The sequence below is a fragment of the Python bivittatus genome, unplaced genomic scaffold, assembly GCF_059951505.1.
Source record: "Python bivittatus isolate LINGU-HERP-01145 unplaced genomic scaffold, Pbiv_v1 ctg000080_np1212, whole genome shotgun sequence".
Taxonomy (NCBI): Eukaryota; Metazoa; Chordata; class Lepidosauria; order Squamata; family Pythonidae; genus Python; species Python bivittatus.
Genome location: NW_028277035.1, coordinates 28,666,090 through 28,779,052, shown reverse-complemented (window position 1 = coordinate 28,779,052; position 112,963 = coordinate 28,666,090). Strand labels below are relative to the sequence as shown.

Genomic DNA, 112,963 nt, shown 5'->3' with positions numbered 1-112,963 from the left:
AGATCTTTTAAAATGGCTTTATAGGAATGCAGGTATGGAAACATGGCTTGAAGGTGGCTTGATTTTTCTTTTAATATTTGCCTGTTTGAGTAAAAAGTACACTATAATTTCTGAATTGTCAGTGCCCTTTGTTGAAAGTGACTACTGAAACGGATAATATGTATGTTCATGCAGTGAATTTCTATATAGGTTAGTACCTATAGTGATGCCATTGACAGGGTTTCAGTGATAGAATCAGCAGAGAATCAAAATAGTAAAATTGAGTTAAAATTAATAGCTTTGTTCCACCAAGAATTACTTCTGTAAATACAGATTTTTTTATGGACCTCAACTGTGAACTTAATATTATGATAAAATAATAAAAGCATACACACTTTTAGTTTCCTCAAACATTCTGTCCTACCTCTCTGTGAACACCCTGTTTTCTTTCTCTCCTTCTGAACTAGGACACAAAACAGTGCAAAAATAAAAGTGAAAGCAATAGTAATCTTGTTTTGATTAGGAATTAGAGGCTTGCAGTCGACTGCACTGAACGTGGAAGAAGAAAGACAAATTGAAAACGGGCTGCTTTAAACATTTAGAAATAGCCAAACAGGCCAGATCCACCTGGATCAGGGTTGCTAGCTGTTCCTTTTCCTTCTGTATGACCCTCCAACGGATGTTTGAAGATGACTGAAGAAAAGAAGCAATGCATTGGATGTAACTGGATTTCATGAGGCATCAAGTTGGAAACCATCTTTAAAAGCATATGAACCGAAGAAACTCGGAAAAGATAAGTTGCTTAGACTCAGAAATACTGAAAAGAAGAAAGGGGAGGAGAAGCCAGAGGGTTGGGTCCTCTTCATTATAGTTAGAGAGCTTTTATTTCCTTCCTGTTTTCCCCCACCCTGAATTTGTTTGAGCCCAACCAACCGTTCTGTGAAACTGAGGAGTTGGCTCATTGCTTTCTATAACTGGCCCTAATCACAATAACAATCTTTTTCTTCTGCATTTTTCATCTTGTAAGTCAAAAATTAATTGTAAAGGAAGATTTTATGGGTATATGTTTTGGGATACTAGTCCTCAGTTCTTTAGTCTGCTTTTTATTATCTGTAGTGTTTTTCTTGATCATAGGGTTTGTGGACTGACAAAAATGATACAAATAGTTTGATAAAGCACCATTAGATGCTTTTAACTAGTACAAATTATACAGTCATGATTAATGCTTCTTTAATTATGTGGCTTACAATTGGAATGAAGCACTTCTCTGAGTTCTGAGTGATCTTAGGAGCAGTGTCATGTTCCAGAAAAAATTTCACTGCACATGTTTGAAAGGGCTAAGTTTTCTCTTAGAACAAAGGATGCAGGGGAGGGAGAAGCTTGTAAGAGGAAAACGTTGAACAGATCCCAGAATAGATGTGAAGAAGGATAACCAGCCATTCTCCCCACCACCACCACCGCCCCCCTGCCTTTATTTTGTCTTTCAAATATACACATAACCTTCTGGAGATTACTTTTGCTTAGTAAAAGGACAAGGCAGTTTGTTCCTTAATGCAGCCTGTGTCACTAACATATTTTACATTGTCTGTTAACCTTTCTGCTACATTTTGATCAAAAATATTTCTCTGAGGCATGTGAGCGTGCTGGGGTCTGATTTTTATTTTCAAAGATGTCTGTAGCAGCCTATTTATCAGTAAATAGAAGCAAATGAGAGCAAAGTTCTGAGCAGTTAGGTTAAAGTTCTCTTTAACAAATGTCAAATAATTCCTTCAGACATTTTAAAATGATTTTGGGGGAGTGTCCTATAACACTGCAATATGCCTTGAAATGTTATACCTGGGACCCTCTTTATGATTTTTTTCTTTAGAAAAAAGACATTGCATTTTTATTATTAATCAGCACACTTCTTCAAGCTCTAGAGAACATTGGGAATATAAGTGGGTAGTTATGGTAAAACACATTGATTGGATTGAAACATCACACAAAACCATGATTTGCGTTAGAAATGCACAAGTTGTGGCTCTAGGGCCAGATGCCATTATTGAATTCTTGTGAGTGGCTCCAATCCCATCCCCCATCCCCAGAAATCAATACCAATGCAATTTGTTAGAGTATCAGAAGGGGAAAACTATTATATAGTATACATGGGGAACAATTGTATTAAGTCTTATCTATTTAAATAATTTAGCTTTCATGAAATGAATCAAGCAAAATTGTTCTCCCCTGCTTTTTGGAGTGTGGCTCCCAGTGCACTATAGCCCAAAGAGACCCTCAACCTGAAATAGTTTTGTCCTGCTAGTTTACCCTTACCTTTTTAAAAACCCAGTTGAGTGTACAGTGGCAGGAGCTGGCATAACACGGACCTGTTTGTGTACTGATCCTACTCAAGGAAACCCCATACAAAGGGCAAGAACCAGTACAAGCTACTGCCATAAATATGTGAACTATTATTTCTGAGTGTAGCTCTCCACTGATTAGAAGATTATTATTCACTACTGAGACATCATTACCAAATCCAGTAATTGCATTTTCTTAAGCGTAACTTGTGATATTTGAATTTAGCCACTCTTGTGATATGCTTAGAGGAGATCTTGGATAATTGTTCTCCCTTTATTACATTCTTTAAATGACCCACCAAGGTTGTCAACAATTGATGACAGTATTGTAGCTGGGCTTTCAAAAGAGCTGTTATTGCTAATGATATCCTTGTGCATGTCTTGGAAGTTGGGTTTCTACTTTCCAGTCACCATCCTGTTGCCAACTTTTTGTCCTAGGCAAGCAGCCAGGACAAGGTTGAGAGTTGCATTTTCTACTTCCCACTTTACATACAGGGAATACTGTGTACTACACATTAACAAGCAGAGAGCCAGCCCCACAGTTCTGTAAAATGAAGAGGAATTTAAGTGTCACAAAAGAGTACTGTTAATACTTTATTAATATTGCAATTTACCGGGAAAAGGGAACAGGGATTTTCCCTTTTTTCCTTGTCTCAGATGTAAATTTGTTTAGAATCCAAATCTGTTTTAACTCATTAGGATTCCAAACACTTCAACTTGGGAAGCAACAAATGCCATTTATTACTTCACTTCAGACATAATTCATTCAGAAAATATGGGTTGCTTGCTGCAGGGACAGGCAGAAGGCAGACTGAGATCTTTTGACAGATTTGCAAAAGCTTTATCATAGGTTGATGAAGATGTCTGATTCCCAGTTGGTTAATAACAGTAGTATGTAAGATACTCTTTCCATGTAAAACTAATAGCTGAAAAGGAACATTTGAGTGAAAACAGAGCGGTGGATGTATGAATGATTTGGCCAGTGGATTTCTAAGTTTGACTCTGGTCCAATCACAAATGCCTGTGCTCAGCAAAAACTGAGCAAAAGAAGGATTATATTCAGCAGAGTTCTAGAAATGTTTCTATGGGGGGACACGGTGAATTTCAGGATGGGCAAGCACTCAACCCAAACCTATCTTTTCTGAAATAAATCCCAGTGACTGAAATTGAGTTAGGTGGCATACAGTCCTAAAATCAAATTCCAAAGTGCAGCAAGGGAAACAGCTGCCAAACAAGTTTCTTTCTAAACAAAAATGTTACGTAAAACAATCAGGCAGAACAAAACATACTGGTAATGCATTTCTTTAAAAAATGCAGTTGCTTTCTTCAAGGCTAGTACTAGTACAGACACATCCAGGAATATTTTAGGTGTCAGTAAGAGGAAGGAGGGAAAACAGAGACAACACAATCTCTGGCTGAGTAAGAAAGCCAATATAAGCTGTGGTTTATCCAAGTTCTGGTTGATCAGTTTGATTGAGCGGGACGTCCATGAGAAGAAAGGGGGCAAAATATGTATATAAGTATCTACAGGAATTTAATTCCCTCTCTTCATATGCCTTTTGCAAAATGGTTTCCTCTGTTTCAAGGTCAGGTGCTTTGGAGAGTTTTTGTTGAATTGCCAGTATGGCAAAGTTACTTATAGTGATGCTTATAAGTCTTAGTTTTAGGACTTGTGTAGAGAACATATCACATTTTGGGTCATATTTATGCAGAAATATTGAAAATGCCAGTGTTCACAAACTTTTAAGCACCACTGTAGCTGTTTATCACCCATACTGTTCCTTAAGTGGGTCTTAATTTGATGCAGACATGAAAATGTCTGTTTGCAGCCTGATGTTGATGGAAGTATAGCAGTGGCAATAGCAAACAATTAGGCATTTTCAGTTCTTCCAATAAAATTAAGCATTTTATTATTTCTTGCAGCAATTTTTTACTTCTCTTTCAAGTTCATAGTTCTCTAGAACTTTTGGAAATATTCATTTAATTGCAAGCATAACCAGCTTCAACAACATTGCCACTTAGTAAACCTCATGACTTACTTTTTAAAAATATTTGCCTGTCCCTGCTCTATTGTAAAGAGATGTTTAGCATATCCTTAGCATATGTCACATGGATTGAAAGAAAATTCCCATGTATTCGGTCAGCACTAGAAATATGCAGGAATACATTTTTTGCCCCACCTAAAAACATAGTTTTGATTGAGCAAAAATGACAAGGACTTCAGTGACATCATAAATATGGCTAACTTAGATGAATCCCTTTGTTGCTTCAGCTGGAGCAAGCTGGCTGTCCAGAATCTTAAATATAGTCCTTGTTTCATGCAGCTGTCTAAAGTAGAAGAAACATGAAACATGAAATCATAACACTGATACTGTAAAAGGGGAAGCTCTCATCTGTTGAGTATAAAAGTTGCTGCAATAAATTCAGCCATTTTCTGAACAGCTATTGTCTCTACTTCATCGCAAATAAAACATGCATTACAATCCCAGATATATAACAGATTTGTTTCAGTATATACTGGAGCACATAAAGCTATTGTGTTAGTCCTGGAGAATGCAATATGGTGTAAGAAGTAAACTGACATCAAAACTACAGGAGGAGCAGAAAGGAATTGTATGACTTTCAGCACTTAAAAAAAAGATGAACTTGGCCCTTGAGTGGCATGTTACACTCCCCAAAAGTGGGTGGGGCAGGACAAAAGACAATTCTTGAGATAAATTACTTAAATGCTATTAAGATGTTGACTGTCCCATGCATTCACTAATTTCTTCTTGTCCTAGTCAAAATAAAGCTGGGTGCTGCAGATGTGCATCACCTAATGAATGAGTTAAAGGGGGAACTCTTTCAAAGGCACCAATCCAAGGGGCCAGGACTTGAAAAAATAAGCACAGGGGCTAGAAAATGTCCTGAGAAATGGGCAGCTGAGCTCATGAAGTACTGGAGTCATTTATTTCCAAAGAATGGTTCCAGCGAGCTATCTGACAGCTTACACTCCAAAGAATGTTTTTTTTTAAATGCTAACTTGAAGCTACAATGCTAAAAACATGTTGTGGGGGAATCAATGCTTAGAATTTAACAGCCATCCATGTGGATGGATGCTATACCTCTGGTGTCAGAACATCAGAGAGAAGGGAGGGATTTTCTCAAAAAATGCATGAAGCCTAACATTCCCTAAAACAGGAATCCTCTGACATTCTGGGCCACAGAAACGCCTGGGGTTGAGAACATGTGATGAGCGCTCTTCCAAAATGACTGCTACAGTAGATGTGGTCATTCATAAAAAGAGTCTATTTACCAGAAGAAAAACCAGTGAGATTGCTCTCCTCCTAACATCCCTAGGATACATCTCTTTGCCCTTTCTCCTTCAAACAAGGACACTTCCACCCAGAGTCCTGGTCTGGAGCCCTCTGCCATTTTATTTTCTAAGAATGCTTTGTGGCCCATATGGAATCCAGCCATAGGATTTAATGTAATGCTGGATATTAGCACTTTATTTTAGCCCTGCTGACTTCCATTTTTAAAAATGAAAATAAACATTTTAATTTTGAAAAAAATAAAAATGGGATAGAGAGACCAAAGGGCACCCAGGAAAGTGTCTGCAAGCACACTGGTAGACTTGAGCATTGAAGCATTACTTAAAATCAGGATGCCTGCTTTTCATGTAATACATCTGCTCGAAATGAAGAGACATGGAGCTACTTGATCGTTATTTTATTCCTTTAGTAGGAAAATTCCATGCAGTGACTCTCCTAGCTCTGACAATAACATGTATTGCAATTTATCCTGTGTATCCTTTAGCTGACTTGGGGAGTTTTGATTAATTGCTGGAGACTTCCAGAGCAATGCAGTCTTTAAAGCAGTGTTCTCAAACCTGTTCCATCCGGAGATTCCCAGCCAGCATGCCATTCCCTACCAATGGTGCTGCTGGCTGGGAACTCTGAGAATTGAAGTCCACCCCATCTGGAAGCAATCAGGTTAATGCTCTTTACTGAACAGGAGGAATCATGAGGTATAGAGTGTCTCAACAGGAAAGAAACTGGGAATCTTGCTTTAACAAATGTGCAAAGGCAACATTTGGGCAAGGGTTTGGTTATTATGCTAACATATGAAAAGCATGAGATGGATAGAAGAGAAAGAGGTTGGGGGACAGATAAACTCTCTGTGAAATATACACAGCTATTTAAAGTCACCTCTCTTCCACAAGCATTAAGCTGAGGAATTAACATAAGCTAACTGTACAATTTGGCTGCATTGTAAAGTGGAATAAGTTACAAAGAGAATTAGTTGTACCATGCAACTTGGAGCAGTTTGCTTCCTTTAAAAAAAGTTTCTTGAATATCCAATCTTCTCTAAAATTCAGAAATCCCAGTTACTACAGCACACTGTTCATGGCTTTGCCTGAAGTATGTTCTATATCTGACAGTTAACTTTGGTCTATGCATTTTCTGAACCAATAGATGGCAGCCTTCCTCCAGAGGAACAAGTGTCTGTGTCTGTGTATTAGACATACATCTTAAACATGGAAATATACCAGAAAAAAAAAAAAACCCTATGTGCTTAAACTCAGCCACCAGAATTTATGCCATTATAGATCTGTTAGTTTTTAAGATGTTCTTTTTTCTCTAGAATAATAGATTATTGGATAATAAAATTAAGAAAAAATAATGGGCAAAGTTCTAGAATTAGGTGTAAATTCCACAGCTTTTTAAAAACAGATAATATAAGAAGTGTGAAAAATGGCAGCAAGTGGAGCAAATTCTATATGATTCATTTTCTGGTCTCTTTCTGAGGTTGATATAAGACTTACTTTAAATGAGAAAGGAGATTTGAATCCATGTCTAAGTCCATTTTCCCGTCCCAGGCTTCCCCAGTGTAGTATCTCACAGCTGTATTGAGATTACAACATGTATATGTGTGTGTATATAGATACATAGATGCCAATAGAGATACACACAAACACATGCATACAGCTTCTGGCTATATTTCTTTAGGTCAAAAACTGCTTGGTTTCTTTATTTTCTGGGATGGTGGGCCATGGAGAAGCAGAAGCAGCTTTAAGTTGCTACAGGTGCATATATTGCAGACTCTCTATAAGGATGTTTGCTATCTGAGTTGCTAGTTTGTGAAGACCATTTAATGGCCATGTGATCTTCAGCAATGAACAAGTTGCTTGTGCTGGAAAACGTTTTACTTTTTTAAAAGGCATAAAAATCAAACTGCTGTTAATGGCAGAAAAATATGCCAAATCGTTTTGCATCTAACCTTGACTCCTATAGTCTGGCAAGACAAGTGTGCACAGATTTCAAGCTTGCAGGACTTACTATCTTTACTAGATCCCCAAGACCCATCACCAGTAACTTAGTACCACATATAACATAACCATAACCATAACCATAACCATAACATACACACAGAATTAAATCCTTATGTGTGCAGGGACTTATTCTGTGCTAGCTAGGTTTCTTTATTCTACAGCAGTGTTTCTCAACCTTGGCAACTGCAACTCCACGCTGGCTGGGGAATTCTGAGAGTTGAAGTCCAGACCTCTTAAAGTTGCTAAGGTTGAGAAACACTGTTCTACAGTATAATTTAAAGCACAAGAGTGTTACTTTGTTACTGCTTTATTTCAGGAGTATAAGACTTTTCCTGGGCCAAGGACTGCTGGAAGTAGCCATGAAAAAGATGGGGGTGGTGCCAAGAGAAGGACTAATGAATGAAAAATTGTTTTCAATTAATTAGGTATAATTTAATACAATTACTCCCATGTGCTTAACTCTGCTGTTTGTCATTAAATATTACAGACTTAGTGAAGAAGTCTGGAGGGACCAATAAGGGTCATGTCCAAGATCTTTGAAGCTACAGGGCCTTGGACTATGTATTTCTCCTTTGGAACAATTGGAACACAGAAATATTTATAGAAATGTACAAATGGATCTCAATATTTCTCTTGCCCCACCTACCCCCAGCAACTGAAATATGAAAAATAGGACACAGTGTAAATGGCTTAAGCTTTTTGCTAGTTTGATCCCAAGTATATTTCTGTGGCTTGAGCTGGTGAGGCATCACGTACCTGCAACAAGGGAATTCCTTACACTTCCCAACACTCCAATTTTCTCACTGTTCTCCCTCTTGAAATCAGATTTACCAAATAGAGTATTGCCATTTTCTGGTTGCAAAATATGCTTGGATCTGACCTTGGAAAGTTTGAAGTGGACTATTCTTTCTGGCTATTTCTAACACAAGAATTGGTTTTCAGTGTTGCTTTTTTCTACTGAACAGAAAAGTGTATGATCTGAATGAATTGTTTTCTGCTGGATCGTGTATATAATGGTATGGTGTTTCTCCCAAGGGGGGGAAATTAGCACAAGAAGGATGTAAATTTAATGAATACCTTATAGCATTGCTACTTGGGGGAATTATATCCTTATTTAAATATGGAGTTGTATTCTGAATCCCAGCCTTTCTTCCAACCCAAAATTCAAGTAACCCCTTTAACTGAAATTTCGGGGATAGGACATGGTTTAGGTAAGATTGTTATCCCTAAAACTGCACCCACATTTGCACAGTGGAGTAAGGCTTTTCATCAACCTTGGTATGGACAGTGTGATTTATTTTTCTTATGCTTCCTACTTAACTGATCTTCAGAAGCAGGAAGTTCTGCAGGAAGAAAGAAGTAACAAATAATTGAAGAATTCAGGCATCTCATTATTTTGAGCAAATAACTGAGGGGAGGAAAGTACAAATTGTTCATAATGTAACCAAGATGTTTGTACACTAAAATAAGCAGATGATAAAGAAGAAAGAGACTTTTTAAAAATATACCCGTTTTACAGGATGTATTTAAACAGGGATGAAGCTTGTGGTATTTATTATATTTATTCCCCATCTTCCTGTGTCTTCCAAGGTTCAAGGGAGCTTACAACAACAAAAAATAATATATATAGAACATAATGAATTAATGCAGTTAAAGTCAAAATTAAAATAAATAGTTAAAATAATTAAAAGCTTGAAGAAAGCTTTTTAGGAATTTTACCATCTTCCTAAATATTAGGAAGATGGGAGCTAAACACCATTCTTTAGGACACACATTCCAAAGCCTGGAGCCACAGAGAAGCCCTTTTCCTATATACCCAATAGTCAATCATCTAACCATGTGGGGGCATGTTCAGAAGAGCTTTTCTTGCTGATTTAAGGACCCAGGCAGGTTTACAATGGGAGAGGCAGTCCCTAAGGCCAGTCCCTAAACCATTTAAGGCTTTAAAGATCAACATCAGGATCTTAAATTGTACATTTAAGACAATTGTTAGCCAGAGCAGATATTCCAGTACAGGCACCATATGATCTTCATACCTTGCACTGTTCAGCAGTTTGGCCACTGCATTCTGCACCAGTTGCAATTTCCAGATGCTTTTCAAGGGTAGCCCCATGTATCATGCTGCAGTAGTTGAGATGGACTAACCAAAGCATGGATAATTGTAGCTAAGTCTGACCAGCTCAAGAAAAGTTGAAGTTAGTGCACTAGCTATAATTGTGTGAATGCACGCCTCGCAACAGCTGCTACCTAGAAATCCAGTGATAGCACTCCCAAAGGGCAAACCTGCAGTCCCCTCTAAAACTGACTTCACTTTTATCTCTAAGTCAAGCTTTCTCCTTACCAATAACAACTCCATCCCGTCTGACTTTAATTTCATCTTATTCTCCCTCATCTAGCCCATTATTGAGTTTAGGCAACATTCAAGGGGAATTGATTGCTTCCTTTGAGATAGGAAACAGAGATGGTTGTCATCAGCATACTCTCAGCATCCCACTCCAAAGCTGCACATGAACTTGTTGAAGGGGCTTGTGTTAATGTTATGCAGCCTAGAGGGCAAGACAGAACTCCGTAGGACACCATAAATCAATAGCCTCAGTGTCAAACAGTAGCACCTGACACTCCCACCTGGTCTGTCCAATTCTAGAGACTACAACCATTGCAGGTCAGTGGTTCCAAGGCCCATCCCTGCCAGACAGACCAGAAGGATACTACAATAGATGGACTTGAAAGCTGTTGTTTAGATCCAAGAGAATTAGCAAGGTTACTGTCCCATCTTGTTTCTGATGTAGGTTATCCATATTTGACCTAAGCAGTCACAAAATTCAATCACTTTTATGAAGATATGAGTCAATTGTATCCACAGTCAAAATTTTCTTCAATTTTTTTTCTGTATAATTATTAACCTTTTGCAATCCTTTTCTCCAAACTCCAAAACTTTTGAAACTAATCTTCCTCCCCCACCATCATTCTATTTGAAGCTTGAAGCTCTCCTGTATTAGCTGAAGCTTGCATGTTGAAACTTGTCCCACCCTTTCCTGTATCAGGAGGTTATCCTTCATAGGGGAAGCAAAGCCTAATGTTTGGCGGTATTATCGCTTCATTGCAGCTGGGTGAACTTCATCTAATGTTTCTAGCCATAGCTTGTTGGAGATATATTTCTTTCATCCAAGCAATGATATAACAATCTTCCTTAGTGTGCACATGTTGCTGCAGGAGCTCCATCTAGCTGTAAAAGGCTCGGATCACAGATCTCAACCTTGATAAATTGAGGAAGAGATGACAGCCTTTGTCCCCTCAGTGCTTCTAGTCATTTTATTGTAGGCTTAGTTGCTTATTACTATTATGTTTTCTTTTTATCCAACTGATAAAGTTGGTATATATTGTCTCTCCTGTTTTGTCCTTATCACAACCCTAAGAGTTAGGCAGACACAGTCTTTGTCTTAAGGGCATTCAGTTAATTAAGACAGACTGTCATTGTCCCCACCAAAAACTCTCTCTATTATCCCACTTCCACAGACGCTCTAAGTGGGGGCAGTTTTGAGCTATAAAAGAAATTAACTATTAATCATGCATATTCATTAACATATGAAGATTTTATGCAAATCCTTCTTTGTCCTATTTTTTGACTCTGCATAAATGATCACCTCTTAGGAACTGTGTGACATTAACAAGCTGATTAGGGGCCTGGAAGGAAAAATTAATGAGAAATGGTTGGAAGCACTGGGCATAAATAAGCCGGAAGAACAGAAGATTGCAGAGATACATGATAGCTGCTTTTAAGTATCTGAAGCGCTGTCAGGAACAGAGTGGGCAGAATTGTTTCAGAAGACAGGGAAAGACACCATGGCTTTAAATGACAAGGAAGTAGATTTTGGAGGACATGAGGAAAAATTTCCTAAATCCTAAGAGCTGTTCAACAATGGAACAGATTGCCTTGGGGAGCAGTGGACTCTCCATTGGAGAAGTTTAAACAAAGGTGCATGGTTAACTGTTGGGGATGCTGTAGCAATGGATTTCTGCACTGCACATCAAGCTGGACTAGATCATCTCTAAGATCTATTCCAGCCCTTACATTCCGTTGTTCTATTATTCCTGCAAGATTCATCTGGTAACCCGAATATCAAATAGTAGTTACAGCAGTAGCATGGCAGAATTGAGGAAACAAAGATATAACTGCTCTTGAGCAACTGTTGATCGGACACTTTCAAACTATATAGAATGCTGAAAGATGGATGTGGGCTAAAGCGTTTCATTTTTTGGCACATAAGCAGTTGCATCTAAACATTGATGTCTCAGAAGTGCTGCAAGAAACAGCTGCACTGCATCTGTTACAATTCCTACACACCACTTCTTCCTTTCTTAAATAAAAAAGAACCTTTTAGTTTTATAAAATCCTCAAGCTTGAGTTCCTCAGAATGGTTAATATAGCTACCAAGTAAATGTAAATTAAACTTCCTGGATAAAGACTTTATGCGCAAACGTATTGTGTGCATTCATATTTCTGTTCACTACAAGATCTAATATAAATTAGGTTGGTGGAGTTTTGTTTTGTTTTTGCTTTCTTATTGCTGAATATTCCTTAGAAACATTTTACTTTATTTACTCACAGTAAGGTTTTCCAGTTGTTGGATGATGAAAGCACCAATCTTATATTGCTATGTAAAATTGCCCTAAGTTTATGCATGTACATCAAAATAATATACACAGTTGCATGAGAAATTGTTTTAGCTAGATTGTCCAGATGATTCTTGCAGAGTACCAAAGAAATATTAAAATATTTCAGCTCTTGTATACATTTACCAGAATATACAGCCAACCCTTGGCTTTTTGTCTTTTTAGACAGGCATATCTCATTTCATCTCTCCCTTAATCAACATTCGATCACAGGGTCTTGTAGATGTGGAGGAATGCCTTTATTGACATGTCTTAGTTTGCCAGCACTTAGAACAAAGTCTTCTCAATCCTGGCCATAATGTTTCACTACGCTTCCAATATATGTTAATTTTTCTTAATATAGAAGGAAGACAATGCAAATGATGGCAAGTTAGCTTGAATGACCCCACAAATAGCTATCCTACTGAACTGTTGCATTCCTTTATTTGTTTTGTGAAGATAAGGACCAATAGATTCTTTGAGGTTATGAATGTCAATGTCAACAAAGGATTTGGGAAATCAAAACTTTGTCTGTATCTGTATATGTGTAAGTATATGCTCCACAACAGAGTGGGTTCCATTCTGATCTTCTACAGTGTGTGTGTGTAGAATGAAATCCAATTTGATGTGGAGTACATTCTGACCAATAGGTGGTCCTCACTGCCTAAAAAAAAAAAAACAGAAACAAAACCCAAATACTTTTACTTTATTCGGTACCATGTCATTAATATTTAAATAGGGGAGAAGAGAAAGTCAGTAGAAAAAGCAGGGCCAATCACGAAGTATCCCTTTCCTCCTTTCAGGGATAACTTCTCCTTATCATATATGGAGTCATATATTTTCCTTTATTTGTCCCCAAAAGAAAATTGTTCTAATATTCCAGCATTGCCCTCCTTAGCAGATTTTCCATACAAAGAAAAGAATGGTAAAGCATGTGGATTAAAAGGCAATGTCTCCATCAGGTTAAGTTTGAATCCTAGCGGCTACATGGACATTTCCCTACTACTTTATTGGCACACTTTTGGAAGTGACTTCCCAGTGCCAACCCTGCTTAGGTTTTTCAAGATCCCCAAGGTTGGTTGAGAGGATTACAAATGATAGCTAATGTAACCTGGACCCACACAAAACCAAGCCACATTTGAAAACATCTGTTATCCTACAGTTACTATTTCAGGGTTATTCTGGATAAAGCTGCCCATATTTATTTTCTTCCTGTTCCTCAGTCACTGACCTCTTATCATCCAATCTTATGCACTCTGTAACTGTGAAAGCATCTGGCTGATGCCAGCTCTATCTAGGGCAGCTGTCGCTCTCTGCAAAAACAACAATTGTGCTGGACTGTGGCTTTGATGTGTGTGGAGTTCAATTGTCTCTGAGGATTTGTAATCTGGCCCCAGTTGGTGGGAGCGAATTTGCTTAGCCTTGACCCAGACCCCCAAACTGGCATATGGGAAAGAGCTCTGAGAATGCCAGACTTGCCTTGCCACTTTGTTACATTATATGTGCTGGCATTATCAGAACAGCCATCGTTCTCACCTGCTTGAAAACCTTCCTTCTGCTGCTGATGGGGTGCGGAGTCCACGAATCTCCTGAGTGTTTATTATCTGCCTGACTGAGAATGGGCAAACTTGTTTCTGTTTGCATAAGAGGTTGAAACAGTGGGCCATCTTTTTTTCCTCCTTTTTAAAATTTTATATTGTATCATTAGTAGTGCCTGGATTTTGAAGAGTAAAACAGCATAACCATTTTTTATTACTACATGTATAAGTTAGCCCACATCTGCTTAACTCTATATTCTGATAAGGCTGTCTTAGCTTCAGGAATTCACTCGGTCTTTTAGATGTATATAAAAGAAATATTACAGGTGCATGACTTTTGCACAGAAGCCTCTTGGAACAGGGATCCTTGTGTCCTGGGGTGGCAGAAAACACAAATCAACCATGTTGCATGTAAAAGACCAGCCATCATGTCTTAGCACCAGCACTTTCTTGCATTTGTTGCCCTGGGTGGTGATGGTAGTTGTTACCAAACTCCCATGATATCATAGAATGGACTTTTGTTAGTAGGTTAATGATTGCCTTTGGGCAATAAAGATAAAACAGAAGACGGAAAGGTGTATATTCAAAGGCGTACATTACTTCACCCATTTCTGGAGAATGACTAAAATAACCTCACCAGATTCAGAAGGAAGCTATAAGTCTGGAATGGAATCCTTCAATGCTTTCCCTCTGAGGTGTGCAGAGACACAATGAACATGGTTTCTTACGTTTCCATACACTCAGCCTTCTCCAGATTGTTGCGCTTCATATGCCTTTGATATGCTGACCGGGACTAGGGACAGCATGACTTTGGAGGGTAGCAAATTTGGGAAAGTTGTTACAATATTGTTACACTGGATGTGATTTGCTCTTAGGAGTGCCCATATCATTTAAAAGTAGCAATAAAAATTATTGCAAGTGAACAGAATGAGTTTCCATCTTAGCTGATACACATCTTAGGGCATCTTCTTTTATTCCTTTGTTTATGATGATTTCTGCATCTTTGGGGACAACATAAAGTGTAGAGTAGTACATCTTGAAAGAGTTGTGGTTAACTTGTGAGATACTGTATACTGCTAGTTGGGATTGCGCACAGGCAAAGTTAAGAGCCACATAGCAGACAGGCAGCAATAGCTATGCTAGAACTGTGGAAAGAAAATCCAGATGTTTGAGGCAAATTGTCCAAAGCGATTGCCCTATACTACAGAAACACTGGGTATGTTTTAATTAATGCTATGGTGGAATCCTTTCTTTCTGCTAAAATTGTCCATTTCACATTCTAGCATTTGAACCGTAGCCACACTGGGGATTTCAGTTAGATGGTTTCAAAACAACTCCCTGCTCTGCAGATGGGGAAGATGAAGTTGCCCTAACTTCTTCAGTTGTTTTTTTCCCTTGCTTTGTTTGAATATTATTTAAACAAACCTCCCTGAAACATTGGTACAAAAAGCTCTTCGGTTAAAAAAAAAAAGGAGGCTGGAGGCATATACATGGCCTTTGAATCCTAAGATTTACATCCCCCCCACCCCCCAGAAAATAAACACCAACTATGGATAACAGTTCACATCTTTGAAAGAAAATGTGCTCTAGTCCATGAAAATTTCTACTGCAATCAGGAGTGCTGTAAGGCTCTGGTATCAACTAAAGAAACGTGTTATTTCAACTTAGAACAACTGCCTCTGTCAAATTTCTCACTCCAAAATTAACAGTCAACTTGAGGCTAATAGAGGAGGTCATCTGTTTGCCTTTTCAAAATGCAGAGTAAGGATTTGTAAAATTATTTAGTAAAAATAATTTTTATTAAAAGAAGATTTTGCAAAGATTCATAAAACTACAGAAACATAGAAGAAGAAATAGAAAAAGAAAGATACTATAAAAGGGGAAAAGAAAAAGCAAAGAATAACAAAAAAGAAAGAAAAAGAAAGGTATCTAAAGAAGGGATTCTGATCTTCTTTGCAGCACTAACAAACATAGCAATTACCATCTCTACCCTCCCCTATTGCATATCATAATTCCATTCTTCCCACAAACAAACCTTTTTAATCAGTAAATCCAAAATCAGCAGATCATTTTTAAGGATTTGTTGTTGTTCAAATTGTTTTAAAAAGTGCAGTTGTATTTTTTTAAAAACAGGGAAAAAATAATATGAATAATCCATATTACCTAGACTAGTGTTTCTCAACCTTGGCAGACTGAAAATGCTGGCTGAGGAATTCTGGGAGTTGGAGTCCGCACATCTTCAAGCTGCCAAGGCTGAGAAACACTGGTCTAGACTATCTCTACCTCCACTTTCCACTGGGTGGAAGAAAAGCAGAGAGAGAAGAAGGTGATAGAGGTTCTAGGAGAAACTGCTGAATGTATAACAGGGGCCAAATGCAAAGAAAGAAATGGATGACAGTAGGACTCCCAACAGATTCTGAAATATTTTAAGTCTGGGCTGCTTGCTACATATTGCGGCCACAAGGAGTGATATCAGCTCGTCCGACTAAGATTTGACTTGGCAGCATGCTTCTCTGAGGGCAAGTCATGTGATTTGAGGGAATAGCTGAGCAGCGGCCACAGCAGCATTGCTGGGCGCGATTGGTTTCCCTTGAGAGAAAGGAAGAAGAAATTCAAACACAGAAAAACAACATTCAACTGTTTTCAGATAAATGTGCGATGTGTTCTTGTCTTTATTCAAAGCACCTGCGATTGGCTAACCCATTCCTTGGGTTTCCAGGGCAAAAAAGTAACTGGGTGGGGTAAAAAAGATCATAAACCACAAAGAGGTGATGGTTTTGACTTCGAGTGAGTGTGGAAGGCTAGAGCTGAAAGCATGCAGGGCAGAGGAATAAGAGCTGCAGCGAGATCAAATGTTCACTCGTGCACAAAGGCATTGCCCAGACCTGGAACGATTACAGATTCAGTGCAAAACAGGGAACAACAGAGGCCTGCAGAAAAAGGCCTGTTTCCCATGCGACCCGACAAGAATTAAAATGCTGCTTCTGGACAGTAGATAGAAAGTAAGTGGGTGTTTCCCTGACATTTTGGGAACCCATTTCATTTCAGTCCTGCTTGTTGTTCAGATGTTTCCAGGCAGAAGGCTCCTAGCTTTATCAGGCAAAAGGATCTGGGCAGCTTTTCCTACTGAATGGACATTTTCTTGGGGGGGAGGGAGGGAGATGGGTTCCCACTGGAAGAAAGCAAAACCCGGATTCCTCATAATGTTCTCCACGTGAGTGAAGATCCTCACATGATCTACTCTTCTGCAAGTTCCCTTAGCTTGCATTAATGTAACTGAAGCGGCCAATGTGCCCATTTGTGGTTTTTATCTGTTGTCACACAATATTAATTTAAAAAAATATGTGAAGTTTACACAATTTTGTTTGCTGAAGATTCTCCAATTACGAAAGATCCAGATTTAAATGTAAAATCTACACTAGGCAGAGCTGTATGCTTTCATTTTTTCCTTTCAAATTCAAGCCTACATTAACAGCTTTTAACCATGATAAAAAAGAAGCACAGAGTTGAAAGAAGCTTCCCACAGAGAAAAAAGACCTACCAGTCATGACTCTGAGCAATCTCTCTTTCTCTTTTAATAAAAGAAATAAAACATAGGACAGGAATTAAAAATATAGTGTTGAAAGGTAAACAAAATACTGAAAAAGAAATGAAAACAGGAAAGACATTTGGGAGTATTTTAAACCATTTTAAACAGCCATATCCAATATTTCTATCAAGAATGACATTTGTACAGATGAGGGGAAATTATGTTAATATAGTTAAGAAATGGTGATTTAATGTGAGAAAATCCCTCCTAAATGGTAGGATTCTTTAAAACTGTTCACATGTATTTATTTATTTAGGCCAAAGTACTCTGAGCCAATCTTAGGTGATCTCAAAAACTTAAAAACAAAACAAAACCTAAGTAGGGTTGGGTCTAGTTAGTAGTTGGAGAGGGGAATACTTGGAAATCCCCAGGTTGTAGGAAGTTGAAACACCCTCTGGCAGGCGATAATGGCAATCTGCTTCTTTGTGGTTGTCAAGAAGACAACATGGATTTGTCCCTATTGTGACTAGAAGTCAAGGGAGTCTGTACAAAGTCCTGTGTACTCTTGCTAGTATCAAGGCAACGGTAACTGTGGCAGTTGGGATGGTGGGCTTTTGCACTACAGGATGTGGCCACAGTCAGTGCACAGGAAAGTATTGTGTTTCATGCTCTTTTTGGTGTAGAAGGAAAAATGATAATTACAGCAGAACTGTATCCTTTCATATCATTCACTTGGCCACAGCATCCCTGGAATGTGATCACCTTGGAAATTAGCCAGCTTAATTTTCAACCTGGGAACAACATCTGACAAAGCTGTTTTGTGGGCTTTATCCTACTAAGGTTTGAATAAACAACTGTAGCCGTGTCATTTGGTTTATTTATTTATTTTATTTATTATCAAACTTGTATGCCGCCCATCTCCCCCAACGGGGGACTCTGGGCGGCTCACAATAATGGTTCACCCCATTCTATTATTTAGTGGCCATTGCATTCGATTTAGAAGGCTGCTAGTAATGACTGAGGGTACTTCCCCACTACTGAATTATAGTGCTATCCACCCATTCTTGAATCAGCAGAAATACGGAGTTGGCTGTCCCCATTGCTGATCACTAACCTGTTCTGTTGCCTCTCTTCCCACTCACAGTGGTCACCTGACTTTCCTCCAAGGCTAAGGGTGACAAGGCCTAAGTGATTTTATGTACCCCATGGCTTCCCTGAGGCAGTTTTGGAGAAAGGGAGAAAATACTATTTTAGTACTAGCGCAGCTTACAAGGAGTTAAGATTGTCTCTTTCATGGGCTGGCCATGAGGGGGATCAACAGAGAAAATTGCAACTGACCTGAAGACAGGAACCTAAGGTGAGGCAAATCCAGATTCAGATCAGATGACAGAAGATGAAGCATAGAGACAGGGCCTCATTTAAGGGGAAGGGAGCGCAAGGGCAGAAGCTTCAAATCAAGAAGCTTCAAATCAAATCATACATACATACACACACAGTAAATACAAAAATAAATAAATAAAGGTAATAAAGATAAAGAATACAATAACAGTGAAGTGGAGTAACATGAGTAAAGCAGACAGTGTGACTTCGGTTTGTTGTTCCTCCTGTTTGATAAGAACTCAGGTATTTCCTTCCAGGTTTGCCTCAGTTTGTTTTATTTGCCTTACCTGGAGCTGAAGGTTTTGATTTTTATCTATTTACTGGCATTGTATGTTGCTCTATTTTACCATTATTGTACTCTTTATCTTGTATTTTTATATTTTTATTCTTTGTTATATGTCTTATATTTATTTAATACACACACACACATACATATACAGTTGTGTGAAAAAGAAAGTACACCTTCTTTGAGTTCTGTGGTTTTATATATCAGGACGTAATAAAAATAATCTGATCCTTAGCAGTTCTCAAAAGTAGGTAAATACAACCTCAGATGAACAACAACACATGACATATACCACGTCATCATTTATTTTACAAAAAGAAAGCCAAAATGGACAAGCCATGTGTGAAAAACTAAATACACCCTCACTGGTTCCAGGTGGTGACAATCAAATGCCCTTGATCAATTGATCATCAGCAAATGTGACTATCTCTATAAGAACCGAAGTTTTAGGAGTTTACTGGTCCTGAGCATTGAGGCTTGTGTTAACATAATGCCAAAGAGTAAAGATATCAGCAATGATCTTAGAGAAGCAATTGTTGCTGCCCATCAGTCTGGGAAGGGTTATAAAGCCATTTCCAAACAATTTAAAGTCCATCATTCTACAGTGAGGAAGATTATTCACAAGTGGAAAACATTCAAGACAGTTGCCAATCTTCCCAGGAGTGACGTCCCAGCAAATTCACCCCAAGGTCAGACCGTGCAATGCTCAGAGAAATTGCAAAAAATCCAAGAGTTACATCTCAGATTCTATAGGCCTCAATTAGCATGTGAAATGTTTAAAGTTCATGACAGTACAATTAGAAAAAGACTGAACAAGTATGGTTTGTTTGGAAGGGTTGCCAGGAGAAAGCCTCTTCACTCTAAAAAGAACATGGCAGCATGGCTTAGGTTTGCAAAGTTGCATCTGAACAAATCACAAGGCTTCTGGAACACTGTCCTTTGGACAGACGAGACCAAAGTGGAGATGTTTGGCCATAATGCACAGCGCCACGTTTGGTGAAAACCAAACACAGCATATCAGCACAAACATCTCATACCAACCATCAAGCACGGTGGTGGAGGGGTGATGATTTGGGCTTGTTTTGCAGCCACAGGACTTGGGCACCTTGCAGTCATTGAGTCAACTATGAACTCCTCTGTATACCAAAGTATTCTAGAGTCAAATGTGAGGCCATCTGTCTGACAGCTAAAGCTTGGTCGACTTTGGGTCATGCAACAGGACAATGATCCCAAGCACACCAGCAAATCTACAACAGAATGGCTGAAAAAGAAAAGAAGGTGTTGCAGTCAAAGTCCAGACCTCAACCCTATTGAAATGCTGTGACAGGACCTCAAGAGAGCTATGCATAAACAAATGCCCGCAAACCTCAATGAACTGAAGCAATGTTGTAAAGAAGAGTGGGCCAAAATTCCTCCACAATGATGTGAGAGACAGATAAAGTCATACAGAAAACGATTGCTTCAAGTTATTGCTGCTAAAGGTGGCTCTACAAGCTACTGAATCATAAGGTATACTTAGTTTTTCACACATGGCTTGTCTATTTTGGCTTTCTTTTTGTAAAATAAATGATGACATGGTATATGTCATGTGTTGTTGTTCATCTGAGGTTGTATTTACCTACTTTTGAGAACTGCTAAGGACCAGATAATTTTTATTATGTCCTAATGCGTAAAACCATAGAACTCAAAGAGGGTGTCCTTTCTTTTTCACACAACTGTACATAACCTACAAAGTTACATCACTATCTCTATATTCACTTTGTAGCTTTTATCTTGCTGTCTTCTGGCCTTATGGATGTAATGCATGATTTGAGATTTGATTTGATTTGATTTGATTAAAGGTTAAAAAAAGAACCATGGAAGAAAGCTCATCTGTAGTAATTAGTAGTAACTGGGAAAAGGAAAAGAATACTGAAATGTTTGTAGGAGTAACTTTTCATTGAACGTATTAGTTCTAATGCTGTTCTTATACAAACCAAACAAAGAAGGTAACATTAAAAAAAGTGGCACCATTAACTGGATATAGTTAAAGGAGGTGGAAAGAGATTTAGGTGTCTACAAAGGGGGGTGGGGGGGAAGAAACATTTGAATGCTTTTTATTGTCCTAACTGTCTCTCAGTCCTTGAAGTCACTGGATAATATCATGTGTACATTAATTTGCAAACACTTCTTATATTGCAAAGTAGCATTTTTAGGCCTGCCAACTTTTCCACAGATCACTAACTGGTGTTCAGATTCCATTCTCCTATGACTTCGAAACCTGACTAAACTTTGCTTCCATTTCAGTTCACTTTTACTTAAAGAGCTACAGGATATACTGTAAATTGCTCCAAGTAATTCAACCTTTGCTCAAAGGAAGCTTGTGAAAATCCAAACTGTGCCTTGATACTCAAATGAGAACGATGAATTCCATTTGGTTTATTAAATTAAAAAGAAAAGGAATATGCCCCCTGCATTATTAGCTGGCAAGCTGCTACATGTTAAACATGCAGCAAAGATGAAAAAATGGTCCCCAGATTGGTACAGAGTTTTAAATTTCTTGAGAAACATTGGCCTTGAAGAAGACTATATCTGAGCTCCTAAATTCCCTTCCTGCATATATGGTCTGGGTGAGCCAGCATATTTTCTACTCAACATCCCTTTTGTCAAGTCAGTATCTGAAACAGGTTTGGTTGCTAGCAATGTAGCAAAGTAGCTACTGCTGTTCTGTTGAAGAAACTAGTCTTTAGTTTGGTTCCCACCCTTCAAAGTCATGCTTTTAAATCCAAGAGTTTCAGAATTAAGTAATCTGCTAATTCATGCTGTCTTCTCTTGGGTAGCTATGTGGCTTCCTGTGCAAAAATTAAGTATTTGTTTTACAAGGTTATGAAGCCTAATGTATGTAACCATAATAAAACTGTTCAGGCAGGCATTGATGCATGGTTAGGTTATATTTCAAGGAAATTGAAGCCAACTGTGGAGAAAGGAGAGGTTAGAGATTATACTATACAACATTTAAATGAGGGTGAATTTTGGAGGCTTTCCCTCCCAAAAAACTAATTTTTTTTTCTTCAAAAGAGGCTTTCATGACTCAGTAGATTATGTCCAAAAGGTTTTCCATGTCAAACAAAAACCAGCTCGCTCAGATAGGCTTCCGTCAAATAAATCATTTCATTAATTCATTACATGTCTGTGCTGCCTTCCACCCATCATGGAATTCAGTTGGGAATTCATAACATTTCTAGTTGGTATCCTATCCAGGTATTGATTAGACCCAGATATACTAAATTTCAACATTTAGAAAGGTCCATCCCCTTATCAAGAGGCCATCCTTGGACCCGACCATCTTGGATAACTTTTGTCCAGTCTCCAACCTTCCCTTTCTGGGAAGGATTGTTGAGAAGGTGGCTGGCTTTCAGCTGGAGAGGGCCCTGGGTGAAGTGGATTATGTGGCCTTTTTCAGTTTGGGTTTGGCCAGGGTATGGTACGGAGACAGCATTGGTCGTGCTTGTGGATGGCCTGTGAAGGGTTCGGAATGGAGGTGGTGCGACTGTTCTGGCCCTTCTGGATGTTGTTCTGGACCAGCTGTGGGGATTGAGAGCAGGTGGCACTGTCTTGCAGTGGTTCTTCTCCTTCTTTTGTTGCTGGTACCAGTTGGTATTGTGGGGGGGGGGGAGTCCAGACCTAGGCTCCTTCAATGTGGGGTGCCTCAGGGTTTCTCAGCACTCCCTTTTAATTTCTACATGAAACTGACAGTATGGGGTGAGGTATCATCAGTGTGCTGATGATATCCAGTTATATATCTCCACCCCTGGCCAGGCAGGTGACGCCATTTCAGTGCTGACCCTGGAGTGCCTGGAGGCTGTGAAAGTCTAGATGGAGAGGAACCAGCTCTAGCTCAAGCCTAGCAAGAGAAAGTGGTTCCAATAGAAGAGAATACATGTAGCTCAGGGTTGAACTATGGAGTCCTTCGTGCTCTCTGAGCTTTATTGTTTGCTTGCAGATGCTTCATTACCTGACTAGGTAATATCATCAGTGTGAGTAAGTGTGGGGTTTGGTCTCTGTTTATATACAGTAGCTTGCCCTGCCAGTGTTGGTGGGGTTGTAGTTTTCTCCTTGGTAGTTCCTTGATTAGGGTATTGTTTTCTGCTTGATTGTTTGTCTGGTGTTAATCCCTGCTTATCTGGGCCTAGGCTGCCGGAAAGGATGTGTTTTGGTCTTTTTGTTTGCTTCTTAGCTTTTTAATTGTCTTTTTTGAATGGTGTGAAAACGTGATTTATCTCTATGTGTTTAGAGATAAAGAGAAAGTAGCTTTGGATTTTTGGCCCTCCTGGGTCTGATGATGTGTTATCTTTGACTCTCAGTGGGGTAGCTTTTCCCCAGACAGAGCTGGTGTGCAATTTGGAGGTCTTCCTGGACATGTGACTCCTGCTCAAGGAGCAGGTAGCAGCTGTTGCCGGGGGGGGGGTTGCACAGATGTGTGCCAATTGCACTCATTCCTGGACCAGGAGGCTTGCTCACAGTCACTCACGCCTTGGTCACTTCCCAGTTGGACAATTGCAACATGCTGTACATGAGGCTGCCCTTGAAGGCCATCTGGAAGTTACATTTGGTCCAGAATGCTGCAGGTCACACAGTATTGGGCACTCGACAGTTTATCCATGTTACACCATTGGCTCCCAGCATTTTTTCAGGTGCAATTCAAGGTGCTGATTATCATCTTTAAAGCCCTACATGGGACCAGGTTATTTGTGGGGCTGCCTTTCCCTGAGGATGTCTTCCTATTCCATTAAATTGAGTGGGCATGTTCCAGGTTACTTCTCTATTGCCATCCAGTGGGATCTAGGAATATGCCTTTTCTGTAACAGCCCCTGCCCTGTGGAACACCCTTCCCCTTGAGATCTGGCAGGCCCCTACCCTCTTAACCTTCAGAAAAGCAGTGAAGAGCTGGGTTTTCCCCCTGGCACTGGAACAGTGAGGTTGGAGCCTGGGGATGATGAATGGGTATAGTGATGGATTGGGCATCTGGTTGTTCTTGATTTTTTTTTCCTTTTTGTATTGTTTTTATTGCTTGTGTTTTTATTATTGTTGTTAGCTGCCCAGAATTGTAAGCCACAAGATGGGCAGATATATAAATCTTATGAATGAATGAATGAATGAATGAATGAATGAATGAATGAATGAATGAATGAATATGCATTATGCACAGTGTAATAGCAAGGGGTCAGAACTCACTTCAAACTAACATTTCAGCATTGGGCAACATGTCATGGACATCAGGGACCAACGTACATGTGGCACTATCATCCACATAGCAATAGCCCAATTTCTATCTGACTTTGGCAGATTTTGAAAAAGCTTAGCAGGATTGGACCTGGTTAGTATTTGGATGGGAGACATGAGGAAATCCCAGGGCTGTACACTAGACTGGGAGACTGAAAAAAACATCCTGGAAGAAGGTAATGGCCAACCACTTCCATTTTGTTGCCAAGAAGACTACAGAGATGCGTTGATGAAGTCTGAGGGAGACTTTATTTACTCCAAAAGACTAGGGGAACTTATTTTTTTGCTGGACACAGTGTCTAACTTGTTGACTTATTAAACAGGAAGAAGGTTCCCACTGGAGCCAGTAATCATCTCTTGCGTGCTTCCAGATTCCTGTAGATCTTTATAACATGTTAGGGAGAGTAGGCGTTGGATGATGCTGAGAAGAGCAGCAAGTTGTTGGAGAACAGAGCCATGTGAACCCCTTCTTGATGGCAGATGCTTTATGCTGGGGCTTGAAATGGGAGGAAGGCACCAAGGGGAGGCACAGCCTCTTTGTCTGCTAAAAAAAAAGGGACTCTTAGCCTATATACACTTTGCTCTGGATTCATTGAGCATGGGAGGTCACCCCTACTGATTTCAAAGCCATGAAAAACTTGCTGGAAAGAAAACGATTCAAAAGAAAAATAATGCATTGTCAGGATTCCAACTATGGTTTTGATTGCTGCCCAAGATTGTAAAAGATGTTTAGCCCCTTGGGGAAGAGATGACGCAAGTCAGCATTTGCTGGTCTGTCATTGCAAAAAAAAAAAAAAGAAGACGAAGAAGAAGAAGAAGAAGAAGCTGCCCTAATTTTTAAAAAAGTATTTATCTGGAGAACCTATTTTTAAAAATCTTTCCTCATTGCTAGCATATCCATCAGTATTTCAGTCTTCGGCCTTTGTTTTATCTGTTTGGTATTTCCTTCTACTTAATACTCACATCTTGAAAACAGATACACAACTCCACCCAAGGAAGAAAACAAGGTTAGAACTTGTTGGGCTTGATGCATGCGGAATATTTTTCTCCAGGTGATAAAAAGGGTAGGATGTCTTTTGGTACAATACTCATTTTAGCCTGTCGATTTAATAATAAATGATTAAACATACCAAACAAGAATCATATATTGTTAAATAGATTGACAAAAACCCCCTCAAATATAACTGCATTTGCCCGGGAGTAACTCTATCTGATTTCAGTAGAAGATTCATGAAGTCATATTAAGATCTTATTTATTTTAATTTAGTTGAATTACTACATTTCTATTTGTCCCAAAACTACAGTATTTTGGGTTCATTGATTGATTGATTGATTGATTGATTGATTGATTATATGCAATCAACTCAGTATCAATTCTTGGAGATAGATTTTTCTCTAGAACAATTTGTCTCCAGACTTCAGGTCTTCCAGTGGTGCACCCATCACCACTGTGATTGAGTTCATCCATCTTGCTGCTGCTCATCCTTTTCTCCTCTTTCTTTGACTTTTCTCAGGATCATAAACTTTTCAGAGAACTGGATAGTTTATAATAAAAGTTAAACTCAAAGAACAGGGGGGGAAAAAGACACTGTCTAAAATAAAGAAAACCATCCAGTAAAAAAGCCATTGCACTCAGACCAATAATAACACCAAAGCCTTTCTAAAATGCAATCAGATGAAAAAGATTACTACGCATCATATAGGTCTCACTGGAATAGCTTTAGCATAACTTGAGTGCCACCTCTGTAAAAATTTTCTTTCTTGAAGTTACAATCCCTGATTCACTGGGCAAGATTGGGGTACCCTACATGAGCCCATTTGGGGTAGTGATTAAAGGCCCTGGACTACCAATAGGGCGACCTGAGTTCTGATTGCCCCTTGGGCATAAAAGCCAGCAAGGTGACTTTGGGCCAGTCCCCTCCTCTCATCCTGGAGAAGGTGCTGGCAAGCCACTTCCTAAATGTTGCCAATAAGACTGTGTGGACCTGTCCATTTAGTTACCGGGCGTTAAGACTGACTTGAAGGGCCATAACAACAAGGAGGCCCTACAGGACAATCTCACAGGCACATAACTCTTCCTTTGCTTGCCCAGGTTTTGACAGATTACTCAGAATATATTACAAGAACCAATATTATAATCTAAGGAGAGCAAAAGACAGAAAGTTATCAGTCTAGTAGCAGAATCTGAAACAAATACAAGGAAGCTGAGGATCCACATGGGAAATGAAATAATTTTATGTTCATCCTTGAATGAATATAAATGAACTACATGAATTAATATGGAAAAACAATGGCACTAGTATAGGACAACACGTTATTCAAAGTGACAGCATTGCTTTTTTAATAATAATAGTAATAGTAGACAAATATGCAGTATAATGAAGCCCATATACCAGTATTTTCAACTAAGATTTGGGCTTTGTCAGCCCTTTGAGCTAGTCCAGACAAGAAACCAAAACCATGGGTATTAACATTAACTTTATTGAAGATTACAGTAACGGAATCTTGCAAGTCTGAAAGCACTTCTCCCCTCCCTTGCCTTTACTTTTCAGAGAATGAGGGGTGTTGGGTGATGCTTCTGAGACACTTTCTCTGTCTCCATTCCTTCTTGGGCTGAGATATCTCTTGTCTGACCATAGTCTAGGCTGCAGTTCCTCCTCCTGTCTCCCAAAGTTATTCTCACGGCCCATTATGGGTTTAAGGTGAATCAAATAATGGTATATAGTCATAGGACACTAGGAGGACTCCACAGGCACTGCTGGGTAGATCTTATTTCCAACTCTGAAGGCAGAGGTAGGTGCAGAAGTGTGTGAGGTTGGGGCCAAAAAAATCAAGATGGTGGCTTCAGTCATACGGTCATAGCTGCTATCTTGACTTTTTTGACTCCTACCCCCCAGACACTCCTGGGTATTCGACAGATCGCATAGTTCATCTGTCAATGGAATTCCTTATTGAATTAGTTGGAACTTTAAACACTATTTAAAAAGACAATACAGAAATACAGTATTTTGAATTCAGACATAGATCTATCGAAATCATGAAACTATGTAATTTTTTTCTTCTTCTATTCCTTCCTTTGTTTGGAGCTACTTCCAGCTGATGATAACCATGGAGAAGTAGATTAAATACAACAGCTTGCAGGGCAGAAATTCACAGACACACTCCTTGCCCGGGAAAAGTTTTGCATCTTATGGATACCAAGCATTGCTTAATCTGCCAGCAACATCCCTTTTTCTTCTTTATGGGTATTAGATTTTTCATGTCATTGAGGCAAAGGCCTCTGAGAGCTCCACAAGGCTGGGAGGCGTGCACAGATCCCCTCCTCCCTGCATTCAAACTCCATCTCTCTACTGGAGATTAGATTTGAACTTTATGTTGAATCCTGAGACACCTTCATAGAATCATAAGGTTGGAAGAGACCATTTAGGACATGGAGTCCAAGTCCCTGTTATATATAGGAATCCATCCTGAAAGAATGCCAGAGAGATAGCTCCCTAACTTCCACTTGAAGGGCAGCCTGCCACCTCTCTGAAAAATTAGGTGTATGGTGCTGTTGAATTGCTCTTACTGTTCCGCAGTTTTTCTAACATTTAACTGGAAACTGTAACTCATATCCATTATCCTCTGTCCGCCGCTCTGGAATGAGAGAATACAGATCTGGATCTTTTTCTGTGTGACAGCTTTTCATGTATTCAAAGAGTCCTATTGATAACAAACACCTACTCTAATAACTGAAATCAAGCAGCCCTTCATGCTGCAAAGCTAGGTGTGAAACTCTATGGATAGTCTTAATACAACCCAAGAAATTGGGTTGGAGAGGATTTATGACTTCTTATTCAAGCCCCAACTTACTTGGTTTACATCCATTTACTGGGGTTACAGAGTTTAGCTTTTAACACATATTTTAGCCCTAACTTTTGAACATGGGCAGATCTTCAATCAAGTGAGATTCCAGCTAAATATTAAATTCAGTAATCTGTGAGTAAACAGAGTTGGATGCAACTGAGCTAACACTATAGGTATTACAGTGTAATCATAGACTCACTTCCATGGACTTAATGCTGAATAGTTATCAATAGAATTGCCCTTCTACTTAACATCCTGGGTCTGGCTATATTTCTCCAGTGAGATCAAAAGGAAAGGGAAAGAGATTATCAGACATACAGTTTTGAGAAAAAGACTTTGACTGAATTAAAAATAGCTCACATTTTGCTTTTGGCTCTGACTTACATACAATAAAAGAAGAAAGACTTCAAATTTACAGCGAGTCTTTGCACTTCAGTACCAACTTATCTCTTGCATACTCTGACTAACTTAGATTCATTGGCTGTTCCTTGATAAACCTTTTCACCTGGGAGCTCTCCTCTCCAACTCAAAGTTCACTGGACCCAGGTCCTTTGAAGAGTATCAGGTTGGAAAACTCCCCCACTTTGATTCTAAGTGCAGCAACTGGGAGAAGCGTTTCAGGCAGACATTGAGGCTACAAGTCTGCCTAATTAAATGGTGAAAAAAAAATCAAGGCTATTCTAAATGTAGTAACAGTTTTATGTGCAACAGGAAGAGCTGCCAGGTTTCCTTTTTTATAATTTTATTAAATACTACAATTAAAAAGAAAAATACTAATACAAAAGAAAAAGAAAAGAAGAAAAAGAAAAAGACAAATAGAAAGTGCAGAAAAGAAAAAAATAGAAAGAAAAATAGAAAAGAAAGAAAAAATAAGAATATAGTAAAGAAAAGGAAAAGAAATATATAAAGAAATAACTTCCCCCTTCATCACAACAAGTATAAACAGTTTTAGTAACTTATCACCTTCTCTTAAAATACAACAAATGATCTCTTCTTCCCATATCCCATCTCAAATCTATAAACAAATCCTTAAAACCTCATCATTTCAGTCCTGATCAGCAAAAGTCCATTAAGGGTTACCAGAGATAACAATATATCTATTTTAACCTTGATCAAATAAACAAACTTTATATTCCTTCCTTAAACTTTTAACAATCTTGATCTTTAGTCTCTTCAAATTATGTCCTAGAACTTGATTTCTTTTCATTTTTACTTTGTACCTTCTCGCAAAATTCTTCAAAGTTTTACCAAATCTCTTTTGTAAATCCAAAATAGGAAAGGTATCCAGGTCACTTTTTAGTTTGTTATTTGTATATCCCTTTTAATTATTAAGACATCAGCTGGTTTCATTTGTATGTCAAGTGCAGTATCTTTTTCCATATCATTCTTGTAGTCTGTCATTTTTAAATCCACTTTCAGATCAGCCTCAATCTTGTCAGGTAAAAATTGTTCCTCTTCCATAACATCTTTTAAACACAGTCTATCTGTAGAGGCAAACATTCTTAAAATTAACTTTATTATTTTTATTTATTTATTATTAAATTTATATGTTGCCCATCTCCCCCTTTTGGGTCCATTGTTCAAAAATATCCTTCAATATGTCCAATGTTAAGATATTGTGGTCTATTCTGCATTAGTAAGTCAAATGTAAGTGTTCTTCTCCTTTAATTGTAATCTTTAGTTCCTTCTAGTTCCTTCTAGTGTCCAATCTTCAAAGTCTCATCCTATCATGTTTTTTTTAGAGAACTGAAAACAAAAGCATTTTCCCATGGGAAGGATTGGGAATCATACAAGGATTCTTATAATTAATTCCAAAATCTTATTTCAAATCTATCTGGACTCTTCATCCATTTGTAACTTTCCAAAATCAAAGTTCTAATCACCCTTTTGCTGTTTATCCGAATATATATATATATATTAAAGTCCTTAAATTTGTATTTAAAACTTCTTTCGCTAAGGATTGAAGGAAACTCACCTGGTGCTGTAAAACCTGTAGATCCAAAATTCCTAATAGCTGAAAAGCAGTTAACAAGCAATATCCAAAAGTGATTAGAAAAGGAAGTATGCAAACCCAGTGTCCTTTTTGAAGGTGCCAACCACAGTTTGAGCAAGATGGCTATTCCCTTGTCTCCCAGAGTTCTAAACCCACTGAAGACCACTGTCTTGCAGTCTCCTCATGAGGAGCAACTGTCTGGAGCACTTGTGGGCAATCTCAAGTCCTCTCCTTGTCTGGAGAAGAATTATGAAGAGCTGGTTTGCTTGCCAGCTCTTCATTCCGCCATGGTCGTCAGCTCTAGTTTTAGGGGAGCTGTCTTCAGTTCACCATTTCTGCCCTGGAAGTGAAGAGCTGCCAATTTCCTTATCCCCAAAAGAACAAAGAATATTTTATTATACTCCCAATAATACAGCACAGGAAAGAATCAGAATGGAGATACCACACATTATGAATTTACATTGTTTCAGAGAGAAATGGGAAAAGCCAGAAATCAGGGCAAAATGTTCAAACAAACTTAAAACCCAATAATAAGTGTCAGAGTATTGCTTTGCTCAGTCCACATTCTGCACAGCTACAAGTGTGCAAAAGGATAAGAGGTGTGTTTCATTTTTAACAACAAACTTCTGTTACCCTCTTGTGTTTTTTTAACACTACGTGCAGGTTAGCAGGCAAAGCAAAGTCCTTCATTGGTGAAGACTCATCTTTTCTGTCATAAGTGTGGCATTTATTATTTTTTTTAGCTGCATGCTATATTATTCATTTTTACATGAGCAGGTTGTAGAAAGGAAATTGCTAATCTGCTTGTGTGATTTGCATCCTGTTCAGCCACCAAGCGCAAATATGGGACTTGATTATTTTATTCTTCAAACAATCTTGCAAGCTCAGTGATTTTGAGGGCCAGTCTGGACCTTTCACAGTAGTCAATAGGATACCATCCCATTAGACCTCTTTCTCCATCTCTTTGCCTCCTCATAGCTATTTCCTCCAGAAATCTCGCACATAAACCTGGAGTAGGAGAAATTTCAGGAGATTTGGAGTGTAAGTATTGGAGTGAGTTATAGTGACCTTGCATTCCATTCTCATGTTCAAAATTTCCCAAATCTTTCAGAAACAAGTAAAAATCCCACCACCTAAAAGTTCAGTGGCCATTTTGGCAACATGATTCTGGATGCTTTCCAATTAGTGCAGGAAAAAAAAGAGAGAGTAATCCTTCTATAGTAGCCATTTCTCATTCATCCCAGAATGCTTTGCACCAAATTTACATATGCATCCACCCACATTTCATTTATGATTATGCTTTTTCTTCACCTGCATCTAATTGTGGTGCCGATATGCCTCAGCAATGTCTTTTTTCTGCCATGTCCTCATGACATAACCATCATCTAATCCACAACCCATAAAGCAGCCTAGATCATCCCTAGGTGTGCCAGCATCACAGGTTTATCAACCTAAATCAGCCTGAATAACTGCTGACCAGTGGTGGCCATGGGAGCTGCACAGTGCTGTTGCAGAAAAGTGCTGAACTCAATTATCAGCCGCGATCATGGCTCTCTTTGAATGCGTTCATCCAGGACACTCATCTTCCAAAAGGGCTGAAATCCCAGAGCTGTCCAGATTGTGATACAGTATCTGATTAAAAGAAAGGAACCACAGAAAATTCAGTGCTCCAGGCAGATCACAAAACGGTGATGGTCTGCTACAAACAGGGCAATTTTAGCTCGTATTTTGGAAGAGATGTTGTGAAAAGGTTTCCAAATTATATTACAAATTACAAGAGTAGTTAAAAAACAATATTATTTCTTTAAGCACAGCCTGAGATCTGAATAGAAAGCGGGAGATTACATACAGTTCCTGAACTTGTACAGACAAATAAAAAAGAATTAGATTTGACTGACCACCAAACAGGAAAAGAAAAAAAAAACTAACACGATTTCTTGGTTACACTGCTTACCTACTTCTACCAAAGCAGCTATTTCCTGAAGCAAAAATTCTGCTGCTTTCTTCAGTTGGGTGTGTGTGCGAGAAAGTTTAAATCAGAGGCCACTGTGACAGTGGTAAACCTACTCTTCTCCAGATTCAATCTACACTTTTCTGCTTGAGTTGTATCCTTGATTACTGCCTCTTGATTTTAAAATAACTCCAAAATCTCTTATCTCCAGCAGAAGATGGGACTGGGGTAATGCCTCTGTATGTGGCTAAGAGCCCTGCCTCTTCATGGATGTGGATTCTGTCTGAGCCTGTCTGGCACAGAGGCTAGTTGGCTGTGAATGTCAGAATTTGCAGCCTTCAGACTATCTGGCTGTCTACCAAAGCTTTCCTACTCCTTCAGCCCCTGCCCATGTTAAGGACACTGACCGGTGGATGTTTTCCAGCCAGCAGGTGATGCCTGGTGGGAGAGGAGGGGAGGAAAGCAAAGCGGTGCTCTGTACACTATAGATAAGGACACCGTTTGCTGGGCCCTTAGTGTGAAAAAGAGCCGTGGGATAAAATGCAAACAGAGCCTCTTCATCAGCCCCAACAGCACCTGATTTGTGTGCAGATGTTTAACACACAGGCTGTAAAAGAGTCATGGTACATATGAAAGATTCCACATTACTTGATGACTGTTTTGCTTAACCTTCCTGATCTGATTCTCTCCAGATGTATTGATCTCCAATCTGTCCTCTGGAGTAGCAGCTGTAATAAATTTAATTCATCATCATCATCATCATCCCTCCACTCAACATGGCTAATGCTCAAACTTCCTCAGTCTGCTGCCTTTTAGACGTCTTGGACTATGTTTTCATCACCTTAACGCTGTAAGGTGCTGTGGGAACTGTACTCCAGGATGTGAAAGACAGTCTTAGCCCTAATAAAAGTGTCGGGTTGAACTGATTAAAAACAAATGGAGCTTTTGACTGCACGTTTACTTCCTGAGGAAGTGTCAGAAGAATAAACATATATTTTGAAAAGCAGAAGTTGAACTCTGCATAAACCTTTGAGAAGCTGTGCAGGAGAAAGGTAGTTAACTATGGTGACTATATGAAGTAAAAAAAAAAAAAAACCAGCATAGGGTTTTCTACCTCCCCAAAAGCCACTGCAGTGTCACCTCTTCCTTCGACAAGAAAAATGAAAGTCTTGTGATGTTTGAAAGGCTCTGAACTTCATTAAATTATCTAGAAGAGAATTCCATGTTTAGGATACATGTTTTTAGTACATGGTCACAATCCATCCCTGGCTTCTAAGCTTTCTTTTTGTCCTAATGTCCTTGGCTCATTAAAAAGGACATTGGTGCAACTACTGGATTTATAAATAGAAATCTTGGGGTGCACTGAAAATGTTGAAGTTTTACTGCTCAAGCATATCACCTTGTTTTATTTAGAAACTACTGATGTGGTTACCCTGAGATAAGAATCATTGAAAGCTTCTCCACCACCAAAAGATGTAGCCCCACATTCTATTTTAAGGCAGTAAGTGGCTAATGTGGTCAGACACGGCTAGACCTTCTGGTGGCCTCTAAATGCTTTGGACTTCAATTCCCATATCCCAGGCCATGCTGGAAAGGACTTCTGGAAATAATCACCCCAAAGAACCAGAGGGTGTTGCCTACCTTTACTATAGATTGCATATCCAAAAATGGAGGGCATCAGGTCAAAAACCTGGAGAGCATCAAGTTAGACACTAGTCATTTGTCTGATAGCTTGCAGAAGGCCGGTCTTTTGTCTACTTCCTTTCTATCTTCCATCCTTTCTATCTGTGTGATTTAATACACATGCACAAACATGCCACACAAAACGGTCCCTAAAGTCAAGGTTGCTCTGTGTATATTTTTTAGTGAAGGGGTGGGGCAAAACCTGCATTACAGCAGCTGTTGCTCTGGCAAATAGTGAGTTCTCAGGAATAACCTCTGTTATGTCTGGGCTGTCTTGGATTAAAATCTGTAGGTGGCTACTATAAATTACAACCCTGCTCTGTCCTGCCTGCATTCCAACCTGCTATGTCATTGGCTCGCTCTTTATCATGTCAAGCTGTTAAATAATACTAGTTAAGAGGAAAAAAGGCCAGGCAGAAAAGAAAGGCAATGGGCATCAACCTCCCTCTGACTTAGTTGCACAGATTTTCTTTATAAACTGGATAAAAGGAAAAAACATATTACTGCTTTTTATCATTATCCTTAATCTCACCCTTCTCTACAGAAGATGGGAAGGGATGGTTGAACAGAAATCTGCACATCTTAAAGTGGCTGAGATTGAGAAATGCTGAATTACAGCATTAAACAACTCAGCACCTTGGTCTATCCAGAGTTCAAGGTTCAAATTAAAGTAAGCACTAGAAAGGGTCAAACTGTATTTTCAGTCTTGATCACTAATCCCTAATGTTCTCTGGAACTAATACATCAGTTCTGATACTGAAGTTATTGTCAGTGATATAACACAATATTCTATCCAAAAAAAACTGTTGACTGCTAAACAATGAAAAAACTGCTGAAAAATTAGTATTGCTCATCTTTTAGGTTAAAATGAGGTAAATCTAGTCCTTGTAATTAATTCATGGCCCAGAGTGTGATGCAGACTGAAACAATTGGGTTAATTTTGAAAACCACAGCTCAGTTAACCATGGCTACACAGCCATCAGGGCCTGGACATGAACGGTCTTATAGATGCTTCTAATGTCACTTGTTTCTATTCTTGGATGAGAAACTCATTCCTGGATAGAGGTTCCAGAACTGTTAGATTTAAGGAATAAAAAAAGGTAATGTTCTGTATTAAGTGGAAAGTTCTTATTTGTTACCTTATTTGAACTTTCAGTAACACCAAAGATAGCATGAACGCTTCCTTCCTAAAGCAATGAGAAAGAGGTACTGAAGAGCTAAGTTGCATACGGACAAAACATTTTTCATTTGGAAATTTTATATATTTTGTGTCAAGATATCTGAATTCTTCCATGAATATTGTAATAGATGTATTTATGTCTCTTTAAGACAAACCTATCTTTACAGTTCAGTAGTACTTACACTTATATAATTGTACATCACATACAAATAGTTTATTTAGTCATAAGGTGGTAGCCTTTTTTACATTATTCAATAATGATGTATTTATTATTTATTACTAGATTTGTATGCTGCCCAATTCCTAAACCCTCTGGGTGCTTGGCAAGTAAAAAAAAAAAAATTTGTTTTTAAATACAACCAAAACCAAAAATAGGAAATAAAAAATAGCAAGGATAGAATTGGACTGGAATGGAAAAAAGAATCCAAGGGGGCTCCACTCACCCTTGCTAAAGGCCTGGGAGAAGAGCCAGGTCTTCAAGCCCCTTCAAAACACCAGTAGGGTGGGGACCATTTGGATCTCAAAGGGAACCTCATTCCAGAGGCAGGCTACAGAGAAGGTTCAGTTCCAGAGTACCAATAGGTAGCAAAGTGTAATCGAAGGAACCTGGAGCGTGCCAACCCTGCCAGATCAAACCGGTTGGGCAGATACTATGGGAGACAGGCAGTTCCTCAAGTAACCAGGCTCTATGCCATATGGTAGTGACCAACACCTTAAATCATACCCAGAAGCAAACTGGCAACCAGTGCAGCTCACAAAGCAGAGTTGCTACATGGGCATACTAAGGCATGTCCGTCACAGCCTACACTGCTGCATTCTGGACCATTTAAAGACGCTTCTGGCTGGTCTTCAAGGGCAGCTCCACGTAGAGCATCTTGCAGTAGTTAAGCTATGAGATGACCTGGATGTGAGTGACTGCCTCAAGGAAGGGGCAATACCCAGGCCCTAGACAGGTCTGTTCTAATTCAGATTTTAAAAAATCCTAAAGATGTACACAAAAACTGGGTTCCCATGTTGGACTAAGTTATGATTTTTTAAGTCATGATTTGCTAATTCAGAAGTATGATGGCTGGTTTTATACTTCATACTAAGGCATTAACTCCTGCTACAAATCACAATGGCTGGATTCCTCTTTGCATTAAGCCACAAACAAGATGGTGGATTGAAGGAAAACTGTCTTATATGTTTGAATGAATACAAGTACAGCTACCTATACAGCTTGCAACCTTAATGCAATGTGTGAACCCAGCTGCCCTCAAATGTTAGAATAAGCCAGTTTTTATCTTGATAGGAGTGAAGAACAATGAGCTTCTGTCTTGCATACCTGTATTCTTTCCTCTTCTTGCACAGGCTCAGTGGTTTTTAAAAATTGACTCCAGCTTGCTGTTTCAGTCAAGTCAAACAAGCTGTAGTTCAATTTAATTTAAACAAAGTTACTTCAGACTGTGGCTGGCTTGTTTCAAGTTCTCAAAATGAGAATCTTCCACAGATTATGGTTCAGGCATAATATTAAAATCCAGTTAATAAAAGTCAGAAACAAAACTAACCTTCCTGGGAGAAAGGTCCTGGTTGGCCAAAGCTAGCCAGAGCCTATGTTGGCCAGTACTTCTGCTGGAATACCAGCAAGCACCAGGCTCCAGTCTGCATAAATTCTCTTTTTCTGGTTGCAGAAGGAGACAGAGACACGTGATATACCTTGCACAGAAAAGACCACTGATATTGGGGATATTTCTATCCAGAAGCAGGACTTCTCTTCCCCAAATGTCCACCTTTTCTATGATCCTGTTCTCTTTCCCAACTTATTGCTGTAAAACATCAGGTCTTAATTAGCAATCATTCCATCCATTGTAATGCCTCAAAAAAGAAGGACAGTTTAATATATTATTCTTGCACATTACTAGATGACTCCTAGCTGAATGCATCAGGCTCCGCTGAAAGCCCTTACAATTGAAATGATCTGAAAGTTCACATGAAGTTTCTGATAACTTAGTCACGAGATATGTTGTATTGTAAATGAGCCAACAATACAGTCTTTAGCCTGTACCCAACCCTATCCTTGTAGTTGATGATTCAGCATGACATGTAAACTAGAAAATTTGGAGACTTGAGTAAAGCCTTGTTAAGTTAATGGCGGGTAAACACGTTGTGTAATCTTAGTGTACTCACAGAATCACTTTATCCTGCAAAGTCATCAAACGTTAGATACAACTGTGTGAAAAGGCCAGAATAAAGCTGGTCAACAAGTTCTATTCTTTTCATAAAGCATTCTTATTTTGTTGATTTTTTTTACCAACCCCTGGAACTAGCCAGTAATAGTAGTAGCCCAAAATTCTTGAGTCCTAAAATACAGTTTGAAAAACATGAGAGAAAGCAGGAACGGATATGTATCTGGTCAATATTAAAATCCCCACATCCATTCTTTTCAACATACTGACCAAATTGGCGTTTACTATGCATATAGCAGAGAGATAGGGGAAGAAGGCCTATTTGTTACAAAACAAAGTTTAATAAATGTTAACTTCTAAGTCTTAATAGAATTGCTATTACATTCACTGGCTTTTATTAACTGAATAACCACAGGAATTCCAGTAAAGAACTGATGACACTGCTTTGTGATATCATAATATCCACTAAAGCATATTATGCAACCTGGAAACGTTGTAGACTGGTGTTATATTAAGTCTGGATAAAGCCTGTGTTCTCTTTTGAAAGGGATCCAGCATTTGAGCTGAAGTGAGCCATGTGGCTCATCTAGAAAGCCTGCAGCTGCAGAGGCATTATGTGTCAGAACCACATGGCAGCAATTAAAAAGCAAGAAGAGACCCTTACTCATCGCGGACAGCACAAAGCAGAACCCAAACAGGAAGAATATTTGCCATGGCAGTAAAAACATATTTGTTATAATTTGAGGACGTAATGGTTAGTTCGTGGGGATAGAGGGGGGAAGTATAACTGTAATTGGCAACAATTCCTCCATCCTACTATATTAAGTAGCGGTTGCATTAGTCCTGCTTTTGGCCATAGTCTTTCTTGAGTTTAGTTTTTTCAGTGCCAGAAAAGGCTTCACTTGGATTGTTCTCACTGATGCATGTATATCCACATTTTAGAAAGCTTCTGTTCAACATTCATTCAATGCTGCATATATATTCTGCCATTTTTTTCTGAAAGCTCGAAGGAACGGATTATCATCATCATCATCATCATCACCACCATCATCATCATCATCATCTATTTATCATCTATCTTCCATGAGGCTTTTCTGTGATCATGTGGGGACACAATCCTGGATCTTCTCAATCCATGTATGTTACTTAACACTAAGAATCATCTTAAGACCGAAATTGTTATTGTACAACAAACACTTTGATGCAACTTGCACCAGTTTTTAAAAGTTATATTCAATACTGGATGAAAAAGCAAAGTAATCTTACACTCACTAACATTGGCATTTTAAAGCATAATTAAGACTGATATAATATTTCTTTCTTTTTTTGTACCCTCAATGGTCTAAGTTATTTAAACATTAGTGTTAATAAATTTTAATCAACACTGTCTAAATACCACTGTACCAAAATAACATATGATGTAAATTTTACAATATAATTTTAAAAATTGCACTTGAAAAAAAGATCCATGTACATCAGTATAAATATTATACCATATTGACATGGTAATTGATTTCTGATGTATTCTCAGCAGTTCTCTTGAGGTATAGCTCAATGCAGGAATGGTGAATTGGTTTAACTCTGGAAGAGGAGCACAGTTCAGGTGTTGATAGTCTACTCTCTAGTGCTTCTCTCTTATGTTTGAAGAGAAATGGGCAGTGATAGTCTAGAGGTTAATTAATACGAGTAAATTGAGAAGAATGGAGCTAGAGCTGCTGCCTGTCCCTGGAAGGTCAATCTTGGAGTTGTAGAATGATCAGCTGCAGTGGTGTATACAGTATAGCTAGCCACAAGGAGAGAAAAATGATGTGGTGGCATCACAAAGTAAACCCTGCCCTCATGTACCTATGACCTAACATTGGACACATGTATGTAAGTTATGGCTTAATTACTCCAAAAAAGACTAAGCTAGAACAAAAAGGTGGCCCGCAGGACCACCTACTCCAGCCAAAACTGGCCCAGTTGAGTAGATTGATCAGGGAGAAACTGCTACAAACTTCCCACTTTCAGGAGGTTTGGGGAGCTGAAAGGAGGGATGCTACTTCTCTGTGGCATGCCCATGTGGTCACCCTTACCAGGTAGACCAGACAGGAAACTCAACCAGATGAGCTAATTCTACTTTAGTGTAAAGCTACATTAACAGAATCTTGCAAGTCTGAAAGTACAATTCTCCGGCTGTCCACCTTTACAGCTCAAAAACTTAGGGAGGGTACCTCTTGAGCCTCTTGCTCCACCCACTATGCAGCTGTGGGCTATGCTGTCTCTTATCTGACCATTCCCTAGGCAGCATCTCTTCACCCCACTCCAAAGATCTTTCCCACATACTATTACACATGCTGTGGAACAGCCTCCCTATGGCAATCAGCCCAACCTTCTCTTTGCTGATTTTTCAAAAAGTTTTGAAAACTGGGTTGATTCAGATAGCCTTCTCCTGATTTGCTTTTTCCATCTCTATTTTTATCTTTTTATGGTTATTATTGTTTTTGTTGTGTGGTTTTATGAATGTTATAGGATGTTTGAATTTTAAGATTGTAGTGTGGGTATTTTAACTTGTATTTTTTGTTCTGTATAGGGTGCCGAGAGCCTTTCGTTTACAGTGGCATAGATATGTGTTTAATAAATCAGTAAATGGATGGGAAATAGATTTCAGCCAAACACTAGAAGAAAATTGTTAGTAACAGGAGCTTTTGCTGGAGATCTTTAAGCACTTTTTAATGGATATAAGCTAGGGGTGCAAGTTTTACAGTTGAATTAGGTTATGAGGTGACCACCAAGATCTCTTTGAACGCCAACATTTTATGAAAGTAAAAGGAAACGTAAAACTACCACACCACATAGACTTGCCTGAAAGGAACCCTAATGTGCAAATGTAAAAGAGTCGTGGTCTTCTGCATGTTTAATAGTTGGGTACCCCAGGCGAGAAAGGCCACTACTCTTACACATGCTGTCATTTGCTACTGTTTACTATTTTATTGTTTTTTTAATATATTGTGTTTTCATTCTGAACATCACCTAGAGCCTCTGGAGTGAGGTGGTTTGTAAATTAAATAAAAGTTGGCATGTAACTGTTAAAACTACAGAAGCCCTGTCCTTTCATGCATTTAGCTGTTCTAAATCGGCCACAGACAGGGACTTACTTTTGTGTAAAACTGTGTGAAGACTAAAAAAAAAAACAGGCAGGTATATTTTGGGGAGAAAAAATGGACATAGAAGAAAAGGCAAAAAGTGAAAGAAACTAGAGTGAAGGTACCATGATTACAGAAAGAGAAAGTATAAGTCCTGTATGAAACAATATTAGAAGACAGATTAATCACCAAACAGAATGAATGGACAGTGGATGTGAGAAAAGAGGATGCGGAAGCTGCTTGTAACAGACTGAAAAGAAAAATGATACAAAGTGCCACAGAAGTGTGTGGAGTTGTGCTAAGAGGTTGTAGATGAGGGGGAAAAAAACACATAGAAGAGAATGATCACTGCAAAAATGGTAAGAGGAAGGTATGGTATAATGTGTACATAGAGAAAGGAGAATTGCAAAGAATGACGTTAAGGAGACCAAGGAACAACTAACATTAGAAAACTCAGAGAAATAGCAGAGAGATTTTGAAGGCAATAAAACTTTTTAAGGGGGTGAAAACAAATAAATAAGCCTCCAGAAGAGTGAATTGAATTAAAAAGAAAAATGATGAAATAATTTGGATGAAGCTGACATGAAGCAATGCTGGAAAATATATATATATTTTAAAAAGGAATAATAGTGATATGTCAAAGAGCAGAGCTGAAATAAATATAAATGTTAAGTCCTCCAAAAATTATGAAAAAAGTCAGCATGTTGGTGGTATTGTAGGAGTAGACACTGTAATTGGAGAAATTTTGAGGTCTAGTTTACTTATGGAATAGCTGTGTAACTTGCTTAACATATGTATGAAGACTTCACTCATGCCTGACTACTGGAATGATGTTATTGTTCCCCTATATAAAGGGAAAGGTACCGACATTGAATGCAACAAGTACTGTAGACTTTGTTTGTTCTGTGTGCCTGGGAAGGTATCTGGCAGAATTCTGATCAAAATGAGTGGAAGAGACCATAATGAGCAAAATTTGGGAAATGCAGTATTGTATGACTGGGCAGGTAGCATGAAGACCAGATATTTGCTCTTCACCAGATTGTTGAGAAATGTGTGAACATGAGGAAGTTTATGCCAGTTGATTTAGAGAAAGCATATGATAAAAGAATAATTCTGAATCTGGAGTGTTTTGTAAGAATAAGAAGTTAAAAGTTGCTGCTAAATGTGGTAAGGGAGTGTAAAATAGAGGAAATGCCTGTGTGAGACTGAATGGAATAATTAGTGGTTCATCACTGAGCATGTTGTCTGATGGCCTGTTGGTTGTTTAATATATTTACAGATAAATACATAAGGAATGCTTGTGGTAATTCTAGAGCTGTGTTCATTGGGGACATGAATGTGCATGTACTTTTGTATGTAGACAATGCTGTCTGCATACAAAACCTGAATGATCTGTGGTGAACATTAGATGGTATGATACAACAAGGGACATGGATCAGAAAACTGATGTATCAAAGACCAAGGTTTGAGAGAGGAAATGAAGTATTGCAAGTTATACATACAGGACATGAAAAAAAAAAAACTTAAAGCAGATGAATTTCCGTTCCTTGGTAGAATGTTTATTAATTATGTGTTAATGGTTGGAGAAACGTTAAGCTGCACAAATCTTGGATGAAATGTAGTGAATAGTTTGTGGTCTGTCGTGAGGAATGAGTGTTTGTTGAAAGAAGTGAAAATGACTGTATATATAGTGTACTTCTGCCCACTTTGTAATATGTCAGGAGAAATATTAAAATAAACTGAACACAGGGGAAATGGGGTTGTTAAGAAGTGTGCATGTTCAAGCAAGCAGTAATGAATCCTGAATGAATATGGATTGAACAAAAAAGTGAGTAATCAGAGTGAAACAAATATGTTGAGGTAGTTTGGTCCTATAAAGAGAATGAATGAGGAATGCATGTCAAAACATATACAGGTAGTCCTTGACTTACGACCATTCATTTAGCGACTATTCAAAGTTACAACGGCACTGAAAAAAGTGACTTCCGACCAGTCCTCACACTTACAACAATCACAGTGTCCCCACGGTCACATGATCAAAATTCAGGCACTTGGCAACCTGCATGTATTTAAAATAGTTGCAGCATCCTGGGGTCATGTGATTGCCATTTGCGACCTTCCCAGCCAGCTTCTGACAAGCAAAATCAATGGGAAACTGCATGATTTGCTTAAGGACCACGTGATTCACTTAACAGCTGTGATGATTTGCTTAACGACAGCTGCAAAAAATATTGCAAATTAGGTGTGGTCACGTGATGCCTCGCTTAATGACCGCACCACTTAACAACAAATTTTCTGGTCCCTATTGTGGTCATAAGTCAAGAAGTACTGTATAGGAAGGAAGGGTGAATGGGCTGAAAGGAAGGGGAAGACTGAGAATGCCTTGGTTAGATCCTCCAAGACCGGGTCTAGGGGCTCCAAATTTTAGGGGCACCAAAATTGAAAAGACTTCCAAAAAATACAATAAAAAAGTGAAAAGCAGTAATGGTGCACTCTGTGACCCAGTATGCCCACTTGAGGGTTAAATATAATTTCACAGAATTGTTGCAATATGACAACAATGGGTGCTGATGTAATTAAAATTATTTACTGTGATTCACAGTACCACAGTACCATGATTCATCTATATACTGCATCTATATACTGCATCTATATATCTATATACTATCTATATACTGTGATTCACAGTAAATAGGGTGAAAATGTCTGAGAAAAGGGGGGAAAAATGTCCAGGGTTGAAGATCATAAGCATAAAGCTAAAAATCTCGAAGAAAAGAAGAAACAAGAGGGCGCCTTTTTGAAATTCCTAACAAAATCAGAAGATGAGCCAAACCATAAGGGGCACCAGAATATGACTTTGCTTAGGGCGCCAAATGTCTAGAGTGAGCCCTGGATCCTCAAAGAGAGAGAGGTGAGAAGCTTCAAAAGTATAGAGTGGTCTGTGGACAGGCTGGAAGCAGAGATAGAAAGGTCTGGGGAGATCTAGGGAATGGTTTGAGTAAAAACAGGACTTAGCTGCATTTCATTTCATTTCATTTCATTTCATTTCTTTTTCTTATATTATATTTCCTATATCCTTTTTTTGTATTTAATTTCTTTGGATTCCTGTTTCTTATTTCCTTTTTTTGCTCTGTTGCTTACTTCAAAGGGGAATAGTGTAATAGGTATGTTATGTATTAATTTACTGCCAAGAAGATAAATTAATTAGTTAACTGACTGACTAATCAGCTGAATATTTAAAAATATTTGACCCTATGTCTACTAGTTTATGTCATGAAAGTCAGAGCCGTCACATGTTCTTTTTAATTATTTATTTATCACCAGCTTCCTAAATTTATGTTAGGAATTATGCATTTTCTATTATTTTTACAGTCTTAAATACCAGATGAGCTTGTATATCTCTTACACAAAGATTATATTTAATGGGCTTTGCAAAGCATTCGAAGGAGCACTTTGCAGCACTGGTTGGTGTGAACAATGAACCCTCTCCTGGAAGCCTTAAAACAACCACATCCTCTAGAAGGGTCCAGGCTGCAGTGCCTACACAAACGAAGCCTCCAGAGACTCAGTTCAGTGGCTCGCTGGGCATGCACACCTCTGGAAACAGCCTGGGAAGGACCTTGAAACGGCCAGGTTGAGCCTTCTCTGTGGATGCCACCGTACTTCACAGAGAAGTGCTTCGTTCACACCAACATGCTTTGTAAAGCACCTCTTCAGGTCTTTCCCATCAAAATGTGGGACTGGCTGCAGTTCACAAATCAGAGGACATAGCTAAGTGAAGGCCCATTTTGGAAGTACCTGATGAACCTAGAAAGTTATGTATAGTAATTCAGATATTTGTACACAGTTTATAGTTAAAAGCCAAACATAAAGTCTTACTGTAGCTTGGTCTATCTGCTTGTACTTCCTTCTCAAAATCTTGAACCAAGGCAGTATATTTCTTTGTCACCAGAGCCTGCTGCTTAGGGGCACATCCAGACAGTCAGTTTAATGTGCTTTTCTCCAGTCTGTGGAGCAGCACAAGCATATGCTAGCAGAATTTGATCAGTCTACATGGCCAGTCTCAACTTTGCCTCAGTAAGGAGGCTACAGAGTGGTAGCAATCTAACAATTTACCACAGGGCAAATTAGGGTGCAGGGACTGATGGATTTCCCTGCCAGTGAGGAAAAGCATCCACAAATCACTCCACCTCACATGGGCTGGGGTGTGGGAAGTGAGTTTGGATGGATGGATGGATGGATGGATGGATGGATGGATGGATGGATGGATGGATGGAACCACAGTGGGTTTAGCCATGCCATCTCTCATCTTTCAATGTAACTACAGCTCTAGTGACTAGATGTGACCCACCTGGCAGACGGCAAGATCATGGTGCATGACATTACAGAGCAACCTGTCTTTCAGGTCATTTGTTTTTATCTGGGGCTAATAGGCAGGTCACTGTATGAAGTCCTGGTCTACCATTGAGAAAGATCCTGGTCTACCTGTTATCACTAGTGTAGCACTGTGTTTATTAGGGAATGTGGTAGACCAGGACCTCCCTAAAGTGACCAGCTTATTCAATGCATGTAGAAACAAATGTTTTGACAAGCAGTAGCTTTAGAGAGGTTCTGGTCTATAACTTTCTTTAGTGATCTTGAAGCTGCTACTCCTAATGGCCATTGGGGGAAGCTGGAGGGCTTATTCCTGCATGATGTGAAAGCTACCAGTAGGATCTGAGCAGATTCCAGCCCCTACTGCATTTCTACCACAGTTGCTGTCAAAGTGACAAAAATTGTGCACATAAGACTTTTGTCAGGAGGAGATAAAAAATACTGTTGCCACATCTGAACAGACAAACCCAAAGTTAACTGACGTTGAATATAAGCTGGGAAGGAAATGAAGGCTATGTTAAGTGGACATGCCCTTGAAGAATGGTCAGCAAGGCATCTTTGAGCCAAAATTAGGGGGACATGTGGATGTGCCCTAGGACATGTTGAGATTTTTAAATACAGTATATGGTGGTGGAAAATTCACCCCAAAATTCTAGTACCTGGGGAGGATCTAACAATTGTTCTGTTATTTCTAAAAGTAGAAGGATGCAGGAATCACTGGCTCTTGCACCCAGATGAGCCCCAGGGTTACAGAGATCTTATACAGAATGTTGATTATAGAGAGTTGGACCATGTGCACAGGAGAGAATTATTTTACAACTGATAAGAATGCCAGATAACAGGAAGGGATACCCAGATACCACTCAAAGTGTGAAGACACTACAGTATCTTTCTTTGAAATGCAGTATAGCAACTTTGATGTGTGAGAGGTACCACGACCCTTAATTGTTATTCTAACAAGCTGCTCCTGTACTTAACTATGGAAAGAGGAGAGATAACAAAGCAGTCAGTACACATCCTTGAGATCTGCTGCATTTCACGAAAGTCATAAATTCAATAACTATTTGGGCTCATTGACAGAAAATTGGCACAGCTATAAAGACTCCCACAATGAGATGAACAACTAAAGAATACAAGACATTTGAGTTACATATTATAATATTAACTACTAAAAGATCCATAACTAATTTTGGTCTTATAGAGGCTTATGTCATCCTTCCACAGTATCTGTCATTATACAAGATAAAATCTTTACAGAAGTAAATCCAAACTGCCATTTCAATATATTAAAGCCAGAAACCATGGACTAAATGAAATGGAGAAATGATATATTTTCTTTCTTAGTTCTAAGTCCGACATAAGAGGTTACCAATTTGGTTTGTGTGTGTGCCTGTATTGGTACATTCCAATCAATATGTGCTTTTTAAAAAAGCATTACTTTTTAAGAGAATAAGTGCTTCCACCTGCAACTGGATATCACCTGCAAAAGGTAGTCATTTGGCTCAACTTCATGCAAAATCATGGATTGCTTAATGATGATTTATTGAATAAACCAAGTTGGCTAAATCCCTACAACACCATCAGGTATGGTACATAAACCTTTATAGCCAGATCACACAGTATGCTAGACCAGGCCACACAACTCACAAAATGGCTTAGCTTAGCAAAATGTGTCAATCCATCCATTGAGTAGCTACTCTGTATTTTCTTCCTCAATGGATTTTTCTTGTAAGACAAAAGTAGGAGGAGAACACAGAGGAATGCAAATAGAAGATAGTGTTGTACATTTGCACAATCAAAACTTCTCCTGAAAGTACTCTATCTTAGTTAAAACATTGTCAGTGCTGTAAAAAATAGTATTACTAAACAAGAAGCACCCATTTTATCAAAATGTTGGTATAGCCTTATTCAAGTTGGGTTATATTTTAAGAATCATGTGGTTTATCTTCTCAGAGTAATTATAAGATGCCTGAGGTGTGTTACCACACGTTTCTTTTGGGCTCTGTCTGCATGCAAGTATTCTTCCTTTTTAACAGCAGAGCTGTTGGTTTTGTGGCTTGACAGACTTAATAGGAATAATCAGTTGGGTCTGTAAGCAGAAACATGGCCTTCCCCAATTTTACAGACATCAACATAATTTAAAGAACTTAACACAGTGCAAAGCTGTCTTAAGTCATCAACTTTCTAGATGTAATTGGAATGGAACAAACACATGCAAGAGTAGAAGAATAATTTCAGCAATGCTGAGAAAATATTCACAAGACTTGGATATCTCTACACTATACCTACTGCCAAGTCTATCGTTCTCCTAAACACTTTTATTATAGAGCACTCTGACCTAGTTTGGTGGTCTCCAGCCATACTGGAACTTCAGTTTCCAGTTTCCAGAGTTCCTGTCTATCTCCAGGAAAGCCCCCTGCTTTACCTGCCTCTTTGGAGGCCTTCCACCAAGCAAAGCAAAATAAATGGGTACAAGGGAGAGGATCTTCTCAGGTCTGAGGCCTCATGGAATGTCTTCCCAAGGGAGGCACACAGCACCCATATCATTGCCTTTTTGTCACCAAGCAAAGATGTTCCTACCACCCCAGGTTTTTCTGTAGTTTGGTTTTAAATCACTCTGTACTAGAATAGTGAATTATATGTGTTTTATACTTTTTATATCTGAATAGTGGATTATGTGTTTTATATCTTTCTTGCACTCATTGTTAAGTAAGTTGGATTGTTTTCATCCTTAAAGTGTATGCCCAGCACTGGACACAATATCAAAGCAGAATGATTGCTTTCTGTGATTTGGAAATTATACTTCCTTGACAAAACCTAAAAGTTTTATGGTTTTATTTTGTTGGCAGGTACATCAGTTTCTTACTTTATATTCAATTTGCAATCAACTTTCCAGTTTTAATCTGCATGGAGCACTTTTGGTGATGGGGAAGAGTAGAAATATAATAAATAAATAATTACCTTATTTAACTGCCAGAAGTTGCAGTCACAGCCTGTCTGGAACGTGCTAGTCTGGGAAAGGCTGGGAAAGGCTATTTCAGGGCATTTCCACCAAATATGGGGGCAAGTGGGAAACCTGCTCCTTACTGAGGCCAATGAATGAATCCATTCTGGTATTGTAAATCTTTGTTGTCTGCATAACATTCAATACCCCAACAAGATTCATAAACATGGAGACAAGATCTGGTCTTGTAATTAAGGCAATTTACTATGTAGTTTCAAACACTTATCCTACAGTATCTCTCCATTTATTTATCCTTTAAACTGGTAATGCTAAGACCCTTTTTCAACTGCATATTTAACATGTGTAGCTTCTATAAAGAGTTTTGTAGCACTTGTGCCTAACTGATCGTAGTACAGATGCAACTGTGGTATATCCTCATTTTGATAAGGTTCTCCCTGTTCTCCTCATATTAGATTGTGATCTAATATCTCCAGTAGATTTATGAATTGGGGGTTGTATCCAATGTACCGGTCCATTGATAGGATATGGGAAAGAGTTCCTCCCTCTCCCTTTCCCCACTGCTGAACATCCTTCAGATCTGCCCTATTAGATTGAAGGATTCTCTGAAGCAGATCTGGGTAAACACATAGATTGGCGGGAAGGAAACAGCCAGGATTGTGTAGTGGTTAAGGTGTTGGATTATGACTAGGGAGAGCCAGGTTCAAGTCTGCCCTTAGCCATGAAAGATCCCTGAATGACTTTGAGCCAGTCACTCTATCGCAGCCCAAACTACCTTACCGAGGAGTTGTTGCAGGGATAGAAATGAAGAGAGATTGCCATGGACACCACCATGGTGGAGGAAGAGAAAGCAAATAAATTAGTATTGTCGAAGGCTTTCACGGCCGGCATACGATGGCTGGTGTGGGTCTTCCGGGCTGTGTGGCCGTGTTCTGGAAGTTTTGTTTCCTAACGTTTCGCCAGCATCTGTGACCGGCATCTTCAGAGATGTTCTCTGAACAGAGATGTTCCTAATCTTTGTTTAGGAAACAAAACTTCCAGAACACGGCCACACAGCCCAGAAGACCCACACCAACCATTGAATAAATTAGATTGGGAAAGAGAGGGGAAATCCTATTGTTTGCTTACCTAACATAGAATATGTCATTTAAAATGCAAAGCAAAAGAACCCCCCATTCAGTACTGTCCTACATATGTATGACTTCACTATTTAGTAGTAAACATTCAATGGGACTTATTCCAAGTAAATTGAAAAGATTGCAGCCTTAGGTATGCCTGAGCAAGTAAACAGAAACGTTCAGTGCAAAGTCCCCACTTATTTACCTAATTAATTAATGTGTTACTGAATAGCATAATGGCATCATCTGACCAAAGATGAACACGATGCCAAACAGTACTACTGTAGTACATTCCAACAAAGTACTCTGCGTATTGCCAATCCAAATCAATGGGCTTCAGAGCACCCAGGAGAGCTCATTTCGTCTAATAGTTAAAGCGTTGGACTAGGAGTGGGAAAATCTGAGTTCTGGTCCTCCTTTTGCATGGAAGCCAGATGGGTGACTTTGAGCCAATCACTCTCTCCCAGCCCTAGGAAGAAGGCCATGGCAAACTACTTCCAGGAATGTGTCGACTAAATTGCCAGGGCAGGAGTCAAATCTGATTTAGAGGCAAAAAAAAAAGGTAAAAAAAAAAAATTGGGCGGGATTGTGGCCACACATTTCAATTAATTTCCATTTAATGACTGTAGCTTTACCTGAATTGGTGCCAACAGAACAACAGGATGTGTTCTCCAGATGCACTGCATTTTTAAGCAAGAGGGAGCTTTTGTCTCACTACATTCCAGGCTCTTCCTCCAGTCTCTCAGCTGGGCTAGTTTTGGACATGGATTGAGCACTTTTTCAAAAGCGCACTCAACTGGTGTTCCGAAAGAGCCCAACTGATGGGTTACAGGTATGGAGGAGAGGTTGTGAGGCACACCTGGGGTGCTCCCCCTGCTGCATCCTATGCCTTTCCTCTGTGCTGTCAGGCTAGCAGCAGGCCGGAGGAGGGCCCTGGGTGAAGAGGGAAGTCCGTCCTTGCTTAGTGCTGCAAGTGGCTGTCAGTGGGGGTTGAGAGCTGCTGAGTTGGCAGTGCCCAGAAGCAGCATGTGGAGTGCTGCCAACTCGGCTCCCCTCCCATTAATAAAAAGAGCAAAGAGTATAGCCACATAAAACCACTTGTTGGCAAGGAGTGGCAGAAAACAAGTAATGTGCTTAGTAATCAAAGAGCCAGAGATCTGGCCCTCCATCAGCCCAAAACAAAATACCCATGGATGTAGTAAGGTTCTGGAAATTAATGTAGCAATGACCAAAGTGGTTGTAGTTGACAGGGAAAATAATATGAATGATTACATTGTATATATAAAACCTGAAGATTTGGGTACATTGTTAGAAGATTTACTAAAGGTAGGAAAATGGCTGGAGAAATATTAAGCTGTGCAGCTGCTGACAGAAGGGCAGTGAATAATAGGCAGTGTGTTGTGAGGAATGAATGTCAGAAGATAAAATGGCTGTGTATAAGTACCGTGACCATATTTTCTTGGAAGAAATAAAGGACAAGCCTGGAAAAGGGGAAAATCCAGAAGAGGTTCCTAAGGATAAAAAAATTAATTGTTTATGTTTATAACTTTGCTTTACACAGGAAAATTCAAGAGCAAAACCAAGAAAAACTTTACAAAAACACATTCTAATATTTTCTTTTCTTTTTTCTTTTGCTGCTGCTGTTGTTGTTGTCTCTGAGTCAGGGTTGACTCCTGGCGAATGCCTGGACAAGTCCCTGTAGTTTTCTTGACAAGATTTTGGAAGGGGTTTGCCCTTGCCTCCTTCTTCCTAGGGCTGAGAGAGAGGGACTGGCCCAAGGTGACCCAGCTGGCTTCGTGCCTAAGGTGGAACTAGAACTCACATTCTCCCAGTTTCTAACCTGATGCCTTAACCACTACACCACACTGGCTGTCTTAATAAAAATTAGCTTTCTGAAATAAAGGACTGTCCTTTATAATAAAGGATGCATGGTCACTGTATGTATAAGTGAATATTTCTTCCCATATTTACAGAAATGAGACTTTGGTCTCTCAGGAGAAACCTAACAGTTGAATGCAGTGGAAATGGGTTATTTAAGTGCGAGGGGTAAAACAAGATAGGTTAGGATCAAGAATGAATGAATGAATTTGAACTGAATACAAAACTAAGTGGTTAGTTCCAAAGAAATAGGCTGAGGGAGGTTGGCCATAACAGAGAGAATAAGTGTGAATCAAATAAGAATGAATGGATTTAAAGCAGGCTTGCACAACAGATAACCCCGGGATGACATGTACCCTGCCAAACAGCCTTGGGCAGCCCATTGGCATTTTTTAAAAAGTCAATAAATTCACCACCACCCCAAAAGACATGCTGCTGAGCACTTCCAATGTCTCCAGGCCCTCACCACCACTGCCAGCTAAGCCCAGCTGATCAGGGCAGCAGGTATTTCTTTGCAGGCCATGATGGTTTTTCATTTATCAGTGGGGCCTTTTCATCTCAACCAGTAGTGTCTGGTGTAGAGGAGAGGGACGACTTCAGGTATGTTGTGGTTGGATGGAGTTGATGAGATCCTGAAAACGAGAGATAAGAAATCTCAAAGACAAAAGGCAATGTAATGAAGCAGTACACCTGGGTATAAAGTAGTTATTATGTAAAGTATTTCATTACATTTCTTTTGCTTACTTCATGCTTTGATTTCTGTGACTACTATTTCTTACTCCTTTCTCCAGTTTGCAGAACATTCCTTACCCTAAAAGGGAATAGCATTATGGGTAAGCCTCTATGCATGTGTGGCATTAATCCAGCAGTTGCAGGAAACCACCAAAAGTACATTTAGGTGCATGGAATAATGGCCTTCTGTATCATCACATTGGAAATAACTGGTGGCTAATAGATCTGATCTAGAGTCCTTATTCATTTGAACATTCAAGAAAGTTATTATAACGTGATACTATGAAAGATATATTACCTTTATAATACAATATTACTATATTGGATTTCTACTCTGTTGACTTTTTCCTTCTCTGGAGGAAATGGCTGCTAAATTTTAAACTTTGAATGAATAATTCAAGTGCAAAGTAGGTTGCCAGAAAGCACCTTTGCATTGTCTTACATATCTTTTCAATTATATCCAAATGCATTAATTCATAGAGGCATTTTAAGCTGCAGCTAATTAAAAGTAACTGTCTCATGTTGAATGAAGATGAAAAAAATCTGACTCAGTATCGCATTTCTCTGCTTGGGCCATAAATAATGTTTTATCATGTTGGGAACATGAAAATCTGCTTGAAATGTTTACTTTAGTGTTTGGCCACAAAACTGATGTCCTTTTAATGAAAATAAGGAAGTATATAATAATTTCACAACAGAAGAAATAGTTTATTTTAGGAAAATGAATTGTGTAAATACAATTGGAGTTTCCCTAAATCTTCAAAAGTTATCTTACTAAGATTAATTCCTTCTATCTAGATTATATATTTTATTTATTATTATGTCCTCTGTCATTTATTTGATATAGGGGTGGACTTTTTAGAACCTGCAGAACCAATGTTTTAAAGTATTCTTTTAAATCATAGCATTATTTGGATTCAAAATATAATTTTGCCTACATGTATAAGAAAACATAATCATACCATGCAATAGCTATCATATTGTTGGTAAGAAACTGCTTGGACTGGAGTTGGGAATTAATTTGTTTAGCCTTTCTTCTTAATAATATTTTATTGAAATTTTAAAGTTACAAAGTTAAAAGTTAGAAATGAAAAAGAAAGTTGAAAATACAAATTGTAGCCTTTCTTCTAATAACTGGATATTAGTAATTAGATACGAAGGCATAGGATTAGGAGTAGAGAAATACATCTAGTAAAGCCATTCCTTTTGGGGCTCCTTATTTATTTTTATTGTATTTTCTTCTTTATTAGTACAGCAATAGATCAACCAAGACTTAAAAAGAATTCACAACAAACAAAGGACCTATAAAAGTAAACATTAAAAAATGCAATTGGTCAACTTAAGGAGGGGCCTGATTTGGAAAAAAACCCAAAAACCCAGTCATAGCAGCTGCCGAACAATGGGACAAACTAACTGTGGAAATGGTGGGGTCTCCTTGATCAGAGATGTTTAAGGAGAGACTATTAGGGATGACGTAGTGGGGTATTCCTGCACTGGGCAGAGAGTTGGATTAGATCAGTGTTTCTCAACCTTGGCAACTTTAAGATGTGTGGACTTCAATTCCTAGAATTCCCCAGCCAGCATGGGGAATTCTGGGAGTAGAAGTCCACACATCTTAAAGTTGCCAAGGTTGAGAAACACTGGATTAGATTATCTCAGGGCCCCTCTTGCTGTTGTATTTGTCTTTCAGTCAGTGCTATTTCCCACACTTTTAAATATCATTGTTCTGAAGAAAGATGTACTACAATTTCTGAATGTTTTGTAATAGTTAATCTGGCAGGTAACAGGAAAAAAAAAGAATTAATTTCTTGTAGTGCAATAGTTTAGGTCTTGATAAATATAAGCCATGAACCTATATAGAATTAATTATCAGCAATTGTTGAGTAATGTTTTTTTTAATTTTCCTAAATACTTTTGACCAAAATCAATAACTAAGTGGACACTGCAATCAGAAGGGATAATATGAACCAAATATATTACAATCTAACCAGTGAATTCTAGAAAGATTTAAATTAACATAATGCCATTTTAAAAGGATATAGTACTGTCTATGAATTATTTTTATAATAAATTCTGGATAACTAAACTCTGAGATGGATTCTTCTGGATATTTCTGCTATATGTGGGGCAATCCTCAAAGGCCTACCACGTTCATTTTCATACCTACCTTTACATCTCCCCCAAACAACCTAAAATCAACCTTTTGGGAAGGATTATTTTCCCCCCTTGCTCTCTTTCCCTTTTTCATTTTCTGTGGAATTAAGAAGGAAAGAGATGTAGGAGGTCTCTGGAAGTCAAACCATTTTTTCCATCAATGTCCACAAACTCTCAAAAATAGCCTTAAATCAGTCCTATTATGTTTTCAGGCCATTGGGAATGGGGAGATATAGTATAGGAAAATTTGCCCTCTTAGCAGATGCTTCCTGCTGCCATTCTCATCCTTAGAATGTAAAAAAGGAAAAACCAAACCCCTAAATTGGCCTTGCTTGCCCCTTCTGAAGATGTCCATGTCTTCAGGTGGGAGCTTGAGTTGTCCCTCCCACCTCTATGATACAGACCTTCAATCTGACTCTTAACTTCAGATCCCAAATCTTCATTCCGTAGTTTTCAAGACTTTCATGGGAACCTATGGTAGTTGCTGTAGCACTGAAGATGTTCCTCTGATTTAAAAGTATGTGGATATATAGTGTTATTAAAAATGCTGTTAATAATTTTGACAGGTGAGATTTAATAAACATCTAAAAAGATGATGGAACTTGTTCCATTTGTAACCAGGTTGGAAGTGGTGGCTGGTTCTTTAGTACTATGGCAGCTTATTAAGCAAAGAACAGTTTCCTGTACATGATTAGGTCTCTAACCTGAACAAGTTCTCTCTTCCCATTTTTTGCACTGCTCATATTTATGGGTTTTCATGTTTTCTAAATGATAGCTTTGGCATGTGGTTCTCATCTTTCTGCTCTTGAGCCAATAGGATCACAGATGCTTGAGAAGAAAAAGGAGCTACATCTGGATTTCTGGTCACATTTCAATGTATGTGTGGCCATATTCCCACAAACTGGGATTGTTTTGAAATCTAGTTTTGCAGAATGTCAGAAACTGAATTATGGTTCCCAACTACACAGAATCTGGCAATGCAGATATAATTTCTTTTCTATGCTGCATCTTCCCTGGCCTCTGAGAGTGCCTTGCAAAATCTGTAGCTTACTCCTGAAGGCTCATAAATGAACCAGCCAGGCAGTCAAGTATGCAAACATGAGAACTGTTGCTGTCCTGACATGACAACTGTTTCTTTTTTAAAAAACCATGTTATTAAAAGTTCCTTGATGAATTATTGGAAATGGAATTCTATGAATCCTTGCACGTACGGTTAAGAGAGCGGATTCCGTAACGCACACATATGGGCCTGTTTGTTTTGGTAGTGTTAGTTAGTTATTGTTCATTAGTCAGTTGGTGCCAGCACATACTTTCCTTTCAAGGCAAATAACAGATTCAGAAGAAAGCTTTTTGTAAAGGTCATAAAAGATGGGTGTTAAAATCTCCTGTCTCCTACAGACCTTTGTCGGTCCCCTAACTGTAGTTTCTGTTTCCCTAAAGACTTTCTTCCTTGTTCCCAAGATTTTTGTTCAACATCCTTTCTGGTGCATAAGCATAAGCCACATGCCGTGGCATCTTTCCCCCCCCCCCCCCATATAACTGCAACATAGGCAGCTAAATATAGCATTTACTTGACTGAACCCCTTACATATGCAAAGGCTGCACCCATCTGGGATCAGTGTTACACTCCTGCATTCTCACAATCCCATTGGTCTTGGGCAGGTCTTCAGCAGCTGAGCTAATTCACCTCCAGCTCCTCTGCTGCTTGAGAGAGAATGCCATGAAAACAGTTGGTAGCACTTCCTCTGGAGTGCTGGAGTATTTCCTCCCTCCTCATCCTACTTCCTGCATCCTGGGATTTCCCCCCTCCTTTCTGGAACCATCCACCCCCCATCTTATTTTGGAGTTATTCTAGTGGCAGCTTTGCCATTCCTTCCATATAGTCTCCAGAAAAAGACACCGCAAGGAAATGATTTGCCACAAATAGAACAAGAAATTATGGAGGGTGGAGCAGGAAGCTGGCAGAACACTGAGCTTTTTACTCCCCGTTCACTAGTGGGATGGCCTTTGAGACCTCTCTTCCTTCATCGTCCTCAGCCCCAGGGTGGAACAGCAAGAACACTATGGCACTGCAAACCAATGCAGAGAATACAAGAAGTGTACAGAAGTGCCCCGGGGCAGCTATACTTTCAGCAGCTGAGTGTGCTCTAGGAGTCATGCCTTTTGGCTTCCACTTGTGGAAAGGATCAGGGCCACTCAGAGGCTGCCTTGGAAGGTTGGGAGGATTCTTCAGGGCAGAATTCACCTGGGATACTGAGGCTGCAGGAAGAAGAGGAATGAAAATGAATGTGTAGCATTCAAATCCACCTGTAGTTTGCATGTTCCCAAAACACAGGAAAAATTGCCTTCTGGCAGCAAATGGCCACCACTGAATAAATAATCATTTCTCAATCTACTGTTCTTCAGTTGTATGGGCCACTGGCCATGCTGGCTGGGAATTCTTGGAACTGTAATTCATCACATCTGGAAGATACCAGGTTGGAGAAGAGAGGAACAAGGTTTCAATGTGATGTAAATGATAGAAGTAGCCTGAGTGAGAGGTCACTGGTGCAGATAATATTTGCTGAATCCTCTACCCCAGTCACCTGTGCATGCCTGCCCCTTCAAACATGAAGTGCAGTGATTAGAGGTTATTTTTCCCCTGGCAGGTAAAGCTGGGTTGGAGTGGAAACACATCCAGGGGAATCCATCAATCACTGTCCTTTATTTGTCCCACCTTAAAATGATGAGGGCAACACTAATCACTAGCCTCATAACTGAGGTGGAATAGAGCTTGGCCATCAGACTGAGAAAATTATGCCATCACACCATTCTGCTAATTCAGGGATGAGAGGGCTGCACATAAACCTGACAACAAGGAAGAACCCATAGCTCAGCATTTTGATCCTCACAGTGACCAAACTGATGCTCCTCAGGTGCTCACTGGATGGAGACATGTCACTGTCCCACCATTGTTTCCTTGCAACTGGTGTCAGAGATCATACTGCTTCTGTCCCAGTAGTAAGATTGAGTCTTCAAGACTAATTACTCTGGATAGACCTATCCTTCATGAATTTATCCAGACCTGTTTTAAAGCCTTCCAAGTTAAAGGCCACCATTATTTTTTGAGATAATGAATTCAGCTCCACGGAATAATTATACACAGTATGAAAAATGGCTTTTTTTTGGTTAGTTCTAGATCTTCCAATCAATTTTATAGATGGTCATTTGTTCTAGTGTTTTGAAATGAAGAGAAGTTCCTCAATGTCCATTTTTTCCTTGCTATTCATGTATCATGGGTGATCCCTGACTCTGGAGCAGGAATCCAGAAAGTAGAACCTGGGAGCTTCAGGCAACCTGCCATGATTGTCATAGTCTTCCAGTGTGGGTGGGGCCAATATGTTTAGCCCCCTTTTTTGCATTTTTTAGATTTCAGGGTAAAGGGCAAAATATATACTTTAAATCTTTCAGGGAATTAAGACATCCATTTTACTTCTTAAAACCCCTGAAATCACCAAAATACAGAGCCTGCCATCACCCACTTTTGGATGTGTCACTTGTACAAAGCCTAGTGTGCCTCTTGAGTGGACAGAAGTTGTACACATCTGCTGTAGAACATACATAACAGTTCTCTCTCTCTGTCTCACTAGGCTAAATAGGGTCTCTCTCTACTTCCTGCTCCCCCACATAATGTTCCCAAATAGCAAGACGCTACTTAGCATAGTTGTATATCCACATGCTGCCTTTCAGAAGAGACCCTAAAGATTTTTCACATATTGGAGTTTAAGCCAATGAGCAGAAACCTATTTTTCTATTGTGTATTGGAAGTGTATAAGGAAGTTTTGAATACACCCTTTGTACTAATTGCTCATGATAATGGGTTTCTAGCTATATACTGAGGAACTGTGGAGTTCTGCAGAAACCAAACATGATTCCTCAATTAGGAAATCAGCAAGTCATGGAATGCAAATTTTCCATGACTCATTGATTTCCTGACTGAGAAAAGAGTTTCTTCTGCATTAGATACCTTCTAATGCAGAAGCTGGGAGTTTTCTCCTAAAGCAGAGTTGCGGGTAGTCATTTGGTTTGTGGATTCTATTTTACTTTTTCACTGGAACCTCAGTTTATTACCTTCCGACAGAAGACAAAGAGTGGCTCAGTAGGGCACATAAACATTAAACAAATGGCAGAGAACTTAAGTTTGCACTTAAAACCTGTTGCACACACTTTCTTGATTGTAGCTGTTTGCTAGTGTTAAATTATGGAGAGTTTGAAATTATTGCTGATTTGCTGCAGACCAACAAGTGATTCAACTTTCAATCCAGATTTACTTGTTGCTGTCCCTGTTCTAAGAAATGTATGCTGAGTTGTTTTAAAGTGACAGTAAGACTGAGGAGAGTGACATGGGAAGTGAATGCTGCACCTGCCAGCAATGTAGAAAAGGCTGTCTGGAACGGGATAGACCAGTAAGGGCAGCAGGAGACATCTTTGAACAGAGGTCACCAAAGGGCCCATTAGCATACTAAAAACAATGCCCCCAATTACATAATTCCATGCCTTAGGGAGGGGAAAGACCTTATTTGGTCAGAAGGAAGTCAACACTTATATAACTAAAGTTTCAGAACGCTTGCGCAACGAGATAACCAATAGGCGGCAGGCTGAGGTATAAAAAGTTTTGTGTGCGCAAATGGGGGTTCCTTCTCTTGGGAGAGGGACCCACTTTGTTTGGTACCAAATAAACCATTAACAGACCTTTCTCGTGCCCGGAGTCTTATTGGCGACATCTTCGGGGATATCACCACTATTGTGGCCAACAAGACCTTGAAGGTCCTCTGTGGGGCTTCCTAAATGACAATGTCAATCTGATCATGACCCCTACATTATTGCAGAGTAATTACTTTGCACTAAGTGCTAGTTCTCTGGGCCTGTAGGAACATGTTTGTTGCAAACCAGAACTGCCCCTTAGCAAGCAGGAAGTATTGCTGTGGAAGTGATATTTCATTTTTCTAGCTTGAACTGCAGAGTTTTGAATTCACTAAATGGGGCTCAACCTGCCGCTCAGTTCTGGTAACCCAGCAATATGGCTGGATGTCAGCACCTGATTAAAGACCTCAATTACAGAGTAGGGTAGATGGTTTGATAGATTCTCACCATGGAAAGGACCCAAAACTAATTATCTTTTTTTCTTTACTGAGTTGAAATGGTTTTTATTTTGTGAGTGAAACAAAAGTGATAGGAAAAGGCCCTTCTTGTTTAGCACCAAATGAGCACTGATGGTTGTTCTATGAGTTGGGGTTGGTTGCTTCTGTGGCTTTATAATGTTTCCCTCTTTTACTCTTATTTTCACAGTATGTTTTGTGTTGGAAACTGCCATAAGTCCATTCTTGATTCTGTCGGTGTATAAATGCAATAAAAAATAAAATAGCTGAAGCAACTATAAAGTAGCCCTCTCCTTTGCACTTGCATCCTGGTGACCATAAATATCCCCCCAAGCACTTCTTTTAAGATTGGAAGGCTTAGGTGATCAGAAGGCTGGACATCTGGGAGTTCCTTGTGTTGACCATTGACTCTGGAATAAGCTGACTGTGGTTCTGCAATTCCGAGGGAGAGATGTGTTTCTCAGATGTGTTTTTCAGTAAGCAAACACATCTGGGAAGTCACTGAGGCAGCATTCCTCAAACTGAGGCTCTGGATCTGCCATGGGATTTCTGATGTTTTCAGGAAGGTTTCTACATCTCCTGAATTCTGCCAGACAAAAGATCAGAGCAACAGGCAGATTAGAACAAATATTCACCTCAGAAAATCAGCTGATGGTTCTTTCAGGGATAACCCTTCTGTGTTCTGGGTCCATTTATATCTACTTAATTAAAGGTTTCAGTGATTTTGTTTGTCCTTTCAAATGGGCCCAAAGAGTAGAAAGTCCGAGAAATCCTATATTGGAAGAATGAAGGCTGATCTTCACATCTGCCAAGGGAACTAGGCGGGTATGTGCCCCAATAACCATTTTAAGCGTCACACTTCTTTAAGACATTGCCTCTGTCTCATCCCCAGTCCGCTGTGGAGGCAGCTTAAATTCAGCTTTCCAATTTTCTCTCTAGATGAACACCTGCCGGGTCCCTGAGTCTCTAAATAAGGAAAGCAGCTAAATAAGAGCCGGCTAAGTTGCACTGGTTTCCCTCCAGCCAAATGTGGAAGTAGGGGGATGGGATAAAAGGCTTTTGAAAAATTAAGATACAGGATTAATACCTTTCAATATTTGTTTTAAATATGTTCCTTGATAAAGAACTTCATAGAATTTGCATCATTGCCAAATAGCAAAGGCCAAACAATCCTGCAAACTAAAAAATACAAATTATAATTACCTATATGAGTCCAAAATCACTATTCGCATTACTACTCAGTTTTATTATTTTATAAATTAGAGTTAAATAACTGGGTGAACAGTCTTTTAGTTTTCTTTTAAAGTGGCACAAATATCATCACATTCTCTCATTTTGTAATTGTTTTAACCATTAAAAATGAAAGAAGCATAATTAAAAAGTTTTATATATAAACAAGGTACCCAAGAACTTGTCAGGAATTGTTCTTAATAGCACACATAAAAACATAATCACAATCTTTTTATATTATTTCACTAATTTGTGCAAATATTTTTACTATAGTGTAATAGAAATTTATGCATGTGCAAAAGTTTAATGTGCATTTGTTAATTTAGAGAAAGTTATACAATGGATAGATTTGAATTTTGGGGGTTTTGCACACATATGAAGCTGAAAATTGGTGCCCGAATTCACTAAGATGGAAGGAGAAAGGAAGTAGCTGTTAACCAATTTAATACATATACTGGAGATACACTCTAATATTCAAAGCAAGCACCCTGATCTATAGAAACTAACAACAAAATATGTATTATGCATGAATTCAGCAATTTTTCCTCATTAAAAAATTTTTAAAAATCCCTGGATTTTACAATTACTGTTTTTTTTATATATTCATTGCTGAGTTTCATAATGGTAAAATGGAATTTGACACTGTGAGCTCACAGTGTGCGCTTATCTGTGCAATTTCATTTGATACTTATTATGCTACCTGAATAGTTTTAGACAAAATTACTACTACTACTAGTTTTAGACAAAATTACTACTACTACTACTACTACTACTATTTATTTTTGGAAGGAGGGCAATGGAGGGATTAAGAGTTTTATTCTAATGTCACAAAACGTATCCAACTAGAATTGGAAAGTCCAGCGCATTCATTCATAGTACATACTCCCAGACTTTGGGGTCGGGGGGGGGAGAAGTCTGTGTGGAAAAGTAAGATTTCATTCAATGTCTTAAATCATGCTGCAACATTTAATTCTTTGCTGGAACAGACATGATTTGGAATCATGAGCTTAGAAACCTGCAGTGGGTGGATTCAGATACAGTCATGGTTTGAGTTGATACAGCAAGATGAGATCTGGACCCAGTATAAGAAATAACCCCATCTCTGATGTTATATGTTTCCCATACTCTGTGGTAGCCATACAAATTTCGACCAAGTCTGAAGAAATTTAAATGTTGAAGAAAGTGTGAAAGCTTGGATCTTGAAGATCAACTAGATTATAGTATAAGCAATCGCTGACTTGAGTGGCAATACCATTTTTCAGTAGTTTACTGTATATAGCAGCTAATTCTTTTACAAGAATTAGCAGGAAGCAATAGAACTAGCTCAGCTTGCAAATTATAGTTCATTCAAAAGTGTGGGAAATGTTTGTTGAATAGGGTTTCTTTGTAAATAACATCAGAAGAGGAGCTATCAATAGGAAAATGTGGCTTTCTATTTTATTTAATCTAAAAGATTAAGTATAAGATCTCAATTTACAAAAAGAAAACCACTCTAAGAAATACAAGTATCAAACCTCAACACTTAAACAGGTTTTTCCAAGACAGTTAACTAAAGAGGGAAGAACTGTATGGATGAGTTAACATAAACTTATAACATAAACTATATCAAACTCCTTTTGATACATTGTGAATAGTATCTGTCCTTGTTTGCAGGCTGTACTAACTCCCAAACTTTGATGTACCAAGCAGTTACAGAGTGATCTGCTGCCTCTTTCCAGTAGCAATTTATCTTCACTTTGGTCACTGGCCAAGAACAAAACAAGGAGATTCCTATCATGGCACGGAATACCCTGAATGAATCTTTGAAAATCCAGTCATTACTGATTTATAATCTAAGGAAGTTCAGCAAATATACTGTACTGACCCAGAAGTAAAAAGAACTCTGGAGATTCTACCTACAATGGTAGGTCTTGATCTACTGACATTCTTTTCAACCTCATGCAGGAACTTGATTAATTCAATGCAAATGGGACAAGTGTAATATGCTTGTTGCTCACAATCTTTTTTAAAAATCATACAGGCAAGCACTGATCAAAATAGTGCCTTAGACCCATACCTTTTCCAGTCCATAGCATTTATTTTGGTTTCCAAATCTGACTCTCAAGATCTTTTTAAATGATTTATGTGGTTTAATTTTGGGGTAACTAAACCTGAATAAAGTTTGATTGAGATTCCTTTAGTTGAAAGTTAATTTCTACACACCATTCTTCAGAAGCTCAAGGGAGTATAAAAGGAATAGGTAAATAATATACTGTATTGTTTGAGGTAGAATGAATATTCCTGTTCATTGACGAAAATGTCTTCATTTTCAATGAAGAAATGTCTTCAGTGTCTTAGCAGCACTAAAGAGTCTGGTATACAGAAATTCTTAGTCAAACTAAGAAAATAGTTTCCTAATTCCTTTATCAGTGATGTGTAATAAAAAAAGAAAACTTAACATATATACATATATAATATAATCTTTTATTAAAATAATTGTAAATTTTATATACAAAAACGTATGTACAAGGAAAAGAATGTACAAGAATTTAAATTGAAGCCTAGTAGTCTGACACTTTGCCAAATCCTTTTTTTTTTATTTTGTGGTTTAGTTGGTATAACCCTATTATGCATTTTTTAGACTCTCCACAATACCTATTCAGTTGATATTTTGAAAAGCACAATGCAAATAATCCATATGTTCACCAACCAGCTTTAATGCATATTTTCACTGGAAAAAATGTCATGTGGCAATAATCTAAAATATGTCCAAAGTAACCAGTGGAATGCCTTATAAATAAAATTCTGAAGAATTAATATACAGAACAAAGAACGTATCTGATTTTCACAGTTTCTTATGCTAAACAGTTGGTAACCAAGAAATATCTGGTTGAATGCTCAGAGACAAATAGTTAAACTAGAATTCACAAAGTGCTTCACCAATTTTCCAATGGGTAATGTTAAGCTACACTCTGGATGGGCTTAAAATGTATGTCAATTTACCAACAGTACAAAGCTTCTGTTTTTATTTTCTCCATGTTTAAAATTATTTATGTCTGGTCCTACTAATGGATGAACGGGGGGGAAAGCAGCAAACACGCCTTAACTGGCTCATAATGTAGTTAGGCACATGAAGTGCAGTTTTATCACAAAGATATTCCTACACACATATGCACACATGGCTTGGACTTTTCGATTCTAAACTTGAAGAGTGTCAACAACTGATCAATGTGCCAGTTATGCGTATGACATCCAAAATAAAGCAGTACAAGCCTAGTGATAAAAAGGTTTACATGCCACAAGGTATAGGTGGCAAACTGGTCGGTCGTAGGGACTCCAACAAAGAGAATTCCAGGCTGGGCTTTGAGTCAAGTGGAATTACTTCTGCAGAAAAAAGAAAAGTCAACATTTAGAATGTGGTTTCCCTGGAAACTTAAATATAGTGGAGAATCTATCACAAGTTCAATGGAACTCCCATAACCGTTACTAAGCATATATGTGTATGATGATCTTCTCTTTCCCAGTGGAGCTCTCATTAGCCTGGGAGAGTGGATAGAGGTCTGTGACTAAATACGGGTAGCAAAATCTTAGCCACAATCATCATCATTCCAATCAGCATTTACTTCCATGAAATGCAGCACATGTACCCCAGCACCCCTGTTATGATAGGGCAATATGAGAACAGCAATGCATGGCTCTATAATGCTGGCCTGAAGGTATTTGTGAGTAGAACTATCAGAGTGAAGGCCCTAACATGTGACAAAGGACATTTATTATTCAGTAATACTCTGATGAGATAAAGAGAGACAGATAAATTTCTACAATCTGAAGGTATAGGTAAAATGTTTATACCCATGTTTGTTGAATCAAAGGCAGTATCTTGTTCTTGAAAGGTCAAGTCAAAGCAGAGATTTTGCATTCCAGCTTCATTTATTAGAAACCCTTTTCCGCCAATGCAGTTTTGATGCCAATCAGAGCTGTTAAGGATTTGCTAGGAGACCAAAACAAAAAAGATGTGAATCAACTGAACGAATTATTTTCTGGTTCAATTCAAAGACATGGTTAATTCCTTTCTAAGATGCAGGTTATACAACAAGATTGCAGTTGCAATCTTAAGTTACATGGATCTCTATGATTTAATGTGATTCAGAAGCAAAGAAAGACACACTAAAGTGTTCCTCCCAAACCATGAAAAATGGAAACTCCCTTGCACACAGCATGCCCACTCCCATGAATTATTGCCCTATTCACTGCATGGATTATCCCAATGCCAAAATTATTCAGTGAGAGGGAGAGGGAGAGGGAGAGGGAGAGGGAGAGAGAGAGAGAGAGAGAGAGAGAGTCTTACCTGGTAAAGTGGAGAATTAAAGTTATCCTCATCTTCATCAGTTGTGAGGTTATATGAAGCCATCAGAGAGGGAAGGGAGAGGAAAGAAGCATACCCAATGAAACTCAGAATCCTTGTTTACTAAATGTTTATTTACCAGTTTTCTATTATCAACAATAACGTTTATTATTTCTAGTCAGTGACAAAATATAGCATTGGATAATTTATTTATTATATTTACACAAGTAATGTCTCACACCTGCTTAACATATAGAATTCTTTTACTGCAAAAGGCAGGTTGTAATTAGGCATCTATAAGTCCCATTTTTTTCAACAGGAGAGATTTAGGTATATATTCCCATTCTCTCAATAAAATCAATGAGATTTACATGTGCTTAACTTTCACTGGGTCAGGCCTGAAAGGAACTAAAATTTAAAAAAACTTTCATATCATTACAGCACCTGAAAAAACATACTTCTAAGTAAGAATACATTGGATGAGACTACATAGAAAGCTTTGACTTTTTAAAAAGGTAGAGGGTAGACAGTCAACCTCAACAGCCTTCCTTAATCTGAATTTCAGCTCCCGTGAGCTGAAAACCATATTTTCTAGGTAATTATGGGAGCTATAAAGTCCAACCCATCTGGGCAGCTGACCTAAACCCTGCCATATTCTTGGATCTGTTCCCCATACAATTATGATCAATCAGCTGTCCACTAGTTCTGAACAATTAAATACCAACCATCAGAAGAGGAAGTGATGGGTGAAACTTGAAGTTGGTATATGTCATATACATCATTTGTGCTGTCAGGCACCTGAATGGTGGGCAATTCCTCCAGTTGGCAATTCCTGAAGTCAGAATTGTTTAACTCACATGTGGAAAGACCTGAAAAGTCCATAGAAAGTATGTGATTTATAATGCAATACGGTTTTTCCCCCCTAAGATTGTCCTAAAATTTAGGGAAGCCATTTTGTTTCCCACAAACGGACAATGGCTTGGGTTGACCGCCCCCCCATGAACAAACCATGAGATGCTATGCCCAGACAAATAACTGATATTACGGCTTAAAATGATGATCTGACAACTTCACACAAATGCTAACTTAATGGCTGAGTTCCTACAACACACTCAGTCACAAACCTAATCAACCCCATTTCAGCTGGTTATACAAATCCAGCCTTTTCATTTTCTTCAGTTTTTAGCAGTTCTTCAACAGTTTGTCAAGAATTTGTCAGTGTAGAATAAATACAGTAAAAAAAGAAAAGACACCTTTCTAAGACACCAAGACAGCCTTGGTGTTTTTCATTCAAGCAATCTTAAAAACGGGCTCAGCAGGCCTGGCTTTTTCTTGTGAAAGCCACCCAACAGACTAAAATTGCTTCTCACCTAACGTGCTCCCCACTTCCATTTCCTCTGCTGGGTAGCTGTTAAGCACGTAGCCGCTATGGTCATCGGGTAACTGAATGCTGTTTGTTGCTTCAGCTGTCTCTTCTGCCTTGATATCGTCCAGTGACTGCAAAAGACGAAGGACCTCTTTTATGGCAAAATGTCAATGTACGTCTTTTAGGGTCAAGACATGTGAATGTTTCCATTTCATTGTAACCGGTATTATCCTTCTGGGAGGTATTTTCTGCACAGCTTTTGGCAGAACTAAATTTTCGGAGCCTTCCTTTCCTTGTTTGAGATTTGTTTTCATGTATTGAAATGACCTGCTCTTCTTTTTCTTCTAAAGCTTTAGATGGCAATTGTCTATAGGTAAAATCTGAATGGGATGGTAGAGAAAGCTGGGAACCAAACGGATTTTTATTTTGAAAGATTTCACTACCGCCAATAATTTGGCAGAAGGAATAAAAGCTTTCCCTTAAAAAAAAAAAAGAATTAGTTAACTGATAAAAAGTGATCAAGAAGCTAAAGACAAGTGGCATCATCTGAGTCCCAAGACGCTTCTCTATTTCCCTCAACAAGAATGATTTCTGCCAGCACAAGTCCTCTTGTACCTCCCACAACATATTCCCAGCAGGAAGATTTTTGGTGGGTGCAGAGAGCTGTGACACTCCCACTGTATGAAAGCTGGCAGTGGCATCTCCAGGAGTGGAGTGGGGTTCAGATCTACACGTTCTATTCTACTCTACCATAACGTTGAGCCGGCCACTCTGCTGATTGTGGCTTCTCCCCTGCAGATACCCATGAATCTGTACCCTTTTAATATTTCACATGCATGTTTTACTTCAACTATGGAAGAAAATACATGCCTAGTATGTATGGTTTTGCATGCTTTAGGTTTTTATGGTATGTTTTATGGTTTTATGATTTATCATTCTTATAGTTCTGGATTTTATTGTTGTTGTGAGCTGCCCAGGGTTGCTTTTTTAGATGGGTGGCCATACAAATCTTTTAAACAAACACATACATACCTTTCTTGGGCTCTTGTTTTTTAGAGACTTTGACTTTTTTTCTGCTTGAAAAAAAGGAAAAACACAGGCTTAGAATAAACACATTTGTAAAAGAGAGTGAGCTATAGACAATGCAACTCTTAGACAATTTAGGCACTGTCCATCTTATACCTATAATATTGGCTGGCTATGTGACAATAGTTATGGAGACAACCGTCATCCATTTGGAAATGATTCTAGGTAGCTCCTGCTGCCTAGAATATGTTTTCTAGTGGATTGATAGTGAACTTTAAGAACCTAAAGGCCTAACAAGATCCCTTTCTATGGACCAAAGATCCATCTAGCTAAACATCCTTTCCCCGTGTTAGCAAGCTGATGGCTAGAAAAAGTCCAAAAGCAAGACTTGAGGGCAATCACTTATTCCTCCTGTCGTCCCCTAATGACTCATTTTCACAGTGACTGGTACTGGCAGCTGTCAATAACCCAGAAAGCAAAACATAGTTATCCTCTATAAATCTATCTAATTATCTTTACAAATAAGCAAAGCTGGTAGCCAGCCATCACACAGGTTGATCCAGAGAAAGCAGCTGCAACTTCTAAGAGAACCATTTAAACTGCAATTCTGCAAATGCAGATGTGTATGGCCACCTTCACCAAACCATATTAACCATAAAACTGCTGAGATAGCTGCCCTTCAAGCAACACTGGAACCAAATTTTATATTTCAAGTATTGAAAAATATACCTATCCTTCTTAAGTTTTGAGCAATACCTTTTCTCTGTGATTTCACTGAGGGCTTCAGCATCCTATAGACTCGGATAGCACTGGAACCTTTGCTAATGCTCTGATCCTTCACCTCTTGAATGTCAGGCAAGGAATTCATGGCACAACGGAAATTTGCCTTCCATGTTTTTGGGTCAGGCTGTACATCACCTTCTTTGTATCTCCCTATAAAAAGACAGATGGTATAAATCTAGGTATGTAAAAAATAAAGGCCACATCTTGCTGGCAGGATCCTAAATCTCATTATGGCATGTTACACTAAGTACTGAGAGGAACCAACTGTTACATCTGTATGCTTGACACTGGCTTCTTTCAGCCTGTGACCTCAGTGTAATTCACACATACAGATGTACTGTTGACACAAACCTTAGCTGTTAAAGGTATCAACTGACATCAGAAGTTAGATATCATTGAATTAACCCACTGATTCTAATGGGCCCAATCTACATATGACTCAATCTATATCCAACCCACAGTGTTCCTATAAACATATTCCTATTCGTTTATTGCTTGTGGGTCATGCCTTGACAATTGGTACAGAAATGAGATTAGATGGCCTTGACCCTGATGACTTTCTTGAAGGCCCTGAAGACTTGGCTTTTCCCCCAGGTATTGGGGCTGGAATGTTAGTGGAGCCTGGCAGGTGTGTGCTTTGGTTTATGGTGTTGGAGATTTTTGGTTTGATACTGTTGGAAAATGTTTCAGGATCCTCAACTAGGTCTTTAATTGGTGGTGGTGGTGGTGGTTGTGTTTTTATTTTTTTTATTTGCCATTTTGAGTTACATTGATTAAGATGGGCAGCAATACGTGCTTGTTTAATAAATAAGTATAAATAAATACATAAATTTGGAACACCATCAAACTCTTTCAACATACAAGAGCCATTCTTTGTGATCAAAAATCAAAGAAAAAAACTGGAAAAATGCACAAAGGCTCAAAAAGGCAGTTATAATATTATCATCATCACCTTTTTATAATAACATATATTAGGGAGATTCAATAACTTTTGGAAACCTAAGAGTTGTACTTCCAGGGTATCTGGAGGACACCAAAACTGAGAAGCCTACTTGGACTTAGGAAATTCAAGTCCAAATCTAGAATGCTCACTGAAGAAGGCCAATAACTTCCCACATTATTAGTGCCAGGGGTTTTAAGTGTGCAAATAATGTAACCGAGGAAAAAGGTGGTTGTGCCTCACAAAGAGAGACTTTTGTCAGCATGCCAGGGTTGTATTTAGTGGCAAACCCAGAAATGCCACTCCATAGTACTGAAAGTAAATGACCAGCCCATCATTATCTCTCAAGATGATAGGCTTGGAAACAGATTCCCATTTTCTCTCATCAGCCATTCATCAAGACTGTGGCAGCCAAAACTCTACAGAGCTTATAACTCTGACAAGCACAAACTAATAGGCCTCTGCGTGCTACAAGTACCTGCATACGTGCAAGTCAGTAGCTGAACACACTGTCAGCTAGTTACAGGATAAAATATAGTCTTTTAGGAGTCTTTCCAGTTGCTTCGATTAGTAGGTGCTGGGGCTGTCCTTGCTTCCAAAACTATTTAGAAGAGGTGCTTTGAAACAGAGGAGCAAGTTCTGCTTAAAATGGCTCATCATTTTTTTCAGGCTTCTATGCAAGCCTGAAAAATGTTGCAAGTTTAAGAAAGCACTGCCCTTGTCCTCCTGCGCATTCTGATATGTGAACCTTTTACATGCAAGCAACACCCTACTCAGTACACTGACCACAGATACTCAGGAAGGAACCACAAACTCTTTGCTCAAAGAGGCAGGGCAAAAGGGCGGGATCCCTTTTGCTGCTGTCAATAAGTTTATTCCTCCCCCAAATACAATCATGGTATGAGTCTCTAGAACCTTTTGCTATCACCAGGGCAAAACAGTACATACCAGTATGAATGGCCCAGTTTTTGAAAAGACAGGCATCTTTTTCTAGTTCCCACCCATGCTTAGCTGCATGTTTCCAAGGGATCTGGAACAACTTTTCTTCCTGCAGTTGAAAAATACAGTTCTGAATAAGCATCACTGAACTGTACGGAGAAAACAAAATCAAGAAAACGGTAGGAAGCTGAAAATAAAAAACAATCCCCAACTTGTGAATTAACCAAGTGCAACCTGCCTGCATTTCCACTGGATTATTTTGTATGGAATTTGTCTTGTCTACTACATATAGCCTTGAATGCAATATCATAGCATTGCATAACCCGGTGCTCTATAAAACAAAATGAACAAAAGACATCTTGATTTCTTTCCCTAAAGTTTATGGTAACATACGTAAATATTCTGGATATAACCACAGAGAAATGGGCCTGTTAGCTCTGCCTGAACTTCTGACACATTTCAACTATTTGGCATTTTAAAAAGCTAGAAAAGAGTAAGTATATATTGTCAAGTTATTAAGTTATCTTAGCTATATTAAAAGATACGTAAAGTTCAAACTGAGTAACTTGCCAAATTAATTTTAAAAATAAAGTCAATATTTATTCTATTTGCACTTTCAAGTTCTTTTCAATATTTTTTCTTCACTCCAAATATCTTTGAGATATTTGATCTTATTTTTTCCGGCTAGGGAATTCTTGGCATTTTTCTGTTGTGTTTGTTATCAAGCAACAAACTACTGAAGTCTATTTTCCTCAGTATAATGTTCTATTTTCTCATAATAACCTTGTTTTAAACTTGAAGCAAGAAAAGTACACAAAGCTAGTCTTTTAAAAGATAGTATGTGAATGAAAGTCTTCTATACCTTATTGATCCAAGAAAGTCCAGGAATTTCATTTGAATTAATCTGCAATTCCAGCCAAGGCCTCATGCGCATTCTTGCTTGTGGCATTCTGGCTCTAAAAAAGAAAAGAGTCGGAAATTGTAAGCACAAGGCAAAATCTCTAACTTCTAGGAATATCATGGAGACCAATAGCTGATACTTTAATGGCCAATGCATTTTCCCCCAAATTATCCTTTTTTAATCATCTATTTGTTCCCTAATTTACCTATAAGGAAACCAGTGTTTTTATTCATACAACACCATCTGTGTGCATGATGTTTCACAGAATACAAGATTCTAAGAAAGAGATTAAGAGTTAGTATTACCACATCATAAATATTAGACTGTTGTGTTTCATTTACATCCATAATGTAAAGCCAGTCTGGTGTAGTGAAGATGTTGGCCTAGAAGCCAGGAGATGGTAAGTTCTAGTCCTGCCTTATGCACGAGAGCCGGCTGGGTGACTTTGGGCCAGCCGCTCTCTCTTAGCCCAACCCACCTCACAGGGTTGTTGTCATGGTGAAAATAGAAGTGGGAGTCTAGGTATGTTCACCACCTTGAGTTATACATAAAATAATGTGGGATAAAAATATTATTATCATTACTGTTGGTCACACAGTCAGCCAGATGTTTAGACTGAATTTGGCATTTTTATCCACCTATTGTTGTCGTCATCATCCTCATAATTTCAGCTGAGAAATGCTTCAAAGCCACTACTAACAACCTATTTAGAATTCAACAAAGGTTAGGAAACACTGCTTCCAAATTACTAATCTTAGGTCAAATTAAACCTGGAATCCTATCACAGGCTTCCTATTCTCCCAGTGAAGTATCTGTGTATCCAGACACACACAGGGAAGCCAAGAGCATCTTCCAAAACAGCCATGTGAGCCCTGAAAAAGACATGGCTGCTTTAATGATTTGTAAGGAGGCGTTTCTTCTGCATGTTCTGAAACATCCCTTTCAATACATTTGTATAGGTCTAGTCTCTATTTTTCCTTTCTCAGCATATGCTGCAAGAAGGCCATCCACCCAGAGAATGCCACCATGTGCTTCTGCTCTTCTGCTGCAGAACCTATGTATTTGATCAAAGCAGACAGTAAGGGCTGGATGAAGGTATCAGAAATGTATCAAGAGCCACATTAGGCAGACATATACCAACTTATGTGGGGGAGAGCTCTGCTGAGCAGTACAATAATTTCTTCAAACACTGGCTCAGGACATACTTTATTTATTTTTAAGGTGCATATAGTAAATTCTTCCCAATGCCCCAAACTCCACTTAGTGTTCTGTTCCACCCCTCAAACTAAAATATTGCCATTACTGAAAACAGAAGCCAGGAAACGGAAAACATATTTTCTTGAACAACCTCATCAGAACAACAGGCAAGGTTAGAGGAGAAAGGCTGTTGATTCCCCTCTCCCACATCAAAATTCCCATGTTTTGTTTTATCCCTTACACTTTTGATGTGCTACAGTTCTCTTCTCCAAGCATCATTTCTTAGGAATGCTAGGAATTTAACAGAATATCTGCAGCCACAGCCATTAACCAATAATAAAATGTTTACAGCTTAGATGAAAACCAAACCGGAAATATTTCTTTAAGAAACACACGCTTAATTTCCAGATGGCACTGTCAGACAAAGTTGTAACAGAAACTATCCATATAGATGTCTCTTTTTAAGAAAGCCACAAAAGTGAGAAAGTAACTTCCATCTGCAGAGGTAAAGTGGAAATGGCTTTTCCCTATCTTGGCCTGCCCCTACCCCAATGCCACCCCCCTCAGCAATTTGCAAACTTCTGAACTTTAGCAAATCTTTTACAAATGAGATTTTTCCGCCATGGCTGCAGCGGCAGAGCTTTCTAGGGTGCAATGAACTGCACAGAATCCATTCATCAAATATCCTGGTCAGGCCTCGTATGCACCCTGGATGGATGCAGGCACCCATCTCCCTCCAGCAACTGCTTATTGCGAGGGAAAATGTGAGGCATTCCACGGAAGTTGGGACTCTAGCATTTTCTGGGATGCTTTTAAAAGCCTATATATTTACCCATTCCCAAAAGCACAGAATGTTTTATTGGGTATGTCTGGCAAGGAGACCAACCCAGTGGTACCTGTGCTGTGTGCAAGGTGTAATTTGAGGCTTCCGGGTGGTCTTTAGTAATGGGGTATGTTCAAGAGCTCAGGGATGCAATTCTACCCCTGCATGAGAAGAAAGGCAAGACAGAGTTGGGAACAGAGAATAAGGCCATAAGACAGAATGCCTTGCGAAGAATTGGAGGACATAAAAGAGAATGCCTTGTGAAGAATTGGACAACCTCAACAGTTGTTGTCTCACGGTGCCACCCTACTGTGGTATGGTGCGATAAAGAACTGTCCAGCATTCTGCATTCTAACAACCACTTCCAAACATAAGTGCAAGCAAGTCCCATCCTTTTCAGCAGAACTTGGCTCCATGTTAGACAACAAGAACTGGGGGTTATGTGCAGTTAACTTCTTGAGGGCCACTGATTTCCTGGACTGTGCTAATGGAGAATGAAATATAGGTAGTCCTTGTTTAGTGACCATAATTGGGACTGGCAACTTGGTCCTTAAGCGAAGCAGTCGCTAATGAAACCGTGATTGTGCTTATGATCTTACTTCAGCTTTCCTTTGCTTTACAGATCTGCGAAGCTCGTAAATGCAAGGGACGGTCACAAAGTTACTTTTTCAACAGTCATAACTGCAAATAGTCACTAAATGAAGCAGTTGCTAAATGAGGACTACCTGTACTGTTTCCCATGTTACCGGAACTCTACAGAGCTACAATCCCTTGATGCCTGAAGTGCAGCACAATTATCTCGGTAGGGGAAAAAAAATCAACTGTGTTCTGGTACCTACATGATCCTCCACCTTGAAACTGTAATGTGTGAAAAATTGCTCCTGGGTAAGAGCTGTACTTCCTATAAAGTTAAGAACAAGGAGAGAGGTTGCTCTTTTGCTGGTGAGCAAAGCTCTTTTTCAATTAGGCTCTAGGACTTGTTTCTATTGTTTGTTACTTCTTAATGTTTCATTATAATGTTACCATTTCATCTGTATTTCTTTTGCACTGCCACCACTGGTGGAGCAACAGGATATATTCTATCTATCTATCTATCTATCTATCTATCTATCTATCTATCTATCTATCTATCTATCTATCTCATTAGATTTGGATGTTGCCTGACTCCAAAGTCACTAGGGGCTAGATGTATCTCCTACTTTTCCTCCAACTCAAGGCAGGTGACATGAAGATCCTTTCATTTTATCCCCTTACCAACAACTCTCATGAGATTGGTTGGCCTAAGAGACCAAGTGAGTTTCCATGGCTGAAGGTTAACTTGAACCTGGGTCTCCCCAGCCCGAGTCTAATACCTTAACCATTAAGACACCCAGGGAAGAGACGGGATGGGACGGGAAGGACAGGCTGCAAGATCACTGCGCTGACTGCACGCAGGTGTCCACAGGAGCTTTCTGCTTTTGTCAGAATGACAAAAGTGCACCAGAAGTTCCATCTTTCATGATGCTCATACAAAAGCATTGGGCCACAGCACTTCAATGCAGCTTTATCATACTCTCCCCCCCAAGAATACAGCTGGATCCATTACCCCCTAATATTCAGTTTTGACAACTCTTTTTAAGTTTGATGACATTTCTAGCTGGTGAACTTTCCCTGGAATGCCTGACAGATGCAGCCTGCCCTTTATGCATGGTAGTAAGATTCAGAACTGAAAATGTTCCTTACACTGAGGGGAATTTTTATAAAACAGCAGGAGATCCTGCCCAGGGAATGTTGTCATTTGGCACCAGCAAACACAAGGCTTATGATTTCCTGTTTGCAAGATCTGGATTGGGTCCAGGTAGTTTCAGGCTGCATAACCTCACTCATGGGAAAACACAATAATTCAACGTTACTAAAAAGGATCCCGTCTTTATTGTTTAATCCTTAACAAAAACATCTATGAAGAAACAGTCCAAGAATATCTACTACTCCCTTGAGGTTACCAACTAGCCCACTGAATCTTCTACATTCCAGCTAATAGTAAGGATACAGCTTGGACTTACAAAGGTCCCACTCCCAAGCCAGTCCAAGCTTGTAGTTTAAAGACCTAAGTGCTGACTTGTGTCTCCTACAAACAGATCTTCTTATGCCCAATTAGAATTTAGCTCTGGCTGGTGTCCTGATTCCTTGCTGCAAAGCATAATATATGTGTGACACTGATCTCCAAGGTTCCTGTGCAAAGGGTGTTCCACAGGGTGAACCAGAGGCCTTCTGCATTTTCTTTTTTTTTTTAATAAAATTTTTTATTCTTTACAACAAACACAAAACATACATAAACAAACAAAAACATACAAAGGCATAAAAAAAAATCTTCCATTTTATACCGTGTGTCAACCAATTACCAACTCGTTGGTGCCCCTTTCATTATCTTAAATTCTCATATCATCTATTCAAAATATACTTGTGTACTTATCAATTAACAATTATTAATCATTCATAGCTAGTCTATAGAATCATTTATTAGAAGAAATTTTAACTTTCAATAGGATTAGTAGTACATTTTTATCCATCGATTATATGTGTATATATATAATAATTAATATCAAATTTCTATTATAAAATTTCCTAATCCATTACATTACTATATTTTCTCATCCAATCATTAATAAAACAAATCCCGTGTCATATAAAATTACTTATCTTCTTACTCTAATTTCAAATCTCAATTTAACTCATCTCTGCACATTCCATAATATTCCATAACTTCCTCCTGCATAAGTACTTTTTCATTCTTCCAATTCTTGAAAGTTACAGTTCTAACCACTATCAAAACATACTTAATTCTTCACTACATGTTTCAACAAAGATGTCTCTAGTTTAAAATCTATATGTTACTATATCCAACCATGTATGAATTTTAGTCTAATCTCTTAAAACATTTACAATCAAATACAATTTTTAACTATATATCTCAGTTTTATACTTTATTCCAATGCTTGCATAGGCCTTCTGCATTTTCATGCACTTGTGAAAGAAGCAAATATGTGCGCTGCATGAATTTGCTCTGGGACATTTAAGAGAACAGCCGCAAATCATGCATTTACTTCCATGGAATAACTTCCATGCTGAATTCAATGGGTGTCATCAGTAAAAAATTGAATGACAAATTTAAATGTTTACATTTGAAGCATGAACTTGGTCTCCCTTGCCAGGTGCATTATGATTCTCTGGAAGGAAATTTCAAATATTATTGCAAAAGGTAAATGTGTTCTTTCCACCCATTTCCACAACGCAGTTTGTCTCATGTGCATATTCATCCCTGCAAGGGATTCAAGTCAGCAGTCCACTGGAGATCTCTACCCACTTCTCCAGCCTTTCCCAAAACCCTTTCCAAGATTCTGATTTGTTTTCAATTTTCTTTTCCTGCTGATCTTCTGGTCAGCAATCAAGGATACCAAAGCTAACAACGGGCTTGTCTCTCCTCACCCCGCCCCCTTCTTTCTCTTCTCTCTCCAAGCTCTACTTCCTGGTCCAATAACAAAAGCAGCAACACCACCCATTACTGTAAATCACGTTCACAAAATTCTCTTTGGCAAAACTCGGATAGAAACAGAGTGAACTTTGCAATTTAAAAACAAAGCGCCTTTCTCACCTTGCAAGAATTCCCGTATTCAGGACCGAGTCACAGGCGCGCTGCCTGCATCTTGCACTAATTCTACTGGAGCCTCTGAGCGTACGCGCTTCTGCAAACAACACTGTGAGGCTACCGCTCGCTCCACTAGACTCTTCGGATACGGGGGGTGGGGAAACATTCCCCCCTCCCTCGTGTGCTTAAGGACATTTCCGTCCTTTAAAGCATTTTGTACCGGGGGGGGGTCTCTCGGCTCTGAAATAGGCCAGGAAGTTTTTGAAGACATTCTTACTGCAAACGGCTAACCTCTTCTTTGGATGCCTCCGATCTCCCGGTCTAAATAGAGCTAAGTGGGAAGAGGACGTGCAGCTTTGCAGTGCATTGCAGCACTTAAATAAATAAGTAAGCAAGTAACAAATAAACCTCGGTGAATCTACTTAAGCCTCCGATCCCTAGCCGCGATGCACTTCCGAGCGCTTCTGCCGCCCCACCGCCCCGTCCCTGCGAGACCACGGAACTGCTCCGGATGAAAGCTATTCAGCAGAGCGCTAGGTGAGGGTGCCCAATGTAAAGTGCGCAGAACTGTACAGTGCTGTCTCGATTTAGGCGCGATGCCGCCGGCAGCAGGACAACGACCCACCTTCCCGTGCTTGGTCTAGGATCACACCCCTCTCTCCAGCACCAGAGCGACCGACGGCGTCCTCCCGCGCAGGTACCGGCTCCGCTCCCGCCAAGAGACGCTCAGCTTCTGCAGGCGCTGATCCGGAGCAGCCTGTATTATTCTACAGGTCACCGGGAATCCCCCTGTCGGGGGACACAAACCCGGGCAGCTTGGCCAATCAGCGCTCCGGAAGGATTGTGCCGCGGCCAATCAGCGCTCCAAGGCAGGCCGCTGTTTAGCGGAGCCTGATTTCTGAGAAATCAGGCTATTGAAAACCAGCGGCAGAAGGGGAAGTCCGCCTTCCCTTCCCCGCCCCTTTCTCAAACTTCGGCGGCGTGTTGGTTATCCCGCAAAAGGCGAATAGGAAGAAAACAGTGATCCTTACTCTGAAACCCATAAGCCGGGGGCACGTGGATCGTTCTCAGGGCTCCGCAGATCTTCTCCTTCCAGTTCAACACCCACGCACACGTAACCGTCCGCAGGCGAGTCCAGTCACACTGGTCCTGACCCCAGCCCCTGCCTGTTGTAATGGCCTGAAACCTTGCCTGCCTGGGCATCGAGGGTTGAGTCATGCTCAAATGAGGGCGACCTCCTTCAATTGTTACATCAGCTATTTTCGAACTGGGGGCCTGAATCCCACCCACACCCCATCCAGGATCGTGAGCAATTGCAGAGGGTCACAGTTGTTGCTGTTTCAAAACAAAACAAACGGCGTACAGAATGCTTGAAACATACAGGCTTTGGGTCCAAGGGCGGCCAAGTCTGAGAAACCCTGCGATTTATAGCTTCAGAACTGAGAACTAAGTGGCATGGTTACTTCTTCCCTGACCTTGAGCTGAACGAAATTACTCATTTTACGTGGGAAAGGGAGGGTCTCACAAATTAATTTTTCATTTTACAGAGCTCCAGAGTAATAGCCCAATGCCAGGGGCTGAACTCTCAGCTGGGATGCAGCTGAATACCTAAAGGCTGTCTTAAGAATGCTACACTTTTCACCTGGAAACCTGACTCCCCCAAGATGTGCCAGACTACAAAGCCCATAATCCCCACTCAGGATAGCATGTGTTGTGCCCCAACACATCCATGCGGAAAAGCACCAGTTTGTGGAAAGCTGCCCTTCCAGTATGTAGAAGGATATGCATGGGTTCTCTTGGGCATAAGGGAAAAGATAGCAATAATGTCCTATACAGAAAATAAATAAACGAGCAAATCCCCAAAACAGAACCACCTTTTTCCTAAACATGGATAAAGCTTTCCTTAGGGTCATGTCAGTTTGGCTCAGAAATGGATCACCGCTCCTGGGAGCAAAGCAAAAGCTTCCCTTTGGTGGGTGCCTTTAAACAGAGGCTGGATACACTCCAAAGCCAGCGCTGCTTCAATCTGGATTCCTGCAGAAACTCTATCTAAAGAACCTCTTCAACTCTAATATTTTATGAAATAAGTTTAAGTACTTCTCCAAGAGCATGGAACTTGCTTAACTTTTAAGCAAACCCAAATTCATGGCTTTGTGTCAGGGGTCCCCTAGTAGTGCATTGTCTGCAGGCTCAGGAGGCTTCAATGTAGCAGGGAGGACATGGGCTATAAGCAGGTAGTGCTGCCAAGGAAGAAGAGGACAAAGACTAGGTTAAAAAAAGGGGGGGGGCAGAGGTAGAAGTGTAGTTAGCATTATGGGGGGGGGCTGGCTGGGAGGATCCAGTTCTCCAGTCAAAACCTGCATGACCCAGTCAGTCCATGTGTTTCTCCTAACAAGTTCTAAGAAGGGATTTTAAGAGAGAATACACACCCACATCACCATTCCTTAATCCAGTGTTCCTCCCAAACTGCTGGGGCTGTGTTGGGATTCTGGCAACTGCAGTCTCAATGTGTTTGGAGGGTGCCAAGTTGGAGAAGGCACACATACCCAACATCCAGAGCTCAATTATCTTTTCCCCAGGATGCCCTGAATATGAACTTGGAATGAGTTCAGATATTGGGGAATCTGGTTGATCCCATCTCCATTTCAAGTTGGAATGATATGTACAAAAAGAAAAGAAAAGTGAGAATGATACAGTGTAACATAAATAAAAGCAACATAATAAGAGGAAAAAATAAGAAATGCTGGGCATTAGCCCAAACATACCTTGAAGGCTTAAGGTTAGGGAAAGGTGACAAATACTATCTATTGAAATAGATCTGGCCACAGCAAGATACTGGACTATGGCCTACACATTACTCACAAACCTATAATGGTTCCCCTGCCAGTAAATCACATGATTCTCATAGAAAAGATGGGTGAAACCAATCTAACCTTTTGACTTCAAATGTATTTAGTGCTACCTGTGCTTCTTGTTACTGTTTAACTGATGCAGTTATGGATAAACATGTGGAATCTTTTCATCCTGAATACACATCTGTCAGCAGAAGCTGGGAATATGAATTAATAACTTACTGGATTTGTCATGCATGTGTAGTTGTAATTTGACTCTAAAGGAAGTGCAATTTTAAAGTATATGTAATAAAATGTGTATTTATAGTCAGGCTTGCTTCCTAGAAGTAGTAAGAGCTTATTTCAATAACTGTATACAGTTTGATTAGTTTAGCCATACTTTTTAAATTCATTTGCACCCACATGTCTACTGCCTTAGCCCAGAAGATTCATACAGGGGTAAGATGAATTGTGTCATCCCGCTGCGAGAGTTCCTTTCTTTCTATGCCAGCTCATCACAATGGGACAAATACCTTCTCTTTTTTCACTTTCTTGTGGGGTGGAGGTGGGGGTGGGGGTGGGGATGGGGAGAATTAGAAACACATTCAGTCTTTCACTCCTTCCTACGTTACTGTCAGCCTGAGTCCTTGTAAATGTGGAAGTAGGCATGAGGAACACTTATTGAATCAGCATTGTTCCATCATATGATTTGGTATTAAATTTGGGTGACCCCCACCCTACTGACATTTTGCAGGGCCTTAAGCCCTGGTTGTGCCCAGGCTTTTGGCTAGGGTGGCTGAAGCCCCTTCTGAGTAGCGTGCGTATATTTTCATTGTTGCCCACTTTTGACATGTTTTTGCTCCCTTGTCTTTATGGTTTTGTTATTTTTTTCTGTTATTTTTTTCTTTTAACTTTGCAAACTACCCAGAGTTGCTAGGAGTTGGGTACATCTTTAATAAATAAATAAATAGGAATAAGGGTTGTGCAGAAGAAGGACAAAACTATATCATGTGGCATAAACCACAGCACTATCAAAATGACAACCAAGCCAACCTGAAGAGGAGGTCAAAAAGTAATACTTTCGGCAAGTCAGCTTGGTTAGGGCTGCATGTCACCTGATTAACTGTAACCTGACATGTCACTTGTAGCTAATAGGAAGGAAGTTGGTCTCCTCCTTGCTTTGCTTTGTTTGCATTTCTTCTTTTGAAGCATCATGGCCTTCCTTTGAGCACAATGGATTGGTGGCTTTCCACTCAACAGAAGTTAGCAGAAAAGTTAGCTTTTTTGTGGATGTTGAGAAATCAGCTTTGGTGCATCGCAGTTTCTTTATTTATTTATTTACAGGACTTATTTGGCTGCCTATTTCATACAATGGCTCTAGGTGGCTCACAAAAATCCCTAAAAACCTGGTTAAAAACAAGAGTACCCTTCCTCCCTGGCACCAGACCAAACATCCTCTCAGCTCAACCCCCATCCTAGCCCAATGCTTGTTGTTAAAGGCCCCATGTTACAATGGTACAAACACTGTTATTGTCATTGTTAACATTACTGTACTAATAGGAATAGTAACTTTATTTACTTATTTATCATCACTACTAATCTTTTAGTACTAAGCAGCTGAACTCAGTTCAAAGAAGACTTTGCTCTTATTTCAGATTATTGCTATGCTTGGATTAGAAAGCAGTGCCACAAAGCTTACTTAAAAGAGCAGTTTAGTTGTGAAGAGGTCCTGCATCAAAATGTATACCCTGTGCATACTTCCATAGACCCATGTTTACAGTGCTGTTATTCATTTCACAAATGGAGGTAGAAATGTGGAAAGCCATGTTTTTCTTTCACAGGGTTTTTGGATATTCTAATCTAATTCTCAAATTTCTTTTTTGAAGCACTGAAAACATTAACAATGTGATGTCCAGCAATACACATACATGCGTGTGCACACACACGCACACACACAAAGACACATGGTAAGTAATTAGCTGTCTGTGGGGGGGGGGTTCTTTGGGCTAAGACCCCCCAATTTTCTAAAAAAAATTAAACATATGAATAATACAAATTATAGTATGGAAGATATTTGGAAGTCAATTTGAGATGAAGATATAAATATTTGGTGGTTGTTTGGATTTTCTACCTCACATATGAACTATTCTGGATCTTCCGAAACCAGACGTCCTAGTGCGGCAACCACAGAAGCTTAAGAGTTTCATTATTTCAAAAAGATGAACTATTCAGGATGATACAAGCCAATGTGACTGTGAAGAGTTCCAGAAGGAACACTTTAAACTGGGTGAGTGATCAACCAGGTGGCAAATGCAGTTCAGTTTAAGGCAGTGCAAATTTATGCCAATTGTGGCAAAATAAGAATGCAAATCCCTCAACCCTAACTTTACATACACATGGGGTATCTCTAACCAGGAAAAAGATAAAAATGCATCCTAGGGATTTTTAGCAAAGGGAGTAAAAATAAATAATGCCAACATTGTAATGCCCTGATACAATTCTATGGTACGTCCACATTTTAATGTCTATGCCTGTCTTGGGCATTTCTAAAATAAAGACTGGATTAACCTTTGCCAAGAATCAAAATAAAATTCCCAGCATAAAAGAAGGAATACAAATTGTCCCAGTCTCATCTGATCTGCACAGGCAGAACCTGGGCGAAGGTGGGACGCTATTGTATGTATCCTCTAAAATGCCGAGGGTAGAACATTAAGATGAGCTGTAGAAATGCCCATCAGCACTTGGGATAAGTGAACGGGAATAAATAAGTTGCAGGAGAGCACCTCTGAGATTCTTGGTGGTTGGGGGAGCTAATAGATCCTCAAATGTCTTTAGGTCATTCTGTGACTGTATCCCAAATCTGCTGTTTGATTACATTTTTTTGCCTTAACAATGTTCAGTTAGATGTTCAGGCAAAAAGCTATAGGAGAACGGTTTGCCTGTAATGTTCTTCCATCACTTTGACCTATCATTGTCCAGTGCTATTGGTGACAGCAGCCTGCTTACAGACAAGTTAAGCCTCATCCAATCCAGTAAAACAACTAGCCAAACTTTGGCTTTGATTCTTAGCAGCCAGTAGTAGTTGCAAGCCCTTGCTGCTTTGGAGCACACACACGAAAATGGCCAGGGCTTGCATCACAATGCTGCAATGCTGTTTGCATTATTCTGTCATCCCTTTATTCCCCACCTCCACCCGACTTCGCTCTGCTATCAGCAGTCCAGCTTCTAATCGCAGAGCTGTGTTTAGGGACACCTCTTAAAAAAGCTACCTGTACTTTTTCGAGGGGTCTAAAGTCAGAATAAAGGCCTAATTGTATCTCATGTACTCGTCGTGTGGTGGATTTCAGCACAGATAATTTGAAGAAGGCCTGGATAAAATTGCCTCCATACATCCAGTGAAATTTCAAATTGCCCAGATGCCGTTTTACACCCTGGAGGAAGTGTAATTGACACGTGCAGTTTTCCTTCAAGAAGCCTGAAGAAAAATGAAGATATTAGAAACATTTTACCTGCCCTATGTTGAGGTTATCTATGCACCAACTTAGCATCTTGGAACTGTTGGAAAAGATTATGCCTGCCTGCCTGCCTTGCCTTGTCTTCCTTTTTTGCCCCCCCCCCCGACCATTAAAAAAATGCAGCAGCATGGGCATGCTTCAGTATTTCCATGTAACGTCTCTGCTTCACAAGCTGTACTGGTTACCAATTTGCTTCCGGGTGTGATTCAAGATGCTGGTCACTACTTATAAAGCCCTACATGGCATAGGGCCTGGTTAAATGAGGCACTGACTGTCTCCCATCATATCTGCCCATCTGATCTGATGTGGCAGGGTTGACACACTCCAGATTCCTTCAATAAACACTGCCACCTATTGGGGCCCTGGAAGTGCCCCTTCTCTGCAGCAGCCTCTGGCCTCCAGAATGAGGTTCTCCCTGAGATCGGAACAGCCCCCGCCCTATTGGCATTTCAAAGGGCCCTGAAGAATTGGCTGTTTGCTCAGGCCTTTGGCAAGCATGAATGAAGCCCCCTTTTCTTCTTTCTTTTTCGTCCCATCTGACGAAATTGTTATCTCTGCCATCTTTGTTCTTTTTTGTTTTGTGATATTTTCTTGTTTTAATGTTTTTAAACAAGAATCACTGGGAGTTGGGCAGCATATTAAACAAACAAATAAACAAACAAACAAACAAACTAGCTGCTCCTCTTTGCAGGGTTGGACAAGGACCTAAAGGACTATCCTAAAACTAGTCTGGGTTAAGGGCAATCTAAGAGGATCTAAGAGCATCATCAGCATAAAGCAAAACAGTTAATATATCTATACATTTCAGAGCATGATACTCTAACCCCTGCATATGAATAAAATACTATATTACATATTACATTATTTATAATACATTATAATATTAAATTCACCTCTCACCCTTATGGGTGGTACGTGTCTTCCTCAATCTCGGGTCCTCTGTCAGAGGCCTGAGTTTGAGGGTTCTGCACAGTATCTTAGCTGTTCCTGGCACTGCACACTTCTGGACAGAGAGCTCTGATGTTGTTCCTGGGATCTGTTGGAGCCATTCTCCCAGCTTGGAAGTCACAGCCCCGAGTGCTCCCACTTTGGCCTTGACTTTCCACATCCTCTCAAGTTCCTCCTTCAGGCCCTGGTACTTCTCCAGCTTCTCATGCTCCTTCTTCCTGATGTTGCTGTCACTTGGCACTGCTACATCTATCACTACCGCTGTCTTCTGGTCCTTGTCTACTACGACAGTGTCTGACTGATTGGCCAGTACCTGCCTGTCCATCCGGATCTAGAAGTCCCACAGGATCTTAGCCCTGTTATTCTTCATGACCTTCTGTGGAATCTCCCATCTGGACTTGGGAGGGTCTAGCCATACACTGTGCAGATGTTCAGTGTATGCTGTTCCTGACTGCATCTTACACCCTGCCACTATGTGTTGGACTGTCTCTGAGGCCTCTCTACACAATCTGTACCTTGGGTCCTTTCTAATATGGTAGACCCTTGCTTCTATGGATCTGGTGCTCAGTGCCTGTTCTTGTGCTGCTATGATCAGTGTCTCAGTGCTGTCTCTTAGTCCAGCCCTTTCCAGCCACTGGTAGGACTTCCCAATGTCAGCCACCTCAGCTATCTAGCGATGGTATATCTCATGCAGGGGCTTCTCTTGCCATGGCACTTCCTCTGCTTGAACTTCTTCCCATGTCTGCTGCTGCCTTAGGCATTCTCTTAGTAGCTCATCTTTGGGTGCCATCTTACTGATGTACTCCTGGATGCTCTGGGTTTCACCTAGGACAGTGGCTTTGACACTCATCAGACCCTGCCCGCCCTCTTTCCGGCTGATATAGAGTCTCTGGGTGTTGGATTTGGGGTGGAAACCTCCATACATTGTGAGGAGTTTCTGGATCTTCATGCTGGCAGCCTTCATGTCCTGCTTTGGCCAGCTCACTATACTGGCAGGGTATCTGATGACTGGCAGGGCGTACATGTTGATGGTATGGATCTTTTTCTTCCCATTGAGCTGGCTCTTCAGGACCTGTCTTATCCTTTGGTGGTACTTGGATGTTGCTGTCTTCCTTGCCTCCTCCTCATGGTTCCCATGTGACTGTGGGACACCAAGGTATTTTCGCTGGTCTCTATGTCTGCAATGTGGCCTACTGGTAGTTCCACCCCATCGGTCTTAACCACCTCCCCTCTCTTTACTACCATCTGGCCATACTTCTCCAGTCCAAATGAAATCCCAATGTCCTCACTGTAGATCCGTGTCAGGTGGATCAGCAAGTCGATGTCTCATTCACTCTTAGCATACAGTTTGATGTCATCCATGTAGAGGAGGTGGCTGATGGTAGTTCCACTCTTGAACTTATATCCATATCCAGTCCTTGTGATTATCTGGCTGAGGGGGCTCAAGCTTATGCAGAACAGCATAAGCTTGGTATATGCCACACTTGATGGCCACTTGTGCGAGCTGTGTTGAGTTGACTTCCAGTGATGTCTTCCATAGTCCCATTGAGTTCTTGAGGAAAGTCCTTAGTGTCCTGTTGACTCTGTATAGTGCTAGGCGTTCACAGGTCCATGTGGGTGGCATTGAGTCATAGGCTTTCCTGTAGTCAATCCAGGCTGTGCTCAGATTGGTTTATCTAGACCTTGAGTCTCGTGTGGCTGCTCTATCTATGAGCAACTGGTGTGTTGAGCCTCTGGTGTTGTTCCCGATGCCCTTCTGAGCTGTGCTCATGTACTGGCCCATATGGTCTTGTAGCTTGGCAGCTATGATGCCTGATAGGACTTTCCAGTTGTGGGAAGACAGATTATTGGTTGGTAGTTGGATGGTGCTGTTCCCTTGTGGGGGTCTTTTATGATCAGCACTGTCCTTCCTTGTGTTAGCCAGTCTGGGTGGGAGCTGCTGCCAGCAGTTGGTTTATCATGAACTGCTGTTAGTTTCTTTAGCCAGTAGGTGTGGAACATGTCCAGACCAGGTGATGTCCAGCTCTTCATGTTCTTGACTGTTGGATGTCTGCTACTGTGATAGTGACTGGTTCCTGTTAGTGACTGGTTCCTGTTCTGGGAGATTGCTGTGGTCTGCTTTCAGGTCCTGCAGCACTGGTGTTATGTGTCTTCTTTTTCTCCCATATGTTCTTCCAGTACTGTTCAGTTTCTGCTGCTGGTGGCTCTGTTGTTACTGTGTGGTTGCACTGCAGTTGAGAGTGTACCTTGGATGGTTCTTTGGAGAACGGGGCATTTATCTTCTTGGCCTCTGCTTCTCTAGTGTATCTCTGTAGCCTGGCAGCCAGTGCTGTGAGCCTTTGTTTAGCAGGCTCTAGGGCTTCAGATGGAGTCAGTCCCTTGTATTTTTTCAGTAGCCAAGTCTTAGCCTTAATTTTCACACCCTTCTGTAGTTCTACCAGCTGACTAACTTCTCTCTGAATTGCCTTGATCTTAGCCTCCAACCTCATTTTCCAGGGGGAGTATGTACTGCTGTTCTTCTTGATCATGTAGCCAAGCATCTCCAGGATTACAGCAACTGTAGCGCATACCAGTTCATTGGTTTGAGTTATGGGGGTAGTAGGGATTGTCGTGAGGGCTCTATTGGCATCTTCTAGCATACTATCTGATGGTACTTCTCCACTGAACCTTGGTAATCAGTCTTGAGGGCTGACTTCAGATAGTTTATCCATGATCTTATGCCTCATATCAGCTGCTGTGCTCTGTAATGGAGGTGGTGGCAGTGACGTTCCAGCTTCAGGTCTTGGCTGCACATCCAGTTGTTCTTCCAGGTCTTCTTGAGTCCAGGATGTAATATGTAATTGGTTTATCTCAGGTTGTGATAGCAGCTTCATCTTCACTATGTTGAAGTGTTGGATAACTAGTTGTTTCTCAGTTAGTGTGGATGTAGGTCTTCTGTCCATCCATAGTTTCTTCATACGTTTCATATATCCCCTCTCATTAGGTCTACTGTTGTACTAGCATTCCATCAATTCCAGGTCCTCTTGTTTTGTCCATGTATGGTTTGTTCCAGTAGCCCACTTTTCATCAGATTGTCCTGGTTCCCCAACATCTGACGCAAACCTTGTTAATCTGGGCAACATCCAAGCCAGCATCTCTCTCTTAGTTCATGTCACTCTCATATTTGAGGTAAGCAGGTGAAGTGTTAGGGGGTCTTTGCCCAAGGACCCCTACTGGTAAGTTAGGTACCAGCTGGGATTCAATCCCCAGTCTCCCATGTCAAAGGCGGCATTCTAACCACTATGCTATCTAGCCACTATAGAATATAAAATAAATAAATAAATAAATATTAAAAGGAGACCTTGTTTTACCTCCCTTATTAGTATGATTGGATGTGGAGAGTTGCTTGACAAGGCTACATCTTATTTGAAATCTTGGGTTCTCATAACATTTACATATCAATAGCAACAGCTGTTTATCAATAGTAGAGTACTTAAGCTTTTTCTATAATAGAACTCTTGGTGTCAAATTAAAGGTTTCCCTAAAATCCACAAATGCTGCAAATAACTGAAAATGTATGCTGCCCATAAGTCTTTTGGCCAGATGCTGCAATACCAGGTAGCGGATTTATAGGGATGTTCCTGCTCTAAATCCAGCCTGTTCATCTTCAAGTATGTTCTATTGGTCAAGCCAACCACAAAGCTTCCAACACAAATATCTGGCCTATGATTTGGTGATATAAAATCCCACTCTGCATGGAGAAAATAGACAGGGAGAAGTTTTTCTTCCTCTTCCAGTCCAATGAAGTTTTGTCTTGGTTGAAAATCATGCAGAACACAATTCAAGGATGCTGATTTATCACAAGCCAGTTAATTGTAAGAACCAAGAAAGACATTCAGAAAAATTTCCAGTAACTCCAGTAACAATGTGCTAGAGACTTCATGCTTGGGGTAAGAACAGTTGCCACCCATTCCCCATTACTGTAACAAATAGTCTGTTTGCTTCTGACCCTTCCAGAACCTAGCTCTCCTAGAGTTTGCAATGAGATTTAAAACAAAGAAACATACCCACTTTTTCACACAATGTATAACTAAGCTATAGAATTAATTACCAAGAAATATGGTAATGAGCTCAGATGGCTTTAAAAGGGGATTGGATAAATTTATGGAGAATACAGGTTGGGGACAGCATGCATCAAATACTAGATGCAGAATACCAACAGGATTATGTCTTCATCTTCTGCTTGCAAGCACTCCAGAGACAAATTTTGGGCACTGGGAGAAACATGTTGGACTAATATGGACTTTGGCCTGATACAGCAGGGCTATTCTCAAAAGCTGGTTGGATCCGTGGCCACTTCTATGTACTATATTTCCAGAAGGGTTCTGTCAGCCCTTCAAGGTAGATCAGACTAGGAAATCAATGTCATGTAGGTCACTACTCCTTTTATTCTAAAACTATAGCAACAGAATCTTGGAAGTCTGAATGTGCTTTCCCCCTCCCTCCCTTTATCTTCATGAGAACCTTCCCCAGTCTCAGTCCTCTTTTATCTGACCTTGTCCTCATAGCGGCTCTTCCTCCTGTATCTGAAGGCCATTCCCTCTTTCCTCCATAGGTCCAGACAACTTGGAGCAGAGAATAGCAGCGAGGAGGATCAGAGGACTAGAAACTAAGGAGACAACTGAGGAGTTTATAATATTATCCTATGCTTGAAAGAATGTTACACAGAAGAAGCTAATCTGTTGTTAGATTGTTCTTAAGACTGCAGAATACAGAATAATGTTTCATGTTTGCCAATTCCAATTGAAAGTTAAGAAAACAATAATAGTAGTTTGATAGTAAAACTAATTACTCTGGTGATTGTGGGTACTTCTCTGGATGTGTTGATACAGAGGCTAGGCAGCCATTTGCCAGACTTCTGTTTTGATTTCTGTATTGAGACAGAGCCTAGACTCAATGCCCATTTCCAACTCTATCAAATAATAGAGTTGAACAGAATCCAACTTAGATTCTATATTATTGGCTACTCTCCCCCACAATCTTATGAAATAGGTTATCTGAAAAAGAGTAGTGGCTCAAAATAATCTAGTAAATTGCATAGCTGAGTGGGGCAGTCTGCCTAAACTTCTCCATACATTTCCATTTGATTGTATAAAGAACAGAAAATAAATGGGGGATCCAGATGCTAAACATTAGACCAGCTTCCCATAATTGAATATCAATGGCTATGCTGACTGGGTGATATGAGATCCCAGGTTGGGGAACAGTATATTAAAATGAATTAATTGCTTGCATGTTCTATGTAAGTTTCTAACAGTGCAAGCATGACTTAAACACCAGTCATAATTCCTTCCTTCCTTCCTTCCTTCCTTCCTTCCTTCCTTCCTTCCTTCCTTCCTTCCTTCCTTCCTTCCTTCCTTCCTTCCTTCCTTCCTTCCCTCCCTCCCTCCCTCCCTCCCTCCCTCTTGCCTAATGAAGAATGCTTAGAAAGCCCAAAGCTTGTACACTGTTCTATGTAGTTCAAGCTGGCCTAACAAAAGTCATGGAGTCTCTTCTCTTTCTTGATGACTAACAGCATAATTGCTGTGTGTGCGTGTGTGTGTGATTCCAGTGACAACTTGTAAGGCATGCCACAGAAAAGCTGCAACAGCAGTGAGGAATGTGTTCTCAACAGCACTGGCGTCCCTTCTCTCTGCTGGTAGATCTGTTTCCTGCCAGAAAATCTTGCAAAGGTAAGATATGGGCTTGTGTGGGCCATGAGAATCCAAAGGCCTGCCTACAAATGACTCAGCATAAGAAATATCCTCCAGCTCCAGGCATGAAAAAAAGAGTTATTTATGTATTTCCCACCCCTTCTCTCTCTCTCTCTCTCACACACACACACACAAACACACACACCCAGCTCAGTCAGCTCAAAGCTGTTTCCATTTCTTATAAACAGCACTGCTAAGAGGAAGCAATGAGGAAGGAGCTTGGCTTCGGCATTGCGAGATAAATTATGTGAACTGTGGAGAAGGTTTGCTTAGCTGGCATTACATAATCTTGATGGCTGCTAGAGGGTTTGCTAGGGTAGGCCCTCTGCAAGGCATTTCCACCATTAGGCAGGCTTCTTAAATAGGTGGCAATTTTCTGGGATGCCACTCCAGGTTTCCTGGAATCCAGCTTAATCTGGCCTCAATATGACCCTGAAAACTAGATTCGCTGCTCTGCTGGAGGAGCTGCACTGTCTCATGCCACTGACCAGCCTCCTCCAGCCTGGTGCTTTTCAGCCTATGATGAAAGACACCCATTTGGGGAAGCCTGACATAACGGTGGCCGGGCTGAGTTTAGGGGGTACCTTGTGGTCTCTAATAGTAAAGCTGTTTTACTGCTTTTCCTTATGGCCTTTTACACGCAAAGTATTACAAGGTTATACCCTTTTCCCTTATGCTTTTGAACATCCGAATGAAACTAGAACTTTAGGCGAGGGTGACATCAGTGCCCTGCTGACTGCCAGCAATCTCGTGTCATGTTTTCATTTCACCAAATCCTGGAGAGGTGATAGAAGTTGTGAACAAACCAAATCTAATGCAAATAATACACTAATATCACTTGCCAGGGAGTTCTAGTGATCTAGTTTTCACATTGTTTTAGACACATTCCCTGGAAGCAGTAAGCTTATAGGCTGGAGGGGGGTGGGTAGTCATAGATCTGATGTTGCTCTGGAGTATACCTATGATGATGGTGATGAAAACTGTTTCCACCAGTTGTGTCTTTTCTTGAAAAAGTCAGGCCTGCCTTTCGCCATTCCCATACTAGTTATGATTTCAAGATCTGGCTGTCCTTGAGGAGATATGAAGCTCTCCTTCAAGACTATTTGTTTAAAACAGGAAAGCCCATTACACCAGTTTTAGACCAGTTTCCCAGGCTGACAATTGGTTGCCAGGTTTAATAGTAGGTGTAGCTATTAAACCTGAAGTGCTAGTTGAATCTAAGGATTCTCAGGATTCTCCTACCAAATGAGCTCCAAAATTTTGCTCCCCTTCTGAGGCTCTTGTGGTATTGTTATTCCTGCCCCTCCCATAGAACTTGGATAATTGGGGACCAACAAAAGGCCCTTTCACTTGATGGTCCTAGACTACAGAATACTCTTCCCAGAGGGATTTAAATATTTTCCCTTTTTCCTCTTTTGTTTTTGCTACATTTGTCATTGCTGATTTATTATTTCATTATCCTTACTTTGGTTTATCTAAAGTAATTTATGCTGATTTGAGTAGCCATTTTGCCTGGAAATGCAGACTATAAATATTAATATGCACACATAAAATAATAGGTGCCAGTTGTGGATCTTAAAAAACTGGATTTTTGTTATTCTGTCCAAATATTATTTTGACTGATATATTATTATTTGAAATAATATATCTTTAATGGGTCACAAACATCTAGTTTAAAATTGCTTATAAAACATTTCATGGACTGGCTTTCCTTAAGTTTACTTTCATGGCCAAGGTGTGTGCTTGGGCACATGCTAACATGTTTCACCACTATATTACTTTTTAATTTTTTAGAGAATGTTATCAAGAAAGATATGGTTGTAGACCCTGCATTGAGCAGAATATTGAACTAGATGACCTTCAAAATCTCTACCAACTTATTTTGTCAGTCTAAGAAAACGCTAGTGCACGAATATAATTCTATAAGATTAATTAATTTTAGTGGCAGGATCCATATGCACACTCCTTTGTACAGTTTATTGTGCAAGTTTATTTTATTGCACAATACATTGTAATCAATGGAGATCAGTGTTCAAAGATGGCTCAGAGTCTGCATGATAGTTTTTACTTCTCTGAATAATTGGGGTTTTCGGTTCTGGCTGTTTTTTAGAAAGACGGCAAGTTTTAAAAGAATATCAAGGTAGTTGTTTTAGCCAATGCAATAAGATATCAATTTGACACTTAGGGGGAACAGAGTCATACAGAATGTCTGGAATGTATCATGCACCCTTTCTTCTTTTTCTGGAATTTGAGAAAAATAAAGTGTGGTATCTGAAAAACTAATTTATTGGATAAGGGTGGGTCTAACCCAAGCTATAATAATAAATTAGTCTTCAGATGCCACAAACTCCATGGTTCTTATCTTTGTTGTAATTTATGGTCAGTTCTACCCACTAAGACAAAGAGGAACAAGCTTTCCGATAAATAATATTTAGTCCAAGAAAACTAGTTGTAATGTGTATACTCAACAGTAATTTCAAAGTTACTCAGTGATTATTCTCAGCTGTCCATAGAACTTTTCCCAATGTTGTGGAGGACTGAATTCAATTAGACATTCGGTACAATCTGATGCATGTTTAACTGGAAATAAGTCTGATGTTGATCAGTAGGGCTTATTCCCCAGCAGTTGTTCAGAGGACTGCAACTAAAGCATAAATAATTTTGTCAGAATTGTACCCACCGTTGAAAACCATTGCTGAATTACAGGATTTTTTTTAAAAAGAGGGTGTTAAATAACATATTACTAAAATAAAAACTACATTATCACTAAATATTACTTGCTTAACAAGAGTTCTGCATCACCACTAAGTTTCACCAAGACTTAGGAAAAAAATGAAAATTTCTATGTAGGGAATGAATAGATGTCACAAGAACTGATGTCTCTTCCATGTTAGGTTGTGTGAAGGAGGGGGCGGATGGATTGCAAGCACAAACACGGATCATCCACATTCCCTTTTTTTCTTTTAAAGTATTGTAGGAATGCAGTCAGTGCACAAATATTGCACAAAACTATAAATATTGCACAGTGCATAAGTATTACACAAAGCATTTTGGTGTAAACCAAATCCACCATCAGTTGATTGTATAGATCATGATGGACTATAAAGGAGAAGATGGTCTTCCAACATGGGTGACCCAGGTTTTGTATCTAGACTGCTACACTGAGTGCTGTAAAGGACAGCTCAAGGACTCTTTCCTCACTCTGTAGGTTCACTGAAATCAAACCTTTGGCAGATCATGCTTCCTCCATCATGACACACCATAAAGAAAAGAAAACTACATCTGCCAGAATTATTATTTCTGTTCTTCTGCTATTCTATCTTCCATTGTGGAAATCACAAATATCCAAGCATTCAAAAGATGAGATAATTATGCAGTTCAATCCTAAACATGATTATTCAGATGTAAGTCATCCTGATTTACTTCCAGGTAAGAATTGTAGATACAGCATACTGAGGAACTATGAATTTCACTAGTTTTAAGAAACCATCAATAAAAGTATAACATTTATAAAAGTATAAAATTGTATCAGCATTATATAGCCTACTTCAAACATGTTTTTATGCTTAACATTAATGTTGTACCATAATATTGGGACACAAACTTTAACATAAACTTATATAGGTTTATATGCACAGAGATGATTTTGTAGATGTTCTTTTCTAGCACCTACTGTGGTATAAAATCTTTTCTTTGTTTCCTTAACTTACATCCAGAAAATATTGACTGGCAAGGTCATGTACCTCATAAATACTATAACTTACTCTTACTCAAGAGATATCTTGCAATTATCCTTATCACTTCAACCAGGGATCCTCAATCTTTTGGAGACAGATGGCATGTTTTGGAGTTTTGAACAATAAATTATGATTCTCATGGGCACTCTCACAAAATAGTTTCCATACTAGATGTGGCAAGTCAGAAAACATCGATTTACCAGAAAGACAAACCATGAAGTAGCTTCCTACCATCCTTTTCCAGGTGATTACATTTTCATTTCCTAAAATTAGTAATAGCGCCCAGAGGTGATCTTGGAAAACATAGACACATTCACATCTGATACTAGAGGCTGGAGTTTGCTTTTCACCATGCCAGCTCCCCCCTGCCCCCCCCCCAAAATCAAGTAAGGCCCCATGTTAAAGAACTGAGTTTTAAATTATGGTTTAAATATAATTCATATTTATTGCTCAGTTCATCAGTGACTCCTAATGTTTACTGCTCATGAATTCATTCCAATAGTTTGTGCTAAACATGAACTCCTTGAACTTGCTTCTCCACTGCTCTTATTATCTATATGACAGTCAATCCATTAAAATAAGTTGCATGTTAATATTCGAAGAAAGTAAAATTTGGAACTATAGGTTAATACGGAAAGTAATAATCATGGGCTACATTTCTTCCTAGTTAAAAGCCAGCCCATGTTGCAACTATTTTATATAGATATGTAAATGATGAGCTAGGCTCAAGCCAATTCTGGTATATTGATCAATAAAGTTTCATTGATCAAAAGAATATATAGCATTATAATTTTAGATATCTATCCTGCTTATCCTCCAGGAGCTCATAAAGATGGATATAGTACCATCTGCTCCAATTCCTTCCAGCACCCTGTGAAGTAGGCGGTGCTGAGGGAGAATGGCTGGTCCAAAGTACCCCAGTGAAAATGGTTCAAACCTTGGATCTACCCAATCCATGTCCACCATTCTAACCCTTGCACCACTCTTCAGTATAAACTGGATGTGTGGATTGAGAAGCAACCATGAACACCAACTAGCAGTCAGAAGACATGATGAAAACTCCTTAATCTCACAACACATGGACAGACTTAACCATAGTTTTAAGTGGGAGACTGTCAACATCTTAGACCAAGCTAAATCCAAAATGCAAGAGAATTCTTGGAAGCTTGGTATTCAGACAAGGCAGCCATCAACAGGCACACAGAGATAAACAATATCTATACACTATTCAAAAGAGACAAAAGAAAGGAAAACAAAAGACCAGAACATCTCCTCACCAGCAATCATCACCCAGATAAGCAGAGATTAACACCAAGTTTATCACCAGACATACAATCAGCAGTAAACAATACCCTAATCAAGGAACTACCAGAGGAAAAAATAAAACAAAACCTCCGCCCCCACCCCCAACACTGGCAGGGCATGCCACATGTAAACAGAGCAAACCCCACTCCATTCTAACACTGAAGATGTTACCTAGCCAGGTAACAAAACGTTTGCAAGAAAACAGCCAAACTCAGAGAACCCCAAGCCTAAACATGCACTAGTTGATTCCACTCAGTATCCTTACTCATTTTGCTGTTTTAAAGAAAAAAGAGACACTTCCAATGTATTTAATGGCTGCATTGACCTTTATTTGCACACATGATATAGCTTCTCATTAATATGGAATCCTTTTCTTTCCTTGATATTCCAAGTGGTCAAGAAGCTGTGGCAAAACTGTATGGCCTTTTAAACCATCTTTCTCTGATCTAGTGGCTCCCAAGTGTTCTGAACCACAACTCTCCTCATCCCTAGTTAGCATGAAATAATAGCCATTGTAAATCAATATATCTGGAGGGCAACTGGATTAAATTGATAAAAATCAAATTAGTTGAATACATACTGAGCCCATTTTAAAACCTGCTTTGTGGAGATGGTAATGGCAAATAAACTGTACATATCTACATAACTGCTTCATGCATGGCTGCTCTCCAAGGAGCTCTTCCAAGGAGTTAGAGGCCTTTTACATCTGTGCTAAGGTTACCAGATTACGGCTGCAAAAATCTGGATGACCACAGGATTGCAGCAAAGGATTACCAGTTTTCTGTATCTTTGTTGCTGTTTAGTTGTCATACAGATTTAACTACTGATGACCTAGTGAGATTTAACTACCGATGACCTATTGTGGTATGTTTGTTTAGCATTCATATTGCTCTAACTTGGATGACTATTTAGTCTTCACTAGTGTCTTTCTGGTTATATTTGTTTAGATTATTTCAGTTATTCATTTCTGAGGATACAGAGCAATCAATGGGTGGCAACATGTTTTTCTGGTTCTTGCTTGTTGTTTTTGAGTTTTAGCTAAGAGAGATTGGCCAGTATGGTCTAGAAAAGTTTTCTATGAACTGATGTACTCCAGAATTAGACTAGAATTCCCCAAAATGTCAAGCATGGTCTTCGATGGCTAAGCATTCTGGAAATTGTAGTCCAACACCTCTGGAGGACACCATGCTTGGAAAGTCTTTCATGTGGTGAATGTTTCTTATCATAAGCAGTTTTTTTTAAAGGGTCCAATGCTTTAGGCAATCATGATATTAATAGGTTTGAATTTGGTTTAGCATGTCATATCAACCAGCCATATGAAGCTCCAAATAACAGCAGAAACTGAGAATACTGAAAAACTTGACTGAATCCAAAAATCTTATAACATGTAATTCGAAACATCTGCTCAGTTTTATTTATAAACTGTTGGTGAAGTATGATTCAAAATCTGAACAAGTCAAAGAATGTATTATTAAATGAATGCAGAATTTGAATGCAGTAATATAGATGCAATAATGGGAGTTTCAATAGAAGAATATTACATTTATTTTGAATATTATACTACGAGAAAATTGGTACATTCTCTAAAAATTGCTGTAAATATAATGAGCATGTCTGATCATTTTTTCAAATTTGGTAGCAATGTTGTAAAGCTCAACTGTTTTGGAAAATGATTCATGCTAAAATTAAACAAATTTTAAAAGGTGAATTCCCATTTCAACTTGCTATATTTGTATTAAATTTTACTAAATCACACATCCCTTCAAAATATATTAATTAGCTTTTCTGTGTTAACTACCCCATATTATTTGTTTCTTACTGGAAAGATTGCTTGATTCCCTCCTTGGAAGAATGATTAAGCTTTGATGTCCAGAATAACTATGTACCTTAAAAATAAATCTGATATAGAATTTAAGTCTAGTTGGAAACCATATGTGTATAGAACTATATTTTAACTTCATGGATTATTCAAATTAGAATAGTATTGATTCAATTCATTATAATTTCAAGTGATGATTTATACTTTGTTGATCATGATATTTATTCTTAGTTGAAAGCTTAATAGTGATTCTTAGTTTTTTAAAGCAATATAATAGATTCTATTATTCATAAGTACTTAATGATATATTGGAAAACAGTAAAGACTAGAAATTTGCTTTTTTTTTTTTTTGGTCTTTTTTAGGAATTATTTTCTGGAAGCTGGAGACTTTTGAGGGGAGGGCTAGATATCATATTCTGTGCTATTTTGTCTGTTCTTATAGAATTGGGGCATATTTATTAGGTTTTCACATTACCAGTTTGAACTAAGTATGTTTTGGCTGTGGCACTATTATCTCTGAGTGTCACCAGGCTTGGTCCAAAAAATGGAAGCTATGAAGGCTGTAGGCATTTCTCATCATTCTTCTCAGGCAGGAACATAGGGTGAGTGAGCATACTGTTATGTTTCCATTATCTGCTTTTCCCTTTGTACCTCTAACCCAAGCTTGCAATGAAATGATACTCATGCTGCATTTTCAGCACTCTTCAGTTCTAATCTAACGGGAAAGAAATTGCCAGTAGACTTCCTGGTTACCGCCTTTATTTACGTGTGCAGCAACAGTTAGCGTGTAGGGCAGGGCCTGCACATATTTCCTGCATAAAGCAAACAAAGACTGTTGTGGTTCAGCAGAATACACAGTTAAAACAATTTTCTCTTCAGAACCTAAAAAGCCTATTTGGGGAAAAGAAGCTTGGAGCATAAAGGCTAGTGAGTCAGAAAACAGAAAAGTTCCTAGCAAGGATAAAAAGACAACACATTTAATAAAATCTGAAGGCAAAATCATGTGTTTTGTTGTAGGTTTGCATGGCTTTCGTCCAAGAGTTTTTCCTCTGCTTGTAAAATAAGCGTGGGAGAAAAAGTTCAGGGAAGGAGGTATCCAGCTTATCCCTCTGTCTGGAGGTTTGCTTTCAAACACCAGATCCCTCACTTCTGTTAATACTGGGGATCTGTATTTATACAGTACTTTCATACTTTTAATTGATTGTCCTGAAGACATAATGAGTATTCAGTAGTAAGTCAACAAATGGAAATTTTTTGCTGAACGCTTACCGTGCCATTCTTATCTGTTCTGGACATCACCTGCAGTGCCACTAAGTTTATGAAAACAACCCTGCTTGCAGTTGCTGAATTGTGCATTTACAGAGGTTCAAATAAATTAATAATCAGAAACAGGATGGCCTGGAGTGAACTATATTAAGCCATTAACATTTGCACATTAATGAGACTGACTGCCATATAAGGTTGCAAAGGAGTTGTTCTGATTGGCAAGCTATCAGCACGTAACAATGATGCCAATCAGTGGTGCCCTGTTCTTAAATATTTTGTTTCCCATTTGTTACCTTTAATGTCCCTGTAACAATGTATATATTTCTTCCTCTAGTGGATTGTTCCCTTTTTAATTAAATGCCAGACAAATGGTTCTTACAACCATCAGCGGATTTACGACAGTGAACCAAAAATGAGTTTGAGTGTGTGTGTGTGTGTGTATGTGAAAGTAGCTATCCCCAGCCAGATGCCCTGCACAGGTATTTGGGATTGCAATTCCCCAAAGACATGCTGGATGAGAATTTGGGGAGCTACAGTCCCAACATAGCTGAAAAACATCTGGCTGGAGAAGATTGCCATGAATTATAAGTGTCAAGAATTGTGAAAAATGTGCAAAGAGAAGACCAACTAGAGTTTGCTGAGAAAATTATTAAATCTCTTTTCTTAGGGATTTTTTCCTATGATAATTAGACTTCAAGGAGGAATAATAGAATAATACACACTGGCAGAAAAGAGGGAATGGGGGGGGGTGTCCTCTATCACAACAGGGTAACTTTAATACAATGAAGTATGAAGCAGATCATAAATCTCCACCTTGGTACAAGAGCACATAATGATTCTGTCCCTGGTAAAGAAAATTTGGCCAAAAGAATGGGATATGGAGAAAGTTGAGTGCTTAACTTTCTAAATTCTAACAGCCATCAGAATAAGCTTGTATCCTACATATGGGCAAAATATGGCATTGCCAAACCACAGTATTGGGATGGCTGGCTACGGTACAGTGATAATTTCCTAACGGCAAATCTGCCATATTTGCATAAAATACAAATGGCAAAAGACAATTCTGCTCATACCATAGCAGCAATTAGAGCACACACACAAAAGAGCATTTTAGAGGATAGTTAATGGCTCCTCTGTATCCGGGATGTTGTCATCGTTGGTGCTGGATGGGATAGCACTGCCCTAGACAGACCCAGTGGGTAATTTGGGGGTCCTTCTGGACTCACGGCTCCTGCTCAAAGAGCAGGTGGCAGCCGTGGCCAGGATGGCTTTTGCACAGCTCCGGGTTGTGTGCCAGTTACGCCCTTTCCTGGATCAGAATGCCCTTCGAATGTTCACTCATGCCCTTGTTATCTCCCAGATAGACTACTGCAATACGCTCTACATGGGGCTACCCTTGAAGAGTATCCGGAAGCTTCAGCTGGTCCAGAATGCAGCCGCATGAGCTATTTTTGGGGTCCGAAGGACCCATATAACACCATTGCTCCATGAGCTGCATTGGGTACCGGTTTGCTTCCAGGTCCAATTCAAGGTGTTGGTTATCACCTTTAAAGCCCTACATGGCATGGGGCCAGGCTACCTGAGGGACCACTTCTCCCACGATTTCAACCCATCCCACCCGATCACACAGAGAGGGCATGCTCCGGACCCCCTCGGCAAAAGAACTCTGACTAGCGGGGTCCAGAAGGCGGGCCTTCTCTGCTGTAGCTCCCGCCCCTTGAAACATCTTGCCCCCGGGGGTGAGACAGGCCCCTTCACTCCCGGCCTTTCGGAGGGGCTTGAAGGCCTGGCTCTGCCATCTGGCCTGGGGGGGGGGAGGGAGGTCATCAGATATGGGGTTGGCTAGCCCCCTAGAGGCCTGGTGTTGCTTCCATCGGCCTCCTGGACTTTTCTTCTTCCTTTTATTCTGTGTAAATGTGTTTTTTTAAATACATTTTAACTGCATATTTACTTATTGTGTTAATATGTTGTAAGCCGCCCAGAGTCCCCCATTGGGGGGAGTATGGGCGGGGAAAAGGTTAATAAATAAACAAATAAATAAATAGTAAATGGGAATTGTCTGCTCTGGAATGAGGGGGTAGAAAGCACAATGTGTGGAAGAAATTATGCTGTGGAATAGGGAAGTACACATTTTAAAGTTACTAAGGTTGAGAACCACTGCTGTACAGTGATGTTTTCTGGAAGCTAAAAACACTGGCTTGGGCTGAAATTTGTCTGTATGATCTTGGCAACCTGGCCAGATCCCAAACCAGCATGAGATCCAACCAAGAAAAAATGGTCTCTGCACACGCGCACCAATGGCACATGGGCTAGTCCATCATTCTCTTCTTAATGATTAGGAAATTGCCTGAAAAACTGGAGGGAAGGATATAAGCATGATAAAAGAAAGGGGTCTCATCTTGGACGGATGCAGCGCTAAAAGTATGTGAATGAGGTAGGGCAATTTCATTTTAAAAAGTCCTTTTTGGAAACGCCTTGGGCATCTGATTCAAGGGGTTAGGAAAATCTAAACCCCGTAAATCAATTCAGTGCTTTATCGTCCTCTCTCCCTCTCTGGTCTACCCCCACATATCAGAAGCTCATCCCCTTCCTCCTTCTTCCCTCCCCACTTCAGAAAACACCCCCAAGGTTCTGTAAATAAAACCTGGCCTCCGGCTCAAAGTAAACAGCGCGGCCACAAACGTGCCGGAAGTCTCTCCCCGGCTTCTTCCCCTCCTCTCTCGATCTCAGGAAGTGTCTGGATACAGACGGGCTTATTTCTGAGTACAGAAGCGTACGGGCCTGGAGTATTTTCGGCCTTCTGCACTCGCAGCCCCGCCCGCCTCCAAATTGTAGTAACTCTAGTGATTTACAGAAACTCAGATGAGCCGTCGTGACCCGCGGGTTCGCGTTTCAAACAAAGGCAACGCCAAGGAGTCACAAGCGAGGCAGGAGGGGGAGGAGCGAGGGGGCGGCGGGGCTGGCGGGGGCGGCGCCCATCTTCCGACTTCGGAAATGCAAACTCCCGGCGTTTTAAGTTTCGCTTTCTTGCAAAGGGAGGGTTGTCTCAATGAAATCGAGGATATTCCGGGAATTGCTAATGACATCGGCTGGTCAGTAGAGGACAGTGAGCCGTACAAAAAAATGCGCGCAGAAAAAAACAGCTCAGGAAGAGAGGGAATTTCCTGCGAGGAGAATTATTAAAAGAACTTGGAATTCCTTCGGGGGGGGAGGGAGAAACGATGCGCTGGTGTTGAGCGGCTCTTCGAGGGGCGGTCTTGCGGTGCTACCCACCGGTCCTAAAGACAGGAGAAAAGTGCCCTCCCAAAACGGCTGCCATCTCTCTCGGGCCCTCTTCTGCCACAGTAATGTGGCCTCCGAGTGGTGCTGGCCTGATTTGGTGGAGAGCAGTTAAGGAAAGGGATCGGTGGATTCGCTGGGCTTCGTTTTCCTTCCCCAGAAGCTTTCACCAGCCTGTGGGGAAAGCAGCACCAGTGACTCCCCTGATCCTGGGTTGGGCAGGGAGGCAGGTGCCTGGAATGGCAACTTTAATCACTGATCAAGTTCCTCAGCTAACTAAGAGGTGGCAGGCCTAAGAGTTGGGCATGGGATGACCCTAGTGCGAGCTCCTCAAGTACTTGCAACTGGCCTCCAGGCCTATGGAAGAACATGGGATTAGCTCTTCTGATTGAGCTGCCTGATTAAGAAGTGGCAGGGACTAACTGGGACAGGGCTGGGAGGAAGCACTCAGTAACCAGCAAGCTTTGTCCTTGACTGGTGTTGCAGGAGAACGGCAGTGCGAGACCAAGCAGTCCAGTTCCAGTTCTGACCTTGTGGCCACCGGTGCCTGGAGGTAGCCACCGGATGGCCAGGAAAAAGCTGCAGTTGTGATAGGCCTACACCTATCATAATAATAACACACACCATAATGGCAGCTTGTGCTGCAAAGCAGCATGACTTCCCCCTAACCCCTTTCATCCCAGACATCATTAGAAACTATGCTGCATTGCACAAAATGGCAATGGGAATTGCAATGTAATGGTCCTGGGGTGGTTGGCTCATTAGGGCAACGGTTGGTTGGAGCACTTGTACATGAATCCTCAGAAATAATAAAAGTAGTGAAATAAAATAATACAGAAGTAGAAAGCCTTTTGCCAGTGGCAGCAGAGGAAAATCTGTCATGTATCCAATGTTGCAAGGGAATGGCAGTGCTGATTGAGAGTATTTAGAAATATCAAAGTATCAAATTTTGTTTGCAGCCATAAGCCAAACTGATAGGAAGAAGCTGCTTCTGACAACACCATCAGTACTCCATGGAGTAGGTAAAAATAGTGTAGGAGTAGGCAACCACCTCCCCCCAATGCATACACAACAAAGCCATAAGGAGAGTAAAAAGTATGATTCTGCTCCTTGTTGGTAGAAACAGCAGGAAATAAGTAATACACTCATTGGTGACAGAACCAGCAACACCCAGCTGGTGGACCTGACTCTCTTTTCCAATTTAAATCAATCTTCTGTGCATAACAGTTCTAGAGCTCTTTTAAAAGAGCACTAAATCATGCTTGTGCGTGTAGAGTGTAGCTAACTCTTATCTCTGTCTCCTGAGTAGGACCTCGCAAAGGCTTTGGAAAGCAATCTCCAGGCTTTATGTCCACAGATCCCTCTCTGAAGCCAGGTGTCCAATATGTTCTGCAGCTCAAACCAAAAAGGCCATAAGGGGCACTGCCCAATGATTGGAGAGAAGGACCAAAGTTGCCAGTAGGAGCTGGGCAGATCCCAGTCCCTATAAAGGTCCCAATAGAGATGAAGGGCCCTTCATCTAGCCATGGCATAGATGAAGGTGTTACATTGCATCAATATCAACAATTGGTTTGGGATAAGCAAGACAACACTACTTTAAAGCCAGCACAGGTAGACAACTTCAAGTGGCCTTACCTATGGGCTGGGAATGATATGCAGTGATATGAGCAATATCATAAAAAACAGTGATTGGGGTATAAGGATGAGCCCAGTGCTCCAGAGCAGCCTCTTGCCAGTGACTGTAGGTCTAATGGCACTGCCTAATTATGTTTGTGATGAGTCAGTGTTGGGCACGGATCCACGGGGTGTGGAAGAAAGCAGCTGGAAGTTCCAAAGTCAAAGGGAAAATCCATTAGCTTGGGACAAGTCCTTTCTGAAAAACACCCACTATCCCTTATTGTTTGTTCATTTTTCTACCGAGTTGGCTGTAAGATCAACTAAACAAAATGGAATGAAAAATTCATCATACTGAGATAAAAACGAATGTAATAAAAGAAAAAGATCAGGCAGAGGCTTTGCTGTGGTGTTCTGTCAAAAAACTTCAAAGTAGTCAGTTCTCAAAATGAGTTGAACTGAAGCCGAGTGCCATCTAGAGGCAGCTATGAGACATGAATTTTCTCAGTTGACACAGTTAATTTTGCTTCCTAAATTATATAATCATTTAGTTTCACAAGTTAATCAGAATCAATCACTTTTTTACTACTCTTACTACTACTACTATTAGCATCATGGTGCTGCAGTGATAATTACCCTGGGCTGTGTTGTCTTCATTTAATTCTGCTAGGCTTTTGAGATGAACTCCTGGGAAAGCCCCTGAGATAACAAAACAAGGGCAGGAAACACCATTCTTACGTAAGCATGGTGCTACTTTTTCTGGTCATTGTTGAAAATAATAGCCACAAAGATCAACCTGACCCAGCAGTTTCTGAAACAGAGGCTCCAGAGTTACTTCAGCAGCTCTATGAAGTTGAAAAACATTTCTGAAGACAGCAGTATCAAACCGTGATTGTAATAACTGCATTCTATAGACATGTCCATGAAGTAACCAAGGTCCAAGCAGGGCTCAAAGGGACTTTTCCTTTTTACCTTATTTCAGTGGTGAGAACTATTTTCAGATAACAGCCTGCTCTTTCTTGCTTGCTTGAAACTCTCCAGCTTACAATATTATAAAACAGAAATACATAAAAGAACTAAAAACTATAAAACATACAGTACCAAACAAAGAGACGACATGGCCCAAATGCCCTCTGTAAGAGCTTGGTCTTCAACTACTTCCAGAAGGTGGCTGAGAGAGGAGCAGATCTAACTTCAAATGGGAGGGGTCCACAGGGTCAATGCCTCCACTTAAAAACAGCACTTCTGAGCATCAGCCTCCCAACTTCCCCAAAGTGAGAACAATTAGCTGCCTTTCCCATCACAACTGTTACAGTCAGGGTGACTTCTGTAGGGAGGTGTGATCCTACAGGTAGACAGTATATAAAGTGTATATTTAAACTTGGGATGGTAACAGGGCAATCGATTTCAAGAAATGGAATTTAGGAAGCCACCCATAGATTGTGTATTGCTGCTAAAAAAATTCTCTCCTAAGCAAGGACGTTTATATATATTTTTTCAAGCCCAATGATGTCCTTTTAAAGCATCCAGAATGTCAGGTGTCTGATAGCACTTTTTCCAACTAACAAGTTTCGTTCACAAAGCTTTTCTGCAAGTCATTTCATCAGATGGACGGAGTGGCAAAGCTGATAGCTGATGTAGGTTAGACGGGAGGGGAAGACAGTTATGCAGATGCAGATGCAGATTATGTAATGTATTAACAGCCCATTGTGTTTAACACATTGCAATTGTTAATGTGTGAGTTCATCTTAATTGATGTAATACATTACAATGGTGACTTATCTGTTTCACTGTGGAACCTGCCTCTGCATTCCCTTTCCCCTCACCTTTTCCCCCCTACCTCACCCCAATTAAATCCTACTTCAGTCTGATTGCTCTATGCATCTAATGAAACTGTAGCTCACAAAAGTTTATACCTTTTAATATCAGAAAAGGTGTTAGTCAGAAAAGGTGCTATCAGACTCCCTTGGATGCCACCATAGACTAAAACAGCTCTCCTTCTCTAGAGCATATACAGGTTTGCATAATAATTGCATGATCTCGATGGTTAAGTTTGCCCTTTTCAATAATCAATATTTCCACTGGGCTATCCAAAGAAACAACCCTGTTGCTTTTCAGTCAGCTCAGACCCCCTCAGAGGATATATGAAGTTACCTCCAAACAGGCAATATGGGAATCCAGTGCAGCAAAAAGAACAGTTTTGTGACACCTTTAGCAATAAATCTAATTTGGAAAGTTGTATGGATGCAACCCATGTCACCGTGCAGCAGCTTCCCAGGTTGAGTGGCAGGAGTGGATGCCATCCACGGTTGAGGGGGAATGGGTAGAGGGGGCAAATGCAGATTAGGGTTCTCACTCCATTATGTATCACTTCTTGTTTATTTTCTATATTGTTGCTCATATGTCTCAGTTTGACAGAATTTTTTGGAGTCTTGCCAATTTTATTTTCTGTTGTTAAACTCACTGAATAATTTTAGGTCATCATAAGCCTGGATACCTCACTGCTCATCCTTCCTTCCAGTTCATTTTGAACAAATTAAAAAGTGCTATTCTCTTCCTAAGCTCCTTCTATTGTGAAAATTGTCCATTTGGTCCTGCTCCCCCCCCCTTTTTTTTCCTTTTTGGTGCCTTTGAGTCCTTTTTGACTCCTGATGACTGCATGGAAAGTTTTCTTGGCAAGATTTCGGAAATGGTTGGCCATTGCCTTCTTCTTCCTAGGGCTGACAGAGAGCAACTGGCCCAAAGCCACCCAGCTGGCTTCATGTCAAAGGTGGGACTAGAACTCACAGTCTCCCTTAACCACCACACCAAATTGGCTCTCTTTGTTCCTGCTACTGACCCATAATATCTCAGCAGGTAGCAGCACCTGGGCGACCTTGTCTGAGATCAGAAGCTAAGCAGAATCAGTTGGTGCTTGGATGGGAGAACTCCAAAGAATTCCAGGACTGTAGGCTACATTGGGAAGTTGAAGAACATCTCAGGAGAAGGCTGTGGCAAATTACTTCTGGGCTGTGTCCAGAAAACCATGGATATGGAAGTGACCAGGAGTCAAGCTCAACTTTAAAGACTACTTTGCTTTCCTGGCCTTTTATCTTAAGGTTGCTAAGTTTACCCAAGAATCTTTGGCAAGGTTCAAGTGAGGAAAGGAGGTTTTGTTCAAGTTTCTCTGGCACTGTAGGGTTCAGAATCCAAATGCTATTACACGGATGGCCATCAGAGACTGCACAAGCAGGCCTTTAGCCCCTGTTTCATAGGGTGAACTGGAAGAATGTTTTCTTTTAAATGTAGCTTGGCCACTGTTTGCACAGAATAATATTTCCTCTGTCCATTGGAATGAGCAGTATTGTGCTTAGGTACAGTAAAATCAGTCCCCTTCAGAAATTACAGCACAAATTCTAAGTTAGTTTCCCCTCCCCTCTGCATGTATAAAATAAATTAGGCTTTCTCATAATTCTGTTTAAGACAGAGATATTCAACTGAAATGACCAAGTTAAAAGCAACAACAACTGAAAAAGTGACCTTACACCAAGAATGAGACTGGGTTGATACAGCTTACTACATTAAATTATTTTTAAACAGATTGTTTGGCTAATGAAAGTTTTATCCAAGTATTATCGAGTGGAAGAGCTTCACCAAACCAGTCTGCCAGAATTACAGGGGAAAGACAGGACTGGCAGCTGAGCTGGCACTTGTATGAACATAGTGAAGGTGAGAGAGAAAAAAAATGCCTGAAAGGTGAATTTAAGAGATCCTTGAACCAAGCCCAGTTCCTGGGGACTACATGGACACAAGCATGCGGTTTTCTTGGCAACAGCATAGGAATAGTCTGCCGCTGCTTTCTTCTAAGAAGTTTTTGACATCCCAATTTCATCTGAAGCTCTGGGTCTCCCATCTGAATATTGATCTGGTCCAGCTTTACCTGTAGCCTCTGAACTCAGACAAGATCGGCCAGGTGCTGCCACCTGCTGAGCAGACATGTATACAATTCATGCCCCTAAAACCTGCATTGAGCAGGGGGTTGTATTCAATTGCCTAAATCAGTGTTTCTCAACCTTGGGAACTTTAAGATGTGTGGACTTCACCTCCCAGAATTCCCCAGCCAGCCATGCGGGCTGGGGAATTCTGGAAGTTGAAGTCCACACATCTTAAAGTTCCAAAAGTTGAGAAACACTGGCCGAAATGGTCCTTTCCCACTCTATGGTAAGTACAAATCAGATTGAATCAAATTTGCTTATTCGAACCTGTTTCTCCAAAGTGTGATGACCACTCTGGATCATATACAAATCACATCAAAAATATACTGTATATTTATACATCACAAAATCACAAGTGCAAATGAAAGAGTACAATAGCATAAATAAAATAGAGAATAACATTAACATTAGAGAGTGCCTGAAACATATATTCAGTGCCTGTTTGAAGTATAGTATCTTTCCTAGCAAGGGTGTCTTATGATCAGGATGCCACCATAGGTAACAAAAAGCTTGACTTAGATTTTCCCCAATGGAATGTGTCTAAGTACTGGAACATATAGTAAGGTTTTTAAGGTTGATTATGGACAAGTAAAAGAATTTGCTGCATCACAAAGATCTTACATTCTTTTTCAAGAATGTGTCTTCGAAAGTGAATACAATGCAGAGTCCCACAACTGTTGAGAGAGAAGATACTTCAAAATTATGGGGCACTCCCACCTTTGGAACCAATTCTGTATCTCCTGAATAACCCATGCCTTTTAGATGTTCTTACTGTGCCTCTGGTCTACGAAGCCTAGCCTGATTCTTCCCCCAGGACCCAGCTAGTCAGTCGTCAGATGTGTGTTAAGAAATAAATTGCAACAGAGAAGTTGCAATCTTCTGCAAGTTCAGGTGAGGGCAGGGGGAAGCAATGAGGCCTCTTCTTTTTCTTCCTAGTGACTCTGCTCAAGAATGTGCATGTAAGTTTTGTGTTCAGTCCTAAACCATAAACCTTATTTATGCCTCAGAGACAGCTTATGTGCTAGGTGATCAGCCTTTTTCTTGTTGTTAGTAAAACTCCCCAAATCAGGCAAAATTGCACCAAATATGTAATCCTCAGGCTGCCCATTGGCTATCCTTGTGTTGTGCATGTGAGAGGAGACTTGGGTGAATGGGGTGGAGAGAGAAGGAGCGAATGGAGAAATGATATGGAGATGTAGTGATCTTTCCTGGGTTGCAATGGTTGGCAATTTTCAATTTTTAATGCTGGACTGCCATCTGCTGGTTCCAAAACGTAGTTGGCATTTCTAAATTACTGCCCTCTGCTGTTGTCTGATATTACTTAACTGTTATTATTATCAGTTAACTGATCTTCCTAGAACTGGGAATGCAAACTGCCACCTCCTCATTGTTGAGATAGTGAAACCAATATAGCAAGGAAAACCTGAATAATTTTGCTGGCAAATGTACTTTGATTGCTTGCTTGATTGCTTGCTTCTGTTGTTTTTAATCTAGCCATTGCAATATTTCTAGTTTCAAATAATCTAAAAAGCAATGATGGTGAAACTTCCTGCTGGTTAACTCTAGCCGATACTCCCAAAGAGACACTATAGAGCTTAGATTAAATCTTTTATTTTTGGTTTATCAAAAGAGGTGTAAGACCAAGCAGAGAAAAGCTATGCCATTCCCACATACACAGAGAAGCTATCAGAATTGGCATTTTGAATTCAGGTTTGTTCTTAGCCCTCTTTAAGCTGTTCAGGAACTGTATGCATGGACAGGAAATGGGGACAAGCACTGTGTTTCTTCCAGCTCCACCTTTCTTGTTATTTGTGGGAATGGTCTGGGAAAAAAAATTATAACTGCATTCAGCTGAACAGCTGCTGTACCCCATAAGCTTGGGACTCAGATTGCATAGGGTTCCAATCCCATACAGTATAGTAAGAGTGCCCCTGCAGATTTTCCTCTTGAACCCAGAAAAGTTGAGAGCAAGAGGAAGGTGGAATGTAGGTCGCTGCCTCCTGCCCAAGAGTAGAATTCTGAACAACTGAGGAGGGCATTTATCATGGTCATCACGATGGATTTGAAACTGTATGTCTATGTTACAGTTAACAGTTAAGCCTGTGCTCCCAAAAGAGCAATAATTCTACCAATGTACTTATCAGTACTTATTTTACTGTTCTTTATGCAACTCTAAAAATAGTTCTTTGCAAACTCTTCATTGGGTTGCAAAGAGTTCTTTGCAAACCAAGAAAACATTAGGAAGAAATTATGTAAATAGATTCAGGGCTTTGCCTGGCTGTCTACCCATTAGCAAGAGCATTCTCTGAAAACTGAACTCCCATGCCCCCCTGAGCCACAGTGGCATTTTGAATAACTGCCATAGTTGCAGTGACCTACTTACAGGACAAGTTCCTGGGTAGACACTGTGAAGTAAAAAGTAAAACCTGCTTTAATAAATAAATAAATTTAAGTTGAGCTTTACTGCTCGTGACTAAATGAACATGTCCACATAGGCCCTTAGGGGACCTCTTCTAAATTAAAAAAATTATGACAGAAATCCAGTAATAGGCCAAGTAAAGGGCCAGATGTGAGAACTTCTGGGATATTTTATAGCCATCCAACAATTGATCCTAACTAGAAATTATTCTGTGATTTAGGATGTCCTTGAAGGATATTGAGAATTATAGTACAGGAACATCTGGAGGATCATCATTCCTCTATCTCTATGCTGAACCATGGTTCAGCAATGCACCCATGAATATGTACATATTTCTTCTGCCCATAAGGAGGAATGCCAACATTTGCGAATCACTATAAACATATTATACCTATCTTGTGGGCTCAGCATTGGTACCAATTGGTTTCTGGATGCAATTCAGAGTACTGGCTTTCACTTGTAAGGGTCCATATGCCTAGGCACCTACTTGCAGGACCCCTACTACAACCAAATATAGCCTATCTAAGGATGCTCTCCCACCGCTGCTATTGATATCCCATTTTTATTAGGTGAGGTGAGGCTAAAATCAAAGGTGCTGTTTTTCTGTTGCAGCACCTGTTTTATAGAATAGCCTTCCTCTAGAAATTAGGTTGGCCCCATCAGCGGCAGCCTTCCAGGAAGCTTTTAAAGACCAATCTTTTCCAGAAGGCCTTTGGGGAATAATTCTGTTACCATTACTTGGACAGGGCTGTCTGCAGGATATGGTAAAAAAAAGTCAAAACGGTGGCCACGATGGTGTGGTCAAAACTCCATCTGTTTTTTTATGAGTGTCACCTGTACTTGATGCACCTATACCTGTACTTAGATGTTGTTAACCCTACTAGGAAGGCCAGACTAGGAAATCAACTCCACAGGAAGGCTAAAACTACTTTTATCTAATAACAGTATCTTGCAAGTCTGATTGGGCTGTACCTCTTCCTCCTTCTTCTACTCCAGTGAATTGTGGTGTCTGTCTGAGCTGCTCCCAAATGTTATCTGGCTATTGTGGACTTAAAAAATGCTTCAACCCCTTTTGCCTAAGCAACAGCTTCTACACCCAGTGGTACCTCGGTTCACAAACTTAATTCGTTCCACGATTCTGGTCGCCAACCAAATTGGTTGCAAACCAAATCAAATTTTCCCATAAGATTCAATGTAAATAAGATTAATCGGTTCTGAACCATATGTATTTTTTTTTTAACCACAAAAATATGAAACAAAGTACAGTACAGTACAGTATGAAGAGAGAGAACACTAACCTTGCTTGAGGTGACACCAAAAAGCTTCACAGCAAGTGTCTGTCTGCGACCACGATCTCGCCTAGAGAAAGCCACGACCACGTGTCAGAGCAGGGAAGATGGCCGCAGATCGTGTTTGTCACCCAATGCGGAGTTTGCAAACAGAAGCAAAATTGTGCGAACGCTGCTGTTCGTGAACCGAATTGTTCGGGAACAGAAGCGTTCGTGAACTGAAGTATTACTGTATCTCTGCCAAGGTCATCTTCCTTACTCTCTACGGATGTGTATTTTTTTATTATTAGTTATTGTTATTATTGTTGGTTACCATGGAGTATTGTGCTTTTAACTTTTTACTACATTGTGGAAGTTTTTATTTTATTTTTGTGTGCTGTAAGCTGGAGTGAGTCTAGAAGATTTGTGAGCATACACATTTGACTTAAGCAATAAGATTGCTTATGAATGAATGATTGAATGAAACCTCAGCCTTTTTTTTTTTTTTTAACTTTGGACACCTAGGCAATTTATATTGTTCAATTGTATTCACTTTCAACTCAGTTAGGTCAATAGGGTAGAATGTAGCAAAATAAATAAAATCCTTTTTTAATTTATGAAAGTGAATGGAATTTCCTACGCTTGCAAGATAACTAGAAATCAGAATAAATAATTTACTATTTAGAAGCATTCATATCCCAACCTTCACAAAGAAATTTCATTTTTAACTGAATCAAGTCAAAATGTTATTGAAAGGTCAATGATTTTCACAGCTATTGCTCAAAAGCTACCCAGTGTTATTCTCAACCATGTTGGCTACACTATTATGTACACAAACAAGATCTAAATGTAAAAAGCAAAATAAATGAGCAGAGATTCAGGCTGTCAGTGTGTTGATTTCTGCATCCTGGAAAATGAAGACCTGTAGTTCATTTATTGTTACCCCAAAAATAAACAGAGCATATTTTTTAAAAGAGTCCCCTCCAAAATAAGATTTACTGCAAAATAATAATAACAATAATAGTAGTTATCTCCTAGTCTATTATATATTTAAAATGTATCAATATTTTATTATTACATAAACTGAAGATGGCTTACACTAAAGCCCTTTTTCAAAAACTTAAGCATTACATGCAAATGAACCCCTACAGCCTTTTCCCCATACTCAGTTAATGTGCTACCCTTCCATCCTTGAACTAGCATAAAACAATACTGAAATAAACTTTTCTGCCCTTCCAACAATTGCTATCCTGCCTCTGTAGCCTCTGGCTTACTAGAGAACAGTGCTGTCCCAATCTCAGTGTACAAGGTGTGTTAAGCAAGGTTAAGCTACCTGACTTCACTACCTTACAACTTTCCAGACAACACAAGCCAGTAAGAAACCATCCACTGCTGGGAGTGGCAGCTTTGACAGATGGCATCTAGCTGATCTGGCAAGCTCAATCAGCAAGCTTGCATAGGCAAAGGGGGAATGAATTTTGAAGTATTATACCCCGCTCTATCTGCCTTTGCCTGTTTAAAGCAAAGCTGGGAAATGTGGGCTTTTCCTTGAATATGCCATATCTGCAGAAGCCTTGCAGAGTTCTCAAGGAGTGCTAGATTGATGATCTACGCACTAGTGTGTGTATCTGTCTGTGTGTGCTCTGTGTGTGCGTGTTACTGTATAAAGCAGGATTCTGTCTATTTTCAATCTACCACCTCCTGGAGCTTACCGGCAGCTGATCTGCAGGCTCTAAGAGGTACAGACAGAGGGAAAGCCTGGCCTTTTCAAGCCTGAAGCCTGCCAGACAGCTGGTTCAAGAACTCAGGGAGGTGTCAGGTACCACAAGGGAGCCCAGCTTTAAAAAGCTGGACTTCCAGCTCCCCCAGAGACATAGACAGAGGAAAGTGAGTAGGGACTGCAGTGGAGGGCACATACCCTATACCAGCATGGTGGCCAATAGGTGCCAGGGAGTGCCCACAACCTACAGTCACCTCACTGCAGCACTACTAACAAAGTGTATCAGATTTTGCCTGCCTTGAAACTGGAGCAGGTTTCTGTCAGCTTAAGGGGAAAACAGCACTTCAGCAGCTAAGGACTTTAAAGGGTATCTCAGATAAGGGTTAGGGATGGGATGAAGGCAACACCAAGGAGACATAGTAAGGAGGGGCGGGGAATGTCAGGGCATGTTTGTTTCCTGAGTAAGTGCAACTGGAGAAAGGTCCATAATTAATGAATACAGTTCTGCAGTGCTTTTCATGATGGGTTGGATTGAGAGTGAATTCTACTTAATGGGAACAAAAACTGGAAAGGGTTTCTCTCAGCAGCAATAATTATATTACTGAAAGAAGAGAATCTCTAGAAATGTGACTTATTTCAGACAACTTTGCATGACACATCTGATCTGGCTTGGCCTAAATTTACAGCAGGTAGTATCAGGAGCAGCTATCTAGAACACCCTCTCAGCCATGTTTTTGTTGACTGGCAGGCTATCACTTCCAAGTGTTTTTAGGTTGGGGAGGAAAAAAAACACATTAGAGACAGTATGGAGTTAAGTTTACTTGCTCCTTCATCCCACACATCCAACCTCTCTTCCAGACTTGGCTGTCATGGCAAGACCAGACTAAGGTAAGGGATGGGAAGGAAGTGCTTCCTCCTAAGCTCAAATAGTGGGGTTTCTGGGTTCAGACACAATGCTGAGTACTCCATTGATCTGGTTAACTGTGTTGTGCAAACCAAACAAAAACCAGCCATTTCAAACTTATGTGTGGATCATAATCCATTTTTATCCATCATCTTCAAACACAGTAGGTCAAACACAATAGGCCTATGTGAGGCAGCTGGCTCAAGCAGCAAATGTTGGGAAAATGGTTGCGAAGTGCTGGAGTTCAGGACAGTTATATGTATCTGCCATGCACCCCCTAAACTGAACTGCTGTCTTCTGGTATTATGGAAAGTATTTTCCCTTTGCCAACATTTCACTAAAATATCCAGTTGCTAAAGTGTTATTCTTCAGATGGGAAAGAGATGTTGTTGGAACAACTCTGCTTTGAGGCTGCTCTAAAAGTTGCATCTGTGCCCAGCAAATCAGTAACAACATCTGGGACCTTCAAACCACAGATCTGGATGATATACCAGACCATGGTTAAGGTATGTTAACCAAAATCAAGCTATGGTTTGATCTTGTAGCAAAGTGCTCTGTCTACAATGCAGCTCAGTGCAATGATGAGTGAGCAACCTGCAGCTATATCCCAGCATCCCATTTACGGCTCCAAAACACCTCATATCTGGCTCAGGGAGGAAATACATGACTGGGTATTACCAGCATACCAACTATATTACACCTTGATCTGACAAAGAACCTTGCTCAATGGTTTCATGCAGATGATGAAAAAGGGCCCCTGTGGCACCCTATGAGGCCTTATGGCACCTCATACAAGAATGGCCAGGGGCTTGGCCACTTATCCCTCATTATTTCCAGCTGGAAATGCCCATTCAGGTAGGAGTGGAACCACTACAAAAGAGTGTCCCTCACTCTCAACTCTT

At 39.9% G+C, this 112,963-nt stretch overlaps 1 protein-coding gene and 1 long non-coding RNA gene across 6 annotated transcripts; one reads left to right on the top strand and one right to left on the bottom strand.

Annotated features, from left to right (window-relative positions):
* The first annotated feature begins 30,058 nt into the window (after positions 1-30,058).
* LOC112541782 (uncharacterized) lies at positions 30,059-78,893 on the top strand. 2 transcript variants are annotated; one of them, XR_003085726.2, is made up of 4 exons: positions 30,059-38,232; positions 61,460-61,709; positions 72,728-72,907; positions 75,602-78,893. It is a non-coding gene; the product is annotated as an uncharacterized LOC112541782 (long non-coding RNA). The 2 variants fall into 2 exon arrangements; XR_003085725.2 differs by lacking the exon at positions 30,059-38,232 and adding an exon at positions 52,115-52,788 and having other exon boundaries at positions 52,914-61,709.
* Positions 62,248-76,490, bottom strand: IRF1 (interferon regulatory factor 1). 4 transcript variants are annotated; one of them, XM_088133729.1, is made up of 11 exons: positions 76,356-76,490; positions 70,047-70,140; positions 69,419-69,515; positions 69,194-69,289; positions 67,279-67,455; positions 66,529-66,572; positions 65,501-65,627; positions 64,856-64,999; positions 64,134-64,165; positions 63,638-63,776; positions 62,248-63,169 (listed from the first exon to the last, which is right to left on the bottom strand). In XM_088133729.1, exons 2-11 carry the CDS (start codon positions 70,131-70,133, stop codon positions 63,075-63,077), a joined length of 1,038 nt encoding a protein of 345 aa, XP_087989855.1. In that variant the 5' UTR covers positions 70,134-70,140; positions 76,356-76,490; the 3' UTR covers positions 62,248-63,074. The 4 variants fall into 4 exon arrangements, with proteins under 4 accessions (XP_087989855.1, XP_087989857.1, XP_007437530.1 ...); XM_088133731.1 differs by having other exon boundaries at positions 66,529-66,569; XM_007437468.4 differs by lacking the exon at positions 69,419-69,515 and having other exon boundaries at positions 69,194-69,293.
* Positions 78,894-112,963: the final 34,070 nt, after the last annotated feature.

Excerpts from the sequence above, each read along its gene's own strand:
- IRF1 (XM_088133729.1), bottom strand. The coding sequence starts at position 70,133 with ATGCCACAAGCAAGAATGCGCATGAGGCCTTGGCTGGAATTGCAGATT. Across the intron at positions 69,516-70,046 it reads GACTTTCTTGGATCAATAAG|AGCACCGGGTTATGCAATGC; the intron begins GTATAGAAGACT and ends TTTGTTTTATAG. Across the intron at positions 64,166-64,855 it reads CATCACTTCCTCTTCTGATG|ATGAGGATAACTTTAATTCT; the intron begins GTTGGTATTTAA and ends CAACTGATGAAG.